The sequence below is a fragment of the Sorex fumeus genome, unplaced genomic scaffold (genome assembly GCF_029834395.1).
Source record: "Sorex fumeus unplaced genomic scaffold, SorFum_2.1 ptg000038l, whole genome shotgun sequence".
In the NCBI taxonomy this organism is placed as follows: domain Eukaryota; kingdom Metazoa; phylum Chordata; class Mammalia; order Eulipotyphla; family Soricidae; genus Sorex; species Sorex fumeus.
Genome location: NW_026606095.1, coordinates 12,535,681 through 12,679,859, shown reverse-complemented (window position 1 = coordinate 12,679,859; position 144,179 = coordinate 12,535,681). Strand labels below are relative to the sequence as shown.

The 144,179-nt window shown below is 41.3% G+C and overlaps 2 protein-coding genes and 1 non-coding gene across 3 annotated transcripts in view; 2 read left to right on the top strand and 1 right to left on the bottom strand.

The window, feature by feature from the left end:
• Positions 1 to 2,000, top strand: part of MAMDC2 (MAM domain containing 2) — a gene marked incomplete at its 5' end in the record, with an annotated part of 159,482 nt that extends 157,482 nt beyond the window's left edge. Inside the window, 2 exons of the mRNA XM_056118779.1 lie at positions 798 to 882; positions 1,020 to 2,000. Of these exons, the coding sequence (XP_055974754.1) occupies positions 798 to 882; positions 1,020 to 1,084 (150 nt within the window). The remainder of the gene's footprint in view (positions 1 to 797; positions 883 to 1,019) is intronic.
• Positions 2,001 to 28,930: 26,930 nt separating this feature from the next.
• Positions 28,931 to 100,324, top strand: SMC5 (structural maintenance of chromosomes 5). Its single transcript, XM_056118792.1, has 25 exons — positions 28,931 to 29,175; positions 35,128 to 35,269; positions 38,418 to 38,470; positions 50,382 to 50,544; positions 51,931 to 52,065; positions 54,953 to 55,093; positions 57,602 to 57,763; positions 58,484 to 58,555; positions 66,521 to 66,776; positions 67,642 to 67,796; positions 70,980 to 71,093; positions 75,129 to 75,223; positions 77,921 to 78,053; positions 79,226 to 79,399; positions 79,497 to 79,666; positions 81,582 to 81,705; positions 82,222 to 82,344; positions 88,178 to 88,303; positions 90,592 to 90,636; positions 90,977 to 91,072; positions 91,511 to 91,615; positions 91,831 to 91,950; positions 96,257 to 96,436; positions 96,521 to 96,616; positions 98,008 to 100,324. The coding sequence occupies exons 1-25, from the start codon at positions 28,931 to 28,933 to the stop codon at positions 98,146 to 98,148; spliced, it is 3,366 nt and encodes a 1,121-aa protein (XP_055974767.1). The 3' UTR covers positions 98,149 to 100,324.
• Positions 57,308 to 57,414, bottom strand: LOC130028053 (U6 spliceosomal RNA). The gene has a single exon (XR_008793147.1). It is a non-coding gene; the product is annotated as a U6 spliceosomal RNA (small nuclear RNA).
• Positions 100,325 to 144,179: the final 43,855 nt, after the last annotated feature.

Sequence of the window (144,179 nt, the reverse complement as noted above, 5' to 3'; positions counted from 1 at the left end):
CCGTGACCATGACTGTTTTCTAGATCGTTTATATGCTTATTAATTATCTAGTTTATATTCTTTGATTTAATTTAAATCATGAATCAGTTCAATAGGGAATTATTTGCTTATAAAGTGAGTGCCACAAATTTGTCTCTGGACAAGTCTCATTACCCACAAGCCCTGGAGTATCAGTGGTCTATTAACCATCCATTGGGGTTGGTGTTAGAGCTAGTAACAGTGTATTTTCTCTAGAACTTGAATATTTGATGAGTTACTATTTTGTTCTGAGGATCAAAAGACATAAAACTGATTCTATCATATTCCTTGGCTGGGTCTTGAATATCACAGTATTTAACATGAATGTAGAGTTGTTTGGTTGATAAATGTATTTATAATGCTTTGCTATTCATATATGGTTCTCATCAGTCATATTTATTTCTTTTCGTACCAGTATCAAGGGTAGATTAATGGGGAACCTAAGGAAACTTAGGTTACTAGATCTATCAATTTCATAGGTTCTAAGGGTATAAGGGAATGTTGTAGGTAGAAACAGGAAATCCAGGAAGTATCGTTGGGTGAACATTTCTGCACAATTGCCAAAAAAATTCTCAAAAGAAAGATCTCAAAAGTTGCAGTAGTTTATTATGAATTTCTTCAAATAAGTAGTCTTTTTCATACCAAAATTTGAGTGAGTTATTTTGTACTATTTTTTCCCAAAAGTTTGGGCTTCCAGACCCCCAAAGCCTGGTTCTGTTCTTGCCCATGTTGTTTTATCAGTGACTCTATTTATAAATTCAAATGCCATTATTTTTTAGATCATTTTTGAAGCAATTCGGGGAGTGTCGATACGCAGTGACATTGCCATTGATGACGTTAAATTTCAAGCAGGACCCTGTGAAGGTAATAATATTTTTAGCACTTCTCTAAGCTTCACTGAGAGAGGATTTTGCAATAGTCTTCAGTCATAAGAATGTAAATTTAGTCTTTCTATAACAAAAACAGAAGAGTTATTAATGTCTATTTGTCCTTCCTGGCAGAAATCGAAGATACAACTCAACAATCATCAGGATATTCTGAAGACTTAAATGAAATTGAGTATTAAGAAATTATCTGAAATAGATTAAACAAAAGCCATACCTCTCTTCAATCAAAATGAAAGCAAAACAAATTAACATGGAACAATCTTCACCATTTCATAAGTTATGAAATTATTTTCAAGCTCTCTTTTCATTACTTTTGCCAAAAAAAAAATACTGACTCAGGGCTTTTTTGTTTATTTTTATATGACAACTGTACAGTCTCTGCAAGTACAGGCTGCTGGTTTTGTGTAGATCTTCATTTTTGTACCAGTAAAAACTACACATGGACTATATTAAAGTCATTTAAAAGCTTGCAAGTAAGGGCACAATCAAAAGGAAATGTCCTCACTTAAATCTGCATTCAGTGAATGTACTGGGAAGAGAATAAGTTTTGTGGGTTTCCTTTAGAATTTCAATGATCATAAAATGTTTTTTAATTAATGTGTGGTATCAGTGATACCTGCAGAATGAATGCAGTCTTTTAATGCTTAAAAATGAGTCTAAGAATATAAAATCTTATTTTCTGTGTTTTATCCATAGAAATTGACTATTTAATTTTCTTACCATATATGATAACAAAGAATCTTTCATGGATGTTCCAGGGTAAGTCAGTATTAATTAATGTTGCATTACAAAGTAATATAATTTTCCCTTAATTTTCCTCCCTTTAAACTACTTTTAAAAGTCACTATGAGCACATGAATAGAAATTGCATTTTTTTTATGAAGCAAGCTTGCAAATGTTTATGTACACACACTCAAAAACATTTAGGTTTTGTTAAACAATTTCATAATTTTTTATGTATCAGTTTTGAGTAATATGAATTCAAGCATATATAATAAACTACTGCATCTTCTATACCTGTTTAGAAAATTGTACATACATGGTTGTATACTCACACAACTATTAAAAAATTCCAAAATACCTAATAAAAATCAGTTGAAAATCTTTTCAGTAGCAGTTAACTCATTCTTATCTTATTTTTCTTTATCACAATATCTTCACTATATAACTGCAGATTCTGAGTATCTTCTCTCCCACAATTAAATGCGTAAGTCTCTTATTATTGACATGAGCTCTACATACATCAATACAATAATAAATTTTTTAATTACTGGCGTTACGCCCACCAACTGCCCCCAGCACCGTGTAATCCCATCAACGGCCAAGACCCAGAGACTATAAAACCCAGCTCCCGGTAGAGAACAGCGCAGAGTCTCCTGCCTCTGTGCCTGGCCGTCCTCACCAGGGCCCCTTGGAGGGGAGCGGGTTGAGTTTCCCTCCTCCCCCTGAGCAGAGCTCCAGCAGCCGAAGACCTCCAGAACCAGCCACCACCATGCTGAGACCACTCTCCACACGCATGAAGGTACCAGCAGAGGAACAAAGGCATGCGGGTCCCGGGACTGAGATCTCCAAGCCTGCTTGGATCGGGGCTGAGCATCCTGCACCCAGATCCTCCATATGCCAGTAAGCAGAGGTCACACCCACCAACAGGCCCCCTGGTGCCGTGTAATCTCATCAACAGCCAAGACCCAGAGACTATAAAACCCAGCTCCCAGAAGAGAATAGCGCAGAGTCTCCTGTCTCTGTGCCTGGCTATTCTCACAGGGGCTCCTTCGAGGAGGGTGGGTTGAGTTTCCCTCCCCACCCCGAGCAGAGCCTTGGCAGCTGAAGACCTCCAGTTTCAGCCACATCCATGCTTAAGACCACTCTCCACACGTTCGGATGAACCTCACACATGAAGGAACCGGCAGAGGAACCCAGGTGTGCGGGACCTGGCGCGTAGATCTCCAAGTCTGCTCGAATCAGGACTGGGCCTCCTCTACCCAGATCCCCCATCTTCCAGTATGTAGGCATTACACACACCAATTTCCCCCAGTTCCGTGTAATCCCATCAACAGCCAAGACCCAGAGACTATAAAACCCAGCTCCTGGAAGTGTACAGCCGCATTAGCGGCCACGCAACATCCTATTATCTAGTTCCTACTCTGGAGAACCTGGCAGGCTACCAAAAGTATCCTGCCCACATGGCAGAGTCTGGCAAACTCCCCGTGGCATATTCAATATGCCAAAAACCAGTAACAATGATGGGTCTCATTCTCCTGACACTGAAAGAGCCTCGAATGTGGCACTTTCTAAAATCTCAGGGCTAGGATGAAGGAGACATTACTGGTGCCTGCTCGAGGATATTGATGAACAACAGGATGACAGTGATACAGTGATACAGTTTTTCTTTTTATCAAGACACCATGACTTACAGAGTTACTTAGTTGAGTTTCACACACAGTGTTCCAATATCAGTCCCACAACCAGCAATGTCTTCCCTCCAAGGGCATTCCCAAGCACCCTCCCACCCAGCCTACCTTTTTGGCAGGCACATTTAAAAAACATTTATTTCACATAACAATATCAATTGTTCCTGAAAGTTGATCTTAGTATAGAAACTTTATGCAGATAAGAATTCTTATCTGGGGGCCAGAGCAATAGTAAAATGGGTAGCTGTGAACACCACATACCCAGGTTCAATCCCTGGCATCAGGAATAATTCCTGAGTGTGAAGCCAGAAGTAACCCCTGACTATAGCCAAGTGTGACTCAAAAAGCAGGAATAAAAAATCTTGCCTGTTGTATTTATTTTTGTAGTATCAGAACCCAGAAGTATGTCTAGTATATTGTAGGTATCAAGAAATATTTGTTGGTGACCAAAACACAGAGAGAGCCCACGGAATGGGAAAGAATATTTACCCAATACTGATAAGGGGTTAGTATCCAGAATATACAAGACAGTAGTAGAATTGTACAAGAAAAAACCTCCAACGCCATCAAAAAATGGGGAGAAGAAATGAACAGAAGCTTCCTCAAAAAAAGAAATACAAATGGTCAAAAGGCACATGAAAAAATGCTCTTCATCACTAATTATCAGGGAGGTGCAAATTAAAACAACAATGAAATATCATCTCACACCACAGAGACTGGCACACATCAAAAAGAACAAGAACAACCAGTGCCCATGCGAATCTGCAGAGAAAGGGACTCTCTTCCATTGTTGGTGGGAATGCCAACTGGTCCAGTCTTTTTGGAAAACAATATGGGCATTTCTTCAACCTTTTTGGAAAACAAAGTAAACATTCCTCCAAAAACTAGAAATTGAGCTTCCATGTGACCCCACAATACCACTTCTGCGAATATATCCTGAGGGTGCAAAAAAGCACAGTAGAAACGACATCTGCACCTCTATGTTCATTGCAGCACTGTTCACAATAGCCAGAATCTGGAAACAACTTGAGTGCATAAGAATAGACGAATGGTTAAAGAACCTTTGGTACATCTACACAATGGAATACTATGCAGCTGTTAGGAAAGATGAAGTCATGAACTTTGCTTATAAGTGGATGTTCATGGAGAGTATTATGCTAAGTGAAATGAGTTGGAAAGAGAAGGACAGACATAGAGGGACTGCACTCATTTGGAGTTCAATATAAAACTGTAAAAAGGTAAAGGTAAAGGTAAAGGCCCTCCCGTTGATCGTCGATTTGCTCGAGCGGGCCCAGTAACGTCTCTATTGGAGACTTTGTTGTTACTGTGTCTGGCATATCAAATACTCTCGGTAGCTTGCCGGGCTCTCCGAGAGGGGCGGAGGAATCAAACTCGGGTCGGCCATGTTGGCCGCGTGTAAGGCGAACGCCCTACCCACTGTGCTATCGCTCCATATAAAACTGTGGAACATAAAAATAGCATAATATAAAACTGACACCCAAGGACAGCCAACACAAGGGCCAGGAATATTGTTCCATATTTGGAAGTCTGCCTCATGAGCTGGGGGAGAAGGCAGCTGGAATAGAGAAGGGATCACTAAGTCAATGATAGTTGGAGGGATCGTTCAGGATGGGAGATGTGTGCTGAAAGTTGATAAAGGACCAAACGTGATAGCCTCTCAGTATCTATATTGAAAACTATAATGCCCAAAAGGAGAGAGAGAGCATAGGAGAAATTGCCTGCCATAGAGGCAGGGGCTGGTTAGGAAGTGGGGTGGGGGAGTACTGGGGACATTGGTGGTGGAAAATGTGTATTGGTGGAGGGATAGGTGTTTGGTCATTGTATGACTGAACTCAAACATGAAAGCTTTGTAACTGTTTCTCACAGCGATTTAATTTAAAAAAGAACAAGGAAAAAAGAGAAATACCGGTTGAATGAGTAAGTGAATGAATGAACCTCTCCCAACGTAACTTCAAAATAGAAATATCAGTTTCCCTTTATATAGATAAGTAAACTTGGCTTAAAAAGAGTAAAAAACAAAACTGTTAAGATTCCACAGCCATTAAATCAAGGAACTTAACCCAAATCCTTTCTTTTTTTTCTTTTTTATTTATTTTTGGGTGCCGTGAGTTGGGGATCAAAAGTAGAACCTTACATATATATATATGTATATATATATATAGAAGCATCCCCTTTATTACTGGTCTCAAATCCTTTCCACTCGTGATGATTAGTTACCCAACAGCAAGAAGATCTCTACATAGAATGGAGACATTGGAGAAAGATGTCAAGCTGTTGACCTACTCAACTGCAGTCTAGGCATCTTGATTCCTTTAGAACAGGATGATTCCTGTTTTCAATTAGTTTTGATCCACAACAGGAATATTTTCTGATTAGAGAAATGAAGAGTGGGGGGTCGGAGAAATAACTCATGGGACTAGAGCACATGCTTTGCAGTCAGGCAGCAGAGTGCAAGCCCCAGCACCTCATGGTCCTTCTGAGTATTGCTAGAAGTGGCCCCAACCAGAGAGCTGGAAGTAGCCCATGTGCCAGTTGTAGGCCAAAACCATTAATAAAAAGTAATGACTGGTATGTCTTCAGGGTTTAACCGTGTTTATAAAATCTGGAGAATGAATAAAATCATTGTCCAGCCTCCTTGCTTCTGGATTACATAAGACAATATTTATGATCATCGATAACATTTATGAAGTGCTAAGTACTTTCGGACATCAAATAACTTTAGTGAATTTGTTCATTTAATTTTAAGAAAAACTTCTGAATTAGATCTAGTGATATTTCCATTTCTAGATTGGAAAACAATATAATAAAGTTCAGCACCTAGGGTGGGGCTGGATTTGACCCTGGGTTCTTTCACTGCCAAACCCTCTGTTCCAGTCCTCATATGTTCCAGATCTCTCAGCTCTCCTGCTTACTCCAATACCAATTTAAGTTCGCAACAAAGGTTCTAAGCTTTCACATTTCATCAGGAATTATTTGCTACCAAAGTTTCCCCCAAAGGTTGCCAAATCAGCAATACTACCTGCGAATTTTGAGATTTGGGAGCATAAGGTGGAAAAAAGGATTCCAACTATTGGTTTAAAAGAGAAAGGAAGGTATTATTAGCAGTTTTTGCTAAGAAACGATCTGAGTGGAGTTCTTACCCAATTCAATCAACTTAATCAATGGTTGAATAAATAACAGTACTCCTACATTACAAAATAAAAGGGGAAAAAAAGAAATGATCTGAACACCAGAGAAAAGAGTTGAAAGTTAAATGGATTTATTTACTCTCTCATTTAAGTTCCTTTTGCAGGATTCACTTTTCTAAGCTTTTCCTTTAGTTCGGTTGCATAGGGTAGTCATTCAAAACCAATGTTTCTCAAGTGTTTTCCAACCATGGTCCCTTTGATATTGCCTCCTTCGTGTGGCCACTCTATCCTACAGGTTGACCTCCAAGTCTCATATCATGCCACCACAGTGTGCAGTTTTCACATGTAGCCCCCATGGTATATTGTGGGACCCATAGAGAGGTCATATAACCCAGGTTGATTAACTATATTTCAACCTGGATGAAAATATAAAAGCTTAGTACTTGTCTCCAGTTTGGAAATGCCCACGGGGAAAGCAAACTAGTTGATAAACTATTTAAGTCCAGTGTTTGCACTTAGTCTATTTCTAATTAAGCACACAAGTTTGTCCTATTGTCTTCTTCGCAATACTTCGCAGCCTGAAGTGAATATAATTTGTGTACAGACAGGAGTAATGAAGAGGACACTGAGAAAATAGTGGTTCTGATGCAAGGTCTGACATAATATGGAAGAAGGGAAGGTTCATCTAAGATTTCTTAATTCTTACAAGGTATCCTCCACCCCACACCCCTTCCTTGTTGCTGTTGTAGCCATTGAGTCTCACCGACTTGGTTGTGGCAAAATCCTACATTTGGCAGTGGTCAAAGAGAAACTGAAAAGTGTGCTTTAGCACCTGGGATTCCAAGGGCAGCGGCGCCAGAAAAAAACCACTCAGCGTAGGTGGGGCAGAGCTTGGATTGGAACTTGGGACCTCAAACCTACAAGGCAGGCACTACAGTGAGGAACTCTCAGACTCTTGACAAAGATTTCTTAAGAAAGACAATGCTGGGGCTGGAGAGATAGCACAGCAGGTAGGGCGTTTGCCTTGCTTGCAGCCAATATGTCCAACACAGGTTCGATTCCCAGCATCCCATATGGTCCCCCAAGCACCGCCAGGAGTGATTCCTGAGTGCATGAGCCAGGAGTAACCCCTGAGCATCGCCGGGTGTGACCCAAAAAGCAAAAAAAAAAAAAAAAGACAATGCTCCAGGCATCATACCAAGCTCACATGTTACCTCACAGATTAGTGAGGAAGAGAGTTAAGTGGTTAACCCGATTCAAAGTGCTAAGTAGAATGAGGTCCGTATGTCCAGGGTGCTGTGAGGTAGCCCACAGTCTGGGCAGCGCCTTGGGTGTAATCACCCACCCACATCCACAAACATCCACTGTTCCTGCTGTCCAAAGTCTTCATCAGTCTTTGAAAACTAAGATCTGGGCTCCTTCACTTTCCATGCTCAGGCACTGGAAATGTTTTCCCATGTGATGTTAATCAGAGCTGGGAAGAAATGAGTTGTAGAAGGAATTGTTTGTAGCTCTATAGAATTTTTCATATTTGGTGGATTATATAAAGGGCAAGGCAGCATAGTGATTAGGTGTGTATTGGCTAAATCCTGACTGTCTTAGTTTAAATCCTGGCCCTGTCATTTACAAGTCTGTGTCTTAGGATGTCACTCATTTCTTCCCTGACTTTTATTTGAAATCTGCAAAATGTGTAAACGCTTATTCCTCTTTATTAAAGTTTTTGTAAAGACAAAATAAAAATGACACTCATAAACACTGGAACAAGCATCTGACACACAAAAGCCCATCTGGTTTAATTTAGAAGGTCTGGATTAGGGTCTTTTATAGTTAATGTAGAGGTTTTTTTTTTAACCAATGGTATTTTTTTTAAATGTTTTTTTAAAAAAACTCCTCTTTCTCTGCAAAGGAATTGTGAGTTTATAGTGCCATCTTTAGGATAAAACAACAATACAGTCTTCATTATATCATCTTTTTTATTACTAGCAATGTAAACTTAACTCATTTAACCATTTTCTCTCTTGCTATTCTGTCTATTCCAGAGGGCACCAGTGATTCCTCTTTGCCTTGCAAATCTGTCCCTAGCAAAGTTTATTATACTACACCAAGTTCTTGCCTTTATGGTCATCTCTTCAAAACAATTGCTTGTTCATTTTTGCATACTTTCTGCCTGGCATACTTCATAAATATTCTTAGATAAACAAATGCTCGATAAATTGCAGGTAGATTAGTGAAAATAGGTAAGTGGGTTCCAAAAAATTGTAAGATATGTGAAAGATTCCCTTTAGTCTATAAAAATGTTTCTGATCCATTTTATGGGCTGGAGTGATAGCACAGCGGTAGGACATCTGCCTTGCATGCAGCCAGCCCGGCCTAGCCAGGTTTGATTCCTCCGCCCTTCTCGGAGAACCTGGCAAGCTACCCGTGATGTATTCAATATCCCAAACACAATAACAACAAGTCTCAAAAATGGAGGTGTTACTGGGCCCTCTGGAGCAAATCCATGAACAATGGGAGGACAGTGTTTGTTTTTGACAGTGTTTATGTATCAGAATATTGCTCTCTGTAGGTAATCCCATTCTCTAACATTTCATAAACCGCACAGGTTTCACAGTGATACTTATATATTGTGGAAACTATAATACATTCAAATCCAGACTGCACAGTGTCATAAAGATTGAAAAAAATGGTGCAGTGCTTAAGGTGCTCACCTTGCATACAGCTGAACCCTGTTCAATATCCGGTGCCATATATGGTCTCCTAAATATTTCCAGGGGTCATTCACAGCCACAGAGCTCAAAGAACACTCCCAAGCACTGACAGTCATGGCCCAGAAGCAAAAAAAAAAAAAAAAAAAAACAGATTGCAAAAAAGACTAAGGTCAAAAGTGTTAGGGGAGAGGGGCTGGAGCAATAGCACAGCGGGTAGGGCATTTGCCTTGCACACGGCCAACCCAGGTTCGATTCCCAGCATCCCATATGGTCCCCTGAGCACCGCCAGGGGTGATTCCTGAGTGCAGAGCCAAGAGTAACCCCTGTGCGTTGCTGGGTGTGACCCAAAAAGAAAAAAAAGTGTTAGGGGAGAATGAGACAGAAATGTGAGTGAAAGGTCATCATGTCTATCTATTGATGTCATATAATGTCATATAATGGCTAATAATGCTGATAACAGGCTTCAATTTTAGCCAATCTAATAGTTATGACATCATTTCCCATTATTTTTTATTATTCATAATTAATAATAAACAAATTAACAAATGATTGTTATAAATAATATATGATATGATAAATATAATATAATAAATTTAAATAATCATTTGTATCATTTGTCATCCCATTGCTCTTCGATTTGCTCGAGCGGGCACCAGTAACATCTCCATTCATCCCTGTCGCATGCTGGTGTAGCCCAATGGTGTCTGCTCGCTCCAGGAACACAAAGAGCATCAAACCGTTTGTTCAGGGTCTTTTTTTTTTTTAATTTTTATTATTGAAATACCATGAGGTACAGTTGTAGACTTATAAATTTTTGTGCTTGGATTTCAGTTATACAATGATCGAGTACCCATCTCTCCACCGGTGCCTATTACCCACCTCTAATGCTCTCAGCATCCCTCCCATCCCCACCCCCCCCATCCTACCCGACCCCTGTGGCAGGGCATTCCCTTTTGTTCTTTCTCTCCTTTTTGGTGCTGTGGTTTGCAAAAGAGGCATTGAGTGGCAATCACGTTCGGTCTATAGTCTACTTTCAGCATGCATCTCTCAATCTGGGAGGATCCTCCCAACACACCTTTACTTGGTGCTCCTCTCTCTATCTGAGCTGCCTTCTCCCCCAGGGTCTTGACAAAAAAGTCCAACCATCTCGTAGGTGGGTGGTCAAGCGTTCTTTTGACGTTTTGTGGAATCCCGTCAGTAATGGCTCTGGTCCAGTGGTCATCCCCAAATTGCATTACATGTCCAGCCCATCTGATATTCAACACCTTGGCAGATGAGACAGCATCCCTGATTCTTGATCATCAATAGAGGCTGGAACTCCGGATTCCTTCTCTCACTTGAGTGAAGTGTGACACTCCAAGCATAGCTCTTTCGATTCCTCTTTGGGAGACCTGAATAGTGTTCTCGTCCTGTTTTCGTAGGGCCCAGGTCTCTGAGGCATATGTTAATGCAGGAAGAATGGTGGAGTTGAAAAAATGTGCCCTGAGACAAAGGTTCCTCATCCTCTTAAAAATGTCTTCAAGGCTCTTGAAGGTGTTCCATGCCACTCTCTTCCTCCTGCGCAATTTTGGCGCCAAATCATTTGTCATGTTGAGTTCTCGACCCAGATATGTTCCGTTGAGAGCAAATGGAACATCAGGAACTTGTTCCTTCTCATGAACATTGTCTTCGTGAGATTCAGCTGCAATCTGACCTTTTAACACTCACAGTTGAAGTCTAAATAATCTAAATAATATGATGCACTGTAGCACTGTCCTCCCACTGCTCATCAATTTGCTTGAGCAGACCCAGTAACATCTCCATTGTGAGACTTGTTGTTACTGTTTTTGGCATATCAAATACGTCACAGGTAGCCTGCCAGGCTTTACCGTTTGGGCAAGATACTCTCACCTGGCTCTCCAAGAGGGGCAGAGGAATTGAATTCGGGTCAACCGGGTTGGCCGCGTGCAAGGCAAATGCCCTACCTGCTGTCCTATCTTTTCCAGCCCAAATAATATGATAAATAATAGATAATGATGTCAATGATGTTATTGCATTATGAATATTATTTTAATACTCATTTCTCTGGTTATACATGAAATTGATCATCTTATGTGTTTCATTACCACTCGTGTTTCAGTTTATGCAAATGCCTGTTTACCTATCCACCTTTCATGAACTATTTTTTCATATGAAAAAAAATCTTTATGGTGCATATGCTGACCAAGCCCATGTTCTGCTTTTACCCACATGGCTGAGCACATGTGGCGCTTGCACCTCACCTCTTGAGATGTGTACTTTCATGCTTTCCTATCTAATGCTGGGATTTGTTAGGGGTTCTCTCTGCCCTTGGAGAAGCCCACGTTCTCCCTTGAGTCTCAGTCTCTCTCTCTCTCTCTCTCTCTCTCTCTCTCTCTCTCTCTCTCTCTCTCTCTCCCTCCTCCCTTTCAAAAAACCTCCATAGCACAGCAGGTAGGGCGTTTGCCTTGTATGCTGCCAACCCGGCCGAACCGAGTTCAATTCCTCCACCCCTCTCAGAGAGCACGGCAAGCTACCAAGAGTACCTTGCCCACACAGCAAAACCTGTCAAGCTACCCATGACATATTCGATATGCCAAACACAGTAACAACAAGTCTCACAATGAGAGATGATTACTGGGACCGCTCGAGTGAATCGATGAAAAACGGGAGGACAGTGCCACAGTGCTACTTCAAAAACAAACAAACAATAAGAATCTTTATGGGAATTCTCTGATATTAAAGAAACTAAACTTCTGGGTTTTTGTCAACGAAGAGGGTGGTGGGGAGATGGGCACACACCTGCTGTGATGTGATCGGGACCTGTTCCTGGCTGTGTGCCAGGCATGATCTCTGGCCTACTGGAGGTGAGTGATTGGGGACATATGCAGTGCTAGGGATTCGAACTGGGGTCTATAGCATGGAAGGCAAAAGTCTCAACCTCAACTCCCATCTTCTTTTTGCTTTAAATGCTGCCAAGGTGCAACTGTATTTTTAGCATGTGACTTGCTCCCACCCACTCAAGTTATGGTGAATTTGATTAATGAAATGCATTAGGTGTGTGGTTGATTGTTCATTTCTTTGTTTGGGGGCCACACACAGCAGTACTTGGGAGCCTCTCCTGGTTCTTTGCTGGGGAGACAATGGGTTTGTGACTGGTCAGGGGACTATGCCGTGCTGGGGATCAAAACCAGGCTTCTACTTCTATGTTCATTGCTGCACTGTTCACAATAGCCAAAATCAAGGGGGAAAAAATCCGAGTGCCCAAGAACAGATGACTGGTTAAAGAAACTTTGGTACATCTACACAATGGAGTACTATGCAGCTGTTAGAAAAGATGAAGTCATAAAATTTACATACAAGTGGTACTACGTGGAAGCTATCATGCTAAGTGAAATGAGTCAGAAAGAGAGGTACAGACAAAGATTGCATTCATCTGAGGAATATAAAGTAGCAAAATAGGAGATTAACACCCAAGAATAGCCGAGATAAGCACCAGGAGGTTCACTCCATGGCTTGGGGGCCAGCCGCACATGTTAGGGGAAAAGGTAGCCCAGATAGAGAAGGGAGCACCAAGTAAAGGGTGTTGGGAGTATCCTCCCAGAATGGGAGATGCATGCTGAAAGTAGACTATAGACCAAACACGATTGCCACTCAATGCCTCTTTTGCAAACCACAGTACCCAAAAGGAGAGAGAGAACAAAAGGGAATGCCCTGCCATAAAGGCGGAGTGGGATGGGGGATGGGAGGGTGGGAGAGATACTGGGATCATTGGGGGTGGAGAATGGGCACTGGTGGAGGGATGGGTACTTGATCATTGTATAACTGAAACCCAAGCACAAAAACTTGTAAGTGTACAACTGTACTTCATGGTGTTTCACTAATAAAAAATTTTAAAATAATAAAATTAAAAATAATAATAATAAAATTAAATTTAAAAAACAGGGTTCTTGCATGGAAAGCGCATGCTCCAACCCAAGGAGTTGTCTCTTTGACCCTCAAAAGTCTTAGGTTTTGGGGCCTATGGGTATCTCTCTTTTTCCTTCTCTCTCTCTCTCTCTCTCTCTCTCTCATTCTTTCTTTGATTCTTTCTTCTTTTTGAACCACACCTGCACTTGAAGGCTACTCCTGACCCTGTATTCAGAGGTCATTCCTGGTAATGCCTGGGAGACCATGGAGTGCTGGGGATTAAATCAGTGTCAGCTGTAAGGCAAATGCTTTACACCCTATACTGCCTCTCTGGCCCCTTAAAGGTCTTAGTTTAAATATATGTATGAACTCATACAAGTTTTCTTCAAAACTTGTTTACATTTGTTTCTTCTGGTGTTTTAGGGACCACACCCAGCTGTGGTCAGGACTTAACTACAAGCTCTACTCTCAGGGACCACTCCTGGTGGGACCCAGGGAGCCATATTTGGTGCCAGGAATTGGATCTGGATTGTCTGCATGCAAGTCAAGTGCCCACTGTACTATCTCTCCAGCACCCTACACACTTTTAAAATCATGTTTAAGGATGCCTTCCCTACCTAGCAATTTTAAACAAATTCCCATATGTTTTCATCTAATTTTTAAAAAAATTATATTTTATCTTTATACCTTTGATTCCCTTGGAATTATATTCAGCAGACATACTCTCTTACTTCTTGAATCATACACTCTCTGTACATTCATTTCCTATTGTTGCTGTGATAAGTTACCATCCTCTCTGCAGCACAAAACATAACATTTATAATCTCATGGTTCTGGAAGTCAGAATTCTGAACATGCGTCTCATGAGGCTGAAAATCAAGGTGCTCAAGGGCTATAGTCTTCCTGTCCACTCTTGAGGACAGGACAGGTCTCCATTTCTCACCTTTTCCGGTTTCCAGAGGGTCCCTGCTTTCCTGATGCTTGGTCCCTTCCACCTGTGTCATCACTGGGATGTTTGCTTTCATGGTCACAGTTCCTCTGATATGATCCTCCTGTCTCCCTCTCATTCTTGTGATGATATTTAGTCCATCTGGATGATCAAAGATATCGCTGTGTAGGAAGCCTCTTCACTGAATCATCTTTGATTTCCTTCTGCTGTGTCAGAGATTAGGCTATGGGAAAACGTAGGGAGCCATTACTTTGACCACCACAGTTTCCTTTGGCTACTAAGTCACTTGATCACTTGACTTCCCATTAATCATCGATTTGCTCGAGTGGGCACCAGTAACATCTCCATTTGTCCCTGTTGCGTGCTAGTGTAGCCCAATGGCGTCTGTTCATTCTAGGAACACGAAGAGACTCAAATCGATTGTTCCGGGTCTTGATGAAGAAGTCTGACCATCTTGTAGGTGGGCGGCCACGCGGTCTTTTGATGTCCCGTGGAATCCAGTTGGTAACGGTTCTAGTCCAGCGGTCATCTCCAAATCTCATTACATGTCCAGTCAATCTGATTTTCGATGCCTTGGCAAACAAGACAGCGTCCCTGATTCTTGACCATCAACGGAGGTCGGAACTCCGGATTCTTTCTCTCATTTGAGTGAAAGAATTTGGCTATCAAGTAAGATTTCTTAATACAAAGGCAAGTATTAGTTTTCTTCTTTTCAACACTTTATGTGCTCCATTTTCTCTTTTTCCCTTTTTATTTATTCATTTATTGATTTGGGGCCCAGAACTGGCTGTGATCAGGGCTTACTCCTGACTCTGCACTCAACAGGCTCAGGGGACTACTTGGGTTGCCAGGGATTGAACCCAGGTCGGCCATCTGCAAGGCAAGCACCCTCCCTACTGTACTATCTCTCCAGCCCCAATCTGCTCTATTTTCTTAGCATCATCTGGCAGGCTCAGATATTTTATACAGAGTTCACCAGAAGAAATTATATTACTATTCTTTATTTGAATTTTAGAGATTATTACTAAACATTTCACCGTTCCTATGCATTTGCTGAAGGTGTTTCATTCATTTTAGCACTTTCATTGGCTAAAAGAAGTTTTCTTCTACTTCAACTTCCCAGGAGTTCTATTATAAATGTGTTGAAATTATTTTTCCCACTTCAAGATTTCTCGCTTGATCTTTTAATATAAAGAACTACATTAATTTTGTGTTTTAGTATTTGATCAACCTTAAATTCCTACAATAAATCTATTTAGATTGTAACACTTACATTTTGAACATGTTATTTGAATATGTATTTGCCCATGAGTAAGATTGATGGGAAATTTCCCTTAATTTTCTTAGAAATTTTTTAGAAATTAAGAACTGGAGGGTACAATGCTGAGTGAAGTCAGGACAAAGACAGACACAGAATGATCTCTTTCTTATGTGAGCTATAAAGTAATATAGTAAAGGGAAAACACAGCGTCAGCGACAACAGAACCTGAGAACCTGTCCACAGAATTAAGCTTACAAGGGGTAGGAGTGGATTAGGGGCCTGAGACAACAGTAGAAGGAACACTTTGTTGTAGTGGAGGGTATGGTTATAGAACACAACACATGAAACCCCCTCATAAACAGCACTGTAAATCATGGTGCTTCAGCTACAAATTGAAATTTTAATTAGGTGTTTATTTTCATTTGGGGGCCATGCCTGGTGATGCTCAGAGGTTACTCATGGCTCTGCATCAGGAATCACTCCTGGCAGTGCTCAGGGGACCATACGGGATGCCAGCAATTGAACCCAAGTTGACCACGTGCAAAGCAAGTGCCTTACCTCTTTACTAAGTCTCTGTCCCTAATTAGGGGTTCATAGACAAGACTCGACTTAGAAGTGGAGCTGTAACGTTCCTTCTTTTGCAGAACTTGAAAAGAATGGGTAGTATTAAAGCAGTGGTTCTCCACTGAGTACAAATGTCCCTGAATGGACATTGGCAAAGTTCTGGAGGGTCATTTTCGTTAAGGAAACTGTAGGTACTTCTGAACTGTAGTGTGTAAAGGTCAAGGATGCTGGCCATTGCACAAAGCAGAGAATAACTGCCACCCCTTTCCTCAACAAAGACTTTCAGCTTAGTCAAAATACAGCAGTGCTGAGGCAGTGATTTCCTCTCTTGTTATGAATAAATTTCAGACTGAAATTTATTTCATTCATTTAGTACATCAGCTACCCATGACGTACTAAATATGCCAACAACAATAGCAAAAATGGGTCTCATTTTACTAACCCTGAAGGAGTCTCCAGCTGAGTTGGGAAGAATAAGAGGGCTCATACTAAGCAGACAGCGTGCAGCAGGCAGACGGGAAGACGCCCTGCAAACAGCTGGCCACCAACAGGGCCCACAAGAGCACGCCACCCACGAGCAGCTTGAAGAGGCTGCACCGCTACCAGCCCGACACCGTGGCGCAGCTCAAGATCAGCTGCTACCAGCTGCTACAACTTCATCTCTCCTGACAGCTACATAGTATTCCATTGTGTAGATGTACCGAGGTTTCTTTAACCAGTCATCTGTTCTAGGGCACTTGGGTTGTTTCCAGATTTTGGCTATTTTGAACAGTGCTGCAATGAACATATGGGTACAGATGTCATTTCTACTGTGCTTTTTTGCATCCTCGGGATATATTCCCAGAAGTGGTATTGCAGGGTCATATGGAAGCTCAATTTCTAGGTTTTGAAGGACTGTCCATATTGTTTTCCAGAAAGGCTGGACTAGTGGGCATGCCCACCAACAGTGAAAGAGTGTCCCTTTTTCCCCACATCCACGCCAGCACTGGTTGCTTTTGTTCTTTTGAATGTGTGCCGGTCTCTGTGGTGTGAGATGAGATCTCATTGTTGTTTTGATTTGCATCTCACTGATGGCTAGTGATGTGGAGCATTTCTTCATGTGCCTTTTGGCCATTTGTTTTTCTTTTTTGAGGAAACTTCTGTTTATTTCTTCTCCCCATGTTTTGATGGGGTTGGAGGTTTTTTTTCTTGTACAATTCTACTAGTGTCTTGTATATGCTGAATATGAATCCCTTATCAGATGGGTATTGGGTAAATATTCTTTCCCATTCTGTGGGCTCTTTATTTTGGTCACTGTTTCTTTTGAAGTGCAGAAGCTTCTTAGTTTGATGTAGTCCCATTTGTTTACTTTTGCTTCCACTTGCGTGGTCAGTGCTGTTTCATCCTTAAAGATGTTTTTAGCTTCAATGTCTGGAGAGTTCTATATACATTTTCCTCTATGTATTTATGGATTCATGTCTGATATTGAGGTCTTTAATCCACTTTGATCTGACTTTTGTGCCTGGCATTAGACAGACGTCAGAGTTCATTTTTTTGCAGGTAGCTATCCAGTTTTCCCAGCACAACTCGTTGAAGAGGCTTTCCTTGTTCCACTTCATATTTCTTGCTCCTTTGTCAAAGATTAAGTGATGGAGAGTATCATGCTAAGTGAAACGAGTCAGAAAGAGAGGGGCAGACATAGAAGACTGCACTTATTTGTGGGGTAGAACACAACATAACATGAGGCTGACATCTAAGGACAGTAGATACACAGGACAGATAGATTGCTCCATAGCTGGAAGCCTGCCTCATGAGCAAAGGGGAGAAGGCAGCTGGAATAGAGAAGGGATCATTAAGAAAAAGATGGCTGGAGGAATTGGTCAGAATGGGAGATGTGTGCAGAAAGTAGACAAGATACCAAACATAATAATCTCTCAGGGTCTGTATTGCAAACCATAATGCACAAAGTAGAGAGAGATTATGGGGAATCATTTCTGCCATGGAGGCAGGGGGAGGGTGGGAAAGGGGGGGCATACCGGGGGTACTGGTGGTGGGGAATGTGCACTGGTGGAGGGATGGGTGTTTGATCATTGTGTGACCCAAACATGAAAGCTTTCAACTATCTCACGGTGATTCAATAAAATTGAAAAAATAAATTATTTAAATAAATAATGTGAACCACACACACAAAAAAAGTCCACCTAGCTGCTTATGCACAAGCTGCTGTACCAGCAGCTGGTGCACAAGATCACACAGGACTTCAAGACTGACCTACGCTCCCAGAGCTCGGCTGTCATGGCACTGCAGGAGGCGTGCAAGGCCTTCCTGGTGGGGCTCTTCAAGGATATCAACTTTTGCACCATCCATGCCAAGCATATCACCATTATGTCCAAGGACATCCAGCTGGCGTGCCGCATTGGCGGATAAAGAATATAAAGTTTGTGATGCTAAAATCTCAGGGCTGGGACAAATGGAGACCATACTGGTGCCCACTCAGGCAAATCAATGATTAACGGAATGACGGTGCTACTGTGCAATGTTATCCTAATTCTGTGTCTGTTGTTTTGTATTTTTCATAAGGTTCTGAAAACTATGAGTTCAGGTACAGCTTAAACTGCATCTGCGGGGAAGAAGAGAGGGTGTATGCATGTGTGTATGTATGTGGATATGTATATGCAAAAGAAAAAGACAATAGATATAAAGTTCAAGTAAAGAGACATAAAGCTGGAGGGAAAGGTGTAAATTTTGTTTGACATAATTTTCAAATAAAGCTACTAAGACTAACTCTGAAACTAAGAAACTCAAAGAAAGAGTAACAAGTATGCTATATGGCCTACCAATTTTAATCCCTGTTATCTTAGAGAAATGCTTGAACATATACATAAAGACCTTTCTGAGGCTATAACCTGAAGCAATGTTTGTAAAAACGAAAAATTGAAAAATGAAAAACATAATGCATTCATACAAAAACCCTTTTACCACAAGGTAAAAGGGAACCAGATTTATACATGTCAACATGTATTCTCTCAAAGCATTTTCTAGTAAAAAACTAAGATATATAGATCTTCTTACAAATATTATATGTAAGAAGTTAAAAGATTTGGGGGCTGGAGCAATAGCACAGCGGGTAGGGCGTTTGCCTTGCACGCGGCTGACTCGGGTTCAATTCCCGGCATCCCATATGGTCCCCCGAGCACCGCCAGGAGTGATTCCTGAGTGCAAAGCCAGGAGTAACCCCTGAACATCGCCGAGTGTAACCCAAAAAGCAAAAAAAAAAAAGAAGTTAAAAGATTTATATGCAATTACAGTTATATGTAATACTTATGTTTAAATAATGCCTTTATGTAATGCATTCACACTCAAAATGTTGTGACAGAGGTCTATTTTAATGGGCTGGAGTGCATGCTTTCCATGCTGGAGGCTGGGGTTCCATTCTCAGCCCCATGTAGTCTCCTGAGCACCGCCAGGAATTACCCATGATCTCTGAAATGTGGTAACCCCTGAGCATTGCTAGTGTGAATGAGAAACAAATCAAAGTAAAATGCCATATATTTTCTATCCCAAAAATGCGTGTAAAGACAAAAATTGGTCTTTACCCTAAACAGCTACTGAAGTATAGTTAATTAGTAATAAGAGATGTAGGAATAAGATTGAAATAAAAAATAATATCATGGTACGCTAATGCTCTATAGATTATTCTCATTTTAAGAGGAGAATATATTCATATGTTTTATGTGTAATTTCTGATAAAGACAAAAATTGTGGCAAATTTTTTAAAATTTTTTTAAATTTATTTTAGTGAAACTCCATGAGGTACAGTTGTAGACTTACAAAATTTTGTGCTTGGGTTTCAGTTATACAATGATTGAGTACCCATCCCTCCACCAGGGCCCATTCTCTACCACCACTAATCCCAGTATCCCTCCCGCCCCCCAATTCCCCAAGCCCACCCTGCCTCTGTGGCACGGCATTTCCTTTTGTTCTCTCTCTCCTTTTGGGTGCTGTGGTTTGCAAAAGAGGAATTGAAAAAATTGTGGCAAATTTTAACTGTTCATCTTTGCAGAAACTGAATGAATGGTTGAGAATTTTGCTTCATGCTTTTGGGGGGTTCAAGCTTGTCTAAACTACAACAAAGATACAAAGTTATGAAAATAAATTGGAAGTAATAACTAAAAACCAACAAGTTTATGCAATGAAGGAAGAATAAACAGAACTACATCAAACTGTAAAGAGTTTGCACTGCAAAAGAGAACAACTTAAATTAAAAAGTCATCCTACTGAAGAAAGAAAATATTTGCTCACTATACATCTGTCCGAGGACTAACATCTAATATATAGGAATCTAATCATAAAACTCAACAACAAACAAAAAAACCTGAATAACCCCACAAAATCGGGGGAAGGAAATGAACATTTATTTCCCCAAAGTAGACAAACAGATGGCCAACTGGCATTATTACAAAAGTGTTCACTATCAATGATTATAAGGGAAATTCAAAACAATGAAATGAGATCATCTGCCACTAGTGAGAATAGCCTGCATCCAAGTTGGAAAACAACTAATGCTTATGGGGATGCAGTGAAAAAATAACCCTCTTACTGTTGGTGAAAGTGTTATCTGGCTCAGTCTCTATAGAAAGCAGCATGGAGACCTCAAAAACTAAAAATGGAGCTACGATATGACCCAGGGACTCCACTCTGGGCATGAATACCAAGGACATAAAAGCATCAATTCGAGAAAATATTAGCACACTAGTTCTTTGCAGCACTATTTATAATAACCAAGATCTAGAAACTACCTAAATGCTTAATAACAGATAAGTGGGAAGATGATATGTCACTTTTTGTTTGGTTGGTTTTGGGGGCACACCTGACTGTGCTCAAGAGGTTACTCCTGGCTCTGTACTCAGGAATTACTCCTGGCGGTGCTTAGAGGACCATATAGGATGCCAGGGATTGAACCTGGGCTGCCCATATGCAATGCCAACTCCCTACACACAGTACTATATCACCTGCTCCATATCACCTTTTCTGATAGTCAAGTAGTACTTGGTTTGCTACAACGGTTGAAAACTAGCTACAATTTAAATGGAATTGAAACTTCATACTAAGTCAGAAGAAGGACAAATACTGGTGACTTCATTCATATTTGGAGTATAAAGGAAAAAAGTGAGGGGAATAAATATGATTGATGAAAACAAACCCCGAGATTCTGCCTACAGAGCTGAGTTTGTCTGGCAGGGCAAGGGGAGAGAGGGTGTCAGGTGCCAAGGGACCTAGGGACAGTGGTGGAGGGATGCTGGCACTCTGGTTGTGGGTATGGCACTCTGACTATCTAAATCATCACTATTAATACAATTAGCATAATGCCTCAATAATTTTTAAACAAACTATAAAAATCCCCAACAGTTTATAGAAGAATTCATCAACTTCAGCTTGTTGTTAGGATGAAATGTCACTCCCAGTGACTGATTCTCAAGGACTAACTTATCTATAATCTATGTGGCAGATTTTGTCAGATTTACCAGTCTAATAACTGTCAACTTTCCTTCCTTTGGGAAATAATGAGGTATGAAGAGAAACATTAGTTGTGAGGGAAACACAAGTTCGCCCTCCTACCCCTCCAAGATCTTTTGAGATTTCCAATTAGCACCTGACCTCGTCAGGGCAAGGAGGGTGTCAGTTCACTTTGAAAGGACTTGCCCAAGGGGGTTGTGCAGACTGCTCTAGCACCTTGTTCCCGATCTTTCTGAAATTGGAGGTAAATTCATTTTGCAACAGTGAAATACTATTTTACTATTTTATATCCTTGGGGGAAAATGCACTATCCTCCCGTTGTTCATTGATTTGTTTAAGCGGGCCCAGTAACATCTCCATTGTGAGACTTGTTGTTACTGTGTTTGGCATATTGAACACATCATGAGGAGCTTGCCAGGCTTTGCCGTGTGGGTGAAATGCTCTTGGTAGCTTGACAGTCTCTCCAAGAGGGACAGAGGAATCGAACCCAGGTCGGCCAGGCCAGCTGCATGCAAGGCAAACACCCTACCAAAAAGGATCATTTAATTCTAGGATTTCTATCCAGATACATCACAAAGCACATTTGAAACTTAACATTAACTCCTCATGATTTTTCAAATCATTTGTTTGACGCCTGGGATTCAAGAGATGGAAACTTGAAAGAGGCAAGTCTTTTGAGACAGTGACCGTAGAATGTGATAAATATGAGGCCACAGAGACAGTACAGCAGGTAAAGCCCTTGCCTTCCAAGCAACTGACAAGGTTCAATCCCCAGCACCTCCTGTGGTCGCCTGAGCCAGAAGTGATCCCTGAGCATAAGACCTGGAATAAACACAGTTGTGTGTGGCCCCAACACAAACAAACAAAAAACAAAAACAAATTAAAGAACTGCACTATAGCTGGTGTACACTAAGTGCCATTTTTATTAGATATAACTAATAATAATGCAGACGAGCCTTGTGCATAAAGGAACCAGCAGAGGAACCCAGTTATGCGGGACACGGGGCTGAAATCTCCAAGCCTGCTCAGATTGGGATTGGGCCAATATCTTGGCAGTCACACCCACAAACTGTCCCCAGGAGCCAGGTAATCCCATCATCGGCCAAGATCCAGAGACTATGAAACAAAGTGCCACCTCTTACAGTCTAGCCCACTGATGTACTAAAGCAGCACACATGTGTCTGGTTTTAACATACTTGCTTGTATTCTCTTTTATACATTCTCCGTCCCTCTCAGAGAGCCTAGCAAGCTACCGAGAATATCCTGCCTGCACAGCAGTGCCTGGCAAGCTCCCCGTGGCATAGTCAATATGCCAAAAACATTAACAATAATGGATCTCATTCCCCTGACCCTGAAGAGCCTCCAGTATGGCACTGTTGGGAAGGACGAGTAAGGAGAGGCTTCTAAAATCTCAGGGCTAGGATGAATGGAGATGTTACTGGTTCCTGCTCGAGCAAATCGATGAACGATGGGATGACAGTGATACAGTGATGACTACTAATACTGTGACTATTACTACAACCAGTTCTAATAGTACAAATTCTAACAATAATAGTTTTTTTAACAGCAGGAATTTTATTGTTTTAAACTTTCATATGATGTCTGAAACTCATTTTTAAAAATTAAAAACTCTACTCATCTCCTGCCCTCGCGCCTGGCTGTCCTTGCCGGGGCCACTTGGAGGGGGGCAGTTGAGTTTCCCTCCTTCCCCATCCAGAGCAGAAGCCCTGGCAGCTGAAGACAGAGAGAGAGAGAGAGAGAGACAGAGAGAGAGAGACACAGAGAGAGAGAGAGAGAGAGACAGAGACAGAGACAGAGACAGAGACAGAGACAGAGAAGAAAAACCCCTGCCAAAGAGGGCTTGGAGTGGGGGATGATGGGAGGGAACCTGGGGACACTGGTGCTGGGAAATGTACACTGGTGGGTGTTGGTATACCGTATGACTGAAATCTAACCATGAACAGCTTTGTAAGGGTCTATCTCACAGAGGTTCAATAAAAAATTAAAAAAAAAACTATCAGCAGCTCTGAAGGAAAATACTGACAGCAACACAACAGTGTAAGATTTTAATTCCAGCTGGAGCGATAGCACAGTGGTAAGGCGTTTGCCTTACAAGTGGCCAACATGGCCGACCCGAGTTCGATTCCTCTGCCCCTCTCGGAGAGCCCAGCAAGCTACCGAGAGTATCTTGCCCACACGGCAGAGCCTGGCAAGCTACCTGTGATGTATTTGATATGCCAAACACAGTAACAACAAGTCTCACGATGGAGATGTTACTGGGCCTGCTTGAGCAAATCGATGAACAACGGGAGGACCGTGACCATGACCGTGACACCATCAGATCAACCGGACAAAAAATAAATAAGGAAATGTGAGTCTTAAAGGAGGAAAGAAAAGAAATGTGCTTAACAGATATTTATGGGGCTCTTTATGCCCCAAAACTTGAATACACATTCTTTTCTAATGCTCATTCATCATTCTCAAGGGTAGACCACCCAAGGGCACACAAAAAAGTCTCCATGAAATCAATAAAACAGAAATAATATCAAATATCTTCTCAGATCATATTGCTCTGAAGTTGGAAATAAAGCACAAACAAAACATAAAGCTTAGGACATTAAACAAACATTTGGACATTAAACAATTCACTCCTTGGATCAAAGAAGGGATCGAAAAAGAAAAAGATTCCTTGATACAAACAAGAGTGAAGCCGTGAGCTACCAGAATCTATGCAACATGGCAAAGCTGAACTAAAAGGGAATTTTACAGCACTGCAGGCACTTATCAGGAAAGAACAGATTACCTAATTTCATCTCAAGAAACTGAAAGAACATCTAAGAGCCCAAAGTAAGCAGAAGGAAGGGCATAACAAAAATCTGAGCAAAAATCAGTGCTATGGAAAGAACACAGTACAAAAGATGTGGTTGGAGGCAGGGTTGGGGTGCTGGAGTGGGGGGGGGCGCTTTGTTGGGCCACACCTAGCAGTGCTCAGGGCTTCTTACTCCTGGCTCTTTGCTCAGCCATCACCCCTGGGAGGGTTCAGGCGTCTTTCCTATTGTCCCTTCTCAGATGCTTTTCTCCTTCAGTTTTCAGTTGTAATAGATCCAGGAAGTCAATTTAAGCAGCTTTCCTGGGCTAGTCATGGAACCCAAGGCCAGCATCCCTGCCACTCCCTCCCCACCATTTCTATAGACGCACCATGATTTATAATATTGCTAATGACCATTTCCTGCATACATTGTTCAACACTACACCCACCCCTGAAGAGGCCACGTCCCTCCAAAATGACCCCAAACTCCTCCTGTTCATCTCTCTCCCCCATAACCAGAGCAGCCTACCTCTTGAGCTTATAAACACACAAGCAAAGGAGATATTTTGGTAAGATGTCCCACTTCTCAACATACCTGAGAGCTTTTGATGAGAAGTGGGTGAAATCTCATGTATGTGGTGTCCTTTTGTCCCATGGATTAGCTAGTTCTCAGGCAGTATGTAAAAAAAAAATCTATAGCTGCATGGGCCAGAGTGCTATTGCACAGCTGTTGAAAAGCCATGGATGAAGTGCAAAGAGCCACTCCCTGTAAATAAAAATCAATTAGCATGATGCACAGAACCTCCACTCAGTGCTTATAAACTCTTGGGCATGGGGTAGTGTCACCATTAGAAAACCAAAGGTATGGTGCTGTCTAAAACATGTTCACAGGGAATGGTCCTGGGAGATGAAACCAGAGACCATAGGATACTTCTCCCAGCCCCATGGCCTACCTGAGGGCACTTTGAGTAAATATGGAGACTCACCAAGCCAACTTCTGCTGTGATTGGTAATATTATGACCATCTACCTCTTAACACGCCTGAAACTTTGTGGCCACCAGGTCTAAAACCCAGTGACACAAGTTGCATGCACAAGGGGTCCCTTTGTCCCATGGGTTCGATTTTGATGTCCCTTATAAAATAACCTTGGAGAATGAGACCAGAGATTGGGAGAGATGCACCTCACTGCTAGCCTGCATAAAGGAATTCCTCTGAACCAATTTCTGCTAAGTTCACAGATGCAGATTCATAAGGAACAAAAGGCACCCCGGTCCAGTGGCACTCTACTTCTCCACATCCCACCAGGCCTATATCCTAATGCCCACCAGGTAAAAAACCAGTGGCATGAAGCCCTGCACAAGGTGTCCCTGTGTTCCTGGAGCCTGACTACATCTCTGATGCTCCAGATAAGATCAGGAGAGGAGGCCGCCACCCATGACCTGCCTGCCTGCGGGATCTCTAAGTACACGTAGAGATCTGACCAGTTGACTGCTGCTGCATTTGTTGAATCAAAGTCATTAACAGAAGAGGCCCCCTGGTGCTGAGGTGCTTTACCTCCAAGAGGGCAAAACCCCAATGGCCTGAATCCCTTTGTCCCATGGGCCAGAACGCCACCACTCAGTATGCGTTTTTACCCAAGGCAGGGCAAATAAAGCCATGGTCCAGTGGGTGAAAACCCAAGCAGGGAGAGTACAGTCTCTGCCTCACAAAAAAATACCCGGGGGGTAAGGCCAAAGCAGATATTCCCTGCTTATGTGCCAAGTGATGGAGCCTCAAACTATTGCCCAATGAATAAGAGGAGAATTGAAAGCTTCCACCTATATGGGAAGGAGGAACATTTCACAAAACTTCCCAGAGGAGAAGAAGAGAGGACCCTTTCACAAAACCTTCCACTGAGACCTCCCCTACTTTGAGTCACTTACTCTGTGAGTCAGCAGAACTAGAAGTAGGAATCCTTGCCTGATCCTTGCCAGGAGAATGGGTTGCACTGACAACACAATGGAAATCCCCATCCAGGCTGATGTTAGAATTGGGAGGGTGATATTGAGAATGGTCAATTAGGAGCAAAACCAACAGAGGGGAGTATGCCTCTGCATAACTAGGATCGTTTTCCCTGAGTCAGTCCCATTTTTGCCAAGACAGGCAGATTCCCCAATGAGGGCAGGAAAGGAAGAGCTTAGAGGAGGAGGTGACAGCACCTTCCACATAAATAAACAGTAGCACTGTCACTGTCCTCCTGTTGTTCATCAATTTGCTCGAGCGGGCCCAGTAACATCTCCATCATGAGACTTGTTGTTACTGTGTTTGGCATATCGAATACATCACGGGGAGCTTGCCAGGCTTTGCCATGCGGGCAAGATACTCTTGGTAGCTTGCTGGGCTCTCCAAGAGGGATGGAGGAATTGAACCCAGCTCGGCTGGGCCTGCTGCGTGCAAGGCAAACACCCTACTGCTGAGCTATCACTCCAGCCCAAATATGCAATAACCAGAAACAAACCACAAGGTGATACAGCATAGTGGAGAGAGAATATCAAGTCAGAAGCTGAGGCACTGACCTTTTGCAGGAAGGTTTGAAAGTGGGTGTAAAAGACACAGCTTGGCAAACACGGCATCTGTGCAGCAATAGGGCAACTAGTGGGGTGCCCCAGAGGCAGGGAAAAACATCTGCCAAATGGGAGTCACTGACTAAAAGCCACTAGACCCTATCTGGAAGAGGAGAGAAGGCAACATTCTTCAGGCCCCTGAAATGCTTCCCCCAAGTCCAGTATAGCCAAGATTATCACCGATCTTGTCGCCTAATTTCATTGTTACTGCTCAAGGTAGCTGTCCTTGCCTGAAATCTTTTCATTTTTACTGTTCAAGGGAGCCGTCCTTGCTTGAAATCTCTTCATTTAATGCAAGCGGCTCTTGGTTTTTGTTTGGGGGCCAAGGCTGGCTCTTCATTTAATGCAGTGCTCAGGAATCAGTCCTGGTTGGGGGCTTAGGAGACCATGGGGTTGCCGACGCCAAACCCAGTTCGGCCAGGCAAGAGCCCTAGCGGCTGTACTATTTCCCCAGGCCCTGGCAGGTGGCTCTTGTCCTTGACATTAGTTGAAACCATCTCCCTCTGCCTCTCAGATTCCTCGTAGGGCTTTATCACATTGATTTTTTTTTCCCTATCACCCTATCTTAAATTAGTCTGATCACGAACTGGATCTTGGATGTCTAGACGAGGCATTGGTTTGGGTGAGTGATGGTCTCCACAGACCTTCTGCACCTCATCCTTAACGGGGAGGGGGGAGGGGCTGAGAGCTGGTGGGCCTAAGGGCTTCGTGATGTTTGCGTTCTAGCTCTAGCTCGGGTCTTTCTAGAAACCTCGGGGGCAAGGATGTGTCAGTGAAAAAGGGAGTGAGGAGGAGTAGTGTAGCAATGAGGCCAATTTGGGTGGGCCAGTTCATCCTTTTCCCAAGCTGGACAGAGCAAGTGCAGTGTGCTCAAAAAAGTATAGTCGAAGTGACATCTGCACTTGTTTGTTCACTGCAGCACTCTTCACAAAAGCCAGAATCTGGAAAAAAACCTGAGCGCCCGAGAACAGATGACTGGTCAAAGAAACTTTGGTACATCTACACAATGGAGTACTATGTAGCTGTTAAAAAAGATGAAGTCATGAGATTTACATACAAGTGGTACAACATGGAAAGTATCATGCTAAGTGAAATGAGTCAGAAAGAGAGGGATAGACATAGAAAGATTGCATTCATCTGGGGAAGATAAAGTAACAAAATAGGAGATTAATACCCAAGAATAGCTGAGATCAGTACCAGGAGGATTACTCCATAGCTTAGAGGCCAGCCGGCCATTCTAGGGGAAAGGGCAGCTTAGATAGAGAAGGGAGCACCAAATAAAGGGTGTTGGGAGGATCCTCCCAGGATGAGAGAAGCATGCTGAAAGTAGACTATAGACCAAACATGATTGCCACTCAATGCCTCTCTTGCAAATCACAAGACCCAACAGGAGAGAGAGAACAAAAGGGAATGCCCTGCCACAGAGGCAGGGTGGGAGGGATGCTGGGACCCCATGGTGGTGGAGGATGGGTGCTAGTGGATGGTTGGGTACTCGATCATTATATAACTGAAACCCAAGCACAAAAATTTATAAGTCTATAACTGTACCTCGTGGTGTTTCACTAATAAATAAATTTTAAAAAAATGAAAAATAAATAAGACACGTCAGGACACTGCCTGGCTGGGAAGCGATTTTTGTTATCGCTTCGTATTTCATTGAGGCCCCTTAAAGTCTGACGTCCATCAGGCTGAAATCGGCGGGTGGCCTGGAGGATGGTCCTGCCCATCCCTGCCCGGTGGCCCTGGTGGCCCTGGTGGCCCTCGGGGGACGCCTCCCTCCAACGGGCCTCCCAACTCGGGGAGCGCTTGGAAGGGCCTGGAGGACGCGAAAGGGGCGGGCGGGCGGGCGGCTGCTACCCAAGGACCCCAACAACAAATCAGAACCAAACCCAAAACCCAAACACCAAAAAGCAAAAAAACAAAACAAAACAAAAAAAAAACAAAACAACGGCAGAACGCGGGCCAGGGAACGTCCGGCCTGCACGGGCCTGGGCCTAGCAAGCAGCAGCTGGGCCAGCTGAGCCCGAGGGGGCGGGGCCTGTGACGCGCACGCGCGCGCGCGCGCACTCGCGGCGCGCAGTGCGCAGGCGCGGGGCGGAGTCGCGCGCCGGGCAGTTCGCGCGGGAGCTGAGCGCCGCGACGACGGCGACGGCGGCGGCGGCGGCGGGATGGCGACTCCCGGCCGGAGGACGTCGACCCCCGGCTCCCTCCCCTCCAAGCGGGCTCCCCCGCGAGACTCTGCGTCCGAGGTCCCGAGCAAGCGACGGAGTTCGGCCCCGCCGGCGCCGCTGCAGCCGCTGCCCGCGCCCTCGGCCGCGCCTCCTCCGCCTCCGCCTCCGCCGCCGCCGCTGCAGGCGTCGTCCGGGCCCTTCGTGGAGGGCGCGATCGTCCGCATCGCGATGGAGAACTTCTTGTGAGTGGGGGGCCGGCCGGGTGGGGCTGGGGGGTGGGGGTCGTCCGACCTGGGGCCGGGGGGGGGGGGCAGTAAGGTCTCGTGCGTCCAGGTGGGTTTCTTCCCCACCCGGCTCTGCCGACGACGTCGTGGGGATGTTAGGCAGCGCCCTGGTGGGCCAGGGGACCCCCGACCCACCACCCCTGGGAAGGGACCCCCCCATCCCCGCCGGAGAAGGGTTTCGGGCCGGGCCCCGGGGTGGGGGGGCGGGAACTTGGTGCCAAATCACAACAGTTGGGAGCCCGCGGGGCCGCCGGGAGGCAGTTGCCCGGCTGGACTGGGCCCGGCAGGTGAAATGTACAAAATACAAAACAAAAAACAAAACAAAACAAAAAAAACGATCCAGCCCTGGGTGAGGGGGACGGGGAGCCCCTCCACCTGCGGCGACCCGGGTTGCCTCCCTGGGGGGGCAAGGGGAGCGTGGACCACAGCGGATGATGCTGATGAGACGAGATTCGGGGATGTGGTCCAGGGTTTAACGGAGCGGCGTCGTCGGGGGGAAGTTGGATTCTATCTACTAGGATGCGCGTGGAGGTGAGGGCTGGGTACCACCCCCAAAGGAGTGGGGCCGGTGTCTCTGAGCATCGCTGCGACCCCCCCCCCCACTACCACCACCACCGCACTCAGTAAGTTGCGAAGGAGTCCCGGGGAGAGAGACCCAACCTAGCAGCGTTGTGTAAAGGGTGACTTTGCAGGAGACTCTTGGGAGGGTTGATTTAAAAACAAAGCGAGTTTGGGAGACAAATAAGGCTTTCTTTTCATTTTTCATTTCATCATCCTGTTATTCGTCGATTGCCTCGAGCAGGCCCCAGTAACGTCTCTTTCATCCTAGCCCTGAGATTATATTCAAGGCTCTTTAGGAGAAAGAGACCCATCATTGTTACTGGTATTTGGCATATTTGGTACGCCACGGGGAGTTTGCCAGACTCTGCCCTGTGGGCAGGCTACATTCCATAGCCTGCAAGTTTGTCCAAAGTAGTAATGAGACAATAAGATGTCATTAAAAAAAAGTTCTGATAAGATGATTTTTGGCCGCGCTTTCTTAAAAAAAAAAGCAAGGACTGTTGTGGGTGAGATCCGGAGGAGGAGGAGTGGGAAGAGAGAGAGAAGAGGTTTGCCAGGATCTGGCTGCCCATTCATTCGTCCTGATGAAGCTCGGAGGATCCCAGAGGAGTGCAGCTAACTGGCCCGAGGGGGTACATTCTAGAAGAGAGAATTTAGGAGAATAAGAAGAAGCTCCTTTCGGACCCTGTGAAGTGTCCAGGAGATCAGCTGGAAAGGAAGGGAGGGGGGTCTTCCCGCAGGCAGTCGTTGCAAAGGGTCTGGAGCTGTCAGGAAGGTGGAAGAGGTGAGAGATCACCGATTCTCCTGCGTATAGGAGATTGTGGAAGCTGCAGGAATGGGCGAGAGCACCCGAAAGGAATTGTAAATAGGAGAAATCAAAGGTTGAGGATAGAATCCCTGAGTATTTATTGCCAGTAGAAGAGGCACGCTCAAGGGAAGGAACTGAGCCCGGGTTGATCCAGGGATGTCAGAGGAGAACTGGAGGGAGAGTTGTTAACTAAGAAACCAAAGGAAAGGAGTTTTTCCAACTTTCGCTTGCTACATTGAGTGTTTCAAACTTTTGCTTGCTACGCTGTTTCGATAACGGGACTGAAAAGAGCCCACAGCTGCCGGCAATTAGGCCTCTTGATTGTCAACAGCAGAAAACCCTTAAGACGTTACAAGTCACGGAAGAATGAATGACTGTGCGAAATTAATGTTTGGCTGTGAGGGGAGGAAGGAAAGGTAGCTGGAAAATGAAGAATAAGGCAAGGTTTTAGTTTTACAGGAGCAGGAATTCCAAGTTTTAGCAATGAAGGCGGAAGGCCTTGGTTTCCAGAACCGAAAATGGCCCAGAAGAAAGTAATAAAGGAAAGAGTTGATTCGTTAGTTTCACAGGTCAGGTCAGTTGGGAAGGCAGAGAGCACCCACTAAAGGAATAGCTGGTAACCAGGTGAAAGGAGAAAACACGGGGAAAAATGCACTGAGGTACACTGTAATGGTTTGATTAAAGAATTCATGAGGATTGAAAAAGATGAAGCTAGAGCTAAATTACAAAGTGTTTCTTTTTTTTTTTTAACAAGTGACATCTAATTTGCATGTCTGCTAGTAGGATTTGGTGATTGATGGGATGGTAAGAGGGTAGATGCATCGGATGAAAGAGGTGAAATCAAAGTAATACCTAGATTTCCAATTTGAGCAGTAGGAGAATAATGATGGTTCCACTAGCAGACCACAGTAGAATTAATTTTGAATTCATTTTAAATGTGTTAAATTTGAGGTGACTGTTGTGTGGTATACAAGTAGAGTAGGATGATTGGTAACTGCCTCTCTCGGTCATCCAGGTCGATTTATAGCTTGTAGATGCTAATTCAGTCATGCTTTCAATTGTATTATTGGCAGGGCATATAGACTTGAGAAGAGGACAAACTTCTGACAGAAATTTTCCCCAGGGGAGCTCACAAAACACACAAATAAGGAATTCCCAATAAACATAGAATTGGAGCAATTATTTTTTTGGCCGGGGGGGTTGTTTTGTGCTTGGGAGTTCTTTCATTTATAAGAGTTGTCTGTTTTAGACTAGAAATTGCCTGCTTTCCTTCCTTCCCTCTCATTGAACAGTGCTGCTGCATGCAAGACAAGTATCTTAACACAGCCTGTGCTATTTCATTAGCCAGTTATGTTTTCTCTAAATACCAGTGGCACGACTAGTTAAGTAAAACAACAGAAAACTTGTTAAAATACAAGTGTTAAAGGGGCTCAGGGCTGGAGCGATAATAACAGCGGGTGGGGCATTTGCCTTGCATGCAGCCAACCTGGGTTCGACCCCCAGCGTTCCTATGGTACCCCAGCACTGCCAGAAGTGATTCCTGAGTGCAGAGCCAGGAGAAATCCTCGAGCATCGGTGGGTATGACAGAGAGAGAAAGAGAGAGAGAGAGAGAGAGAGAGAGAGAATGAATATGGAGCTTGAAAAGTGGCAGTACTAGAGGCAGGCTGAGGCCAGGTGGAGGAGGAAAACTGGGGACATTGGCAGTGGGATAGGAACACTGGTGAAGGGACTGTTGAAACATTGTATGATCGAAAGCCCATCATGAACAACTTGTAACTGTGTATCTCATCCATGATTCAATACATTAAAACAGGAGGGAAAAATTAAAGAATGGGGCTTGGGCCAGAGAGAAAGTACTGGTGGTAGGCTGTTTGTCTTGCTGGTGTCTTACCTTTGTTCAGTATCTGGCGCCTCATATGGCCCCTCCCCACTACCCCATCCCCCAGTATGTCCCCCTGAGCCTGCTAGGATTGCCCTGAGTGCAGGGCCAGGAGTAAGACCTGAGCACTGCCTAGTGTGCCCACCCCCCACCCCCGCCTACACACACACCCCAAAAGAAAAAAAAGAATGGGGCTTTATGTATTGGGATTACAAAGTTCCAAGTCAGCGGTCTAGAGAAATAGTGCAGGAGTTTAAGGCACTTGCCTTGTATGTGGCCAACTTTGGTCCTGTCCCCACATGGTCTCTGGCCAAAATAAATGAATAAAAGTTCCAAGGTAGGTGATTTTTCAAATGTGTAAAGTTCCCAAGCTAGTTATATTTTAATCACTAAATGGTTCCTGAGCAAAGAGATGGTAGCGGAGCTAGAGCTCTTGTCTTGACGGGCTGCTGTGGCTCTGACTGAAACCAGCACCACTTAATGGTCCCCTGAGCACTCACTGGGGTCACTCCTTAACTACCTGTACTTATTTGGTTACCACCTGGCATTTTTGAGTACTAAACTTGAAGTGTGCTTGGTTTAATTTTGTATTTAGCAGATTAGAAGCGAGCTGAGCATTTATTCTTGGGGATTCGATGGCAGCTAACGGAAAGTCTTTGGGAACAAGACTTTATATGTGTGGGCCATTCAGAGACAAGTTAGATGAATATTTTCATCAGAGTTTGCTTCACATTGGCCATAACTGTCACTGGCAATTAATGGATAAATAAGGATTGGTGCTGCTCTTGCTAGTAGCTTTTTTGCACTTGTGGTTTTCTTTTATGAGGGATATTGTAACGTAACTTAATGCTAATACAGTTTTCAGTGAATTCTTTGTTGAATCTCTGGCAGCATTGCAGAGGAAAATAACTTTAAGCTAATAAAATGAAGCCATAGGGTTGACATACACTTACAAAGTTTTCTAATTGGAACAAACATTTTGGATTGTTTCAAATATTAAAATGTGAGAAGTTGCTCTAAGGTGTCAATTTTTTTTTTTATAAAGTTCTGGATGTGGTGGTTGTCATGATCTCACTGGGCCACACATAGTGAGGGTAGGGTAAGGGTCATACCATATAGGGAGATAATGGACTTTGATTTGGTTTGGGGTTTCTTTGGACCACACTTGGTGATGCTCAGGGCTTACTCCTGGCTCTGCACTCAGGAATGACTCCTGGTGATGCTCTTATGCTCAGACGGGATGCTGGGGATTGAACCCAGGAACCGGGGTCGGCCACCTGCAAGACAAGCACTGTCCCCGCTAACATTCATGCCCTTTACTCCTCACCAACAAGCTCTAAAGCATTTTAATTAAAGAGAAACAGAAACATAAAATCTAAGTTAAAGGTGACCTATGGCTTATGTGAAACTTTAAAAAAATTATTTGTATGGTAGCTTGGATGCATTGTATTGTGTATTACTATTAAGAAAGAGTAAATCAGAGCCTGAGTGATAGTATAATGGGTAGGGCATTTGCCTTGCACGTGGCTGACCTGGGTTCGATCTTCAGCATCCCATTTGGTCCCCCAAACACGGCCAGGAGTGATTCCTACGTACCGAGCCAGGAGTAACCCCTGAGCAATGCCTGGTGTGACCCAGAAAGCTAGAGAGAGAGAGAGAGGGAGAGAGAGAGAGAAAGAGAGGAGAGAGAGATAAGAGTAAAGAATAAATACTGTTAAAACTTTGCTTTATGGGGCTGGAGAGATAGCACAGCAGGTAGGGCGTTTGCCTTGCACGCGGCAGACCCGGGTTCGATTCCCAGCATCCCATGTGGTCCCCTGAGCACCGCCAGGAATAACTCCTGTGCATCACCAGGTGTGACCAAAAAAAGCAAAACACAAACAAAAAAAATTTTGCTTTATTCAATCGATTTGCTCGAGCGGGCCCAGTAACATCTCCATTGGAAACTTTGTTGTTACTGTGCTTGGCATATCGAATACGTCACAGGGATTTTGCCAGGCTCTGTCGTGCGGGCAAGATACTCTCGGTAGCTATCGTTCCAGCCCGGCAAGCTACCGAGAGTATTCGATATGCCAGACACAGTAACAACAAAGTCTCCAATGGAGACGTTACTGGGCCCGCTCGAGCAAATCAACGATCAACGGGAAGGCCTTTACCTTTACCTTACCTTATTCAATAGACTGATACTTGATCCCTTCCCTAACCTAATGTTTCTCATCAAATGAATGTTCTACCTCACCAGAAGACTGATGTTTGTAAAGGTCATATTTCCCTAAAGATTTATTGCTTTTTTTCTCCTTTTTTTTGCAAAAAAATACATAATTGCTTTTCCATTTTTCTAATCCCCCCCTTTTTTTATTGAATCTTTGTGAGATAGAGCATTACAGAATTGTTTATGATTGCATTGCAGTCATACAGTGTTCCAACACCCGTTCCTTCACCAGTGTAAATTCCCAGCACCAGGGTCCCCAGTTTCCCTCCCATCACTACCCCATCCCAGTCTGCCTCTATGACTTTTTTTTTCCGCTCTTAATGGTAATAAAATTCTGTCACTAAAAGGGATTTGCAGAAGCTTGTAGGTTACATAAAGAAAATGTGCTTTTGTAAATAAAGTCTAATTCACTTATTTCTGTTTATTAATGTTATCTTTTTGTAATCTAGGACATATGATATCTGTGAAGTATCTCCTGGACCCCATTTGAATATGATTATTGGAGCTAATGGAACAGGGAAGTCCAGCATTGTGTGTGCCATTTGCCTTGGATTAGCAGGCAAACCTGCTTTCATGGGTCGGGCAGATAAGGTGAGTTCACATGAGTACTTTAAACAACAGTAGCAAAACAATTCAGAGCTATTATTTGTTTGTTCTGTGACAAATGAATTTCTATTCATTTCAGTTCCTTATGTATGGCTAGGGCTTGCATATGAACAGCAAAGTTGGCATGCATAGAAGTTGTGGTTTTCCATTTCTAGAAGTAGCACTGTAGCGCTGTCCTCTCATTGTTCATCGGTTTGCTCGAGCGGGCACCAGTAACGCCTCTCTTGTGAGACTTGTTGTTACTGTTTTTGGCATATGTGCCATGGGGAGCTTTCCAGGCTCTGCTGTGCAGGCGGGATACTCTCATTAGCTTGCCGGGCTCTCCGAGAGGGACAGAGAAATCGAACCCGAGTCGGCCGCGTGCAAGGCAAACGCCCTACCCGGCCGAGTGGCTGAGACAATAGACTGCTTCTTAAAGTGTCTTGACTAAATATTTGGAGAATTCAAGTACAAGGTACTTAAAATCTTAAAATTAAAGTATGGTACACCTGGGGCTTTAGTGATGGTGCCACAGGTGGGGTGCTTGCCTTGCATGTTGCTGACCCAGGTTCAGCCGACAGCATCCCCTGTGATCTCCTGAGCCCTGCCAGGAATGATCGCTGAGCACAGAGCAGGAGTCAGCCAAGTGTGGCCCCCCACCCAAACCAGAATAAATAAATACATCTTTCAAAATGTATTGCTGGGTTTGTGGACAGGCAAAACAAACTTACCAAGGGCAGAAACAATTCTATTAATCTAAAGACATAGATCAGCTCCGGAGTTGTTTTCTTGGGAAGATTTGCTTACGTATACTTAAAATCTGGCTTTAAATGGTTGCACACAATGGAAAGGGTGAGGTGGGGGGTTGATTCCTGACTGTGGGGAAGGGTCACAGACATTTAGAGGCCAAACTGCTCTGTCTAACAGAGAAGCCACATCACAGAAAGAAATAGTGGGTTCCTCACTATAAGTTTTGAAGATAGTGGAGAAATAAAAGTGGTTGAGAATTCTTAACTGGGGGCTCAGAAGTTGGTTCAGTGACTTAAAGTGTCTGCTTGGCAGTGACAGACTGAGTATAAGCCCTGGTGTTCTGGGAACCAGAGAGAGTACAGGGGTTAAGGCCCTTGCCTTGCATGCGGCAGACTTCAGGCCTATCCATGCCGGTGCATATGATCCCCTGAGCGTTACTAGGAGTGATCCTTGAGTACCACCAGGTGTAGCATCAAAATGATACCTCTCTCTGCTGCTTTGCCAACTGAGTTGGGGGTGTCAGGGATTACCCCGACCACCCCTGGTAGCTCAGGACTCTCTAGGGCTATATGCTATGATGCTCAATGTTTGGGAACATGTGCTGGGATTGAATCGTGGTTAACAGCAAGTAAGACAGGCGCCTTAATCTTTGTACTCTCTTCCCAGCCTCATGCTTTCCACTCCTTAACAGTAACTGCTCACAGGGGGCTGGAATACCTGGCACCCCGTAGTGGCCCCCAAGATGGCTGGAGAGATGACTCAAAGGGCCTTAGTGCCTGATATCAGTGTCAGAGATCTAGTTTTGGTCTCTGGTACTGTGCTGACTACCAATTCCGTGTCAGCAATACCTTTGAGTCCTGTCAGGTGTGACCAAAAAAACCAAAATAGTCATTTTATTTTACCTTTTGTGCCTTTCTTGTGCTTATGCGCATCTATGCATAGCTCAAGATGTGTATTTTAATGTTAAAATAATGTCTTTTTGTTGTTGTTTGTTTGTTTGTTTTTGGGGTCACACCCGGGGATGCACAGGGGTTGCTCCTGGCTCGTGCACTCAGGAATTACTCCTGGCGGTGCTCAGGGGACCATATGGGATGCTGGGAATCGAACCCGGGTTGGCCGCGTGCAAGGCAAACATGGTACTCGGGGGACCATATCGGATACTGGGAATCAAACCTGGGTCGGCCATGTGCAAAGCAAACGCCCTACCCGCTGTGCTATAGCTCCAGCCCCAAAATAATGTATATTTTAATGTTAAAACAATGTGTATTTTAATGTTTAATGAAAAGGATGCTGATAATTGATTTTGATTAGTATTGATGGGTAATACCAGAGTGGTCAATATTTAGTCTCTGTGATTCCATAGAAATCTCCAATACCAGCGAGATTTGATACACCTCTGTATAAGTCTTCCTTCCACTCCCTTCTACTTCCACACTCAAAAAAGGGTCTTTATTTGTAAAAAGCCGAAGGGTTCCCATGGGCAGCAGGACAAACAGGCAGGTGGATGATTATTATTTAGATTTCAAAACTTAGTTCTCTGGGCTCTGAGGGCAAGCATGGCTTTTACTATCAGTCGCAGACCAAGTCCTCAGGTCAGTTCACCCTTTCCTATGGGTGTCCTGTCTCTAAAGTCGTACTGACTTGCTTCAAGACTGCGCTTTTGTGCTTTCTAGACTGTCCCATTTCAACACCATGGTCGCTTTGCCACTTGCCCCAGGTTCATCCAGGTACCATGGTGGGACCCCCCCTCCCCCACCACCACCACATTTTGGGGTATAAGGAACTACAGCAACTGAAGTCTGACCTCAGGTAATTATGATGGCTGTCCAGGAGTAGATTTATTTCAAAGTCCGTCAACTCCCAAATATTAGGAGCATAGCTTTAACGGTCTTCCTGTGTTTAAGCAAAGAACATTGCTCTATAGTAAAATATGAATAAGGCTATAGGGGAAATAGAAGAGCGAGTAATTCACTACAAATACAAAGTCCAGAATCACCAGAAGTTTTGACTTAAAAGTAACCAGGACTGACTTAGGGAATGTAACAGTGAGAGGGAAAGCACAAAGGAAAAGTTAAAGATAAACTCAGGAGATTAGGGGTGCTCATAAGGGCACTGTAAGTTTCTCTGGGAAGAGGAATAGAGGCAGTTCAGTGATGAAGCCGAAAGCACGTAGGGTTCATATCCAGCAGCTTAGTTCCTGGCTTGCAGAAGTTTCAGCAGATAGTATGGTATCTAATACTACTTGCAGGTACGAGGAATGGAAAGTGAGTGCCTTCAGAAAGTGATGGCAGTGCACCGTGCAAGTAGTTACTGGAAGAAACTTGATCTGGCAAAGTATGAGTTTGTTGAGACTGTTGACCGTGGATGTCATCATATAGCTCATTTGTCTTCTTTTATATCTTAGGTTGGTTTTTTTGTGAAGAGAGGATGTACCAAAGGCATGGTTGAAATTGAATTGTAAGTGTTGAAATTGCTGAAACCCCTTTTTCTTGATTTCGTAGTTTCTGTCCATGCCTTTTGGATGACTTTTAAAAAGACTAACAAGTATTTGTCGTGTAAGAAATTTACTAGCTATTAACAATGACTACTTCTAGAGAAGTATTATGTAACAATGCCTTCTATTGGAAATTGTATTCATGTCCTTATTGTTTGCATTTATGGCATATTCTTAATGTTTATGTCACTGTATCCTGTTCCCGTGTTCATAAAAGGTAAAGGTAAAGGTAAAGGCCCTCCCGTTGATCGTCGATTTGCTCGAGCGGGCCCAGTAACGTCTCCATTGGAGACTTTGTTGTTACTGTGTCTGGCATATCGAATACTCTCGGTAGCTTGCCGGGCTCTCCGAGAGGGGCGGAGGAATCGAACTCGGGTCGGCCATGTTGGCCGCTTGTAAGGCGAACGCCCTACCCGCTGTGCTATCGCTCCAGCCCGTTCATAAAAGAAATTGATAATTATAGTATTTCTTCCCCTCCTACCTCTATGTTCTCCATTTACGTACCTGGCAGCCATTTCTGATGGAACAGAAGTATTCACTGAATCTTCTGAACATACTTTAAAAGCATTCACTTAATCCTACTAAACATTCTTGGTGTGTGTACTTTGTCTCTTATATATATAAATAAATACAGTTTTGGTGGTTTTCAAAAACTTGTCTGCAGAAGCTTCTTGCCCATTTGAATAAGACAAGATTTGGGGCTACATAATATATGGTATATCAGAATTTTGTGTGGTATGATTATAGTACTTATATATAAGTATATGGGCTGGAGTGATAGCACAGCGGGTAGGGCGTTTGCCTTGCACGCAGCCAACATGGCCCACCCGAGTTCGATTCCTCTGCCCCTCTGGGAGAGCCCGGCAAGCTACTGAGAGTATCTCTCCCGCACGGCAGAGCCTGGCAAGCTTCCCGTGATGTATTTGATATGCCAAACACAGTAACAAGTTTCACAGTGTTACTGGGCCCGCTCAAGTAAATCGATGAACAACGGGAGGATAGTGATATAAGTATATATTTGCATATATATTTTTACAAATAATGTTTGTTGCTTTCCTGGTTTGGGGGCTACATTTAGTGGTCTCGGACTGCCCTTGGCTCAGTGCTGAGGGAGAGTGTAGAGCTAGGGATTGAACCCAGCCAGACCACCTGCCTGCAAAGTACACTCCAGCCCTTTGGGATATCTACACATCCCAAAAGTAATGGTTTGTGTTTCTACCTTAGTAGTCTACGAAATAAATTTATTTTCACTACTGTTCAGTCTTGAAAGGGATGAAGGTTACTGATTTAGATTAATATTAGACTTTCATAGAAAGTCATGGAGGGTCTGAAGAGATACAATGCAGTGGTTTAGGTGTAGATTATGAGAAAAGATGAAATCAGGCCGTGCGTATGGCCAATCACAGTTTGATCCCCAACACTCCATATACGCCTCTACCCCAAGGTCTCACCAGGAGTGAAATCTGAGTGCGGAGCCAGGGGTACGCACTCAAGCAGCACTAGGTGTTGCCTCTTTGAAAAAGAGAAAGTACAGAATATGTTAGCTAAAATAGTTCGTAAAGATTTTTTAATGATACTATCATTTCAGTACAGGATGATGTTTTATTCAGATATTGCCGAAAAAAGTTTTATTTATGTAGAGTTGGTAAACAGACACACATACAAGTAAAAAGAAAATGCTAAGAAATTATAGTTATTAAAGAAACAGAATTTTGATAAGAGAAATGGCTTAAATAGAGAAGCCTGTTATGTTCCTAAGATAATCTGCCCTTTATAAGTTCACGTAAAATAGCAAGACGAGTGTCAGCAGGTAAGTTTACGCATGGATTTTAAAGCTTGTTTGGAGGAATTAATATACTGCAAAGTCAAGATTTTGAATAAACAGGCTTGGGCATTTGTGTATGAGATGTCAAAGTGTTGATAGTATGGAATGGTACAAAAAATAAAAACAGCTGAATATTTAAAGAGAGCTTAATTTACTATAAAGATGACTGTGGAGTTTGGTGGATAATTTATTAAAAATTGGTTGGAATAATTAGTTATTTTTATCTTTAAAAATTAGTTTTACAATACTATTAATAATAAGCTATTTTTTTAAAAATTTAAGTAAAATCTAGCTATATTAAAGACTGAGTGGGGCTGAAGTACAGTAGTTAGGATACTTGCCTTGCACATAGCCAAACCATGTTTGATCTCTGGCTCCCTGTGTATTCTCCAGAGCCCTGTCAGGAATAATCCCTGAGCACTGCCAGGTATCACCCCTGAATAAATGAAAAATCAGTGATTGGAGAAACCACATGGAATGCCAAGGGTCGAACCCCGGTTGGCCGCATGCTAGGCAAATAAGGCTATGCCTTATTGCCATACTGTCATTCTGGTCCCTGAGTAATATTCTAAGCAGAACAGATGACCCAAGAACCATTAAATGTAAAATAGGAAGTTTAAGCTTTGTAAGAATCTAGCTAAAACTAATGCTATTATAAACATAAGTGACATGGGAGAAAACATTTTAGTACAAATAACATACAAAAGTTTCAAAATTATTAAAATATCAGTAAAGTCATAAACACCATAATAGAAAATGAGCAAAAAAAATTTAATATAAAATTAGGATACCCCATTGTTCATCAGTTTGCTCTAGTAAGCCCAGTAATGTCTCCATTGTGAGACTTGTTACTGTGTTTGGCATATTGAATACTCTCGGTAGCTTGCCAGTCTTTGCTGTGCAGGTGAGATACTCTCGGTAGCTTGCCGAGCTCCCTGAGAGGGGTGGAGAAATCGAACCTGGCTCAGCCATGTGGGCTGCATGCAAGGCAAACGCCCTACAGCTGTGCTATCGCTACAGCCCTATAAAATTAGGATAATCACTTAATCACTTAACTTCCCGTTAGTCGTCGATTTGCTTGAGCGGGCGCCAGTAACGTCTCCATTTGTCCCTGTCGCGTGCTAGTGTAGCCCAATGGCATCTGTTCGCTCTGGGAACATGAAGAGCCTCAAACCTATCGTTCATGATCTTGATGAAGAAGTCTGACCATCTGGTAGGTGGGCGGCCAAGCGGTCTTTTGACATCCCGTGGAATCCAGTCGGTAACAGCTCTAGTCCAGCGGTCGTCTTTAAATCTCATTACGTGACCAGCCCATCTGATTTTTGACACCTTGGCAAACAAGACAGCGTCCCTGATTCTTGATCGTCGACGGATGTCGGAACTCCGGATTCTTTCTCTCGTTTGAGTGAAACGTGATAGTCCAAGCATAGCTCTTTCAATTCTTCTTTGGGAGACCTGAATAGCGTTCTCATCCTGTTTGCTCTCATCCTGTTTGCGTAGGGCCCAGGTCTCTGAGGCATATGTTAATGCAGGAAGAACAGTGGAATCAAAGAGATATGCCCAGAGCCGGAGGTAATTACAACTGGTCTCATTCAAAATTAGGATACAGAAATTCAAATCAAAATGAGATAGCACCTTCTATCAGTGAACTAGTGTACATCAAAACGAAAGAAAACAACTATTTTCAGCATGTATGTAGGGAAAGAAGCACCCTCATCCACTGCTGTTGGGAATGTTGCTTGTTCAACTTTTTAGAAAAAAAATATGGATACTTGTCAGAAAATTTAAGAGCTTCCTTTTTTTTTTTTTTTTTAATTTTATGGAATCACCGTGAGACTGTTACAAGCTTTCATGTTTGGGTTACAATCACACGACGATCAAACACCCATCCCTCCACCAGTGCACATTCCCCACCACCAACATCCCCGGTATACCTCCACCCCCTTTCCCATCCTCCCCTTGCCTTCATAGCAGACATGATTCCCCATAATCTCTCTCTACTTTTGGGCATTATGGTTTGCAATACAGACCCTGAGAGATTATCATGTTTGGTCCTTTATCTACTTTCAGCACACATCTCCCATCCTGACTGATTCCTCCAGCCACCATTTTCTTAGTTATCCCTTCTCTATTCCATCTGCTTTCTCCCCTTTGCTCATGAGACAGGCGTCCAGCTATGGAGCAGTCTATCTGTCCTGTGTATTTACTGTCCTTAGGTGTCAGCTTCATGTTATGTTGTTTTAAACTACAGAAATGAGTGCAGTCCTTCTATGTCTGTCCCTCTCTTCCTGACTCATTTTACTCAGCATGATACTCTCCATGTCTATCCATTTATAAGCAAAGTTCATGACTTCATCTCTCCTGACAGCTGCAGAGTATTCCATTGTGTAGATATATTAAAGTTTCTTTAACCAGTCATCTGTTCTAGGGCACTTGGGTTGTTTCCATATTTTGACTGTAGTGAACAGTGCTGCAATGAACATATAGATACAGATGTCATTTCTACTGTGCTTTTTTGCGTCTTCGGGAGACAATATGATACTATACTTAGAAAAACTAAAGATTCTACAGAACAGATCCTAGAAACAATAGGTCTGTTTAGTAAAGTGGCAGGCTACAAAATCAACACCCAAAAGTCCATGGCTTTCTTAAACAAATTAACGAAAGAGAAGAAATAGACATTAAAAAAACAATCCCGTTCACAATCGTACCTCAGAAAATCAAGTAAGTACCTTGGAATCGGCTTAACCAAAGAGGTGAAGGACCTATATGAGGAAAATTACAAAACACTACTTCAAGAAATAAAAGAGGACACTAGGAAATGGAGACACATTCCCTGCTCATGGATAGGGAGGATTAACATCAAAATGGCAATACTGCCCAAAGCAGTATACAAATTCAGTGTGGTCCCTATCAGAATACCCATGACATTTTTCAAAAAAATAGACAAAACACTCCTGAAATTCAGATGAAACAATAAACCCCCACGAATAGCTAAAACAATCCTTGGGAAAAAGAAGATGGGTGGCTTCACCCTCCCCAACTTCAAACTGTACTACAAAGCAGTAGTAATGAAGACAGCATGGTACTGGGCTAGAAACAGACCTGCAGACCAATGGAACAGAGTTGAATATCCTGTCACAACTTCCAAATATATGGCCACTTGATCTTTGACAAAGGAGCAAGAAATGTGAAGTGGAACAAGGAAAACCTCTTCAACAAGTTGTGCTGGGAAAACTGGATAGCTACCTACAAAAAAATGAACTCTGATCTCTGTCTAATGCCAGGCACAAAAGTCAGATCAAAGTGGATTAAAGACCTCAGTATCAGACATGAATCCATAAGGTACATAGAGGAAAATGTAGACAGAACTCTCCACGACTTTGAAGCTGAGAACATCTTTAAGGATGAAACAACACTGACCATGCAAGTGGAAGCAAATGTAAACAAATGGGACTACATCAAACTAAGAAGCTTCTGCACTTCAAAAGAAACAGTGACCAAAATAGAGAAAGAGCCCACAGAATGGGAAAGAATATTTACCCAGTACCCATCTGATAAGGGATTCATATCCAGGATATACAAGACACTAGTAGAATTGTACAAAACCTCCAACCCCATCAGAACATGGGAAGAAGAAATGGAACAGAAGTTTCCTCAAAAAAAGGAAAACAAATGGCCAAAAGGCACATGAAAAAATGCTCCACATCGCTAGCCATCAGGGAGATGCAAATCAAAACAACAATGAGATCTCATCTCACACCACAGAGACTGGCACACATTCAAAAGAACAAAAGCAACCAGTGCTGGCGTGGATGTGGGGAAAAAGGAACACTCTTTCACTGTTGGTGGGCATGCCCACTAGTCCAGCCTTTCTGGAAAACAATATGGACAGTCCTTCAAAAACTAGAAATTGAGCTTCCATATGATCCCGCAATACCACTTTTTGGAGAGCTTCCTTATTACCCGGCATTTCTGCTTCTTGGCATCTACCCCAAGATTCTAAAACCTGTATTCAGAAAAGACATTTGCGTTCCTGTAGTTCATTGCAGTTGATTTACATTCACCAGAATCTGGAAACAACCCAGGTTTCCACAGAAGATTGTATGAAGGAACTGCGGTGCGTATGCACAATGGAATGCCCCTCAACTGTGAGAAGAGACGAAATCATGCAGTTTGCTGCTATGTGGATGAATCTGGGGGGATCATGCTGAGTGAAGTTCATTAGAAGGAGAGCAACAAATACAGAAGGATCTTTCTCATATGTGGGATATGAAGAAGCTTAGTAATGTCAGAGGTATAGTGCAGCAGGTAGGGCACTTCCTGGCATGCTGTGTATGTGGGTTAGAACCCCACACTTCATATTGTTCCTTGACCTCTGCAGGGAGCACTCCCTGAGAGCAGAGCCCTGAGCACTGTCAGGTTTGGCCCCCAAACAGAAAACAAACATAGTTACTCAGGGCTGGAGCGATAGCACAGTGGGTAGGGTATTTGCCTTGCAAGCCGCCAGCCCAGCCAAGCCAGGTTCGATTCCTGCACCTCTCTCAGAGCCCGGCAAGCTACTGAGAGTATTTTGCCCACACGGCAAAGCCTGGCAGGCTACCTGTGACGTATTTGATATGCCAAACACAGTAACAACAAGTCTCACAATGGAGACGTTACTGGGCCTGCTCGAGCAAATCGATGAACAACGGGAAGACCGTGTGACAGTAAGTTACTAACAAAGGGCGAAAAGCAATAGAACCAGAGAACTGATCTGTAGAACTGAACTTAACAGTGGATATTGGGGAGAAGGCGTGGGAGGTGAGGGGTGGCCTGTTTGTAGGGCAGGTAGGGTAAGACAATGGTGGAGGGAACAGTAGAGGGTCTGGTGTTTGATAACATGTGTGAAACCCTATCATTAATGGTATTATAAATCACTGACTAAAATTTTAAAAATTAAAAATTTAGATGCATAAGCAGAAAGAGGCTATCTTACGCTAGTTATTAAGTAAATAAAACAGGGTCTTTATTCCTTTCAATTTAGAGAAGTTAAAAAATAAATTTTGTAATGGTGAAGGCATACTGATGGTGTCACTGTCATTCACTGTGGGAGTGTAAGCAGTATATCCCAAATGGTAGTTGCCTGTCAGGTTTTAAATTGTGTGTGTGTGTGTGTGTGTGTGTGTGCGCGCACAAGTGTGTGTGCGCACGTGTGTGCGCGGATGTGTGTTTGCAGTACTAGAGATCAGACCAAGCACCTTACACATGCAAGGCTAGTGCTCTATTACTGACCCGCATCCTTGGTCCAAAATTTGTGCATTTTGTGATCCATTTAATGTTCTTGACAGTGTTCACATAAAAATTAGTTTTTTGATCATTTTAATACTGAAAAAATAGTGACTAGGGGGTTTGGACTCCTTCTTATGGGTTATGAAAATAAATATTCTGGAAATAGTGATGATGCGGCCAGCCCGGGTTCGATTCTTCCACCCCTCTCGGAGAGCCTGGCAAGCTACCAAGAGAGTATCTCGCCCACACAGCAAAGCCTGGCAAGCTACCGTGACGTATTCAGTGTGCCAAAAACAGTAACAACAAGTCTCACAATTTGTTGTGAGACGTTACTGGTGCCTGCTCGAGCAAATCAGTGAACAATGGGAGGACAGTGCTGCAGTGGCGATGAGTCGCATTAAAGTCTTTGTTTGGGAGCCACACCTGGCTCTAGGCTCAGGGCTTAACTCCTGGCTCTGTGCTCAGGGGTCACTCTTGGTGGGCTACAGGGACTTTATGGGGTGCCAGGGGTAAAACCTGGGTCAGCTTCGTGCACAAGTGCCCCTACCTCCTCTATGTCTAAAATGAGTAAAATGTTCAGTGTTTTGTTGGTTTGATTTTACCACTTTTTTTTTTTTATAAAAGAAACATTGAATTGTACAGTTTAAAGCTGAGTAATTGGTCAGAGACGTAGCTCAAAGGGCTGTTTGTTTTTCTTTACCAGTGGAATCTCATTCTTGAAAACACCCTTGAGGTCTGAAAGCTGGAACATGCCCAGCAGTACTGAAGGGGCTGCTCCTAGCTCTGTGTTCAGAGGTCACTCCTGGTAGTGGTTCAGGACCTCATGCAATGTCAATCTGACCCAGGTCTCCTGCGCACAAAGCATATACTCAACCTGTTGAAATAACTCTGTGGTCCCCTTTGAAATTTGTTGAGGCTTAGTTTTTGTAGTGAATGTCCATCCATGCTGTATCTTTTAGTTCTTAGAATTAGTATTTTACTGTTTCCAGCATTCTTTTGTTTTTCCCATAATTCAAGCTCATTATATTACTAAATATACTTTTGCTGATGAAGATTGTCACATGTATTCCTTGAATTACTGTGAAAAGTATTAATGTCTTTAATACATCTCTATAAACTTATGAATTACCCTTTCCTGTCAGTTTTGCTTTATATCCTTTAAGTTTGTTTTTATAGCTTTAGAGACTTTCAAATTATTCCTGCTGAGTTCAACTTTCTATTTCTGTACTAACTTCTTTACTTTTTGTTGTCTTTTACTGTAGCATCTAACTGACCACTAATATAGTTAGTGTTTTTTTCCAGTATTTTAATTTACAAAAATGTTTAATATCTTTAATTCAAAAAGGGCAGCTGTTACGTTTCATATGTTCTTTTAAATAACTTGTGGTCTCTCTACATGTATTCCAATTGTTTACATATTAGTACTTTAGTTGCCTTGTTCTGTGTTTTCCATTTTCCCACTTGTCAGTATTCCTGTGTTTTTTGTTTTCCTCTTCCTGTTTCTTCATTTGAGGGGGCTTGGGAGGAGGACCACACTTGGTGGCTTTACTCCTGGCTCTTGGCTCAGGGATTACTCTGGTGGCAGGGATAGAGGGAAGTAATACAGCCTCTCCACTGACTCTCTTTAGTATTTCTCTTCTGTCTTTGTTGGGATTCTTCTTTAGAAAATGTGTCTCATTTGAGTGGTTATTTGAATTCTTAAATGCTTTAGAAATTTGAACAGACATCTTATTAAAGAATTTTTAGTACTTTTAATTGTATTCACTTCTCTCTTTTCCTATTTAACTCAATCTTGTTTTTTTAGACAAATGCATAATACCTAGTATTTATACTTGAGAGATAGTATAGAGGGTAAGGTACTAACCTTGCCTTCCCCCCCCAAAAAAAAAATTGCCTCATATTTTGAACCTAGAGTCTTCTGTTTCATTTCAGTTATTGATTTTATTTGTTTGTATTTCATTTATTGAGTTTCTTAATTCTTGAATCCTTGTGGTAATTTTTACTTTCTTAAAAAATTACAGATCTACATATTTTAGAATGGAAATGTTCATCAGAACAGAAAAATGCCTTTGATTATTTTTGCATTTTTGATCCTTTCTTTTGTGATGACTCTCTTTTCCAGCCAGAATGACTTTCTTGAATGTTACTAGTTTTTTTTTTGTTTTGTTTTGTTTTGTTTTTTGCTTTTTGGCTCACACCCAGTGATGCTCGGGGATTACTCCTGGCTTTGCACTCAGGCATCACTCCTGGCAGTGCTCAGGGGACCACATGGGATCCTGGGAATCGAACCCAGGTCGGCCACATGCGAGGCAAACACCCTACCTCCGTGCTATCGATCCAGCCCCTTGAATGTTACTTTTAATAAGGGTCTTAGTAGATTGCAGTTTGGATCTGAAAATTGTTATTTTGAGCTAAATTTTGAAAGGTGTGTTTGCTAAATACAAATTCTATGTTTGTGGTTTTTCTTCTCAGCATTAAAATCACATCTTCTCATGTGACCATCTTAGTTACTTTGATAACTTGTTTTCAATAGACTTTTATGAAATCATTTGACTTTTGATGTTTTATAGTTTCATACCACATTTTTAAGTATGGATTTTTTTTCATTTATTTTTCTTGGAATTTAATGACCATGAGTGTATGGCTTGGTATCATCCATCATTTTGGAAAATTCTTTTTTTTTTTTTAATTTTTTTATTTGTTTTGGAAAATTCTTATCTGTTTTTTTTTTTATTTCGTCACTGACCGACTCCCTTTTCCTTGAACTCTTATTAGACAATTGTTAGACATTTATTCGCCTGTTCTTTTTTGTTGTTGTTTTGGGCCATACCCAGCAATATACAGGGGTTACTCCTAGCTCAGCACTCAGGAATTATTCCTGGCGGTGTTTCAGGAGACCTTGTGGGATGCTGGGAATTGAACCTGGGTTGGCCATGTGCAAGGCGAACCCTCACTTGCTGTATTATTGTTCTATCCCTTATTCACCCATTCTTGTTACTCATATCCTTGGTATTTGTCTCTTGCATTCTACATTCATTCCTCTTTGGTTCTTTTCTGGCTCTGCTTTCCCTCCTCACCCCCACCCTCATTTTTTTGTTTCTTAAAATATAGTAAACATTCATTATTGAGTCCATTGATTTCATTGTGTGTGTGTGTGCGCGCGCGCTTGCACGCGTGTGTGTGTACACATGCTTATAGCTTGGGTCTGTTCCTGGCCAAGCTCATCCAGTACACTGAGAGGTGCCACCCAGGCTTCAGCTGCAAGGTGTCTGCAGGGTATATCCAGGGGAGGGTTACGCATGCAGTTACTGAGGGATTTGAACTAAGAGCCTTGCACATGCTGAGTAGTTCTATCCTCGGTGCTTAGTTTTCTTGTCTGGATGTGCTTCCATGAGTAGCTCTTGCTCTCTTGACTTACCTGTGTTACTGAGGATAAGAGTAGATCCCTGGAGAGGAAATTGCCATTGACTTCGGTTACAGACCACTGGGTGCTTTCAGTCCAGGGTCACAATGCACAGAATTCTGAGGATTTTTGAATCTTGATGGAAGTGTTGTATAACTTCAAGAGACAAGCCTGTTTTGGACTAATGTAATTAAAAGCTGTCAGGAGAGATTTTTCTGTTTCACACTTCAAGCCATAGTTTGAAACGAGCAGCTTACCTTACTGTTCCTAGTTGGGATGACAGTGGTAGAAAACATTTAGTACCCTGACAGTCCGGGTACTCCAACCTTTTAGGGATGTTTGCTCTTAGGTCTCCATCTTGGAGAGCTTTGTGCTTTGTCTACAGCTCCTCCCCCAGGATGACAAAAAAAAATAAATAAATGTGTAAAACTACAAGGTGAACAACAGCCCTTAAGGTGAAAGGCATCTTTATTTTTTTTCCCGTCTTGGTTCCCATATTTGCTGAGATTTTGGCCAGAGTTCCTTACTTTTCATAAACTAACTCATAAATGGAAGAGATATTTTAATATTTTACCTATTTTAGGTTGTTTATAGCAGGAAGCTCAGAAAGGTACTTGGTTAGTTATTTTGCCGGAAATGAAAGTTTAAAACTCTTTAAGCCCTAAAATCTTGCTGTTTAAAGTATTCTGTAGTGGTGTAATCATTGTATACACATTTGCAAATTATCATCTAGTCAGTGGATACCAATTTTATCTTTTTACCACATGCTGCTGATTCCCAGTGAAGAAGATGGATGAATAGATGGGAGTGGAGCACTAGTACTTCTAAAAACCAGAACTAAGTAAATACCCTTCTTTCGGATTCTCTATTAATGTTCCTCACTATCCCTATGATGCAGCCCCCTTAGAGTTCAGAGCGATAAGGCCATAATGGGCTGCATTTGATGTCGGAAAGACCTTTGTGAATTTGGCTTCCTGTGCATGCATTTTCCAAATAGAACTGATTCAAAAGTGTAGCTTTATATGCTTTACTGGATCAGCTTGCTATTTTTGAGTTGCAGTAAACACATGTGGATTGGGGAGCAGCATGCTGATGAAAAAATACATGACTCCAGCTGATGTGACTCCTGGAAGTGTTCGGGAATTATGATTGGCATTGGATTTAATTTTACTGGAATAGTTTAGTTTTGAGTGTCAAGATTTCCATATGATTGATTATTTTTTGTTGCTCGTAAATCTTTAAGGTTCCCTTTTTAAGGGATTATAATATCAAGAGGAATAGAAATTCTGATAACTGCGTACAAGAGAATTTTGGAAATTTTCTTTCTAAAATAATACTTTGAACATAAAAATGCTTAAATTATTTTTTAAACTAGGTTCAGGACTTCTGGAAATCTTATAATTACCCGTGAGATTGATGTGGCAAAAAATCAGTCCTTTTGGTTCATCAACAAAAAATCTACAACCCAGAAAGTAGTAGAAGAACAAGTTGCAGCCTTAAATATTCAAGTGGGCAATCTTTGCCAGTTTCTACCTCAGGTATGAAAGAAAGAAAAAAAATGAACTGATGAGGAAATTGTGTTTCTTCTTTATGCTGCATAAGAATGTAAGGAATTTTAAAGGGATATTGTAATTGGTAAGCTGAAAATAGCATTCTTGATTTTTTTGTGAAAGGATATATCATCATTTATATAGTATGATCTAATTTGTAATAATTTGGGAATTTTGAATTAATGTCTTTAGGTGTGAATTATAAAGGAAAGAAGTTTGTCTTTTTACAGTAATTTGTTCAGAGTTTCTATAGTCTCTTAAAATGTTAAAATATATAAAATGTTAATATATTAAGCCTTATAGTAAGACTCTTAAGTCTGTAGGGGTGTTTTTTTTTTAAAGCATTTAGTAGACTAGAACATTTTGATATGCAGGGTAAAGTCTGGTGCCTTTAAAATTTATATTTGGTGGGGCTGGGGAGATGTACAGCTAGTAGGATGTCTTGCACTCAGCCCATCCCAGTTCCATTACCAGCATCCCCAGGCCCTGCTGGGAGTGGCCCCAAAACCAAACAGAAAAAAAATTATGTTTAATCTGTCTTGTCAATGAATTAGTTATTTATTTATTTTTTTCAGAAACAATGGTGATTTGGGCCAGAGGTTTAGTACAGTGAGTAGGGCATTGCCTTGCACACAGCCTACCCAGTTTGATCCCTGGCATCACATATGGTCCCCCGAGCCCCTCCAAGAGTAATTCCATCGCATAGGCCCAATAATAAACCCTGAACACTGCCTAGTATGGCCCCCAAACAAAACAACAACAAATGGCAATTTTATTACCTGTAAGTTAAGTATAAGTGGAAAATGTAAAATTACAAGTCTTTTTTTCATTATGGATTTCATACCTTCTCTGGAATAAGGTGTGATGAAGATCTTGAGATAAAGAGCAATCCAAGAACCTATCTTTTTAAAAAAAAAAAACTTCTTTAAAATAATTCTTGTTTGTCTGGGCTACACCTGGTGGTGTTCAGGACACACTCTTGGCTCTGTACTCGAGTATTTCTTTCGGAGTGGGGCAGAGGGGATCATACAGGGTGCTGGTGATTGAATCCCAGTCTGCTGTGTGCATGGCAAGCGCCCTACCCACTGTATTATTGCTCTGGCCCAAAACTATTTTCCTTTATACACAAACCATTTGTTATGTATACATAGGCACTTTTAACCTGTTATATGTAGAATATTTTTAGGTTCTCAGAAATGTGGCACTTTATACCCTTACTTATTTAGTGTATTAACACATGAAAGATATTAAGACTCACCAAGAGAAAATTTTCATTTAAATGGGTGTTATCTTCGCAAGTGTGATTATTGAATGAAATTTGTTTTGGAGATACTTGTGGATAAAAATAGGTACTGATAATTGTTTGTGCTGCAGGATAAAGTTGGGGAATTTGCTAAACTCAGCAAAATTGAACTCTTGGAAGCTACTGAAAAGTCGATTGGTCCCCCAGAAATGCACAGATACCACTGTGAACTCAAAAACTTCAGGGAGAAAGAAAAGCAACTAGAGGTATTTAAATAGATAAGTCAATCCATTGTGTTGGGGGGGCAGGGTCTTTGTTTGGGGGTTCTCTCCTCAGCAGTGCTTGGGAGCCCAAGGGTCAATCCCAGTAAGACTCCACCTGCTACTGCCAAACCTAATCGCTAAGTACTCTCGGTTAGTTGAGCTGGAGATGCAGTAGACAGCTCATTAATTGTCCCATATCAATTTCTATGTCATAACATGAACAAATGAAGAACAGTTCTTACTTATGGAGTGAGTTCATGTATTTGTGATTTTTTTTTCCTGCCAGGATTGTACTACTGACAATTAAGTGACAAAAAATGGGAGTGGGGTAGGAACAGTTGCCCAAAGAACTGGAATACATGGTTTACACGTGGGAGTACTTGGTTTGAGCCTTGGTCATGGTCCCCTGAGCATTGCCAGGAGTCATCCTTGAGCACCTAGCTGGGAGTGGCCCCCAGCAACTGCTAGGTATGAGCCAGAAACCAAACCAAACCACCTGGCATTACTACACAGCAGTACAAGTATGAAACAGTAATACTGGAGCCAAAGAGGTCGTACAGGGAGCAAGACAGACCCTTGCCGTACACACAGCTGACCCTGGTTCAGTGCTTAGCACCACGTATGGCCCCTTGAACATTGCTGGGAGCGGTCCCAGAGCACCGCCAGGTATAACCCAGAACCCAAAAGTATTGGCGCTATTGTTTAAAAAGTGTTACTATTTTTTAAGTTAGGTTATTTTTGATTGTTTTCAAAGTTACACGCCTGTTCATGATTGGGTTTTCAGTCATACAATGCTCCAGCGCCCGTCTCTTCTCCACTGTACATTTCCCACCACCCAAATCTGCTGTTTCCCGCCACCCACCCACCCCCGCCTTCATGGTAGGCACTTCCCTCCTCCTGCCTCCCTGTTCTCCCCTCTTTTATTTATTCATCAATAAATTGACCCTGAAGGAGCCCCCAGTATGTCATTGGGCTACACTAGCACGTGACAGGGGCGAATGGAGACGTTACTGGGCCCACTCGAGCAGATCTATGAACAACGGGGTGGTAGTGATAGTGAAATTCATTTCATTTAATAATCCATTTTGACTGTCAGATGTCATCGAAGATCCAGTACTTTCTACTTTAACTAAATTCCCTAAATTAACCTCAGCCTTAAGACCTCATTTTAACTATGGACAAGTCACATTAAAAGGCAGTAGTAAGAAAAGAAAGATCTTTGGGTTGCTGTCTCAAAATGTGAGTCCTAGGAACTATTCAGTTTATTCAAACCAGGAAAAAAGAATGATAATGTGACACTTGTAAAATATATTGTTTTATCAAATATGTTATTAGTTGAATTTCAAAAAAAATCAGCTAATAATGGATTATAAAATGTTTTTCCTGGTTGAATTGCATATCTTTTAAAAATTTCATTCATTGTATATAAATTGAGGCTTACAAGTAGATACCATATAGCTTTTGAATAGCACTTCTGTGGAACCAATTATCATTATTTTATCAGCTGTGTGAAGGGAGATTCTGTAAGGAAACTTCGTACATCTCCCTATTGCGGTTTGAAGCTGTTCTGGATCTCAGGGAGGTAGCATTACTTACAGTAATTAACTTTTGCAACATACAATATGAAGTTTTACTTAATCAATTTCCATGTTCCAGTAACAAAAACAAGTTGCTTTTTTTAATAAGAAATTTCATAAACGTTTTCTTTTTCATTTTAACTGTCTGTGGTTGAGGATAATAGCTTCTTCCTTCTGTTCTTCCCTCTCAACCTCCCTCATTCCTTCCTTTATCTCTTTCTTAGCTTTTTCAAGATTAATGTGTCTACCTTAGCAATTCTCAGTCTGGCTGTTGTTTTTCTCCCTCTCCTGTCTCCTTGTTGGATCACACCTACCTGTGGTTGCTGGCAGAGGGGAGAGAACCACGTGGGACCAGGAACTGAATCCCGGTCTCCTGCACTTCAACCAGTGATTTCTCTCTCCAGCTATAATTAACATTTTTATTGTTTTCTCTTCCTAACTGAATGATCAGAGGAGTTACTCTGAGTTCTGTTTTGTTTTTTTTGTTTTGGTCTCTACCCTACTACTACAGATAGTAGTAGTATACTACTAACTGTACCCCCATTGCATCAGTTTAAATCTTGCTTTTGAATTACTTGGGCTGGAGCGATAGCACAGTGGTAGGACATTTGCCTTGCATGCAGCCAACATGGCCGACCCGAGTTCGATTCCTCCACCCCTCTCAGAGAGCCCGGCAAGCTACCGGGAGTGTCTCACCCACACGACAAAGCCTGACAAGCTCCCCGTGACGTATTCAATATGCCAGACACAGTAACAACAAAGTCTCCAATGGAGACGTTACTGGGCCCGCTCGAGCAAATTGATGATCAACAGGAGAGCCTTTACTTCACTTTACTTTTGAATTACTTACCTAAGCTTCTTAACCATCTTCTGAAAGAAAACCACATGTTCTACTAGGTTCTAGGTACATCTTAACAATTGTTAATTCAAAATACCAGCACTGAATTTTATCTCATTTGTAAGTCTTTATGTTCACAGGTGTTTATAACATACTACCATAATATTACTTATTTGAATATTGCTGTGTAGCTTTTGTTCTACTCTGTTATGTATTAGTGAATTGTTTTTACCCTTGTGACTGGGGCAGGTGTTCTTCTCCTAGGATGAGAAATTCCAGCTCACATGTATTAGGACTTCATAAGTCTTGTGACTTATAAATCATAAGCTATGCTAGAATGAGGTGTTAGATGTACTCAGTTCTTAAGAATGCTTACGGAATTCTTTATTGTAAAATTTTCTTTTGTTTTATATTTTTATTTTTAGATTTGATCTGTTTTCTGTTAAATTGTGTTTTTTTTAATGTTTTATTTTAGACCTCATGCAAAGAGAAAACCGAGTATCTAGAGAAAATGGTTCAGAGGAATGAGAGATATAAACAAGATGTGGAGCGGTTCTATGAACGTAAACGACATTTAGATTTAATTGAGATGCTTGAAGCAAAAAGGCCATGGGTGGTAAGTCCTAATAATCAGAGACAAACAAGGTTCTGCTTTTAGTAGAATAACAGCTACAAATAAGGCACGAAATTGCTCTATAAAATTGAGCACTTTGCTTATGTTTGTTCAGTATATCATAATAAAATTTATCTCCTTGTTACAAAATAGCTAGCTGGCTGTATACTATATTTTTGTATTACAGACAACAGTCTTGCAATCTGTACTTTTTAATTCTTCCAGATTTGGATCTTCAGCAGATAGTTCCAGTATACAAAATACTGCATAAATATGTTTATGCAAGTATTAAAAGAAACCTTTGAGTGATCGCAAGGTTATAAAGCATATTTAATATCATTACTCAGGTGCTTCCTAAGTTTGCTACGACTACTCTATCCATTACTGTAATGTATTATTTTATTGCCAATGGAACGCAGCGGTTCAGTTTGTTACAGAGTTAGGATGAGTAACAGTCATTTGTCATAATCGTTGCTAATAAGCTAGAAAAATTAATGACTGTGGCTTTTACTCCACACTTCTGTTTTACCCTCTCCCATAATTTCATTAATTTTAAACCTCTTTGGCTCATTTTAATTACATTTTCCAGTGTCTTGTTATTACTCTTATACTTTATCTTTGACTGTGAACTGTTTTTGTGGCAGCCCCCCATTTTTTCCCTGAGATTGTTTTCAGCATTCTTTTCATGAATTTTGGATATCTAGTTTATTTTTGATTTTGATCTCTTTCCTCATTCTGTTCACCCTTCCCGTCTAAGCATGTTCTTTTTTTTTATAGTCGAAGTGACATCTGCACTTGTTTGTTCATTGCAGCACTCTTTACAATAGTCCAAGCATGTTCTTACTCCTCTAGCATATATTGATCCCTGTGATACAGCAAGCATCCTTTTCACTAGTTGGCTTCTCTTTAACCCGTTTTCTTGATGTATGCTTTTTCACTTTCACTTTTCACAACAGGGTTTTTCACATTTTAAGATATTCTTTGGGCTGGAGCGATAGCACAACAGGTAGGGGCGTTTCCTTGCACACAGACAACCTGGGCTAAGCTGGGTTCGACTTCTCTACCATTCTCAGAGAGCCTTGGCAATTGAACGCACCTTGGCAATTGCCAATGGAACGCAGCGTTTTAAGTTTGTTACAGAGTTAGAATGAGTAGCAGTCATTTGTCATAATCATTGCTAATAAGCTAGAAAAATTAATGACTGTGGCTTTTACTCCACACGTCTGTTTTACCCTCTTATCTACCGAGAGTATCTCATCTCCTGCACGGCAAAGCCTGGCAACCTACCCGTGACATATTCTATCTGCCAAAATATAGTATCAAATCTGAGAGTGGAGATGTTACTGGTGCCCACTCAAGTGAATCGATGAACAGGAGGAAAGTGCTATGAATATATTCTTATAGACTAAAGGAAAATCTAGTTTCAGTAGCTGCTCAGAAATTTCTGAAAATGGTGGAAGTCAGAAAGTTTAATGTGATAAATACTATCAGCATTCTTAGTAAATTATTTTTTTTTCCCTTTATTTTATTTTATTTTTTTTAAAGTTGTAGATTTACAATTTTTTGTGCTTTGGTTTCAATTATACAATGATCAGATACCCATCCCTCCACCAGTGCCCATTTTCCACCACCATGGATAATATCCCTCCCACCCCCATCCCCCCATCCCCCCGTCTCTGTGGCAGGGCAATCCCCTGTGTTCTCTCTCTCCTTTTGGGTGTTGTGGTCTGCAAAAGAGGCATTGAGTGGCAAACATGTTCAGTCCATAGTCTACTTTCGACATGCATCTCCCCTCCTGGGAGGATCCTCCAAACACCCTTTATTTGGTGCTCCCTTCTCTATCTGAACTGCCCTTTCCTCTAGGATACCCGGCTGGCCTCTAAGTTATGGAGTAATCCTCCTGGTGCTGGTCTCAGCTATTCTTGGGTATTAATCTCATACTTTGTTACTTTATATCCCCCAGATGAATGCAATCTTTCTATGTCTATCCCTCTCTTTCTGACTCATTTCGCTTAGCATGATACTTTCCATATTGTACCACTTGTATGTAAATTTCGTGACTTCATCTTTTCTAAGAGCTACATAGTACTCCATTGTGTAGATGTATCAGAGTTTCTTTAACCAGTCATCTGTTCTTGGGCATTCAGGTTTCTTCCAGTTTCTGGCTATTGTAAAGAGGGCTGCAATGAACAAACAAGTGCAGATGTCACTTCGACTAAAAATATGGAACGCTTCACGAATTTGCGTGTCATCCTTGCGCAGGGGCCATGCTAATCTTCTCTGTATCGTTCCAATTTTAGTATATGTGCTGCCGAAGCGAGCACTCTTAGTAAATTATTGTGTTGGTATTTACAAGCTTCAAAATATGTGAAAGGACCAAGTTTACATTAAATCTATCAAAAAAAATAACTGCTAGTGTTTTCATGAGCGTGGTTTTTGCTTCTACCTCGATTTTATTTGTTGGTTTCAGCTAGCAGAGCCCTAACTTCTCTTTTTGAAATTAATGTCAAGGAATATGAAAATGTTCGTCAGGAATATGAAGAAGTGAAGCGAGTTCGTGACCGCGTGAAGGAAGAGGTCCGAAAGCTGAAAGACGGGCAGATCCCCTTGGCGCGGCGCATTGAGGAAAGCGAAAGGCAGCGCCACACCTTGGAGGCCAGAATCAAAGAAAAGGTATTTTTCGGACTCCTTTGGGATTTCTTTGTCTTTCAGTAAATGCAAAAATAAATTACAGGTATTTTCAGCTACTTTGTACATCTACTTATAGTTTTGATTCCCTAAGTCCTTAAACTGGGAATTCTATTATGGTATATCAAGAGTCCTAATAGTTACTATTGGAGGGCTGCTACTTTGTAGAATTTTTAAGAGATAAAAAGGAAAGTGAAATTATATCACTAATTACTAGAGCAAAGTAGTATTCCTGGAGACATGGAAAATCTGTGAGCTTAATATACTGCTGTGTTTTTAATATGCCCAGTTGAAGGAGGTTAATAAAGATTCATGTTACTTTTAATAGTAAAGTGACCCATAGGATGTTTTCTCTGTTTTGGAAAAATTTCAAGATTTTATGATTGTGACTTTTAACCCTGAGCATGATGTTGGGGCCAGAGATTATTTTTAAGCTACTTTAAACTGAACCTTGTTATCCTATACACTTTTTGGATGATGTGAAGTAAACATGATGAGATAAATATATGTGCATGTATTCAGTATTGATGGGAATAACTTTTTGTATATTTGCAAACAACTTGGTATTTTGCGTGATAAATTTGAATTTTCTTTAAAAGAAATCATAGGGAAACTTGATCAGCTTACATAATGATTTGGATGGACAGTTACATGGGCTTTCTTGCATTTTTAATTAACATGCTTCCTTCTGGTTTTACCTTACAGGCAATGGATATTAAAGAGACCTCTCAAAAATGTAAACAAAAACAAGATATAATAGAAAGGAAAGATAAACATGTAAGATTTCATATTGATATTTTCATTATGCTAATATACTATTTTGTGTTTGATACAGATATGAGACACATTCTTCTTTCCAGGGGTATATTCTTATTTGCAATTGTCTAAGATACCCCTTTCATTCTCTTTTCTGACTCTGTGAGGGATGCTGAGATTTGGAAGAAAATAGTTGCATAGAAGACACCCAGGAAATAATTTTCAAAACTACTCATAGATATACATCACGATCTTTGTAGTTGGGTGATTCTAGTGTTTAATGGAGTAATTGATTGATTTAATTTTTTTTTTTTTTTTTTTGTTATTTTTGTCAACAGCAGAGTTTTATTGCAAGATCTCCAAATTAGTGGTAGTGGCCTTTAGTCACCAAATAATCCACAAATAAAGGTTTAATCTTGGGGTCACTTTCAGTGTCCCATCATGCAGTATTGGCACAGCCTCTAGAAATTTTTGCTTGTATGACTACATGGAGTGCAGGGTGAGGTCTTGGCAACCAGTCTCTGAACATACCTGGAAACATGAGGCCAAGCTTTAACCACAGTTGGCACCCTGGACGAGGTATAGAAGGAGACAAGAGTGTCTGGTAGCCATCATCTTGGGCAAATGGAGAGCAAAAAAAGCCCCTCTGTTCCCCATAAACCCACACAGCCTGGTTAGAAATCTGAAAAAATGATCTAGTTGCACTATATGCACACTAAGAAAAATACAGGCATATGATTTAATTATTTGATTGATTTAATTATTTTAAAGCAGAAACTAGATTATAATGACTTCCGTAATTTCTACTAGGAGTATGGCATTGAAAAGTTGGTTACAACTTTGGGCGTCAGTGAGGGCTTAAAAGCAAAATTCAGTCACGATCACTATCATCCTGTTGTTCGTGGATTGCCTCGAGCAGGCCCCAGTAACATCTCCTTCGTCCTAGCCCTGAGATTTTTTAAAAAGTGCCATATTCGAGTCTCTTTCAGGGTTAGGAGAATGAGACCCATCATTGTTACTGGTATTTGGCATATTGGGTACGCCACGGGGAGTTTGCCAGACTCTGCTGTGTGGGCAGGTTACATTCGGTAGCCTGCCAGTATACTGCAAAATTATTTGAGGATAATTGGGAAAGAAAGTGTGTGCTTCAGTGTATAGATACCCAAACATATGTCAGATTTTATTTTCCAAAACTGTCCACAAACTGAATGTTTAATACCCACCCTGGGGATGATTGGTGGTTGAAGTCAATTACACTTATCTCTCAATTACCAACCTCATGACTTCTGTGCCTTTATCTTCAGATCCCAAGCCTTTGTCATTTCAGTTCGCCACAGAATTAGTTTCAGATTCCCAGAGCAGATGCTTGACTGCCAGTATTTGTGCCAGTGTAGGTTTGTGCCCAGGGCATGTGTTTAGAAAAGGTCTCATGAGAGTAAGAAGTAGGGTAGAAACTATTGTGTTCTATGTGATGTCTTTTCTACTTGACATTTCCTTGTTCTAAGAGTTTTTGTAAATGTTTGTTTTTAATGAGTTATCTCTGTTCCTTTCCCTGACACTTCCCTTATTCACTAACTCAGTTGTTTCTGTACAATTTTACCCATCTCAGTTTCATCTGCTGATGTCTCCTTGCTTGCTTTATCTGTATGTGGAACTCCACCCCCCTTTTTTCACTTAGATTTTTATTAGCTACAGTTTTTGAAAGGAACATCAAGAAGATTTCATCTTTAAGGTTCCAAATAAGAATACCTGGTTCACTAGTGTTGTATCATCCTTATATTCCTGTCATAAATCATGCTTGCTGTTGAACACATTGTGGCAAGGTATTGGGGATTTTACGTGTAATGCTAACCTTTAATGCTCAACGTTCCTGGATGAATGTGCATTCCTCCCCTTATCATATTTGTCAGAGTTAGTCACTGGAATTTTCAGCATTTTTTAATTTTCGATTTTATGGTTTTAATTGGGCTTTATCTGACATGTCTTGGTTGTATTTTTGTTGAATTTCAGTGTAAGACTTTATCATTTTCACTTCAATATTGTAATTCATTTAAAGTTCTAGAGACATTCTTGGGCTGGAGCGATAGCACAGTGGGTAAGGCGTTTGCCTTGCATGTGGCCGACCCGGGTTTGATTCCTCCGCCCCTCTCGGAGAGCCCGGTAAGCTACCGAGAGTATCTCGCCCGCATGCCAAAGCCTGGCAAGCTCCCTTGGCGTATTCGATATGCCAGACACAGTAACAACAAGTCTCAAAATGGAGACGTTACTGGGCCCACTCGAGCAAATTGATGAACAATGGGAGGACAGTACTACAGTGCTATTTTTTTTACATCATATTTTCTTTGAGTTTTATGAAGAGGAAGGAATTTTTTGTTTGTATTGACTAGCTTCTATAAATATTTTATTTATTGTGTTTTGTTTTGGGGGTCATACCTGAGCTGGAGCGATAGCACAGCGGGTAGGGCGTTTGCCTTGCATGCAGCTGGCCCGGCCAATCCGGGTTCGATTCCTCCGCCTCTCTCAGAGAGCCCGGCAAGCTACCAAGAGTATCTCGCCCGCACGGCAAAGCCTGGCAAGCTCCCCGTGACATATTCGATATGCCAAACACAGTAACAATGGAGACGTTACTGGGTGCGCTCGAGCCAATCGATGAACAACGGGAGGACAGTGCGACAGTGCAGTGCTACCTGGCAGTACTCAGGGGTCACTCTTGGGTGGTACTTTGTATATCAAAAAACATGTTCTTTTAAAAATTTACTCCAGAATATTATTATGACTGGATATTGAATTCTCAATTTTTAGGGTTTTTTTTTTTTTTCCCATCTCAGACTTTCATTAGTCTTTCTCAGTGGCCTCCTAGGTCTAGAGAAAGGTAGGCAGAGACCATAGGAGACTGGGGGGCTAGAAGGAAAATAGATTGAATTTGATTCCAAATTTAGAATTTGATTCTGAATGTCATGAAAAAAAATACAAGATGGTTTGAGAAGTTTTCAAAGTTTCAAGGAGACGAGAAAAAAAAAGAAGTTTTCATCTCCTTGAATGTTAGGTAGCCTTGAACCCTGGAGCACCAAGCCAGACAGGGCTGATCATTTTCCACCAAGATTCCGTCATTTTTCTTGTATCGGTGCTCTTGGAAATTTGATTCACGTCTAGTGTGAATTTATAATTCTTGATGTCTAGTGCTAGTTTATGTATCTGTCTTGACCTGTTTTGTTTTATCTAAAGGTAAAGCAGTTTGCAGCAATTCTCAGTGAAGGTTCAGGTCTGCCTCAGATCTTTCTGGAATGAGTACAAGAAACACATGTGCAGGCCCAGCAGTGCGCCTAGGCTTTCTAGGCCCTGGGCGTTTTCCAGAGCCTCTTCTGTAGGTGCATCTACTCCTCTTGGTTTTTCTTGTAGATTTTTTTATTCATTGTTTGCTGCTAGTTTTCCTGTGAGTTACAAATGCCTCCAGGGACAATCTGAAAGAATTGTCCTTGGCCTGGCCAGTTGTGTTCTGGTCTTACCCGTTGGCTGCTAGCCTGCTGAACTCAAGGTTGGTTTTCAAGGTTGGTTTTCAAGGTTGGTTTTCAAGGTTGGTGAGGAACTTGGATTGAGAAGGATAGGAATGGAATGTGTTCAGATACCATGGAACTTCAAAGAAACTTGGTGTTTTTCTTGAAGGAACTCTGTCCAGGTTATCACAAGCGGTTGTGTGATTCTGGAGTTCTATAAAGATGAAGTCCGATCTTTTTTTGTTAGTGTTCTTACTGATTTTATGGAGGAAAGAGTTTTCATTGCTTCTTTCTTCTCCGTGCTGATGACACTCAGATCTTTTTTACATGTACAGAAGAATGTTCTGGGATTTTAATAGAAATGGCCTGGCGCACGTGTAACAGTTGGGAGAGAATTCAACTCTTAATCTCTCTTGAGTTTTGCAGTCTGTGAAAACAGTATATCATTTATTTAGATCTTTGATTTTTTTTAATCAGCATTGTGTTCTGACAAAACAGAATAACAAAAAATATTCTTTATTTTGTTAGATTACACCTCTCTTTTTCTCCTCTCCTCTCTCCCTCTTCCTCTCTCTCCCTCCCTCTCTCTTCCTTTGGGATTTTTTTTTTCTTATTTCCTTTCAAGGACTAATGCTGGCAGTGCTCAGGGAGCCATGTGGTGCCTGAAGTCACACTCAGGGCTTTGGATTTACCAGGCATGCACTCTGCCACTCCAGCTATTTCCCTTGCCCCATGGGATTTTCTACTTAGATCATCTACAAATTTGAATAGTTTAATTTACTCCATTCTGATTTGAATGATAATTTATTTTCTTATTGCACTAAGTAGAATTAGTAAGAATAGTATGAGCACATTATCTTTGCTTTCTTCCTGATCTCAGAGGAGAGCATTTAGTTTTACACCATTAAGTATAATATTATTGGTATATACTGTAGCACTGTCCTCCCATTGTTCATCGATTTGCTCAAGCGGGCCCAGGAACATCTCCGTCGTGAGACATGTTGTTACTGTGTTTGGCATATCGAACACGTCACGGGGAGCTTGCCAGGCTTTGCCGTGCGGGCGAGATACTCTCGGTGGCTTGCGGGGCTCTCCAAGAGGGGCGGAGGAATTGAACCCGGGATGGCTGAGCCGGCCGCATGCAAGGCAAAACGCCCTACCGCTGTGCTCTCCCTCCTGCCCTTGGTATATACACTTTTTCAAAATCAGGAAGTTTCACTGTATTTCTGTTTTGAGAATTTTAATCATGAATGAGTGCTGGCTTTTGTCAAAAGTTTTTTCTGCATCTTACTGACACAATTATGCTTTCTCATCTCTTATTTGTTAATGTGATAGAGTTCTTTCATTGCTTTTTAAACATTAAATCATCTTTGTCTTCCTGAAGTATTAAGCCCTACTTGGTTGTAGTATAGAATTCTTTTTTCAGATTTATTTCTCTGTTTGATAATAATTAGAAGGATTTTTGTATCTGTGTTTTGTATCTGTTGCAGGCACGGGTTCACAATCTGTGCCTGCAGTTTTTATGCTGTTTGTCCGCCTTTGATGTTTAGGTTAAAACTGGCTCTAGAAAAACGAATCGGAATTTGCTCTTCAAGCTCCTTTCTCCCTTGAGCCCACATCTTACTTTCTTGTCTCTATGTTTGCTTATTTTCGTCATAAAGACATACTCCCTCTTTGTGGGGTGGGGGTGTGAGAAGGGGGCTACACCCAGCAATGCTCAGGGGTTACTCCTGGCTCTGCCGTCAGGAATTACTCCTAGTGGTGCTTGGGGGACCATACGGGATGTCAGGAATCGGACCCATGTCAGCCTCATGCAGTGCAAATGTCTACCACTGTACTACCCCTCTGGCTCCAGGTGCTCCCTTTGAACACCTTTACCGCCCTCTCTCTCCTCACATTTTTCTCAAGAAGTTGCAATAAAAACTACCTTGTGCCACCAAAACAATAAAAATAAAATTAATTGGGAAAGATTTCCTTTTGCTTGGAAAGAGTCTGCATTTTTTATTTGGGGGAGGGGGCAGGAGAGGAGTGGAGGGAACTACAGCAGTCCTCTGGGGCTACTCCCAGCTCAGCCCGCAGGAGTCAGTTCTGGGGTCTTAGGGGCCGCTACAGTGTGGGGATCAGATCTAGGGCTCCTGAATGTGACCTATCTCTGTATCCCCTAAAAATTCTTTAAATATTGTCGGTTATTCTCAAATGATACTCTGGAGTACCTGAAGATTTCTTTTGAATTTTTGAAGGTAAAATCTGCTTAATAGTCATGACAGTTTAACGTTTGAAGAATCGTGGCAGTTCATGTTTTTTGATCTGCTTACCTGGTTTGTTTTCCTGACTTGTTCAATTGGCGCGCGTGAATTTTTTTCAGGGGGCCAGGCCTTTTGAATCTGTAATGTGTAGTGATAAGGTGATACTTTTTTTCCCCTACTAGTTGTAATTTGTTTCATTCTCCCCCTTCTAAAAAATAGCTGTGTTTAATGATTTTCTGTTTTTTTCTTTTCAAGTTCATTGGCGTCTATTAATTGAGCGATAGCACAGCGGTAGGGCGTTTGCCTTACAAGCGGCCAACATGGCCGACCCGAGTTCGATTCCTCCGCCCCTCTCGGAGAGCCCGGCAAGCTACCGAGAGTATTCGATATGCCAGACACAGTAACAACAAAGTCTCCAATGGAGACGTTACTGGGCCCGCTCGAGCAAATCGACGATCAACGGGAGGGCCTTTACTTTACTTACTTACTTTTTCCCCCCTACTTGGTATGGGTCACTTTTGCTCTTACTAGGTTCTTGAGATAGACATTCTGATGTTCTTGAAGGGGTGGAAGGACTCTCTCCCAAGTGTGCTTGTGAGCCCGTGGTTCTCTGTTCCAGGACAGGAGGCTGCAGTGGTTCTGCAGCTCGCCGTTGGTCTTGAAGGGCCTCCAGGGACACACTCAGAAATGCCCAAGAACCTCCAGGCTACAACCTGTAATACCCATGAAGCTGTGTGGTGCCAGTAATTGAGCCCAGATCAGTCCCTGTAGGCTCCCTCAGCCCTGTACTGCCCCCCTGACCCAAGCTGAGATGTCTTTGTAATGTCTGAGCTTCCTGCTCAGCATTTCCTTGTCACTGCTTTTAACTCTCAACCAGTTTTAATATTTTTGTACTTTTGCTTTCATTTAGTTTATTGTATTGGATTTTTCTCCCCAGCTAGAGATCCTAGTCGTTGTATGCCTTACATTCTTTGGGGTATTCAGGTTGTTTTAGCAAAGAGCACTCACTGGAAGCTCTGCCCAGAGAAGCAGGTCCTAAACATCCAAGAGGCTGATACTGAACAAAAAAACTCGAGATCCCATGGAAAGGACTTTAAACGGTGATTGATCTCCCAGACCTTGGCTTTCATGATGTGTATCCTCGATCCTTTTAAAATCAGTTGAACTTTCGTCTTATATTTCTGTGATGTAGCATTCCCTCAATAACTGAAATCGCAGTTTAAAACAAAGATTGAGGGGCTGGAGAGAGAATACCAAGGTTAAGGGGTATGCCTTGCATACCACGTGACCCTGGTTATAAAGTCCCCGGAACCACATTGTTCATTGAGCAGCCCTGGGCAGGTATTAAAAATCGATCTTGCAATGATGTTAAGGGTTAAGGAAACTACCAGTATATTTTTAGTGAAATCAACTAGTGAAAAATAAATACCCTATAGATAGGTGAGTAGGCATTGAATGTAAATCAGGTCAGTTAAGAACATAGATGATAAAATACTATTTGTGGCATCTTGGGAGAGGAAATCTCTGCTGCCCTAAAGATACTCATTTTTCTCTAATTTACATTTTGAATTATTAAAATACATAGTTTTTGCTAAAATGTGTAGTTTAAATCTATTACCATGAAGAAATGCCTTTCAGGGCAAAAATAATTTGTTGAATGTGTAAGTGTATATATGTTGAATCAAAATCTTAAATATGTTTTAGAATTATGAATAGTTTTAATTAAAAATCCACCTTACATGATCTGGATTTTTTAAAAATAAGTGATTATAAGTGAACACAAACTTACAGATTGATGAGGAAGACTAAATTTAGGGTATTAACTATCATAGCATTGTTGAACAAAAGTAGTTGAATTGTTTTATATTAGTAGGGTGACTTTATCACCACTTCTATTACTATTTATTGAAAGTATCATAGACTACATGACTTTTAATTTTTCTCTATGGTGTGAAGTATGTATTTGCTTCCTGCAGAAATTTCAAACTCTCTTTGGCTTTTTAGTAATCAGTTTATTCAGCAAATCTTGAATGATAATTATATGGTGTGCACTACTTTAGTTGTCTGTAATGTATCAGTGAGCAAAGATAAACATAAATCTGGTGGGAATGCCAAGTCTAATTCTAGCCAGGATACATTTTATTTAGTGAGGAAAACTAATGTTTATAGCTTGTTTGCATTTTAAAAGAATATAGCTCTAAAGGAAAGATGTTCATAAGTTACAACCCATTTTTGTTTTATTTTAGATTGAGGAACTTCAGCAAGCACTAATAGTAAAACAAAATGAAGAGAATGACCGACAGAGGAGGATAAGTAATACCCGCAAAATGATAGAAGATTTGCAGAATGAACTGAAAAACACAGAAAACTGTGAGAATCTTCAACCCCAGATCGATGCCATTACAAATGATCTGAGACGAGTTCAAGATGAAAAGGCATTATGTGAAGGTGAAATAATTGACAAGAGAAGAGAAAGGGAAACTCTAGAGAAAGAGAAAAAGAGTAAGTTTTATTGAAAATATGTTCGCAAAATGGAAATTAGCTTTGTTGGTGAGCTTGCTTCTAATCCTGAGAATGATTTTTAAATGTTCAAGCCACCTTGTTGAGGAAGCTCATTTCAATTCTTCCAGTTTCTTATCCCAGTTTCATACGTCTACCATGTTCCATGGTTTGTCACTGGCTAACATTGTCAGACTAAAGCAATTGTTTAATCCTTTCAAAGTATTTTGCTTTATTTCCTTTGCAGAGTCTCTTGGTTTTTCTCAAATCAAGTTTAAGTTCTCTATTTTATTTTATTTTATTTTGCTTTTTGGGTCACACCCGGCGATGCTCAGGGGTTACTCCTGGCTCTGCACTCAGGAGTTACTCCTGGCGGTGCTCAGGGGACCATATGGGATGCTGGGAATTGAACCCGGGTTGGCCGTGTGCAAGGCAAACGCCCTACCCGCTGTGCTATCTCTCCAGCCCCCATAAGTTCTCTATTTTAGACTTGTTCTTTGAAACTTGTTCCATTTCATCTTTACTTTCCCTTCTTGTATTTCTTTCTTGCATAAAATGAGTTTCTGAGCAGATTTCTGAAAGGAAATCTAGTTTTCCCATTCTTTTGTATGTAACTTACTATAGCTTTAAGATCATCTTTCATATCAGAAGTTTGGAAATTTAATTTAAGAATTCTCTAGGGCAGGTCTTTGTAACTGTGCTAATATGTGCTGATAGTTGTAACTTTCAGATCTAAGGTTAACGGATTATAATTAATATTCATATATACTATATGAATATATGACATATTAGTATAATAAAGGATTATAATAGAGTTTTTACTAAACTTGTCAGTGAAGCAGTACCTTGTTCTTTTTTCCAATTTTAGATGTGGATGATCATATTGTACGCTTTGACAATCTTATGAATCAAAAGGAAGATAAGTTGAGACAGAGATACCGTGACACCTATGATGCAGTTTTATGGCTAAGAAACAATAGAGACAAATTTAAGCAAAGAGTCTGTGAGCCCATCATGCTCACGGTAAGAAATTTTGTTAGCATCTGTTAGTTTTATTGTCATAAGCATTATAAATTTTTTTGTTTTAAAAACTCTTGGTTCTCTTAACGCTTACGGCATCTGGTATACCACTGAATTTATACCTGAATCTTTTAAAGAAACTTAACCAATAAAACTGAATTCCTTCTTAATTTATTGTAGAAAAAAAGTGGCAACTGTTGATACAATTCTAATAAAGTTCCAATATTAATATCAAAAGGTCTAGGAAATAAACTTATGTGAACATTATTATATCTGATTGCAGACTTGGTGAGACCTTGTCTAAGAATTTATTAAGCTTTTTGTTGCTTTGCACTGTCTAGACATTTCCAGATCTGTGGTGTGGGCAAAAGAGTTGACAAAGTGGCAGAGGTGGTTGGTAGGTAGGGCTGCTGGAGCTCCTGAAAGTATAGGGGTGGGGGGGCAGGGGGTGGAGGCTGCCCACCCCAACTCTGGAAAAACACCAGAGTTTTTAGCGCCGGCACCCATACCTGAAATCACTTGGAGATGGGTGTTTCTGCAGAGAATATTCATGAGGTGGTGGAGTTGAGCCTTTGGGGTAGCTGTAGTGGTGGGGATGGGTGCTGCTGTTGAAGCCTTGGTTTGGTGGGTATTCCGCCTGCCCACCTCCCATGGGCGCTCCAGGGTTTTCAGCAGTGGGGACCAGCAATTCCATGGGGTAAAACTGAATTTCTTTTAAAGGAACTGGTCTCTTCTGATAAAAAGTCATGTATAACATAAACTTAGTGGGCCACTATGATAGAACAGTGGGTAGGGCTTAGTACACAGCCAATACAGGGTTTGCTCCCCAGTGTCCCATATGGTCCCTTGAGCCCTGCCAGGAATGATGCCCAGAGTAAGTTTTGAGCACTGCTGGGTGTGACCCAGAAACAAACCAAAAAAAGGAATCTTGGCTACTTGAATCCTTCTAGCAGTTGGTATTTCAGAGTAGAAAAGCAAGTAATACGTTAAATGATGCAGAAGTGGGGTGGGAAATTACTGTAAATAAGTATGTTGGTATGGAACATCAGATGGAAAATAGGATTCTGAGAATGGAACCAACATTTATTGATTTCATAAATATTGCTATTTCTTACTGATAATCATAAGTCATTAAAGAGAGGCCAAGAGGTCAGCACGATATTCAGTGGGTAGGGCGTTTGCCTTGCATGCAGCACAACATATGATCCCAAACACTGCTAGGAGTGATCCCTGAGGTGAGGCAGAAGTAAGCTGTGAGCACCACCACTGTGCCTTCCTCTACTCTAAATAAATAAATAAATAAATAAAGCCACAAGAGGTTAAACTTTGTGTTGTAAATTACTTAATGAAGTGTTGTAAGGATTTACTTGAACTTTATTTTTTTCGGGGCGGGGGGGGGCATATTTCTGGCTCTGCACGTAGGGATCACTTCTGGCAGACTCAGGACCGTATGGGGTGCTGGGGAATCAAACCCAGGTTGGCTGCATGCAAGGCAAATACCTTACCCACTGTACTATCCCTCCAGCCCAGCTTAGATTTTTTTTTTTAATCTAAAGTATTTAAAATTGGCAACAGAAAGGAGCAAAAGTAAAACTGCAAAAAAGTGAAAGCCGTATTCTTTGGTTACATTAAATATGAATTTAGGCCTTCTTCTTGGGGGCTCATCTGGAAGCACCTCAACTTGAAATGTCTGATTTTTTTTCTCTTTGTGACTTATTCCCCATCTTGAAGACTTGCCCACATCTCAGACTGAAATGAATATTCTCAGCCTCCTCTCCCTCTCTTGAACATAATCTGTAGCTAAAATTACCTTATACTTAAAGTATATATTTCTCTAGATAAAATTATTTTACTTTGAAAACTAAGGGGCCAGAGCGAGAGTGCAGCGGGTAGGGCATTTGCCTTGCCTTGGCCCACGTGGGTTCAGCCCTGTAGACCCCCCCTCATGTCTCACCAGAAGCGACCCCTGAGCTCCACCAGGTGTGGCAAAAAAAAAATAATAATGTTAATTATACTTAAAATTTACTTAATGTAATTAAGAGTTCTTGCTAGTTTATTTTTTGTAGAAAAGAACTCAGGAATCACAAAAAGTTCTAGTTTCTGAGGTCATGTTTGTGTCTCATGAAAATTATATAGTTATTCGGCTTATGTGTATATGTTAGCAAAGTAATTTGCATAAAAATGTGTTTACTTTTTGCTCAAGTATTATTAGAATATTTTTACCAGATCAGGAAGGTAATACTTAATTTGGTTATAGATATTATTACTTTAATTTATCTGAAAGGACTGATTGAAAGAAAACATAAGAAAAAGAAAACATGTAAACATGTATACTAAGTTAGCATGCAGTTGTAATTGTTGACTGGTTCTTATCAAATGATATCTCCAAATAATAATTCAGAGTGCTGTTAGATTTGGCATCCGTTGTCAGTCGATTTCCCAAGAGTAACCTATCACCAAGTTGGATTAGTAGCCTGCCTGAACTATCTCTTTGAGAGAAAGAGACATACTCTGCTAAAATAATCTTCCCCTTTCCTGCCTCCCTCTTCCTTTTTTTACCCCACAGAGACCCTTCAGGATATAGTAGAAATGTTACCAGTATAGGCAAGTTATTATTAGTTCTTCATGAAATTAAAATTTCAATCATACATGATTTGTCAATTAGTCTGTTTTGATGAGTTATTTTTTAAGATTCCAATCTAGAATCAAAGATGTGTGTACAGATGTATTTCTAGTTGTACTGTAGAAATGTAATAGAGTACAATATTATTGTATTAAGTGAATAGAATAGATCAGAGTGAAAAGAACAAAATTTCCAAAGATGTCTATCCCTTTACCTACTTTCAACACTCAGTTCCTGTCCATAATGATCATTTCCTACTATTATTGTCATACTGGTCCCTTCTGTATCCTACTTGCCCTTTGCCCCACACAAACTTGGAGCAAGCTTCCAACCATTGACCAGTCCTCCTTCAAGTCACGGCTTTTTACTGTGTATGAACTTTTCTGAGTAATAAGGCTAAATAGATGTTTTAATGTGCTGCCTTTAAATGCAGTTTTCTCTGTTTTGGTCTTTTTTTTTTTTCATGCACTCAATTTAACGAATAAGATTTTAAATATAATTGTATTCTAGTAATCAGTTTGAGCTTCCTGAAAATTTGCTTATTTTCTTTTTGTTTCATCTAGATCAATATGAAAGATAACAAAAATGCCAAATACATTGAAAATCATATTCCATCAAATGACTTGAGAGCTTTTGTATTTGAAAGTCAAGAAGATATGGAGGTTTTCCTTAAAGAGGCAAGTATTAATCACCTTATTACTTGGACTGAATACTTTTTTAAAAATTTAAGCTAGAAAAGTGATTAATGGTAATCAGTAACTTGTGTAAAATCTCTGTTGCTAATTTATTTCCCATTTATACCAGTATTGTGGAATGAATTCATTTTATGAGGGGGAAAAAATCTGTAATTTTATCTGTAACTTTTTAGAATTATCATTTGAGGTTAATGTGAAGAGTAATTTGTTACTTTTGAAGAGATAGAAATTCAATATGATGAGTTTTGGATCAGACATCCTTTTTGAAAATAAATTAAAGTAAACTGAGCTTTCCTTTTAAGGGGAAATCAATATTGTTTATCAATATAAAGCCTCTGTTTAAAGAATGAGAATCTTACAGCCTTCGGATTTATATACAGCTCAGTGGTACTATCTTGCATGTGTGAGGCCCTGGATTCACTCCCTGGCACCGCAAAAATAAAAAAAAGAGGCACTCTTGTTTGAAGTAAAGGCCCTCCCGTTGATCATCGATTTGCTCAAGCGGGCCCAGTAACGTCTCCATTGGAGTCCGGCAAGCTACCGAGAGTATTCGATATGCCAAACACAGTAACAACAAAGTCTCCAATGGAGACGTCACTGGGCCCACTCGAGCAAATCGATGATCAACGGGAGGGCCTTTACCTTTACCTTTTTACCTTGTTTGAAAGACCCACTGCCTGAGCCTCTAAGTCACTTGAAAGGCAGACTGATTCAATAGTAGTTGAGAATATACTCTACCTGGCGATTGCTAGGATATGAATTTTGGTTTTGTTGCTCCCTTGAGCAAGTTGCCTAAAGATTTTGTGCCTTAGTTTTCTCATGATAAAATATTACCTGTCTCTCTAAAGATGGTTATAAAAGTTTCATCAGTTTATAAAGTTTTTTTCTTTGCTTTGTTTTTGGGCCACACTGCCTGTTCTCAGGAATTACTACTGGCTTTGCTCAGGAAACCATGTAGGTTGCCAGGGATCGAACCCAGTTGGCTGCATGCAAGGCGAGAGCCCTTCTCCTGTATTGTCCCTGTGGCCTGATAAATGAAAGAGTATTTAATAGATCTCACTATGTAGTTATGTGTCTATATGTTACATATCATTTATTGCTAGCTATATATTTATCAGTGATATATTTATCAGTGAGATTCCGTTTCTCTTTAGCATATGCCATCGACTTCTTTAAAAGCGTTAAAGTATGGCTAGGTGTTTGTTGCAGAGGATCTTAAATGGTACTTGAAATGCCCAGGCGCTACACCAGAGATTTTCAACTAGCTGGGCTGGCAGTTCAGTGCAGCAGCCCAAGGAAGCCATGCTGCTATGTCCCTTCAGGTGCTGGGGATGCCTGGGTCACCCCAGAGGTATTTGGGGCTAGGGGCAGGGGCATGCAAGGCAAGTGACTTCTCTGCTGTCTATTCCTCCCCTCCCCTGTTGTTTTTTGAAAAATACCCAAAGTTGGTACATTGGAAGGGTTTAGTTTGTTAAAGGTGAATAAAACAACTGTCAGACACCTAAAATTGAATGAAAAGGTGCAATATCAAATGTGACTGTGGTGAACAGAGAAATCTAGGAGATGGCTGTTTGAGAAGAGAGTGTCAATATTTGCATGAATTATTTTTCCTATGCGGCTCACTGCAGATGGGTGCAGTTTTCTGCATTCACGGAGAGAAAGCTTGTTTGCTAATTGTGGGTATAATTGCATATAAGCAAATGTGAAAATCACATGTGATGATCAAATTGTCCCCTAATAAATCAATTGCATGGAACAAATTTTTATTCTAAGCCAGTAGTAAGGCAAAACAGAAACAATTTTTGTTTTTGTAGCCATGTGTTAGACTTTGAAACTGAAACTATCCTGTTCTACATGTTCATTTAAGAACTATTAATGATTCTAACTACACTTTATTAGTTTGCATGGTGTAGAAAAGCTTTTTCTCCCTTTTTTTTACGATATAATCATAGAATTTTGATTTTGTGGCTTATAATGTCTTATTATTTTAATTCTCAAATTGCCGTAGACTTGATTAGTGAGACCTTTGAGTTGACCTGTATCCCATTGCTATTTTGCTGTTGTATTTTGAGCCCAGCTTTCTTTTTGGCAGAGCGAGATTTGATCTTTACAGCTAACCTTTTTTTGCCATAGGGCCCTAGTTCTCTAAAGAGACCAGAATTTTGGCGCTATATGTGCTCATTGTTACTGATACTGCTTATAAGACCTCATGTACATACCCTTATGATCTATATTTTCATAATTAGAGAGCAAGAGTGAAAGTACACCATGAGTTCATACTGATACTTCCATTTACAATCCAAACAAAGGATATCTTGTTAACTTTTGGCATACTTGCGTTTATTTCTGTAACGCATTGAAAAGGTGTAGTTGTCCTTATCTTCATTGTACATTTGTTCATTTGTGCCCCCATGGAGTTCCTCCATTCCTTCATTTTATCGTGCCTTCATCAGTTTCAGCATTCTTTTGTTTCAGAGATTAACCTCCTGGCCATCTTTTTTCACCCCTCCCCATCTTATTATGGTGCAAAGTACTTTGTGGTCTTTATTTACTTGAGAAGGGTGAGATTGGACCACTCCTGGTGGCCTTCAGGGGTTGTTGTGGCTCTGTACTTTGAGGTCACTCGGTTTCTCAGGAAACCGTGCAATGCTGGGGATGGAACCTGGAGCTCCAGCATTCCAAGCTGGCGCCTCCCGTCCTTTGAGCTGCCTCCCTGGCCGGTCCTTCTGTCAGGCTTGACTTCATTGCTTAGTACCTCCAGGCATATTGAAGAGGAGCGATAGGATCCCTACTGTTCCCAGTCCTTAGGGAGAAGGATGTTCAGTGCTCGAGTATTTAGTATTATGTCTGCTCAGCAATTTTCATTGGAGCCCTTCGTCAGGTTGAGGAAGTTGTCTCGTATTCCTGCTTTGCTGAGTTTCTGTAATGATGGCCTGTTACGTTTTTCTCTTCAGCATCAACAGAGATGATTATATGACTCTTGTACTTTAATAAATTTGATTCTTGAATGTCATGCCAGTGTTGCATTCCTGCAATAAACTAGTCACATTCTGTGTATATGTTGCTTCATTCTGTTTACTGATAGGTAGTTTGTTAAGGATTTTGTATTATATGTTCATGGGGGATATTGTGACGTTATGGTCAGGTTTGGGTTTCAGGATTATACTATTGTCATCATAAGACATTTGGTGATGGATGGGGTGGGTGGCACACCATACTATATGCAGGGCTTAGTGCTAGCTCTGCCTTCAGGGATCACTCCTGAGGAGCCTCAGGGGACCATGTGCTGTGCCCGGGTCACTTGGAAGCCAAGTGCTTCTGTACTATCTTTCCAGCCCCATAAAATGACTTGGGAAATTTCCTGCTCCTTTTTTATCCTGAAGCTTTAGTGTTTCTGCTTTCTTGACAGAATTCATCACTGACTATTTTTAAAAAGGGGTTGGGAACATAGCTTAACGGTAGGATATTTGTCTTGGATATGTGTGTCTTTGGGTTCAGTCCTCAGCACTACAAAAAAGGAAAAAAGATGAAGGAAGGGAAGAAAAGATCACAGAAAAAAGTTTTGTTGTAAATAGGTCTAGAAAGATAACTCAGCGAGTATGGTGCTTGCCTTGCATGTGGCCAACCCAGGTTCTACTCCTGGCATCCCAGGTGGTCCCCTGTGAACCAGTAATATCAAGTGCAATGCCACCCCTGAGCATCTAACACACCCCCCAAAAATTTTCTTGTAAATGTTACAAAATATTCTGATTTCTAAGTTTCTAATCATCCCAGGAATGTCAGCAGTATTGTTTTAAATAATTTTTATGGCTAAAGACAACAGTACAGCCAGTAAGGTGCTTGCCTTGCATGTATAAGACCCTGGTTTGATCCCCAGCAACACATATGTTCCTCGAAGACCTACCAGAAGTGACCCCTGAGTGACATACAGGTGTACTCCTCCCCAAAAAGGGGTTTCTTTAATTGATAGTACATGGTAATTAAAACAGTTCTTTTTTTTTTTGTCCTAATATTCAGGTTCGTGACAATAAAAAATTAAGAGTAAATGCTGTTATTGCTCCACGGAATTCATATGCAGATAAAGCGCCTTCAAGACCTCTGAATGAACTAAAGTAAGTCTGGGTTAGTTATCCATAGAACCTGTTACAGTGGTACTAAATATATTTTCACTATCATTTTGTCATGTGTTGGTTTGTTTTAGACTATATTGTTGTCTTCTAGGTGCTCTAGGTAGGTCTGAAGTTAAGCCCAGGAACCGACCAGTGGGTTGCTACTCATACTGGGTTGCATGCCTGAATGTAGAGGTATTTTGACAATGTTCGTTCTTACAATTCATGAACAATGGAATATATTTCCATTTCCTGGTATCCTCTTCTGTTTCTTTCAGTAATGACTTACAGTTCTCAATATATACCCTTCATGTGCGAGAAAGATAGCACGGCTGACAAGGCACCTAGCCGACCCAAGTTCAATCCCCAGTACCATTTATGATCCTTTTGAACAAGGCCAGGAATGACCCGTGTGGGCAATCCTTTGTTGATTCTTAAGTATTTGATATTTATGGAACTATTTTGAATGGTGTTTTTATTTCTTCTAGTTCATTATTTGAATACAGAATTCCACAGGTTTTTTTGTGTGTTGATTTTTTTTTTTTTTAGCCTACTACCTTGCTGTATTGGTTTTTTGTTTCTCAGAGCTTTTTGGAGTCTTTAGGGTTTTCGTATCATCTGTGAAGAGTGATAATTTAACTTCCATTCCAATTTACATCCCTTTGATTTCTTTTTCTTGTCTGATTGCTCTGTCAAGAAGTTCCAAAAATATTAAATATATAAAATAGATGAAGTGGACATCTTTGCCGTGTGCCTGATTTCAGGAGGAAGGCTTTGTTTTTCACCACTGAATATGATGTTGACTGTGGTTTTGTTACAAATGACCATTACTATTTTAAATTATGTTCCTTCTGTATGTGTCAGAATCTTTCTGTGCATCAGTTGATATGATTATATGATCTTTCTCCTTTTGTTGATATGGTAGCACTGTAGCACTGTCCTCCCGTTGTTCATTGATTTTGCTCAAGTGGACCCAGTAACGTCTCCATTGTGAGACTTGTTACTGTGTTTGGCATATCGAATACGTCACGGGTAGCTTGCCAGGCTTTCCCATGCAGGCAAGATAGTCTCAGTAGCTTGCCAGGCTCTCGGAGAGGGGTGGAGGAATCGAACCTGGGTCGGCCGGGCCAGCCGTGGGCAAGGCAAACACCTTACTGCTGTGGTATCGCTCCAACCCATTAAGATGGTATGTTACAGTAATTAAATTGCATATATTGAACTATCCTTTCATCCCTGAGCTGAAAGTACTTGATTATGGTATACAATTCTTTTGATATATTGTTGGATTTGGTTCTGTAAGATTTTGTTGAGGATTTTTGATAGATGTGCATTGGGTATGTCAGTCTGTAATTTTCTTTTTAGTAATATCTCTGCTTTTGATAGTAGGATACTGTTGGGAATGATTTCTGTTTCTTTGGTACTTTGAAAGAGCTTGAGGGATATGGGCACTGCTAGATTTCATCTGAAATTTTGATGTAACTTACTAGTGAACCCATCCAAACTAGGGCTTTTGATCTTGGGAAAGATTTTTTTTTACTATTTCAATTTTTACTCATGATTTGTCTTTAGATTTTCTGTTTCACCTTGATTCAGTCTTGGAAGTTTAGATGATTCTAAGAAGTTACCCATTTCTTTTCATTTCTCTCACATAATGGCATCAAGCTGCTTATAATAACCTCTAATGATCTTTTATTATTTCCGGGGTGCCGTAATTTCTCCCCTTTATCTCTGATTGACTTTATTTGAGTTTTCTCTCTTTTCTTGTGAGCTAAGGCATTTGTTGCTCTTGCTTATATTCTCCATTTCTGGTTTTATCGACCGTTTGTATTTTCTTGATTTCTGTGCCATTGATTTCTTCTGCTCTGGGTTTTAGGTTTTTCTTTCTTTGTATTTTGGGATTCATTTGTTTTTCTCTTTATAGTTTCTCCAGCTGTGAGGTTAGGTTATTGATCTGAGCTTGTTTTCTTTCCTGATGTAATCCTGTACTGCTACAAGGTTCCCCATAGTACTATTCCTCTAGCTCCTGATGATTTGTGTTTTCTTCTTGACCCAAATGTTATCTAATAAGAGTTGTCCAGTTTCCAAATATTGGAGCTTTCCGTTATTTCTTTTTTTGTTTTATGTTGAGCGATGCTCATAGTTCGCTCCTGGCTTTGCACTCAGGTGTTACTCTTGGTGGTGCTCAGAGGACCCTATGGGATGCTGGGGATTGAAGTGCCCTACCTTCTATACTGTCGCACTGCCCACCCCCCACCCCCCAACTTCCTTTTTATGATTGATTTCTACCCTTTTGGGCTTTGTGATTTGAAAAGATACTTGGTTCTATTTCTGTGACTTCGGTTTTTCATATGGGAAGAACTGGGTCTAATAGACGTAATTAGGACCCTGCATCCCCAGAAGGTCAAATTGTCCAGTGCACGTGGAATGTACTTCAGGGTAGCTCACATGCTGGGAACAGGGTCTGAATTATAAAAGTTGTAAGTAAATGTCTTAGCTCTGGTAAACATATTGTCTCAATGTTTGTCTCAATGTTTCTTTGCTTGTCTCCGTTTTTTTTGCTTGCTTATTTCCACTCTTAGAGAAGTCTTTGCTTTCTCTCGAACATGTACTTCTCCCTTACCTTTCTAAATAAGTTTCAATAAAAACTTCTTGCTTCAAATAAACAGAAAAGAAAAATCTAATAAGTGTGTTTCCTTTCAGACAATATGGATTTTTCTCTTATCTGCGTGAGTTATTTGATGCACCTGATCCTGTCATGAGTTACCTTTGCTGCCAGTATCATATTCATGACGTTCCTGTAGGAACGGAAAGAACCAGGGAGAGAATTGAACGGGTAAGTACTAAGTCTGTACCCAAAACAGTTTTGCGAAAACATTAGCAAAGATTAAAGCCAAGATTAAGGAAGTGTACTATTATGCAAATTAAACAACATTAAATTGTCTTGTGTGTTGCGCTTTCACTTAGTACTTTTGGTGAGGGAAGGAGGATGCTCCCAGCAGGCCCCACTGCCCCCAGTGCTCCCATACTCAGCCCACCAGACATGATGGTTCAATGCTCAGCAGTTGGGCCGGTGACACAGTTCTTTTCTGGGGTCTCCAAGACGATCTGGGGACCATGCAGTGCAGGGAATCAGAGTTGGGACTCTTTTTGTGCAAGACATGCGATCCAACCTTTTGAGTTGTCTCCCTAGCCCTGTTTTACATTTTCAGTAACAAAACATTAACTGTTGCCTAGTATTTTAGGATAAAAATGATGGGGAAGGTACCTAGAGTAATTGATTGATATCAGTAGGGTAACTGAATAAAGTCAAAACCTGCAAAGTTAAAATTCCCAGTACCCCTCTCTCATTCTTCATTGCTTAATAAACATTATATTAATAATTTTATTATTTAAATTCTTACTCTTACCGTCAGTATTATATTCTCAAATTTCCACTTCAGATTATTTTATATGTGAATGAGATTATCTTATATGTGATCCTTTATAGGATCTCATTTTCCTAGCTAGGATTAGTATTGTATCCTCTAATGCTTTTTGACTTTTTCTGTAATACACATGACTCAGAACTTACTTTTATAACAGGCAGAAGCAGGGGAAGAAATCTCTTCCAAAACAGGTTTTTCCATGACTCCACCCATAGTTTTTATTTATTATTTTCTGGCTACTTGTTGTAAAAATATTTTTGATGTTAACACAGTGGGTAAGGCGCTTGCCTTGCACACGGCCGACATGGCCGACCCGGGTTCGATTCTTCCACCCCTCTCGGAGAGCCCTGCAAGCTACCGAGAGTATCTCACCCACACGACAAAGCCAGGCAAGCTCCGCGTGATGTATTTGATATTCCAAAAACAGTGACAACGAGTCTCACAATTTGTTGTGAGACAGTACTGGTGCCCACTCAAGCAATCGATGAACATGAGGACGGTGCTGCAGTGCTAATTTTTACCTCTAGTCCCTTTCCACTTGCTAATCGGTGTGATGCTAATATTTGTTTTACAATTGAAGGTGATACAAGAAACCCGATTGAAACAAATCTATACAGCAGAAGAAAAGTATGTGGTGAAAACTTCTTTTTATTCCAACAAAGTTATCTCCAGTAACACGTCCCTTAAAGTAGCCCAGTTTCTCACGGTCACTGTGGATCTTGAACAAAGAAGACACTTAGAAGAGCAGCTAAAGGTTGGTACTTATGTTTGAGTATTCAAAGAAAAAAATTTAAGCCCGATTTATATTGGAACTGGAACTATTTTTAATATCAATCATTAATATTCCATAGGAAATTAATAGAAAATTGCAAGCAGTAGAATCAGCACTGATTGCCTTACGAGACACAAATAAACATCTTGAACATAAAGACAATGAACTCAGACAAAAGAAGAAGGAGCTTCTTGAAAGGAAAACTAAGAAAAGACAATTGGAGCAGAAAATTAGTTCCAAACTGGGAAGGTAAGTTTCAGCTCGCTTCTCAAACCAAAGATATGTAGCAAGAAGAGTGACACTGTATCTCTTTGGATGAAGTCAGATGTTCCTTTTATTCTCTGTGTTGTATGGTATTTTGGTTGAAGCATAGGAAATCTGCCCTCACATAGATATGTGCAGTTGACCCTCGAACAACACGGGCCCACTAACACAGATTTCCTTGAAAACAGACGCAGAATTTGCAGTAGTGGTAAATTTATTACAGTACTCTTCGAGTGTATTTTCTCTTTTTTTTTCCCCCCTTAATGTTTTCCATCTTGAAGATTATTGTAAGAAGATAGTAAATGATGTGTTTACAAAATATGTTATCTGCATTAGCAGTAGGGTTTATTGCAGTTAGTGTCAGACTAGTAGTTAAGTTTTGGAGGAGTAAAAGAAATCCATGCATTGTTTGGAGGTCTGCTGTGTTAGAAATGAAGTATTATTGGAGTCTGAGTAATAGTTCAGGGGTGAGGGCATTTGCCTTGCACGTGACTGAAATGAGTTTGATGCCCAGCGCTCTATATGGTCCCCCAGACTTACCAGTCAAACCTGAGTGTGGAGCCAGAAGCCAACCCTCAGTACTTCTGGCTCAAAAACAAACGAAAGAGCTGGAGTCATATTTTAGGGGGGCTGGAGAGAGAGTAGAGCAGGTGAGGCCCTTGCCTTGCATGTGGCAGACCAGTTTATCCCCAGCACCCTGCCAGATCCTGCCAGGACTGATCCCTGAACATCACTGGGTGTGACTCAAAAAAAATTTTTTTAAGTGCAGTACTATTTTAATAAATGCTTCAGATAACTGTGACTGTTCCTTAATCTGACCTCAAAGCTTGCTAAGACATGGCTTATTAAACCTTTATGACTCTGGAATCTGAATTCATTAGTGAAGTTGCATACTCTGCGTTAAAATTAAAATCCATTGCACTGGAAGTGAAATTTTTTATCCATGAACAGTTTTGTTACATCATGCAGATGCATTGGTCATTTGAAAAATATTGGTTCGCCAAATTATGTAGATCTTTCAAATGTAGCGCAAAGAACTTGGACTTCAGTGCCGCATATGTCATGCCACTTTAAGTTTGTGATCTCAGTTAACATTTGAACCTTTCTTTTTTTATCTGAAAATGTTTTCTTTTTTTTAAAAAAAAATTTCTACTGAATCACAGTTATAATACACTGTTACAAAAGTTGTTCGTGATTGGGTTTCAGTCATATAATGTTCCATTGTCTTTTTTGGCTTATTTATTGAGAGCGGTAGGGCGTTTGCCTTACAAGCGGCCAACATGGCCGACCCGAGTTCGATTCCTCCGCCCCTCTCGGAGAGCCCGGCAAGCTACCGAGAGTATTTGATATGCCAGACACAGTAACAACAAAGTCTCCAATGGAGACGTTACTGGGCCCGCTCGAGCAAATCGACGATCAACGGGAGGGCCTTTACCTTTACCTTTACCTATTGAGCCTCCTTAGGGAGGTACTATTTTGAAATAATATTAATAATAGTAATAGCTAACATTTGTCAATCATGAGCCAGATGCTATAATATTAAGCACGGTATAATTTTTCTTTTTTGAATATTCATAGTTCTGTTTATTATTTACAGTTTATAAACACGGAAACTAAAACTCACAGTAACTTGTTCATTTACACTGCTCATTAATGACAAAGAGGAGATTCATTTCCAGATTCTGGCTCCTGTTACACCATTAGCTGAAGCATTTACCATACTGTGCTGGCACATAATGTATCTTAAATACCGTTTGATCTTGAGTGGTTGTTTGAAAGGATTGTTTAATTGAGAAGCTAGCAGTCTGTATATCTGAGTAGCATTGTAAAACAACCCGTGACTTAAAGATTTAGACCCAACTCTTGTTTATCTCTGATTTCATTATACATTTTTATACAGTTTAAAGCTGATGGAACAGGACACTTGTAACCTTGAAGAGGAAGAACGAAAAGCAAGTACCAAAATCAAGGAAATAAATGTTCAGAAAGCAAAACTTGTTACTGAATTAACACACCTGATAAAGGTAAAACTTCAAAAAATATTTGCCCTCAGACCTCACACATTAGAGGCGTGTGTTCTCCCTGACTCAATTTTTGACATGTTTTTTCTAGCAGATAAAATAGTAAAAGCTTAACAAGAAATTTTATCAGTAAATGCAGCTTGTTTTATGTTTTTTATGTAGGCCAGCAGATAAGTTTAAAAATCACTCATACGCAGCCGGGGAGATAGGACAGCAGGTAGGGGCTGGCCTGGCACACGGCTGACCTGGTTGAACCCCAGCGTGAACCCCTGAGCACTGCCGGGCATGGCCCACCTTGCCCCCTTTAAAAAAAAACATCACTCATGGAATTATTTTAGTTCTAGATGACCTAATTAAGTATAAAGGAAAACTTTTAAAATTCTCATAAGAAACAATAAGAAAAAAAGTTGTTTGGGAAGAGGTAGCAAGCACATTTAAAAAAATTATTTCATGGTGTTTTAACCTTTTTAAATACTGTTCTTTGTAAAACAAACTAAACTTATGGGGTTTTGTTCATAGACGTGTACTTCTTTGCAAATACAAAAAGTCGATTTAATACTTCAAAATACTACAGTGATCTCTGAGAAGAATAAACTAGAATCTGATTATATGGCTGCAGCATCACAGCTTCGTCTCAGAGAGGTAAAATTTTTCCCTTCATTACTTTATGGTTAATTTGAAAATAAATGATCTTTGCAGCATACAGTTTGCAGCATAAATTTCACATGCAAATTTAACACATACTGCTAAAAAATAACCAATATCTGAACATTTTACTATGCGTTTTATGTCATTTGATCCAGGGAGAGGCAATAACTATGAAAAAAAGAAAATTTAGGAGTGATTACTATTACCAAAAGATGCTGGTGACTTTAATTACATTTTGCACATCTCATAAAGTAAATTACAGATGAATTCTAATCAACATTGAGAGGTCTTAGTATATAGTCTCAGCAATTTAATCTTCTGTTAATATTTATCTGTGAAATGAGGATAAATACTGAAATAGTTTGCGGTTGAGGGGAAACATGCTAGTCTAAGTTTATTTAAATTCTGCAGAAGAGCTGGTATCGAAGTGATAGTGACCGTTGCTTAATTTTTTGGTCTTCTAAATCCTTCCCTTAAAATATAAGAGCCAGAAGGATAACATGAAATGAATCACCCCTGGACTACTTAAACAACAAAACGAAGTTTTAAGTTATCCTATTTGATCACACAAAATGCCTGGAGTTAGCATCATACTGTATAAGTGAGGACACCGGCTCTGTAAGACTCTCCAGTTCCACATGCCAGCTGCAAATTGAGGGTTCCTGTGCCATGTCATCTGTACTTGTAATCAACTGGCTAGAAATTCAAGGGTTCCCATTACCCCCTCAGGTTCAGCAGTTGATTAGAATGACTCACTGAACTCGGTAGAATTCGTTATTTAAACAGTCACAGTTTGGGAGCCAGGGTTAGAGGGTAGGGTGCCTGCCTTACATTCGGCTGACCTGAGTTATCTGATCCCTGGCTTCCCATGAGGATCTTGAGCCTACCAGGTGTGATCCTTGAGGGCTGATGCAGGGATAAGCCCTGAGGACAGCCAAGTGTGGCCCAAAAACAAACCAAAAATTTACATTATTTTAAAGGATGCAGATTGTCAGATGAAATGACATAAATATCTTAAGAATATGTAGGCACCAACTAACGTAGCCACAGGGAACTAAAAGGCAGGTTTGGTACAGGATTGGTTGGTTCACACCAAATCCAAAAACGTGAAAGATGATCCCACCCAAGGGAAAGGAAAGAAAAGGAGAGACCGGCCTTAGGAGTAGCGTTAGTCATCCTGGATATTTAGGAGTCCCAGCAAACCACAGTGGGAATTGGGGGCTGAATGTATGGCACTGGGCTAATGAATCAGGTTCTTCAGTGTTTTATTTATTTTGTTTTCCCCCTGGGGTGCCTGGGATTGAACCCAGTTGGCCACATGTTAAGACAAGCACTTTACCTGCTGTCCTGTCTCTTTGGCCTGATACGCATCAGTTTGTAAAAAAATAATTATTTTGCTTGTTTGCAAAGTTTTTAGTTTTGATTTTGGGCAACACCCAGCAGTGCTGAGGGCTTACTCAGATCACTCCTGGTTAGACGAGGGGACCAGTAATGGTGTGCTAGGGATCTAATCCAGGTCAGCCACATGCAAGTCAAGAGCCATACCTATACTGTTATCTTTACAACCCCGAGAAAACAATACGTGACTATATTATTGCCTTTCATTGTTTACCTCTAGATTAAAATAGAACTTGTAACTGTGAATTAAAATATCAAAATAATCTCTCTGTGTTTCACATTTGACATTAAAATTTCAAGTTCACATTTTAAAAGAATGATTAAGTGTTTTCATATTTCAAAAATATGTATTCCAGGGCCAGGAATACACATTTTATGACCCAGTGTAAGTGTGTCTCTTGCATGCAAGATCTAATCTAGGTTAGATCCCTGTCGCCGCAAAAAAATTAAAACAATAGTAAAATATGTATTTTGTGTGATGTATATTAAAACAAAATCTGAGCAGGCAAGAGAGATTTCATTTTAATTGAAATTGAAAAGTCCTACCAGACAGTGGGTAGAGTATTGGCCTTGCATGTGACCAACCCAGTTTCGGTTCCTGACGTCCCGGATGGTCACCTGAGCCCAGAGCCATGCTGATCCCTGAGATCAGACCCTCCTGTAGTTAGCCCTGAGCATGGCTGGGTGTGACCCTCAAACGACCCTCCCTCCCCCACCCTCCCAAGGAAGTGAAGTCTGATTTTGTCTTTGTAAAAGAAAATTGAGGGAAAATATTTTATTTACAATTTATGTTTTGCCACATTTATGCTGCCTAGGACTTAATTTTCTTTTGGACATAAATGTGTTTTTATTATTTTTATCTTCTAATAAATTTTCTTTTAATTTTTTTTCTTTTTTCGTGGTTTTGATTTTAGGAAATAGAAAGGCTTATTGGAAAGTAGAAGGGGAAGGAAAAGGAACTCCTCAGCCAAGGAAGAACTTAGTATAGGACTCAGTTCTGTCTTCTTAAATCGAAGTCTTAAATTTTTGGTGCAGTGTGCTAGTATTAAACAAATTCTATAAATCTAATTTCTTCCACTAGAGGGCCCTCTTAGAGAAGATTTTTCTTGTTAAAGGTTAAGGTATTTCTGTATACCTTTCATGACCATTGAACTGTCTAAAAAATGAATTTTATACTAAAGATAATATTTTTTTCAGAATATATTTAATATTTCCTGATGTTTTATTTATACACCTGTAAAGGTGATTATAGACTGCCCCAAAAGCCTCCATCCATCTCGGAGACCCCGGCAAGCTGCTACCGAGAGTATCCCGCCCACACGGCAGAGCCTGGCAAGCTCCCCGTGCCGTACTTGATATGTCAAAAACAGTAATAATGAGTGGTCCTCATTCCCCTGACCCTGAAGGAGCCCCCATTATGTCATCGGGCTACACTTGCACTTGACAGGGACGAATGGTGATGTTGCCGGGCCCGCTCGAGTGAATTGAAGAACAACAGGGTGATAGAGATAGTGATGTATTTATGGGGTCATTGTGTAAATTTCCCATTTTCTCAAAAGTTACGCCTCAGAGAAAGGAAATAATTTCAATATTTTCAATATTCTGGTTTTTGGTGGGTATTTTGGGCACACTCAGTGATACTCAGGGTTTACTCCTGACTCTGTGCTTGGAGTTCACTCCTGGAGAACTCTGGGGCCATATGGGGTGCTGGGGCTTGAACCCAGAGTGACCATTTCTGAGCAAGCACCTCACCTGCTGTCCTATGGCTCCAGCCCCAGTACTCTTTCTACTGTATTGTTGTTCCTGACACCACAGCTTGCGGTGTGTGGAGCTGCTTCTGGCAGTGTTTGGGAATCTGCTGGTGCCAGAGTCGAGGAGACTGAGCCTCCTGCGGCCAGTGCTTCCCCCTGGCCCTTTGAACTGTCCTTCTGGTCCTTTATTAACTGTTAAACGCTAGACTTGAAACAGAAATATACATAAAGCTTTTTTCATCTGTTGGATTTTACATTGCATTAAATTCAAGCAACTTGATGTTCTTTCCCTTTCACACTTCCTCAAAAGAAAAAATATAGACAAGAATGGTTAAGTTGAGGAAGGGGGAAAGTGCCAATTGAAAAGTTGTATCCACCGATGTGTATGTATAGAGAGAACATTTTCTCTGATATCCTGTCTGTCTGTCGCTTATTTTTTTAAGTATGATGGGCTCTAAAGAGGAGAGATGAAGAGGTTTTTTTTTTTTTAATAACATTTTGTTTCTTTCAGGGAGAGGGATAAAGGTAAAGGCCCAGTAATACCGAGAATTCAATGAAGAAAACCATAGTGCTGAGTAATTAATACAAAAGCCTCGCTTGTGGTTTTCTCTATAGTTCAGTGTTTATATCCCTTTATTTTGCCTGTTGTTTTCACTCAACTTCCTTTGCCCTCCAACTTCAGTGTGAAAAAATTATCTGAGCGGGATCAGAGGTTTGTAGTACAGGGGTTTAGCGCATCTCTTGCATGCGGCCCACCCGCTTCAATCCCTGGCACCACGTGCACCCACAAGCATTGCCAAGTGCAGCCCTGAAGGGCCTCGGCTGCCAGGTCGGCTGAGAATTGCTAGACGGAGTCCCAGGCACCTATTTGGGTGACCTTTCTACCTCTAAAAAGCCACCTAAGAACCTTGTGAATACAAAGTCGGGGCTTTTATTGTTTGCAGGAGAGAGAGGTTGGGAGGCAGGTAACTTTAATTGGATAGATCTGGTCTGCAGCTGGGGCTTCAGTACTCTTGAGTCTTTACCCAACTCCCTCCCAGGTACTATTGGCAGCCCAACGTTTGAGGTTCGGTAGAAAGAGCAAGTTAGAATTTTTTTCTTTCTTTTTGGGTCACACCTGGCGATGCACAGGGGTTACTCCTGGCTCTGCACTCAGGAGTTACTCCTGGCGGTGCTCAGGGGACCATATGGGATGCTGGGAATCGAACTCAGGTTGGCTGCGTGCAAGGCAAACGCCCAACCCGCTGTGCTATCTCTCCAGCCCCAAGTTAGAATTTTTTAAAGATCCTGCTCACCAGTTCTATAACCTTGAACATGCTTCTTTGTATGTGCAAGCTACATCTAGAACAGGCAATCTTTTTAAAGCTCATAATGAGGACTAGTCGGCTTGTACGATGATGGTTATAATACTGTTTGACCCGTACAAGGCATGCCATGGTACCTTCCTCATTATACCTGAAACGCCCACAGTTAGCTCTTGCCCGTTGTGCACTTCAATCCTTTATGTTCTTTTTCTCTAACCAGGTTAGATTTTTAGTTTCCTGAATAAGCAGACCTTTGAGGTTCCATGTCTTTGCATTTGCTGTCATCTATCCTGGGAATGCCTTCAGCTGTTGTAACTTCTAGTCCTTAAAAAATGTTGACTTGTTGGGTGTATACTGGGGTTGTTGGGGGTGGAGAATGGGCACTGGTGAAGGTATGGGTGTTTCATTGTATGACCAAGACTTAAACCCGAAAGCTTTGTAACTGCTCTCATGGTGATTCAATAAATAAAATTACAAAGAATGAAAAAACAAGAGTAAGGTGGAGTTCATGCCCAATTCAGTCAGCTAATCAGTGGCTGAATAAATAACAGTACTCCTGCGTTGAGAAAAAATGTTGACTTGTCGAAGCATCCAGGACCAGTCTGAGCTGCTGGCATCCCCAGGCCCTCTCACACTCCTGTTCTTTGCTTTACTCCTTTCCGTCCACTCCCATTGAGAACACTGCTGGAACGAAAGGAGTGTGAGTTCTCTCGGTAGGCATGGATGTGAATCTTGATAGTCTCCAACTGCGCATGCCACTGAGCTTATGAGGTTTCCATATGCCAAGTGGAGATATCCACTCTACAGTGTTACTGTGAGAAAACAAGGAATGATGGACCTAACACAAGCTTTCAGAAAATATTGGCTCTTTCCTTTATAATGGTTTTAGTTCTTTTTCCGTTAGACTCACTCATAACAAATGTGTAATAAAATCAGTCAGCAGTTCTCAGTAATGATTTGAGGAAGGAATGAACCCATGAGTAAATGATCACTATGTCAAAAGAACTTAGAAAACCATCACAATTAAGAAGTTCCACCTACATTTGAGCGCTGAATTTTCTGATGGAATGTGCATTTTAGAAATTTTACTGGAGTGGAATTCTGTAAAGCTAAGTTCAGCTGCTTCATATAAGTACCATTTAATTTAAATTTCAGAGCTCACGCTTTAGGGAAATGTTATGTCATTTATGTGGTAATACATTTTAAGGGGTGGGCTCAAACTTAAACCTTTATAATAGAAACAGTCTTGATTTGAGATAGTTTTCAGATGAATTGCTTACCATAAACAACAATTTAATAATACAGTGTGCTAGTTTAATAAAAGCCCTCTGATATCATTATAGCATACCAATAAAATACTCTTTCTTTTCATAGCAACATTTCATTGAATTGGATGAAAATAGACTAACATTATTACAGAAATGCAAGGAACTTATGAAGAGAGCTAGGCAAGTATGTAACCTGAGTGCAGAACAGACTGTTCCTCAAGAATATCAGACAGTAAGTATAAAAAATAAATAATGCTAAGTGTTCATATTTTTAAGCCAGACGTTCATTATAACATACCAAGAAAATATGCCCCACAAAAGCTTTTTTCCCCTCCATTTTGAAGCTGAGTTTGTATGTCAAGTAATTTGGCATCACAGATTTTTATACAGTGTTCAAACTAAGGCAGAAAGTCTTATTAATACTAAAATTATTAAGACATAGGTATCACCTTGCAAAATTATTGGTACCATAAGTAATTCAGTCATGCAAAAAAAATAGTTTTTCTCCCATGCTACCATTAAGAAGTAGAGTTGGGAGATGGGGTATGGTTTTTCATGAAAACAAAGTAACAATAAATAAAAAAATAAATAGAAAAGAAAACAAAGTAACAGGAATTGATAGACAAGAAGCAGTAAATAGAGGTGATATCCAAGAAAACAAAAGGCAGGCATTAAAAATATTTTCTTGGAAATTGCTACTTTTGGTTCCTTGGAAGTTGAATTTTTGGGGCAATACTGTTTGTAAGGGAAAAAAAAAAAAAGAGTTCTTTCCATTATAGTTCCAGTGCTGACGTATCACTGAGTTAGTAAAATGAGGAGATGCTGGCTTTCAGTCCAAGTTCCACTATGAATTATGTAGTCCCATGACCCTAACCTTCATCTCACAATTGGGGATAATTACCTTCTTTGGTGCCTATTCTTCAGAACACAGTGTAAAATTCAACATTCTAACATTAAATTTCAGACAAAAATTGAATAATGTATTTTTAAGTATCTGCTATTTGTATGGTTTGATGCTTAATTTCAAATTTGCCTATTTCAATAATGAAATAATTTACCCAAAGTACAAACAGGACTAAAAAACCTAATTTGGATTATAACTTTCAAATCTTCAGAGAGCTTACTCCATTTCAGACATAGAAACCCTAGGTAATGTGTTTAATTCTTAAGGTACATAGTCAGAATTAACTAGACAGGGAGCAACTGTTTCTAAGACTATTAGGACATTTGATTTTTTCTTTCAGAAAGTACTATAATTCTGTTCTTGATAAGAAAGTAATGAAAGATAATTTGTATATTGAATCATAATATGTTAGCTGCTGTGTATTAACCATTGACAAGCTGAATATACTTCAGTACTGAAATCTATAATATGAAAGGTGGGACAGACTAAAAACAAACTGAAGCCAATAACTAATGTCACTTAGCAAGAGGTACCAAGAAGAAAATTAAAGCGAGAGGATAGAATGGCAGAAATGGGAAGCTGATCAGAAAGGCTTCGGTGAGAAATTACTGTTTTAGATGAGATGTGAATATAATCCTAGCAGAAATCAGGTCGTGTGACATCTTACAGACCATAAAAGAAATTTGGGTTATATTCTGAAATGCTGTGCAGGCGAGATACTCTCAGTAGCTTGCCAGGCTCTCCAAGAGGGGCAGAAGAATCGAACTCCCGTGACGTATTCGATATGCCAAACACAGTAACAACAAGTCTCATGATGGAGACGTTACTGGGCCCGCTCGAGCAAATCGATTCTGAAATGCAGTCCTCAGGAGGATTTTAAACAGAAGACTGATGTTTCTAACTTCACAGTAAGAAGAACACTTAACTGCTGTGTGGAATATAAGCAAGGGTACAAGAATAAAAACATGGAAGCCATTCAGATGATCATTGCTTTGGCCAGGCAAGAGATTGTCGTGGCATGGATTAGGGGGGGAGGCTTGACAGAGAAGTTTACAAATTTGAGGTTTCTTCCTTTCAAGTTTATCAGCAGAACTTTCTAATAGACTTGAAGGGAAGAGTAAGAGAAAAATCCCAAATTTTACCATTTACTAAAATGAATTGAAGGAGAAACAAGTATGCACAAAAGAAAGGAAAAGATGGGCAAAACAATGATTTCTGTTTCACCGTGTTAGTTAAAGATGCCCAGTAGGGAATCAAGCACTAACAGGCAAGTATTGGGTAGAGGAGTTCTGAGAGTGTCAGTAAGATCTGTAGACTGTATCAGAAGTTCCGGAGGACTGAAAACTTAAAATACTAACACACTGTGTCAGGGTTTCAGTATTCATTTTGTACATCGCAATATGTGAACTTTGTACCTCATAAAGCAAAATGATGAACTGATCGCCTTTCTGCAGAGAATGGTATTGTTAGAAGATAGTATAATTTTCCCCAAAAAATGTACAAAGTAATGGGAATCGTAGGATGGTTTTGTAGTTCTTCTTGAGTACAGTATAAAGTTCTAACTTCTTGCTCTCTTTCAATGCCCCACATATTCTGGACCCATTCTACCAATTCAGCAAGTACCCACCATCCTAAATGGACACAGCTCCACACTCCCCATGGTATGCAGTGCTCATTCTTTATCTGAGCTCCTCTCTCCCTCCTGCCTTGCTTTTCCCTAGACATTCGCTTTTAAGCCCTGGAGATGAATTCTGGTCCTCTCTTCTCTCTTGTAGATCCTGTAGCATGAACTGGTACTCTTTCGCTAAAATCCATAATCTATGTGAAATGGGCTGCTAATTTAATACTGAACATCAATAAGAATTTGATTCCTTGCGTGCTAGCATGCTGTTGAACACATAGTAGATACTTAGCAAATTAATTCTCCTTTTAACTGTTCGAATGAAACTACTTTACTGTAAGATCTCTAATGATGGACAATTTCTTTTTTTTCTATTTTAGGCTTTCCAGGATCTTCCAAACACATTGGACGAAATCGATGCTTTATTAACCGAAGAAAGATCAAGAGCTTCTTGCTTCACCGGGCTGAACCCTACAGTATGCTTTTTTCCCTGTTGCCTGCCGCATGCATGCCACCCTCCACATACGCGCGCGCACACATGCACACACAGTTCCCTCCAGTTCTTGCCTCCCACTCTGTACTAGCGCTCTTGGTAATAATAAGCTAGACAGCAGGAACAATGTGCTTTAAATGCCAGATTCTGAATCTATTAGAATTTTAAATAGATTCTTCCTAAGGAACACAGTGTTCTGTGCCTTGTCTTTATAAAAAGAATAGTTGGGCTAACCTGAAATACTGCAGTGTCTATTTTTTTCAAGGATAAAAAAAAAATTGCAGATTCCGTATGAGAACATAATTAATTGTATACAAATAATGCAGCTCAGTTGGCCGTTCTCGGTGTTTTTAATTCATACAAAATCTCCCATAATTTTAAGCTTTGGTAGATTTGTCATAGATGTGTTTTTCCCTGCCAGGTTGTTGAGGAATATACAAAAAGAGAAGAAGAAATAGAGCAGTTAACTGAGGAACTAAAGATAAAGAAGGTTGAACTGGATCAATACAGGGAGAACATTTCACAGGTAACTGTTTAATTCTTTCATTTTGTTTTTGTCGTGTGCTTTCAATTAATCTTGGGAAAGTCACATAATGCAAAATGAAATATATGTCTGGAAATGCAACATTTATTTATGGCCACATTGGTGACCGCTATTGAAGTTTACTTCATGTCCAGTTTCATATCGGAATGCAGTAGCTCTTCTTTCTCAATATTTTTTCCTAATGCCTTTATTTTCAGGTAAAAGAAAGATGGCTTAATCCTCTGAAAGAGCTGGTAGAAAAAATTAATGAAAAATTCAGCTATTTTTTCAGTTCCATGCAGTGTGCTGGTGAAGTTGATCTCCATACAGAAAATGAGGTAAAATTGCATTTGAAATGCTTCCTGGCAAGTAGTCATAATTTTGTGCTTAGAGGACATGCAAATTTTTATTTACGCTAAAGTTTTCCCTATGAAAATCTCACTTACTAAAATTATCCAAAAGGAAAAGACCACTTTATGAGATTTCATCAGCTTGACTTTTTTTGGTAACATTTGAAATGAGGGACTAATACACCCTACTAGCTCTTTTTATATCTAGCCTGGAAAATGGTCATTTCCAGCTATCATGAGAAAATTCTTTTGCTTTTTTAACTCTACCACTATCCTCGGAAGGTAGTTATAAACAAGGTAACCTGTCTAGCATAATATCAGCGATTTCATTTTGATCAAGAATTTAAGGAAAAGAAGTATTTGAAAGCTTAAAAGAATGGAGATACTTTGAAATTTTCTACTAATTTCTTGCTTTATAAATTCATGCATCACTGTTCTGAGTAAAAATTAAAAAAAAAAATCATAGCACCCCAGGTCCCTCCATCCCATACCTCTCTCTCTGCCAAAAAGAAAGCCAGAGCAGTGGTGCCAGGAGTAATTCCTGAGTGCAGAACCAGGAGTAACCCCTGAACACTGCTGGGTGGGGCCCAAAAACAAAAATTTGAAAAGTCAGGGATAAGACTCTAATGGTAGAGGGCCCAGGGCAATAATAGCACAGAGGGTAGAACATTTGCCTTGCATGTGGCGAACCCAGGTTTGATCCCCAGCATCCAATATGCACCCCCCTTCCATGTACCACCAGGAGTAATTCCAGAGTGCAGAGTCAGGAGTAACCCCTGAGTGTCTTTGAGTGTGACCCAAAAAGTCAAAATTTAAAGGGGGGAAAAAAGGGGGGAGAAAAAAACCCTTAGCGGTGGAATATGTGTGTCTCGGGTGGCGTGTGATCACTGGCGTCATAACACATGCAAGCTAAAGGATAAACTGGGCTGGGCTTCGGACTAAGTGGGAAGGTGAGAAGGAGGGGTTTCAGATGAGATAATATTGGTCAGATACTAATCACAGTTGAGGCTAGTTGATGATCGAGAGATTGGGCTTATTTTGGTGTTCTGATTGTGTATTTGTCAGATTTTCTCATACTGTCGGTTTTTGTTTGGGGGCTACACGTGTCAGTGCTCCAGGCTTACTGCTGGCTCTGTACTCGGGAATTACTCCTGGCGGGGTTCTGGGGACCATATGGGGTACCAGGGATGGAACCAGCTTGGCCATATGCGAGGCAAGTGCCCTACCCGCTGTGCTGTCACTCAGGCCCCACCATAGTCTTTTCTCAAGAAAGAAAAACGTGTCTCTCAGACATGGATGCGATGTTGCTTACACATTATGTAACATCTACAAAGTACAGCAGGTAGGGCGTTTGTCCTGCACACGGTGGACCTGGATTTGATCCTCAGCGTCCCATGTGGTCCCCTGAGCACCACCAGGAGTCATTCCTGAGTGCAGGGTAAGGAGTACCCCCTATGCATTGTCGAGAGTGACCTAAAAAGCCAAAATATTAAAAAAAAAAAAACTTGCTAGATTACCACTTCCTCTTCTTAGAACTTTGTCCCATAACTCCTTCATCTGCTTAGTGCGAGTCATGAGGACAGCAAGTGCCATTTCACTTTTAAGTTTGACGAAGATATTAGCCCTCCCACCCCACCCCACCCCACAGTAATTGTGGTGTACATTGCCTTTGAGCTCACTAGAATGAACAGTAATAATTTACAGTATAATCCCTATAGTCAAGCAGTGTGCCAGGCGCTTTGAACTTTTCACCTTTTTTTCATACTCATGGTCATTCTATTCTAAAATGAAGGTCCTTGAATCAGCTGCGTTTTACAAATACACAGAAATCTAAGGGAACTTTATACTTTACGAAGGCCACGTAGCTACCTGGTGAGAAAGAATCAAACAAAAACCGAAGTTCTTAAATACCATCTCCTCGGTGGAAGTAGCATAGATCCTGTGGAATAAACTAAGCGTTTCATAAAATTCAAAGTAACTGTTTATCAAACAGCTTGACTAACATGAATGTGATCGAGTAAGCATCTGGAAACACCATTCTTTGGTATAGGTCCTGTTACATAGTGCTGTAACTTTGCCACATGTCGTTTCTTCTGCATAGTATTTCTGTTTTAAATAATAACTTCACATCCTTAACAGTACTTTTTGTTTAATCTTTTTTTTTTTACAAAGCTGTTCGGGATGGATTTCAGTCATACAGTATTCCAACACCCATCCCTCCGCCACATTTCCCAACACCCAGCGTCCCCAGATTCCCTCCTGTTGTCCCCCACACACCACCCCCTAAAGGCACTTTTCTTCTCTCTCCTTTTGGGCACTGTGGTTTGCAGTATTGATAGAGAGGTTCTCCAGAATGTCCCTTACGACTTTTTACCTCAGCTTGTGTCCAGAGTTAGCTTCCCCAGATATTATTGTCGTAGCAGTCTCTCCTCTCTCTTACCTACCCTCAGCCCCCCCGTCCCCCACTTATGGTTAGTTCCAACCATTGACCAGTCTTCTCACCCCCGTTTTCCCTGGCCATGGATATTATTCTTCTACTACATATATTTTTTATATGCCACAAATGGATGTAGTCATTCTGTATCTGTCCCACTCCTTCTGACTCATTTCTCTCAGCATGATACTCTCCGTGTCCATCCGTTTATAGGCAAATTTCAAGACTTCATTTTTCCTGACAGCTGCGTAGTATTCCATTGTGTAGATGTGCCAGAGTTTCTTTATCCATTCGTCTGTTCTCGGGCACTCGGGTTGTTTCCAGATTCTGGCTCTTGTGAGTAGTGCTGCAATGAACACAGGAGTGCAGGTGGTGTTTCTGCTGTGTGTTTTCGGGCCCCCAGGGCAGAAGTGGTATTGCTGGGTCAAATGGGAGCTCAATTTCTAGTACTTCTTACTGACTTTTTCTGTTCAGTCAGCCATGCCCCCCCCCCCCCCCTTGCAAAATTGACATTCTTATCTCCTCTTGGCCCATTTTTTGGAATGGTTCTATTCTGAACTTCTCAGTCCTAGTTCTAGAACTGACCTCTTTAGCCAGAGCCTTCAGTGAGATAAAGCTAAAATGGCTGGGGGACCGGGGGGGCTAGAGAGATGGAACAGCAGGTAGGCCACTTGCCTTGTACGTGGCTGACCCAGTTTCAATCCTCAGCACCCCATATTTTCCCAAACACCACTTGGAGTGTTCCCTGAACACAGAGCCAGGAGTGAACCCTGAGTTCCTCTGGGTATGGTCCCAAAACAGCACCCCACGCCCCCCCAAAAAAAATTGGTGAGCATCCATTATGTGCTAAGTTTTTTGTTAATTATGTCTGATTTAATACAAATATTTTCAAAGTATATCTTTAGTATCTACATACTTTTCTGAACCAAAGAAGTAGGGGGAAGTCTTGACTCTCTGCTGTGATAAACACAGTTACCTCTCTGAGCATCACACGTTCCATTGTCTTTTCATTATTGAAGCCTAAGCTTTAATATTAGCAGATGATTAACTAGAATCAATAATGACTTTCCATGAGCGGACGTTTCACTAATGTTGAATAGCCTATGGTATGAAATAAGGGAAAAAAAGTTATTCTTAATTTGAATATTTTCCTTATCAAAATGTGTCTGAGGAGACCTCCAGAGCATATAGATAGCAACTAAGACTAAAAGTGGGGGAAAAAAATACATATCACTAAATTTTAAGTTCTTATAATTCATTTATTTGCTCTGTTTTCAAATAACAACGAAAAATTACTGGAAGAAAGAAAGAGATACAGAATGATCTCTTGTATAGGATTTAAAGATCACAGTAAGATAGCCGTAAAGGGCTGAAGGAAACAGAACTGGAGATTTGGTTCATAGGAGGTTTGGGGAGAGGAGGCTTGAAAGGGAGGGGCCTTTGGGACAATGATACAGGGAAACAGGTACCCTGGTGCTGGGTATGGTGCTGGAATTATGTACACATGAAACCTTCATTAATAGTATTATAAAACATGATCTCAGAGATTTTATTTATTTTTGCTTTTTGGGTCACATTCGGAGATGCTCAGGGGTTTACTCCTGGCTCTGCACTCAGGAATTATTCCTGGCGGTGCTCAGGAGGCCATATGGGACGCCGGGGATCAAACCCTGGTCGGCCGCGTGCAAGGCAAAACACCCTACCTTCTTTACTATCGCTCCGGCCCCTATCTCGGAGATTTTAAAAATTTAACACATTTTCAGTGTCAGAAATTCCTAAAAAATAAAATGGTTATTTAAAATGTTAGGTGAAAATAATTACTGGAGGCAACTCATCTTCGATCTTTTTAATGTTTTATAGGAAGACTACGATAAATATGGAATTCGAATTAGAGTCAAATTCCGCAGTAGTACTCAACTGCATGAATTAACTCCTCATCATCAAAGTGGAGGTGAAAGAAGTGTTTCCACCATGTTGTATCTGATGGCACTTCAGGAACTTAACAGATGTCCGTTCAGAGTAGTTGATGAAATCAACCAGGTAGAGTGTATTTGTTCCTTTACCTGGCTTTTATTGTCTCCGATAAATGCCAAGATTTAAATTGTAATCATTGTTGTTGTTCAGGGAATGGACCCAATCAATGAACGAAGAGTGTTTGAAATGGTTGTAAATACCGCTTGTAAAGAAAACACATCTCAGTACTTCTTTATTACACCAAAGGTAGGTAGTAACCTGATATTGCTCATATACTGAAGAAATCTGTGGCTCAATCATGTAGCAGATTTTGATCCAATATGCAGATGGAGGCAGAACCCTTCTCCAAATAGGAACGAAAAGGATAAGAGTAATAAATACTAATGGAAGAGGAAAGTTTCGATAATACGTTTAATGAGAAGCCTCGTTATCAGAGGGAAAAGTGCAGGAGGCTTGGCTTTATGTGCTAGAACTAGGACTTGCTCTGTAGTTGGCATTTCTTCTAGAGAAATTCCTTTATTTGCAGTAAAAGATTTTAGAAAAATGCACACTTTACAGCTTTCGCCCTCTTCTTTTATCTACAAACATCTTGCCTGTGCCTGGATGTACACCTTTTTTTATTCGCCACTGCTTTTTTTTACAAGGGAATTCATAAATATCCCTGTATCTTCTGTTCATAAATCCACTTTGATTAAAAACAGAACTGTCTTTTTGACAACAGAATTAAAAGTTAAAATTATTGCAATGGAAAATTTTGAGATTTGAACTGTGAATAGACGCACTTAAAGACTTATGAATAGAAACAATTTGTCCCCTTTATCTAAATATTTATGGAAAAGAATTGAAGAACCTATCATAAATTCATATTTTTATTCAATAGTATAATTATCTTTTTTTTTCCAGCAGATACTGTATGGAATAGTCAGATCTGTTTATATCTTATTGTTTATACAAAAACTTTCACCTGTAAGCCAAACCTCCTTTTGCACTTTTGAAGCTCCCAGAGTTTGACCATAGAAGTTGCTGGAGAAGTGTTGGTGGAGAGAGATGAGTTAAAGTGTTTACCTAGGAAGTTGTTTACCTAGGAAGTTAGGTGTCTGATCTGTTCAGCCAGGGAATTTTGGCACTAATAATTCCTAAGATATGTAGACGTAAGACTTTCCTTAGACCAAGCTTCAGGTGAACTAATACAAGGAATATCACAGTATTTCAGGAGACAGGGTTGTTGAGAGCTTCGTAAGAATTTCATTAGTATTGTAAATCAAATATTTGACCATTTGTATGTGAGAAAATTTAGTTTCTCGGTGTACAGCAGTCCCGCACCCATGCAGAAGTATAGGGAATACATTCCAGGACACCCTCTAGTAGTTTCCTGAACCTGGAAATTGTATATAAAGGCTTCTGTTATCTGTGTGTGTGTGTGTGTGTGTGTGTGTGTGTGTGTGTGTGTTTGCGTAGTTTAATTGGCAAATGAAGCACAGTGAGATTCTATCTAATAAAATAGAACAGGCATTACTAATAGAAATCCCCTCTCAAAATATCACGCTATGTAATACTGTAGACCACAGAAACTACAAAAAAAAACCTCATCGAAACAGGGACTGTGCGTGACAGTTTGTCTGTTTTAACATTTTCAGCTCCTGCAAAATCTTCCTTATACTGACAAAATGACAGTGTTGTTTGTCTACAATGGTCCTCATATGCTGGAACCAAACAGATGGAATTTAAAGGCTTTCCAAAGGCGGCGGCGCCGTATCACGTTCACTCAGCCTTCTTAATAAAAAGACAGGGTGAGGACTTTGGGATTTTCTGTTATATCCTATTAAAAGTATGGCTCAACTGAATAAATGGCAATTCATTCAGAGTAAAAGATCGGTTATTTTTGGAAACCTGCTATTAAATCCATAATAACTTCGTACTGCAGAGCATCACCTGGTAGTAAAAATTAATTTTTCTTTTGTCTTCGTTGAACTTGAGCCCTTGGCATCCTGGCCCTCAGTCATTGCACAGAAAAAGAGTATTTGCCATTTCAAATCACAGGTACAGTCGAAAAGGGTTATCAATCACCAGTTGATAGGATGACTCTTTAGCTTTAATTGCCATGAAACTTAATTATACTTTTAGAGTCTCGAAATGACTCTGCATATGAAAAGTTATAGTTTTATCCTAGTGTCATATTTAAGAATTGATATGGACGTGTGTGATCTAATGTATAAAATAATTTTACAGATCTGTTAAATTTTTTCCTATTAAAAAAGATGACTGTGTATCTCCAGTAGGAAATGGGATTTTATGGACCGTTTAAAAACTTCGTTGGAACTTGATGCTATCATCGTGTATTAGTGTCTCAGAGGGGAAGAAAATGGACTGGGGTTCAAAAATGATAGCAGAACTTTGATATGCCACAAGGTGGCCACTAGATGATGCAAAATACAACCAAAAGATTGACAAAATAAAATCAAGTGCAAAGGGTTTTTTAAGAATAACCCTGTAAAGTGTGTGGGTTTGTTTGTTTTTTTTATTTGAAGTTGATTGTATTTTACATCTTAAATTTCTAAAAGCATTTTTATAATTATTTTTAGTAAGGTTTTTTCTTAAGATTTCATATACTGATTTTTACAATTTATATTTGAAATTTCTCAGTATTGTGTAAAGACTAAGGGAAAGCAGTGATTTGTTTCAAACCATAATGTTTCTAGAACTTGAGCTTATTGGTCATTTCTTAAAGTGTTGATCCTGCCCCCATTATTTTAGAAAATCTAGTTTTAAACTCTACTTTCCACGTGAAGGAATTGCGGGGGGTGGGGAAATCATTTATTTCTGGATTACACTAATTAACAGTGCCGAGCGAATTCTATTCTTTTAAAAACAAATGTTGGAAGAAACGGACTAGTTCGAAGATGTGGTGTTAGAACCATGAGTTAGATCTGAACTGGTAATGACATAATTATTTTTTTTTTGACTTGGTAGCTGTATAAACTGATGAATGACTTTATTTGGGTTTTTCTATATTCTTAAATATTCACTGGAATTTATATTCTTATCAAAAAGTGATGAACCATACATTCTGTCCTCTCTCTGGCAGTCTCTTTGAAAAGGTATTTTTTCTTTATAAAAATTTTTAAAGAAAAAGCTGTCTCTTAAAGCTAATGCATGTACTATTAAAATATTTTTTTAAAACATTTTTGCTAGTGTGAGCAATTCATGTAAACATTGAAAAGTTTGGTAAGATATTGGTAAATCAACATTACCAAATGTTTTTGTCTTATTTTCCACCAAAATATTATTATGATACATGCTTATGGTGTCTTTCATTTATTGTCTAAGTTTGTGCTGGTCATTTATTCCTAAAAAATCAGTAACAGTATAATAAAGAAGCTTAAAAATTAGACCTGTGTTTAAAAGTAAAATCGACAAGTCAGTTTATGTATGCCAACAACTATTCCATGCCTTGTTTGTATGCATTTATGTTTCTCTAATGGACAAAGTTATATTTGATTTTTGAGCTGTGAAGACAAATTATGTATCATTTAAGCACATTATTAAAAGAATAACCTCAGTACATTAAAGCCTCAGCCACTTAACGCTTTCATATATCTTCTATAAAAGCTGATTTCTTATTACATAGAAATTATAAAAACTTGAAATAAAAGTCTGATTTGATTAATAAAATATTTAAAACCCTAATGTAACAAGCAGATATTTCTAATGACCAAATATTTCTTGATTTGACAAATCTCTATTAAGAGATTTTTAGCATTCAGAGTAAAAAGGGAAAGATTTCTTGCAACTTTCAAATTGTCTTTTGACTTGTGTGCTTATTTTCTTTGTAGTATGAGTCTTTACTGTGTGAAAAATGTAATTTTGTCCAATTGTGTGATCATCTGTGAAAGTTAAAAAAAAAGCTATTTGTGGGAAATGCTACTTTGTTGGTAATAAATGCATATTTTCATATCCTTTTGGTGTATCTTGTTTTAAAGGAGAGCTGTTTTTATGTTTTAAACCTTAAAAATCTTGAGGGGGGAGGCTGGAGCAGTAGCACAGTGGGTGGGGCGTTTGCCTCGCAAGCAGCCAACCCGGGTTCAATTCCCAGCATCCCATATGTTCCCCTGAGCACCGCCAGGAGTAATTCCTGCGTGCAGAGCCAGGAGTAACCCCTGTGCATCACCAGGTGTGACCCAGAAAAAACAAACGAAAAAATATTGTTGGGGGCCACAGCAATAGACCAGTTAGGACATTTGCCCGAAATGATCCCTGACACTTCACATCATCCCCTGAACCACCATCTGTGCCCACCCGCACTCCCCCTCCACATGCCACCCCCTAGATAATAAAAGAATCTTTTTGGTTTTTCAGTTTACTGCAATATATGTCTATTGAGTGCCTTTTTTTTTTTTATTAGTGAAACACCATGAGGTACAGTTGTAGATTTACAATTTTTTGTGCTTGGGTTTCAATTATACAATGATCAGATACCCATCCCTCCACCAGTGCCCATTTTCCACCACCATGGATAATATCCCCCCCACCCCCATCCCCCCCATCCCACCCTGCCTCTGTGGCAGGGCAATCCCCTGTGTTCTCTCTCTCCTTTTGGGTGTTGTGGTCTGCAAAAGAGGCATTGAGTGGCAAACATGTTCAGTCCATAGTCTACTTCCGACATGCATGAATGCCTTTTTTTTTTTAACAGTTGTACTTTACAAGTGTTTCCTCTTATTTTTTCCTCCAGAGTAATTTAGTTCTCATTTTAGGGAACCCCCCCCCAAAAAAAAAAGAAGTAATGGGGGCTGGAGAGAAAGTGAAGTGACTAAGGTGTTTACCTTGCATGCAGTCAATTCAGGGTCAGTCCCTGGCTCCCGAGCACTGCCAGGAGTGATCCAGGAGCGTAGAACCACGAAAAAGCCCTGAGCATAGCTTGTGGCTCAATCCTCCATTTCAAGAAAAGTAATTCTAATGTTACAGTGTCAGTTGGACCATAAATGTAGTAGAAGCCTGTTGGCTTTGAGTGAGACTTGGGGAACTATAGATCTATTTTCATTCTTGAATACTCACGGAACTTCCCTTATGTAATACTCATCATGTGTTGCATTACCTTTTAGTTCAAGGATGTTTTTAGAATACTTAAAATTTGCATTTTAGGGGCTGGAGCAATAGCACAGCAGGTAGGGTGTTTGCCTTGCACGCAGCAGACCTGGGTTCAGTTCCCAGCATCCCATATGGTCCCCCTGAGCACCACCAGGTGTAATTCCTGACTGTAGAGCCAGAAGTAACCCCTGTGCATCACCAGGTGTGACCCCCCCCCAAAAAAAAAAATTGTATTTTAGGAGACTGCTCCATTGACAACTTGTGTTTTTTTTTTTTTTTTAGTTCCAGTGGCAAAGTTAAAGCATTGGGGACTTAATTATTTTGGTTTGGGGCCACACCCAATGGTAGTTAGGGATCATTCACTCCTGGTGGACTTAGAAGACCATATGGAAGATCAGGAAGTGAACCTAGGTCAGCCACATGCCAGGCAAGCACCTTCCTGCTGTGCTGTATCTCTGGCCCCTGAGGACTTCCTGCAGGGTTCAGATGTAATTCTGCACTCAGTGCTTCAAAATTCATTGTGGCAATTGACTGAAAGATTTTAGTATGTTTCCCCCTTCCCTTCACTGTTGGTGCAGAGACCAGATGTCTGTCTGTCTGTCTCTGTCTGTCCCTCTGTCTCTCTGTCTCTCTTTCTCTTCCCTCTCTCTTTCCCTCTCTCTCTCCCTCTCTCTCACACTTACACTTGGTTTGAGGACTGCTAGGAGGTTGTCAATCCAATTACGGTGCCTACACACTCACACTCACCAGTACTTACTTAGTTGCAGAGCTAACACACATGCTCACAAGGGCTGGCACCCTTCGAGTTGTGCTTGTGAAGCTTCTGGTTAAAACTGCCTACCCGAGGTTGCATTCCTGGCCATACTGTACACACATCCTGTGGTGTGCTCACACACCTTGCTGTAGTGCTCTGGACACCGCACGCTCTTGCGTGGAGGATCCCAGACAGTAGAACACACTCAGTGCATGTGAGTGGCACCAGGTCTCTCTGTTGATCGACAGACTCTCGGACACGGAGTTGATCTGGGCCTGCTCTTCTTGTAGCTCTTTAATTCCAAAAAGAGAACAGGCCTGGACTGCTTGACTTCACTCTAGGAACTATCTTCCAGAGGACTAAGTGAAGCTGAGCGGAGCCTTCAAACATCTCATTCTCACCAGAGCTTCATGTGAGAGGCTGTTTGTAGGCAGGCTGAAAACATTTTCATTGAAAATGAAAGATCCTCTCCACACAGATATTGGCATCCCTTCAATTAGCAAACCTTTGGTTTTTTTTTTTTCTCTCCAGAGCATGTGCATATACTTCCTTGACAGTCACTTGGGTCTGTATGTGTACAAGTTGAGGGACAGGGGCTGCCATGGGTCACTCCTCCTCGTCAGGATTACTTAGGAGCAATGAAGCAGAGCATTCCATTGTAAGAAGAGATGCAGAATAAATTATCCAGTGAATTCTGATAGAATCCCATACTTTAAACTTAATTCCATAATATTTGAGATCTTAATTTGGTGCCAGTGGCCTTTCACATAGTCCATTCTTTAAAGGGTAAAGGTAAAGGCCCTCCCGTTGATCATCGATTTGCTCGAGCGGGCCCAGTAATGTCTCCATTGGAGACTTTGTTGTTACTGTGCCTGGCATATCGAATACGTCACGGGGAGCTTGCCAGACTCTGCCGTGCGGGTGAGATACTCTCAGTAGCTTGCCGGGCTCTCTGAGAGGGGCGGAGGAATCGAACTCGGGTCGGCCATGTTGGCTGCGTGCAAGGCAAACGCCCTACCCACTGTGCTATTGCTCCAACCCATTCTTTACCTTTAAATATTGGATCCCACCTTGGACAGTAAAATAAGCCAAAGGAATCATTTTAAGGCTAGTACTGGTGAGCCTCAGTACCTTATTTTGCCAACTGGATGCTGTAACTAGTTTATAAGGTATACCTTTGAAGTGTTTTCTTTTTTTAATTTTATTTCTTTTATTTATTTTAATTTTTTTAATGAATCACCGTGAGATACAGTTAAACTTACAAACTGTTGTGATTACATTTCAGTCATACAATGATCAAGTACCCATCCCTCCACCAGTGCCCATTCTCCACCACCAGTGTTCCCAGTATCCCTCCCACCACTCCCCTATTCCCCTCTGCCTCTGTGGCAGGCACAGTCCCTCTTACTCTCTCTCCTTATGGGTGTTATGCTTTATAGTACAGGTACTAAGTGGCTATCGTGTTCAATCCATAGTCTACATTCGGTACGCATCTACCATCCTTAGCATTCCCTCCACACATCATTTACTTGGTGGTCCCTTCTCTATCTCAGCTGCCTTTTCCCCCAGCATGTGAAGCCAGCTTCCAAGCCATGGAGTGATCCTCCTGGCCCTTACCTCAACTATTCTTGGGTGTTAGTCTCCCATTATGTTACTTTATATTCCACAAATGACTGCAGTCATTCTTTGTCTGTCCCTCTCTCTCTCTCTGAATCATTTCACTTAACATCATACTTTCCATGTCGATCCACTTAAATTCAAATTTCATGACTTCATCTTTTCTAACAGCTGCATAGTATTCCACTGTGTAGATATATTAGAGTTTCTTTAACCAGTCATCCGTTCTCAGGCACTCAGGTTTTTTCCAGATTCTGGCTATTGTAAATAGTGCTGCAATAAACAAATAAGTGCAGATATCATTTCTACTGTACTTTTTTGCATCTCTGGGATATATTTCCAGGAGTGGTATTGCTGGGTCAAATGGGAGCTCAATTTCTAATTTTTTGAAAATCGTCCATATTGTTTTCCAAAAGGGCTGAACCAGTCGGCATTCCCACCAGCAGTGAAGGAGAGTCCCCTTCTCCCCACATTCTTATATATTATTACATAGAACAACCTTGTTCTGTAGGGGGTGAAATGAAAGTTTACCAATGTTAACATTCTGACTTTCCCCCCATACTTGGGCTTTTGGTAAAATGGCAGAGATGGGGCTAAAAAATCAAATTCAGCTTGTCCTCCCAATTGAGGTAATACTGATTTACAATGCCGTTTGAGAAGTAAAAGGTCATCTCTCTTCAATTTATATTATTACCACATCACACTCACTGCCGAATCTTGCCTCAAACAGCTCCTGGGCTGTAGGTAGCTTGGGGAACCATATAGGACTGGGGAGTGAACCAGGGGTGGGCATGGGCTGACACAACTCCATTTTGTTTGGGGGCCACACTCAGCATTTCTGGCCGTGGGGTAGGGTGTGATCCCAGCTACTCCCAGCCCCGGTGGCCCATGGGTTTAAAGTGGTCTCCTTGAGAGAGAACAAAAGGGAATGCCCTGCCACAGAGGATGGGGGGGAGGGCGGGTACTGGGATCATTGGTGGAGAATGGGCACTGGTGGAGGGATGGGTACTCCATCGTTGTATAACTGAAACCCAAGCACAAAAACTTGTAAGACCACAACTGTACCTCATTGGTGTTTCACTAATAAAAATTTTTTAAAAATAATAAAGTGGCCTCCAGCTATTAGAGCTCTCTCTAGCCCCATGGCCACTGCCTTTAAGACCATCTACAGGGGCTGGAGCGATAGCACAGCGGGTAGGGTGTTTGCCTTGTATGCGGCTGACCCAGGTTTGATTCCCAGCATCCAATATGGTCCCCCAAGCACCGCTAGGAGTAATTCCTGAGTGCAGGGCCAGGAGTAACCCCTGTGCATTGCCGGGTGTGACCAGAAAAGCAAAAAAAAAAAAAAAAGATCATCTACAAAAGGCACGTGTCTTTGTTCTGGCCTGAACTTAAGTCACGGGCCAGCAAGAGAGCCTTGACTGTCATCTTTTGCTGTGTGGCTTTGAGACACTAATTCAAGGAGAAAATAGATGGCAGAAGTGTCTGCCACTCACCCAAAGGGAGAAATCAATTACCCTACAAGCCTGCTAGTAGTGTTTCTCAGGGAAAAAGTTGGTGGGTTTTCCGTGTCCTGAGTTACGGCCTTTAAGATTCTCACATCTCTCTTTATAGTAAGTGAAAATAGCATTCCCAAGCCACTCTTTGCCTGTTTTTTTCCCCCTTGTAGCATTTCTCACTACTTATCATTACATATTTTATTCGGTATTTGTCTTGTTTGGTAGTTATGAGTTTTCTGAAGGTGGTGACTGTTGTATTGATTGCTGCCTTCCCAGAGCCTAGAAAAATGCTTATTCGTACATGGTAAGTACTTAGTAATTGTAGCATGAATGAAAGCCGTTTCTCCCAGCACTGACAGTGATTGGAGCATGTTTGTTCTATGGTGCATATATTCAATCCTTGTTTACATCTGCTCTCAGCCAAGCACCTACCTCCATAGTTTGTGATATAGAAAGTATCGCCCTCTTTACCATTACAATGTCCAGAAATTTAACCTACCAGGTGTCTCAGTGTGAACCACAAAGTCATTTTAGCTGCGGATTGAATACTATTGGAATTGGAAAGGAACGGGCCTGCCTCAGATCTGGAAAGACTGGGGAGAAAAAATATTTGGAAATTTGAGTATCACAGCTGGCCCTTAACAAAGAATAGAACGTGCAGGCAAGCTGTTGTGGGATGGTTTATAAGAGAAGAGAGGATAAGTCATTAAAAATTTATGTCCAATTATTCCCAGTCAATCCACGACATTTTTGTCATGCACAGCTTGTAGTTTTTACTAACAGAATCCCTAAGTTTAACATGGATAAGATAGCTATTTCCTCGCCACCCTGTAAGAGAATACAATAACACATTAGTCTTAGATCAAATTCTGCCACTTCTATAGACACTTATGAAATATTTATTATAAGCAAGCACAAAAGTGTTCCACTAACTTGGCTTTGTGAAGTTCTAGCTCTGTCATTTTGGGTGATTTGATCGCACTGCAGGAAAACATTTATTCATAGCAGATATGATAAAATCCCTATAAATGGGCATCAGCAACCAGATGTTCTTAGGATTGATTGAGGTTTGAGGGGAGCTTTTCAAACTTTAGAAATTAGTCCTATAGGTAAAGGGTACAGAATTTGCTGGATACCCAGTTTATAAAATAACAGCAAACACTGATGATTTTAGCCAACTTGGTGATACCTCTCAGATAACTAATTTCTCAGGAAAAACCCATTTATAATATGCAGATTTCGAGCCAAGAACTTTCTTACATGTATTGTGCTAATTACAAAATATATTGGCCGGGGGCTGGAGTGATAACATAGTGGGTAGGGCGTTTGCCTTGCACGCGGCCGACCCAAGTTTGATTCCCAGCATCCCATATGGTCCTCCGAGCACTGCCAGGAGTAATTTCTGAGTGAAGAGCCAGGAGTAACCCCTGTGCATCTCCAGGTGTGACCCAAAAAGCAAATATACATATATGTATGTATACACACACACACACACACACACACACACACACACACACACACCAATATAGAACAGAAGAAGACATGATAGGAAACTCAGGTGGGCTTTCTATTCAGAGTATTAAAGGATAGGGCTGGAGAGCTAAGCTAATACAGAAAATAAGGAATTTGCCTTGTGTACAGTCAACCTGTGTTCAATCCCCAACACCATACATGATCCTCCAAACCCTGCCAGAAGTGATTCCCAAGCACAGAGCCAGGAGTAAGCCCTGAGCACAGCTGGCTGTGGCCCAGATTTTCATAGGTAAATAAATGAAGTATAAACTACTAGGAGAGAGACAGCTCAATGAGCACTCAAGTGCATGCTTTGCATGTAGGAGGCCTGAATTTGACCCCAAAATAAAAAAAATTATAAGCTACTGGCTAAGGCAACTGACTACACTAAACTAATAAACTATCATGACAAGGTCAGAGAGACACATGGGTAAAGAATGCGGCTGACCTGGTTTGGTCCTTGGCACTGGATGGTCCCCTGAGTACTGCCAGGTGCAGCTCTGAAAGCCCCAATGACCGCTGAGTGGGTCCTGGAAGCTACCAAGCAACCCCAGAATGACCCACCTGGTCCCAGTACTACAGCATCCAAGCAGCAGCCCACCATAGGCCTGGGCCCAGCGAATCACTGTCCCAGCTGACAGACTGGGAGAGCTGCTGCCAGGCTTCCTGGGCAACAAACACGTGGGAAGCCACCAGCCCCCCACCACCACCACCACCAATATACATCATTGCATATGCCAGAATATTCTAAAAGAATTGTAATAGCTGAGGATAGAAAGATAGGACAGCAAGCAGGGTGCCTGCCTTGCACCTGGCAGGTTCACCACTAGGAGTGATCCCTGAGGACAGAGTCAAGATTATAAGCCTTGAGCACTGCCAGAGGTAGCCAAAAACCAAAAAAAAAAAAAAAAAGGATTTATAACAACCAAGACAATAGTGAAAAGTCACTCAGGAAGGTGTGGGGCTGAATGATGCAAAATTTCTCGGTGATCCAGACTTCCCCTGTCCCTTCAGAAACGTAAGCTGGAATGGCATCAAGAGAAAAAGCTATTGCCATCGTTTATAGGGAAAAAGTCATGTTTTCATCAGATGCAAAATAAAGCCCCCGACCTCCTACCAACTTATCTCAAAAACACTGAGCCTAACATAGCGCTAACATGATCAAAGTGGGACATACACTAAGTGCACATCCTGTATCGAGCCCTCCCCAAGCAGGCTCCTGACAGTGCCATTCCCGCTGCTCTGGGTGCTTTCTGCTCCAGAACAGCTGCTGGAAAGCTTCTCCACTTGGACCTTTAGTCACTAGACGGGGAATTCTCTAGATTCTTTCAGTTAGCAAAAAGAGGTACTAAAGCAGGTCTTGATAGATAGATAGATAGATAGATAGATAGATAGATAGATGATAGATTTTTTTTTAAACCCAAGGGGCAATATACAAACTTTCAAAAGACTAAGGATATTCATACAGATTTTTGTTGTTTGGTTTTGGAGTCACATCTGGTAATACTCCGAGGATACTGCTTTTATTTTGTTTGGGATATTATGAGGGTTTTTGGGGGGGGAGGGGCGTACAGCTGATGATGCTCAGGGGTTACTCCTGGCTCTGCACTCAGGGATTACTCCTGGCGGTGCTCAGGGAACCATAGGGGATTGAACCTGGATTGGCCCCGTGCAAAGCAAGCACCTTACCCATTGTACTATTGCCCCAGTCCCACAGAGGGTCCTTTCAACTGCGGGGAGGGAGGGTGGGCACTGCCAGCTGTGTTTAAAGGGGGCCTGGTGATGCTGTGGGTTGAATTCGAGCCTCCTGCACCAGCTCCAGCTCGAACTCTGGTGGGTCTCCCTGACTAACATATCTCCACAGTCCCAACCGCCTGTGTAGTTTTTCTTTAGAGCAGGGCATGATGCATCTAGAATTTGAATTCAGGAAGATTGATTTGACCATCAGCTTTGGAAGCAGAAGATAAAGGCGTGTGAGAAAGATACTGAAAGCAAGTAGATCAGTAATAAAAATCCAAGCAGTTGCTCTGCTAAGAATAGAAATAAAGAAGTGGAGGGAAAGTACAAGAGCTATTTCCATGTAGGATGTATAAAAAATATTGTTCTGCCTCCCATTTGTGTAATGCTGGCTTTCTACATCTGTATGTTTGAAAGAAACTACAAAAAATAAACATGCCTTCATTGAGGAAGAAGGTTTAGAAAGATTAAACTGACTTGTCCAAAGTCACTAACTTTACAGGTGCTTTATAGAATTCCGAGGCAGGTGGCAACGCTTCGGATGAAATATATATAAACATGCCTTGTTGGTTAGCGTAAAGTTGGTGGGACCCATCTATTTAGAAATTGAACAATGTATTCGTATCCCCTTTGATCTAGCAAATCAGCCTCTTAAAGGAATTTTATCCCATTTACATTCGTTCCATATATTTCTAAGCATATGCAAAAGAATACTAACTTCAGTATTGTTTATTAAAATGGAGTACATTGAGGACTGGTTAATAAATTCTGATGAAAACATTTGTTTTTATTGTATATTGTTAAAGAAAAAGCAGCTGCTGGGTGTTGTGATGGGGGGTTTTTTGGTTTGTTTGGTTTTATTATACTCCTAAAAACTTAAATAAATCGGAAGCCCGTGGCAAATCATTTTTTGCAAAGCAAAAATTTGACAAGGGACTAATGTGTGAAAATAATAAAGAACTCTAAACAAAAAGCTAATTTTAAAATGGGCAGAGATTTAAATAGATACATCTTCAAAGAAGACTTCCAGATGGCTAACAAAAATATGGGCAAAAAAAGTATTCAGCTTCACTGATTATCAGGGACATGTAAATCGAGGGGCTGGCGTGATAGCACAGTGGGTAAGGCGTTTGCCTTGCATGCAGCTGACCCGGGTTCAATTCCCAGCATCCCATATGGTCCCCTGAGCACCGCCAGGAGTAATTCCTGAGTGCAAAGCCAGGAGTAACCCCTGAGCATCGCCGGGTGTGACCCAAAAAAGCAAAAAAAAAAAAAAAAAACACACTGAGACAACACTTTACACCTTGTAGAGTGGCCTAGGTATATCAGGAAAACTAGGAACACATGTTGAAGAGAGTGCAGACAAGAACCTCAGACTACTGGTAGGAATGTTAACCAGTCCAGTCTCTATGGAAAACAGTATGGTGATTCTTCAAAATATTCATACAAATAATGGAAATAATGTAGGTGATCTTGGCCTGTGCAGCCCCCTGATGCCGTTTATTTATGCTGGTTATGGTGTTACTCCTGAGAGTGCATCAGTGGGTGACTTCCAGTGACTCCTCAGTGTTACTGTGCTTCATCCATGAGGACCAACCCAAGTCCTTCCTGGGTAAGCAGGAAAATATGAACCATAGTTAATTCATTTTAGAGTCGTATTAAATTGGCCCCTCCGAATTTGATAGCATAAATAGGATAACGTGTTTTTCAAGCACATGTACTCAGGTGCTGTTCAGGTCCAAACTGCTGCAACCCAGGATGATGCGCCCTCCTCCCTTCAGGGGAGAAGGAACCGCGTTGTCTAGGAGGGAAGTCAGAGGAGCAGCCCTGTTTGGCACAAGAAATGTGCACGTACTCCGATCAGGCGTAACTTCAACCCAGCCCAGTGGAAGTGCTAAAGGAGCCAGATACACTGCATAGCAACCAGAGGTCAACTGAAAGGGTCCATTAGCAACATGGCATCAGTACCTGGGAAACTTTCTCCACACCATCCAGACTTCCTGACACAGAGCTTAGAGTCTTTAAGGAGCTCTGCTGGAAGGTTCCGGATTAGGTCCGCATTGCAAAGCTCTCCAAAAGATACTTGGGGACGGGGGCATATTTTGGTTTTTTTTGGAGGCCACACCTAATGGTGCTAGAGGTTACTCCTGGCTCTATGTTCAGAGGTCACTTCGGGCAGTGAGTGGGGGACCATTTGACACTGGGATTGAACCCGGGCCTCTGATGTGTAATGTCTGTGCTCAGGACTTTGTGCTACCTCTCCAGCCCCAAAATACTATTGAGTAGAGAAATGGGCATTGTTAAGCTACTTTATTTTTATTCAATATTACAGTAATGCAGTCTTTTTTTTTTTTTTTTTAGCTTTTTGGGTCACACCTGGAAATGCTCTGCACTCAGGAGTTACTCCTGGTGGTGCTCAGGGGACCACATGGGATGCTGGGAATCAAACTCTGGTCAGCCACATGCAAGGCAAATGCCCTACCCACTGTGCTACTGCCCCAGCCCCACAGTAATGCAGTCTTATAATTAATATGATGCCATGTATCAGATACTGCAAAGCCTTTTGGTGTTCCTAAGTCTGATAGAATATGTAAACTTTGGTTTTGTTTTTTCATTTGGACTTTCATTATATAGAGTGAGCTTCAGTTTCTCATTTAAATTTATTCTTTGTGGGGCTGGAGCAATAGCACAGCGAGTAGGTTGTTTGCCTTGCACGCGGCCGACCCGGGTTCGATTCCCAGCATCCCATATGGTCCCCTGAGCACCACCAGGAGTAATTCCTGAGTGCATGAGCCAGGAATAACCCCTGTGCATCGCCAGGTGTGACCCAAAAAGCAAAAAAATAATAATAATAAATAAGTTTATTCTTTGAGTGACCAATGTATGTTCTGTACTTGTTTTCTAGTACGGACTTTTTCATGTTGATTTTTAGGGGAGACATTATATGTACATACATATGAAGTAGTCGTTTGCCCATGATATGAGCTTTCCTTTTTTTTCAAGCATCTTTAGGTTTTATATATTTGTGTTGTTGTTCTAGACAGATTTGTTAGTTTTGGGACTGGAGCGACAATACAGCAAGTAGCGTATTTTCTTTGCATGCAGCTGACCTGAGTTCAATCCCTGGCACCCCATGTTACCCCAATGAGCTCACCAAGAGTAATTCCTGAGTGCAAAGCCAGGAGGAAATTCTGAACATTGCTGAATGTGGCCCAAAAAACAAAACAAAAACCTAAGACAACTGCTAATTTCTAAAATTGCTTTATAAAATTTGATAGCAAACCACATGCCCTGAACAAATGATCAGAAGTCTTAAAGATACTAAAATACATGAATCACATGTATATTATTCATTTTTCTGGTAAGTTTTCAGGATGATTCTTGCATCCATAAAAGACTTCATTCTTCTGTATGACTGATACAGAAATCACTATTATTGCTTAAAGACAAAATTGTACCCTTTTCATAAAATCCAAAAAATAAACAATACAAGAAACCTAGGCAAATCCCAAACACAAGAAACTATACCAGGAAAGGAAACTACCAGGTATATGAAAGTCGAGTTGCTCAAAGCCATCAATAGGGTCAGAAGGACAGTAAAGAGGTCAAGTTACTTGCTTTGCACTCGGTCATCCTTGGTTCAATCCTCAGCATCCGGTATAGACCCTTGAGCACTGTCAGAATGAGCTCTCAGCACAGAGCCAGGAGAAAGCCCTGAGCAATGCCAGGTGTGGACCCAAAAACAAAATTAAACACTAATAGAATAAGGGCAGTCAATGGAGAATAGATGGATGAGATACCAAGGAACAGAGATTAACAGTAGATTTCTCACTGGATATGTGTCCACTGGGGGGAAAGCTTATTTACAGTATTGAAAGAAAAAAACTCAACTTAGAATTCTATACAGATTCCTCCGCCCCTCTCGGAGAGCCCGGCAAGCTACCGAGAGTATCTCACCCGCACAGCAGAGTCTGGCAAGCTCCCCGTGAGGTATTCGATATGCCAGACACAGTAACAACAAAGTCTCCAATGGAGACGTTACTGGGCCCGCTCGAGCAAATCGATGAGCAACGGGAGGGCCTTTACCTTTTTACCTTTACCTTTCTAAACCAAAAGCCAAATAAAGACTTTTTTTAGATATATGAAAACCAAGAAAATAAATTCATCACCAAAATGCCAGCAAACTAAATGTTTAAAGGAACAGTTTCAGCAGAAAGGAAATTATATCATGTGAAATGCAAATCTACAGAAGAAATGGAAACCCATGAAAGTAATAACTACATGGGAAAATGTGTAAGATTAAATTATTTAAGTCTCTTTAAAAGAATTGACCATTTAGGGGCTGGAGCACTAGCACAGCGGGTAGGGCGTTTGCCTTGCACGCGGCCAACCTGAGTTCGATTCCCAGCATCCCATATAGTCCTCTGAGCACTGCCAGGGGTAATTCCTGAGTGCAGAGCCAGGAGTAACCCCTGTGCATTGCCTGGTATGACCCAAAAAGCAAAAATAAATAAATAAATAAATAAATAAATAAATAAGAAAGAATTGACCATTTAAACATGAAGAGAAACATTATTGGGTCAGAGAGAGAGAGAGAGAGAGAGAGAGAGAGAGAGAGAGAGAGAACAGAGCTAGGTGTGAACTGCTGGATGTAGTCCCAAAACCAAAAATTAAAAATAGGCAGAGAATCTGAATGTACACTTCTCCAAAGAAGATAGGGAGAAGTGGACCAAGAGAGGACCAGCAGTGCTCACGGCTAGATCATTTTGGGGGACATATGATCTATAATCATCTTTTGTTTGGGGGAACAATTAGATACCCTTTTTTTTGTCACTGTGTAACTGTGTAACAGCAGGTAGGGCGTTTGCCTTGCACGTGGCTGACCCGGGTTCGATTTCTCCGTCCCTCTCAGAGAGCCCAGCAAGCTACCGAGAGTATCCCACCGGCATGGCAGAGCCTGGCAAGCTATCATGGCATATTCGATATGCCAAAAACAATAACAACAAGTCTCATGATAGAGACGTTACTGGTGCCCGCTCGAGCAAATGGATGAACAACGGGAGGACGGTGCTAAGGTGCAACTGTGTAATTACAGAGCTTTTCATGATTGTGTTTCAGGCATACGACATTCCAACACCAATCCCTTCACCAGCATCCACGTCCCTCCACCACTGCTCCCCCGCTCCCGTCTGCCTCCTACCCACCAGTCTGCTTCTATGAGAAGCGCTTTCTATTTTCTATAGAAGTTTCCACACTGTGGTTTATAGTACTGTTGCTGATAGGATTTCACACATGACACTTAGCTGCCTTTGGGCACCACCTCCTCCGCGGGGCTGAGTGCCTTCCTCCAGCACAGACACTGTCCCTCCTCCTGTCCTAGCCGTCAGCCCCCTCAGGTGTCATGTTTTCTACTGTTCTTTGTTTCCTGGTCTCCTGTTCTTTGTCTCCATTGTCATTGGGTTGTTTTCTCAAGACAAATACGTGAAAAGCTAGAGAGAATGTGGAGAGAAGGAAATCCCCATTGTTTGCTGTTGATGGGCTAGGGAATTGGTATAAATGTTACAGGAAGCCATACGGGGATTCGTCAGGAAATTAAACATTCCATAACATCGAATTATCAGAGGCTAGCACCGTAGTACAGTGGTTTAAGGCACCTTGCATGGGGACAACTGAGGCTCAATCCCAGACATCCTAGATGGCCCCCTAAGCACTGCCAGGAGTGATCCCTGAGTGCAGAGCCAAGAGTAAGCCCTGAGCACAGCTGGGTGTGGCACAAAAACAACAACAAAAGCTAATTATCAGACATCTGCATAACTTTAGAAAAGACTGAAGTCATGAAATTTACATACAAGAGGTACTACATAGAAAGGATCATGTTAAGTGAAATGACTCAGAAAGAAAGGGATAGACATAGAAAGATTGCATTCATCTGGGGGATATAAAGTAACAAAATATGAGATTAATACCCAAGAATAGCTGAGATCAGCACCAGGAGGATTACTCCATAGCTTAGAGGCCAGCCAGGCATTCTAGGGGAAAGGGCAGCTCAGATAGAGAAGGGAGCACCAAATAAAGGGTGTTGGGAGGATCCTCTCAGGGTGGGAGAAGCATGCTGAAAGTAGACTTTAGACCAAACATGATTGCCACTCAATGCCTCTTTTGCAAACCACAGCACCCAAAAGGAGAGAGAGAACAAAAGGGAATGTTCTGCCACAGAGGCAGGGTGGGATGGGGGGATGGAGGGTGGGAGGGATACTGGGACCCGTGGTACTGGAAAATGGGCACTGGTGAAGGAATGGGTACTTGATCATTGTATAACTGAAACCCAAGCACAAAAATTTGTAAGTCTATAACTGTACCTCATGGTGTTTCACTAATAAAAAAATTAATTAATTAATTAATTAATTTAATTAAATAAAGATAAAAAGAACTTAAAAAAAAAAAAGAATGGCCGAGAATAGTACCAGGAATTTTACTCCATGGCTTGGAGACCAACCACACATGCTAGGGGAAAAGGCAGCTCAGATAGAGAAGGGAGCACCAAATAAAGGGTGTTGGGAGGATCTGCCCAGGATGGGAGATGCATGCTGAAAGTAGACTCTAGACCGACCGAACATGCCACTCAATGCCTCTTTTGCAAACCACAACACCCAAAAGGAGAGAGAGAACAAAAGGGAATGCCCTGCCACAGAAGCAGGGTGGGATGGGGGGGGGGGGATGGGGGGTAGGAGGGATACTGGGATCCGTGGTGGTGGAGAATGGGCACTGGTGGAGGGATGGGTATTTGATCATTGTATAATTGAAACCCAAGCACAAAAATTTGTAAGTCTACCTCATGGTGTCTCACTAATAAAAATTTTTTTAAAAATCTGCATAACTCACTAACTTGAGAGTTATGTATACCCCGTGTTCATTATAGCATTATATGTAATAGCCATGAGTGGGGAAACCAACTACCTACATGCCCATCAACAGGTGAATCAGATAAAATGCAGTTCTACACAATAAAATACTATTTTGCCATAAAAGAAGATGAAATCTTGTCATTTGCCATAAAAAATAAGAGATCCTAAGGTATTATGCTTAGTGAAATAAATCAGAGAAAGACAAACATCATATAATTTCATTCATATGGCATATAGAGAAACTAAGGAAATAGATAACAAAATGAAACTAAACTTTCATTCTCTAAGACCAACTAGCAGTTAGAAGAATGGAAGAGGATGTGGGAAAATTGGGTAAAAGGAGTCAGTTGTACAGTGAATAATGAAGTGAATTTTTATTGGTAAATTTAACATAGTATATATACATATATAGGTGCTTTCTAATCAATGCATATTTAAAATATGTGTTATAAAGCAATTATTTCAATAAATAAATTCTAAAGAGTTCAATATTCCTGTCTCAATAATTGATAGAATACTTAAACAGAAGACTTGAGCAATGCTTGAACAATTGGCTCTATCTAGCATTTGTAGAACAACAAACAACAAAGAATGCTTTTTTTATTTCTTACAAGAGCCTATAGAACATGGGCCAAGATAGGTCATTCTGGGTGATAAAACTCAATTTTTTAAAGACTCAAGTCATAAAAAGCAACTACTCTAGCCACAAAGGAATTAAATCTGACATTAACAACAGAAAGATCTATGGAAAAACTCTCCAAATATATCAAAGCTAAATGAAACACTTAAATAACACGTGGATGGAAGAAAACATTTGCGAGGGAAATCAGAAAGTATTATGAGAACAAAAATAATAAAACAACATATCAAAGTTGAGTGGATGCCTCTAAAGGAAGACCTTGGGGAAATTTATTTGTTTATTTACTCTTTTTTGTTCGTTTGTTTGGGGGCCATGCCTGGCCGTGTTCGGAGGTGCTCAAAGGACTTCGGGGAAATTTAATAGCAAACAGCATCCATATTAGAAAACCAGGAAACTCTTAAATCTGTGGCCTCAGCTCCCACTCAGAAGCAGCAGCTGGGAAAGTTGGTGACATCAGCACCCTGGTGTTATGAGTTCTTCCTTTTGTCCCTCTCCACTGTCCTACCACCACTTGGTTATTCAGAACCACACAAAAACACCTCTGCACAGCACGCCGGGACCCACATGAGATCCATCCCTCTGCATATTCCAAGTAAACCTACAATGGTAGAGGTTGACCAGCCAGGCAAGCCCGTGGCAGTACCCAGTGCCGGCACCAAGGGGGTGTCAGGCCAGTATAATTTTCCTGATGGAGAGGGCAGAGGAAAGGGTGGTAAGTGGGATTGGTCTGGACGTCAGTACTACGGCTGGCCAGACCCAATACTCTTTCTGGGAAAGAGTGGGAGAAGGAAAAAGAAAGGGAAGAGGCAGGCTAAGAAACTGAAGGAACCCCTTTCCTGTTTCTACCCAAGATTGCCACTTGAGTCTCCCCTACTTGGCCATAAGATTCTGGCCCGAAGATTTCCCTACCTGGCCACGGCATACCCAGAGCTCAGATGCTAACCATGTACCACTCTCCTCTCTACTTCCTCCCATTTTTTTCTCTAGCAGCTTTTCATTCTAATTATTATTATTATTATTATTATTATATTTTAGTGACTAAAGTCCTACAATTTATAAAACTAACAATGGTTTCTCATGCATATAATTCCAACACCACACCCATCACCAGTCTACTCACCTCCCTGCCCCAAAGAACTCTAACACCCTCCCCAACAAAGACCCCCAAATACCCTCCCCAAGGAACTTTACAATGCCCTTCCCCCACCAACTCAGTTTCCTGTTGTGTTGCCTTTGGCCCTTTGATGCTCCCTTGCTGTGTATCTTTAAGTCCCACAGATGAGAGATCATTCTCAACTCTCCCCTTCTGAATAACTTAATTCAGCATGATACCCTTTAGTTCCATCCATGTCTGAAAACTGAGAACTGCATCATTTTTGTTCTTAAAGGTACATAATATTCCCTTGTGCATATATAGCACAACTTCTTTTTTTATTTTTAAACATGCATTTTGATCAAATATTTATTATTTTTATTGAGGTTCATTAGTTTTTATGATTTGCATATATTTTATTTTTAAAATTTTTTTAAATTAATTAATTTATTTATTGAATAACTGTGGGAAAAGTTACAGAGCTTTCAGGTTTAAGTCTCGGTCATGCAATTATCAAACACATTTCCCTTGACCAATACTTGTTTTTCACCACCAAGAACCCCAATAAACCCCACCCTCCCAATCCTCCCAATGCCTGTGAGGCAGATGAGTTCTAGTAAACACTCTATCTACTTTGATTAGATTCATTGTTTTGACAAAAGATGCACCATTATATCTAGAGTTTATACCCCCAAATCAGACATGCTGAAAAGGCATTGTGAAATAATTTGTTTTCTACAGTTGATTACAAGAATCAAATGATGTCGCGCTGCCATTGGATTTCTGGTATTTTACTTATTAAGACTGGGAGTATTCTATCTGCTTTGATTAGATTCATTGTTTCTTCATGGTAAAAAATAAGTTTTGGTAAAGGGAAATGTGCTTGATATTTGCATGACTGAGACCTAAACCTGAAAGCTTTGTAACCTTTCCCATGGTGATTCAATCAATCAATAAATAAATTAAAAAAAAATAATAAAAAAAATAAAAAAGAAAGAAAAAAAAAAGACTGGGAGTATTTCTGCTGAGAGTCAGATAATTAAGAGATTGGTTTCTGTGCTCTGGAGCCATGGCCATGCCGGAGAGCCACGGTGGGGGGCAACTGGTGACCTCAGTAGGATGTGAAGGACGAGCCAGGAACGCCCCCCTTCCCATGAGGTTTCAGTCGCCCCATCACGACCGGCTCATACCTGGCTTCCCATAAAGCTCTGAAGCGGCTGCCATCTTTCTTTCCAGAGGGAAAAAGGCGGAAGGGACCAACACCCTTTCCCCTCCGGGCAGGCATGGTACCACAACTTCTTGATCCATTCATTCCATAATTGAGCATTTGGTTTGTTTTCCATATCTTGACTATTGCAGCAACTTTTCAATTTATTTTATTTATCTTTGGTTTGGGTGTCACACTCAGAGATTACTCTTTGCTCTAAGCTCAGGAATTACTCCTGGCAGGTCTCAGGGGACCATATGAGATGCTGGGAATTGAACCTGGGTTGGCCACATTTAAGGCAAGGCAAGTGCCCCACCCACTGTACTTTTGCTCCAGGCCCTCCAGCAGTTTTTTTTAGGAGAGGAGCTCTTATCTATTGCTATTATTTGTACATTTTCCTTCCCTCACCTTTATCCTGGTGGTAGTATGCCAGGATTCTCACACCCAGGTGCATGACTTGCACACATGTCATCATAGTGGTTTCCCATTAAAAACATCCAGTGACATGTAATAGCACTGTCCAGTCGTAAATTATAAAACTCCTAAAATAAAACCGATCTCAGAAAAAATATTAATAAACAGAGGAGCACTTCACTAAAGATACTGAATTTTTTTCCAAGGACCCAAACAATTCTACAGTTGAAGAACTCGATAGATGAGTAGAAAAATAGCATTAGAAGTAGGGGCAGGAGAGGTAATACAGGGGTAGGGTGCACACCCTGTTTGTGGCTGAATGCAGTTCAATCTCTGGCACCACATGGTCCACTGAGCATTTCCAGGTGCAAAATACCACAGCAACCCCAGAACTCCAGAGTTTGAGCACCACCATCACGGAGAATTAGCAGGAGGAGCAGCCAGGCCTTCAGAGCACTGCATCAGAGGCACCCACCTCCCAAAAAGGAAGCACTGAAAATAAAGTACATGAAATATAAGATAGGAGTAGTGAGTTCAAGGATAGGAATTTAGAAATGATTCTGATGGAAAAGGAGGACTAAGGTGCATTTTAAAAATGTCTAAATGCAGATGAGACCCATTGTATTTACTGAGAGCTTTTGAATTAACAAACACCTTAGAGACCTGGGCCCTACAAATACAAGATGAGAACGCTATCGGGTGTCCCAAAGAGGAATCGAAAGAGCTATGCTTGGAGTATCACGTTTCACTCAAATGAGAGAAAGAATCCGGAGCTCCGACCTCCATCAACGGTCAAGAATCAGGGATGCTGTCTTCGTTTGCCAAGGTGTCAAAAATCAGATGGGCTGGACACATAATGAGATTTGGAGATGATGGCTGGACTAGAGCCGTTACCAGCTGGATTCCATGGGATGTCAAAAGACCGCGTGGCAGCCCACCTATGAGATGGTCAGACTTCTTCGTCAAGACCCTGAATGATCGGTTTGAGGCTCTTCATGTTCCTAGAACGAACAGACGCCATTGGGCTACACTCGCACACAACAGGGACAAATGGAGACGTTACTGGCGCCCGCTCGAGCAAATCGACAACTAACGGGAAATCAAGTGATCAAGTGATCAATTGAAATGCAGATGACTTCATGCATACACAAAATGTTCAAAGTCCACATATTTTTTCTCTGCTTTCTCTTTACTACTATTAATGCAATTTAGGTATCAACGCTTGCAGTACTTGAAAAATTGGTTTTGGTGCTCACACACTTTGTTTCGGAGCCCTGATACCTCACTTGTAGTGCTGGGGTCACAATGGCAGTGCCAAGGGTCAATATCTGATCGGGGGTTGGGGATCAGGGATCCAGAGTGTCCTCACAAAAGCAAACCCTTGCACTGAGCCATATTCCAGGGTTCAGGACTAAGATTATTTTTAAGTGAAGAAACCCTAAAAGCTATCAGACTCCATTTGAAGAGTCAACATAAAATTAGTGGTTTTAGTAGAAGAAGAGAGTTGATAGCTCCATTAAAGTAGTAATAATAGCTGAGAGCTTTTGAAATCTGGAGAATTAACTGGACACTTCATGATGTCTACAGAATGCATAATTTCGCTGCAAAAAGTATTTTTTTCCTAGACAAATTATGTTAGAGCTGTCAAAAGTCAAAAATGAAGACAGAATTTTAAAGGCACTCAGGGAAATTAAAAGGTAAAAACTACAAAGAATTCCACATTAGGTTATCAGATTAGGCTCTGCAGAAATTCTATAAGCCAGGAGAATGGAATAACATATTCAAGGTATTAAAAGGAAAAAATCTCCAGCTGAGGGGCTGGAGCAATAGTACAGCAGGTAGGGCATTTGCCTTGTACACGGCCGACCCTAGGTTCGAGTCCCAGCACCCCAGATGGTCCCCCGGGGAAGTGCCAGGAGTAATTCCTGAGTGCAGAGCCAGGAGTAACCCCTGTGATCACCAGGTGTGACCCAAAAAGGGAAAAAAAATCTCCAGCTGAAGCTTGGAGCAGAAAAGTGAACAGACTATGCGTTGATCCAGGTCATCAAGTCTGCCGGAGGGGAAAGGGTGTTGCCCCATTCGCCCTCTCCTCTCTGGAAAGAAAGATGGCAGCCGCATGGGAGCCTTGTGGACAGCAGGTATGAGCCGGGAGTGTGGGGGCGACTAAAACCTCATGGGAAGGGGGGCGTTCCGGTCCGTCCTTCACGCCCTACCGAGGCCACCGGTTGCCCCCCGCGAGTGGCTCTCCAGCACGGCCACGACTCCAGAGCACAGAAACCAATTTCTTAACTATCTGACTTTCAGTAGAAATACTTCCAGGGTCAATAGGTAAAATAGCAGAAATCCAAAACCAACATTTAATTCTTGAACCCAGCTGTAGAAAGCAAATCACTTCACAATGCTTTTTCAGCATGTCTGATTTGGGGGGGGGCGGTAAACTCTAAATAATAGTGGTGAATCTTTTATTGAAACAATGAATCTAATCAAAGCAGATAGAGTGTTAACTAGAATTCATCTGCCTCACAGGGACGGGGAGGGGTGGGGGGTGGGGTTTTATTGGGGTTCTTCATGGTAAAAAATAAGTATTGGTAAAGGGAAATGTGTTTGATATTTGCATGACTGAGACATAAACCTGAAAGCTTTGTAACCTTTCCCACAGTGATTCAATAAATAAAAAAAAAAAAATCTCCAGCTGAGATGACCCAACAAAGTTATCCTTCAGATAAAAAAAGAAAAAGAAATAAAGACTTCCTAATAAACAAAAACTGAGAATGCTGAACACTCCTGCCTTGCCTCACAAGAAACGTCAAAAGGAGCTCTTCCAGTTGAAACCAAAAGAAAAAAGTACACACAGTTAGTTCTACGGGGCCAGGGAGAGAAATCATAGGGCTGGAGCACACGCCTTCATTCAGTTCCATTCATAGCACTGCATGGTTCCCCACGCACCACTGGGAGCTGCCAGGTGCGACCTCCAAAGAAAACAAAAAAATGGTACATGGAGCTCTGGTGACAAAATTAGAGGCCGGGGAGACATACAGCCGGTAGGGCCTTTGCCTTGCACATAGCCGACCGAGGTTCGATCCTGGCACTAGATATGGCCATCTGAGCCCGGTCAGGAGAGATCTCTAAGCACAGAGCCAGAAGTTAAGACTTAAGCACTTCAGGCATGGCCCAATTCACCCCCCTTCCAAGAACTGTAGCTACTAAAACTTGATAATAAAATCACGATATAGGGGCCCTGGATGTGGTTCAGTGATAAATTATATGTCTTCCATGAATGAGACCTGGGTTTGACCTGTGGAACCACAAACGTAGGAAAATCACAGTTTTTGAGCTAACCCATGATTTTTAAAAGGCTAAAACAAAAGAATGTGAACCTTAGAGGAAAATGAATTGCTATCCAAAATAAAAGAACTACCTATGAGTATTTTGGTTTTTAGTGAAGCAAAATTCACTTTATTGAAAATTTTAGAAAAACGTGAGGGGATAGGAAGAAAGATACACTTTCAAGAGAATATGGAAGTTTCCAGAGGGGAAAAAGCGGAGAATGATTTTGGGGAGAAAGTTACACAACTCAAATGCAATCAATGATTGAATGACTAAAGAGAAGTGGTCGATACAGATCATGAGATAGCATATTCAGTCATGAGAAAAGAAAATAGTCTATCACTTCCAGCAACATAGGTGGCCCTTGACACTTTGTGTTAGACAAATTAAGTAAGAAACAGACAAGTACTATGTGATATGATTTACATGTTGAATCTGAAAAGAACTGTAAAATGCAGAAAGTAAAATGGTGGTCACTAGGGATGAGAGGTAATGAGATTCAACTAATCATGTTTATGGCACAAACTTATAATGAGCAATACATAAAACATAGAGATCTAATGTACTGCATAATGCAGATAATAATACTATGCTATATAATTATGTAATATTCATATTGCTACAAGGGAGAGCCATATATAAATGTATCAAATATACTGTGCACCTTAAGTTTACACAATGTTACATAGAAAATTAACTCAATTTTTTAAGAGCAAATTAAACCCAAGGTAAGCTGGAGGAAAAAAATAAAGATCAGAGTAGAAATTGGTGGGGAAAAAAAGCACAGTAGATAAATGAAATAAAGCATGCCTGACTTGGAAATAATATAAGAAATAATATTAGAAATTATATATTAGAAATAATATATATTAGAAATATATTAGAAATATAGAATATTAGATTCTATATATAAATATATTAGAAATATATTAGAAATTTCTAATATATTATAAATATATATTATATATAATATATTATTATATATTATATATTAGAAATATATATTAGAAAATATATATAAGAAATATAATATATTAGAAATAATATAGAAATAATATTAGAAATTCATAATATAAGAAATAATATTAGTTGTAAGTATCAGGAATGAAAAGAATGGTATTCTTAAGAGAGTCATCAGTATAAAAAGAACAGAAAACTCTAAATGACTTAAAGTCAATACACTTGATACTTAGGTGAAGTGGGAAAATTTCCTGAAAGACACAATTCACCAAAGCCTCTACAGGTAAAAATACATAACTTGAATAGATCTTGGCCTATTCGTGAAATTTAATTTGTAGTTTAAAACTTTCCCACAGTGTAAATTCCAGACCAGAGATCTCCACTTTTGGATTGTACTAAAAACAAGTTTGTCATAATTCTTCTAGAGAACCAAAAAGTAGGAAATACTTTCAAACTCATACTAGTCTAGAAGAAACCTTTTATTAAAATTAGAGAAACACTGCAAAGATATTGCAGGCTATGCAAGAGAGATAGTACAACAGGCAAGGCACTTGCAACGCAAGTGCCTGATTCAGGTCTGATCCCTGGCACCTCATATGGTCCCCCAGGGGCTCACCAAGAACAATACCTGAGCACAGAGTCAGGAGTAAGACCTGAGTACAGATAGATGTGAACCCATCCTAAAAAAAAAAAAAAGAAGAAGAAGAAATTGCAGACCAGTATATCCACCTCATAAGCACAGATGACAAAGATTCCTAAACTAAATTCTAGCAAACTAAATTTAAAATACCTATGGACAGTGACATTCTCCCAAGGGGGGGAAATGTTTTAATATTTGAAAATTCATTCATGTAATCATTTATCAAACTAAAAAGTGTATCTATAAACATGTATTACATACAATTAGCTCAACAGAGGCAGAACATCATTTGAGGAAATCTAACATTTGAGATTAAACATCTGAAAGTTATCCAGAAAACTGTGAGTAAAAGGAAAGTTATTTATCCTGATAAAGGCATTGACTTAAATTTCTACTATTAGCATCATACTTGACAATGAAAAAATAAAATGCTCTCCTGCTTAGTGCATGTTCTAAGACAAGAATGCCCATTCTCAACTCTGAAGATTCTAGCCAGTGCAATAAGGCAAGAGAAAACATATGAATTTACCCAGATTGAAAAGAATAGATATTAAATGGGTTTTATTTTATTTTTGGCTTTTTTGGTCACACCTGGCAACGTACAGGGGTTACTCCTGGCTCTGCACTCAGGAATTACCCCTGGCGGTGCTCAGGGGACCATATGGGATGCTGGGAATCGAACCCCGGTTGACCGTGTGCAAGGCAGATGCCCTACCTGCTGTGCTATTGCTCCAGCCCCCGGTTTTATTTTTTTTCAAAAAATAAAAAGTTGGGTTATATTAATTGTTAATTTCAAATTGTTAGATAAATTTTATAACTCTTAGTGACTTTATATTGAAAGTCAGTAAGAGTTATAAAAACCATACAGGCCAAGCCACAGCCAGGATTAGCAGGAGCCTCCAACAGATCTTGGTGCGATGTCTCACACCACTTCAGTGGTACAGCCTAGAGGCCAGAAGGCAGAGCTTATGTTGACTCAATCTGCAAATGAATGCATGGAGGTGATTGTCAAATGCATGCAGAATACTAGAAGAGCATGAATTCTGGCAGCCCCTCTATCACATACATAGTCAGTGGTATCATCCTATTTTTTTTTTTTAATGATCTGGCAGACCCAAATGCCTTGTATGCCGAACCTATTCCCAGACATACCCGTCTTATAGCAAAGATAGGGTGTAAAGAGAAAATCTTTATGAATGCTTTTTCAGGCCTAGAGTTAGTTACACTCAGTGCATAACTGGATGAGCCTCGGGCTGGACCTAGGTGTGTAGGGAGTGCTCTGCTAGACATTCTATGTGGAAGAAATCCTGTCTTCACTTTGCTACACTCTAGCCAGGACTGGATATGTTAGAAGGAATCTGAGGGTTATTTGCAATCTAAAATCCCGACACCCACTTCCCTTTTTCTTTTAGAAGTTTTTCATAATGGTTTGGATGGTGGTTATCATTTGCTAGTTCATGTTATTTCTAATCTTTAAGACTACCCACATTATTTCTGCTTTAATAATAGTTACTGTGTTCATGGGGTAGTAACACTTCAGTCATGTCAAGATAAAGTCTTAGTGAAAAACATAAATATATATCTCCTTTAAATTCTCCCCAAACCAGTAGAACCAATAGAGAGTTTAGTAAATTTGCAGCATACAAATATACACAAATTATCGCTATATATACTAGTCACTGTCCTCCCATTGTTCATCGATTTGCTCGAGCAGGCCCAGTAATGTCTTCATCGTGAGACTTTGTTGTTACTGTGTTTGGCATATCAAATACGCCACGGGGAGCTTGCCAGGCTCTGCCGTGGGGGCGAGATACTTTCAGTAGCTTGCTGGGCTCTCCGAGAGGGGCGGAGGAATTGAACTCGGGTCGCCCATGTTGGCTGCGTGCAAGGCGAACGCCCTACCCGCTGTGCTATTGCTCCAGCCCTATATATACTAGTTACAGTCACAGTCACAGTCCTCCCGTTGTTTATCGATTTGCTCAAGCGGGTCCAGTAATGTCTCCATCGTGAGACTTATTGTTACTGTGTTTGGCATATATACTAGTAATGAATAAAAATTAAAAATAAACAATTATTGGGGCCTTGCATGCGGCCAATCTGGGTTCAATCCCTGGTATCCCATATGGTCCCCTGAGCACTGCCAGGAGTAATTCCTGAGTGCAAAGCCAGGAGTAACCCCTGAGCATTGCTGGATGTTACCCAAAAAGGAAAAAAATAAATAAACAAAAAATAAAAAAATAAACAATTATTTTTTATGAATCCATAAAGCATATATATGAACATAAAAAATTTTAACAATTAATCTAACCCAAAATGTAAAAGCCTTCCACATGGAAATCTCTGAGACATTGATGGGGAAGGAAAATATTCCTAAATAAATGGAGACATATCATGTCCTTTAGTTGGAAATTCAGTATTACTAGACACGTAGATTTCACAAGTTGATCTCTAGATTCAAAACAAAGCTATGTGAAGTCCTAATGCACCACACATGTCCCCCATGCCATGTGTGTGTGTATTGTGTGTCCCAAAATTTTGTTGCTGTTTTGTTTAATTGTTTGGGGAGAGTAGATTTGGCAATGCTCAGTGCTCACTCCTGTCTCTGTTCAGGGATCACTTTGGTGGTGTTTGGATGATCCTAGATGGCGCCGAGAATTGAATCAGGGTTGGCCACATAAGTGCCTTTCCTATTGTACTCCAGCACTCACCCCATCCTCAACAATTAAAAAAAGAAACTTAAATAACAAAACTCTAGCAGGGATTTCTATAGGGCTTGATGAGCTAATTAAAAATCTCATCTGGTCTTGGGAGGATCCTCCCAGGATGGGAGAAGCATGCTGAAAGTAGACTCTAGACCAAACATGATTGTCACCCTTTGCCTCTTTTGCAAACCACAACACCCAATAAGAGAGAGAGAACAAAAGGGAATTCCCTGCCACAGAGGCGGGGTGGGATGGGGGGGATGGGGGGTGGGAGGGATACTGGGATCCGTGGTGGTGGGAAATGGGCACCGATGGAGGGGATGGGTGTTTGATCATTGTATAACTGAAACCCAAACACAAAAACCTGTAATGTCGACAACTGTACCTCATGATGTCTCACTAATAAAAATTAAAAAATCTCATCTGGGCTTGCTCTTCAGGCTCCTCTTCTCCCTTGAACATGTATCTTGCTAGTCTCTCTTTGCTTGCCTTTTTCCTTGCTGGAGAAGCCCCTGTGTTCTCTCAACCATGCCCTTCCTGCTTTCTCTACCCTCTCAACTTCCTAAATAAGTTTCACTAGAAACTTTCTTGCTTCGCACACAACAAATATTCATACAGATATTGAAAACTGAGAATACTCAAAACCACTTTTAAAAAGAAAACAAAGTTTGAGGCCTAAGATACCAGATTTCAATAATTAAGAGAAGGCAAAGTAATCACGATGGGGTGCAGTTGGAAGAAACATAAACACATTAATGGAATAAAAATAAAGAGTCCCGAAATAGGCACGTGTATTTATGAAGCAATTTTCAACAAAACTGCCAAGACAATTTAGTTGGAAAATGATAGCTTTCTAATCATAGGTCCATATGTTAAAAATAAGGAGGGAGGAGAAAACTTTGATGCACATCTTGTAACACACAAAAATTAACTCAAAATGATCATATACTTAAGTGTAAAGCCCAAAACTAAAATTTCTAGGAGAAAACCCTTGTGACCTTAGGTTAGGCAAAATTCGTGAAATAAGAAATTATTCAACTAGCCTTCAGGAAAATAAAAACTTCTGCAAGATATTGGTGTGAGAAAAACCAAAACATAAGTCAGAGCCTGAGCAATAGGTCAGAATGGAACGCTTGTTTGGCATGCAGGGGACCTGGGCTTAATCTCAGCCGCACATGGTCTCCTGAGCACTGTTTGAAGTGACCCCCAAACACAGAGTCAGGTGCAACCCCTGAGTACTGCCAGATATGACTCTAAAACCAAAATAATAAAAATAAAATAATAACATAATCCATAATCCACAGGGCTGGAGCGATAGCACAGCAGTAGGGCGTCTGCCTTGCACGCAGCCAACATGGCCGACCCGAGTTCGATTCCTCCGTCCCTCTCGGAGAGCCCGGCAAGCTACCGAGAGTATTCGATATGCCAGACACAGTAACAACAAAGTCTCCAATGGAGACGTTACTGGGCCCGCTCGAGCAAATCGATGATCAAAGGGAGGGCCTTTATTTTATTTAACATAATCCATGGGACTGGAGAGAGAGTACAGCCGAGAGGGCACTTGCCTTGCATGCTGCTGGCCCAGGTTCAACCTCTGAGTGCAGAGTCAGGACTAACTCCTGAGCACTGGTGGCTGTGACCCCAAAATGAAAAACAAAACCATAAGCCATGGACTATTACAAAAATAGTGTTAAAACATATAAGTGATAAAATAATTGTATTCAGAATATATAAATTACTCAGGGTCAGAGTGATAGTACAGAGGGGAGGGCACTTGTCTTGCATAAAGCCAACCCAAGGGGCTGGAGCAATAGCACAGCGGGTGGGGTGTTGGCCTTGCACACGGCCGACCTGGGTTCGATTCCCAGCATCCCATAGGGTCCCCTGAGCACCGCCAGGGGTGATTCCTGAGTACAGAGCCAGGAGTTACCCCTGTGCATCGCCGGGTGTGACCCAAAAAGCCAAAAACAAAAACAAAACAAAACAAAAAAGCCAATCCAAGTTCGTTCCTACCATCCTATATGGTTCCCTGAGCCTACCAGGAGTGATCCCTGAGTGCAGAACCTGGAATAACCCTTGAGCACTTCCAAGTCTGACCCCAAAACAAACAAGATGTAAATTACTCTCAAAACTCAATGATTATAAATCAAACAAATTTTTATATGGGTAAAAATTTTCAATAGAAAATTTGCCAATATATATGACAAACACATTAAAGAATGTTTAACAGGACCAAGGATATGACTCAATGGAAAAGCAAATGTCTTCTCTGTAGGGGACCTGGGTTTAACCTTCACACAGTAAACGGAAAAAAGTAGAATTTAAATTCTAGGGAAGGGGCTGGAGCAATAGCACAACTGGTAGGGCGTTTGCCTTGCACGCAGCCAACCAGGTTCGATTCCCAGCTTCCCATATGGTCTCCCGAGCACTGCCAGGGGTAATTCCTGAGTGCAGAGCCAGGAGTAACCCCTGTGCATCGCCGGGTGTGACCCAAAAAGCAAAAATAAAATAAAATAAATAAAATAAATAAATTCTAGGGAAAAGACTCAGAGGGCTGAGTGCATGTGGGAGCACTAGGTACAATCTCCAGCACCACATGATGCCCTGAGCATTGCCAAGAAGGATGCCAAAGGCCACTAGGAGGATCCCCTGCACACCCCTGGATGTGGGCCTGAAAACAAACAAGCAAACAAAGATACAAAACTCTTATCTCTTGGAGGGCAGAGATCTGGCTTAGTAGTGGAACTTAGTGCCTGCTTCATATATGTGAGACCCTACGGTCAATTCCCAGCATCACCAAAAACAAGAACATCTTTCTTTTTTTTTGGGGGGGGGGGAGAGTTCAAAGGGCTGGAACATATACTTTATATACAAGAGGTTCAGAGTAAATTCCTGGCACTGCATAGTCCCCTGAGCACCATCAGAAGGAACCCCTTAGCACCATGTAATAGAGGTGACTAAACATCACTATTACACTATTACTATTTTTGATTGGCCCTGAAAACACCCCAAGTTCGATTCCTCTGCCCCTCTCAGAGAGCCCGGCAAGCTACCGAGAGTATCTCGCCTGCACGGCAGAGCCTGGCAAGCTGCCCATGACGTATTCGATATGCCAAACACAGTAACAACAAGTCTCATAAAGGAGACGTTACTGGGCCTGCTCAAGCAAATCGATGAACAACGGGAGAACAGTGACCTGAAAACACACTGTAAACACTGTCCTCCCGTTGTTCATCCATTTGCTCGAGCAGTCCCAGTAACGTCTCCATTTTGAGATTTGTTGTTACTGTGTTTGGCCTATTGAATCCATCACGGGTAGCTTGCCAGGCTTTGCCGTGCGGGCGAGATACTCTTGGTAGCTTGCCAGGCTCTCCGAGAGGGGCGGAGGAATCGAACCCAGCTTGGCTGGGCTGACTGCGCGGAAGACACGCCCTACCGCTGTGCTATCGCTCCAGCCCTTGAGTGGCCCAAAAACCAAAAAGGAAATGTTCATCATCATTAATCTTGCAAGTAACGCCAACTAAAATCATAACGTGACATCACTATACACTCACTAAAATGACTACACGTAAATTGATATTTATTACCAGGTATTGACAGAGATATGAAGATATCAGAACTCTCCTACAAAGCTAAGAGGAATGGAGAATGCTCCTTCCACTTGGGAAAAGAGATTACCCGCTTTTTCTTTTTTAATTTTTGGGCCACACCTGGTGGTGCTCAGGAGTTACTCCTGGCTCTGCACTCAGGGATCACACCTGGCAGTGCTCCGAGGACTCAACGTGGGTTGGCTGAGTGCAAGGCAAACACCCTACCCACTGCCCAGCTTAAAAATACACACACACACACACACACACACACACACACACACACACACACAAGAACTATCCCGTGCCTAAGTGTTTACCTAGGAGAATTGCAAGTATATATCCATGTAAAGGTTTTGATATACATAAATGTTTATAAAAGCTTTCTATGTAATAAGAGTCTCAAAATGAAAACAATCCAGACCCTTCAACTGACAATATATCGGCAAACTCTGCTAGAGGGATAAACCTCAATTATGCTGAACAAGCCAGATACCATTCTCCCCACCCCCAAACAGAACATGCTGTGTCAGTCTATTTGTACAAAATTACAGGAAATGCAAACTCACTTATAGTGATAGCAAACAGAGCACCGGCTACCTGGGAATGTGGCAGACGTAGGTTGGAAGGCAAAGGAGGGAGCAATTATAATCTCTCTAGAGAGGGCTGAGAAACTCAGCTGATGAATATATTCATTATCTTGACTGTGAGAGTTTTATGGGCATGTGCATGTCACAGTTGATAGTGTACACTTTGAATATGTTGCTCTTTCTTTTCTTGAGAGGATGGAGCTTTGGGGACCACACCGGGTAGTGTTTGGGGGACCATAGACGGTTTTGCTGACGTGGAACCAGGGTTACTATTGCTGTACTTTCTCTCCAGACCCTGAATATGTGTATTTTCTTATGTCAGCTAAAATTCAAAGGCTGTTACATTAATTTAGCAAAATAGTGAGACCTCCCTGCAAATATATTAGATTATGTCTATTAATAGATGGAGGGAAAAGAAGACTTTGAGAATAGGCTTTCTTTCCAGAGCATGACAAAGTTTGATGTACTTAGGCACTTTTTTGTGGGGACCTTGTGTTGATTCTGGGAGTTCCTGGCCATCTCCATAAACCATTTTGAGGTTGTTTTGGCAAAAACTCTTAGAATGCTTCCTCTAACAAATCGAGAACCTCTCATCCATCCTCACGATAGAGGAAGAACAGATTCTCAGATGATACAACCCAAACATGCTTCAGAAGTTAGCACGGAAGTTCAATCTTACAGATGGACTATATACACCAGGGAAACAGAAGGCCCAGTGTAATGAATTGCTGAACGCAGACATGTCTCCCGGGTGGAGGAGGCCTGCTTTGTGTCTTCTGGATCACGATGTGGAAATGTAAATCTACTCCGTAGGAGACTAGGCCCAATTTATAAGAAAGAAGTAGGAAGTCTTCAGAACCCAGAGAGGCTGGGCGGAGCATTTCTGGCTGTTAGCTGTGGCTACCCTGGGCTGTTGCTACTGAGTGGCTGAATTCTCAAAGGTGGTGCCCCCAGGACAAGCACAGCTCAGGGGTGATGGATGAAAGAGACAAAGAGAGGATCCAGGGGCTGGAGCAATAGCACAGTGGGTAGGGCGTTTGCCTTGCATGCGGCCAACCTGGGTTCGATTCCCAGCACCCCATATGGTCCCCCAAGCACCGCCAGGAGTGATTCCTTAGTGCAGAGCCAGGAGTAACCCCTGAGCATCAGCTGGGTGTGACCCCAAAAAACAAAAAAAAAAAAAGAAAAAAAAAGCGGATCCAGCATGGTTTCTGCAGCCATTGTGAAAGTAACCAAACCAGAGGACATGTTACTTAAGACATCTTTTCTCCAGCTGATGCTCTGCCATGGTAGAAAACCATAACTACTTTTTTTTTCCTTTTTGGATCACACCTGGCTATGCACAGGGGTGACTCCTGGCTCTGCACTCAGGAACTACTCCTGGTGGTGCTTAGGGGACCATATGGGATGCTGAGAATCGAACCCAGGTTGGCTGCATGCGAGGCAAACGCCCTACCCGCTGTGCTATCGCTCTAGCCCCCAATAACTACTTTCACTGCATAAGTCATTACTTCCTCTTCCTGCTCCTCATCTCCCAGTGATGCAGTTCTTCAGATACCAAACACAATGGAATTTTGAGTGAGATAACCAGACAACCTGAGAGATGCAGAGGAGGCTACAAACAGCCAGACACGGGGGGCGGGGGGTTGGGAATGGGGCTCCAGTTGAGCAGGTTTTGATCTAATTGTGAAGAACAATTATCCTTGGAGACTGTCCTGGGACAGTCAGTGCAGTAGAGAGACCCACACTACCCCCAAATCAGCAAAACCCCAAACTGGAGAAACAAAGAGCTTCTCCATTAAAAGGAGTCTGTTTTGCTTTGTTTTGTGTTTTGATAAATGCATCCTGTCCGTTCACCGTGTATCTCCCTCTCCTTTAATGAACAGTTCAATGATTATTGCCATAAAAATGGTCTTAGTTAGCAATTAACCAAAGCGGTTAAAAACTACTTCATTCCCAAATACTCTTATTGGTAATGCGCTTTTCGTTTTACAAAAGCAATTTCCTATCTTTTTCTCACAGGTTTTAATTATAAAAGCTATCCCAGCATTGGTCACATTCACATACCATTTCCCCAGTAGAGAGCCAAGACAGTCTCCAGAAACACTATCCTTTAAAAAAAAAAAAAAAACAACACAATATACATATGGTCATTATTTTTCCCTCTTCTGTTTTGTTGGCGGGCTTGCATTGGTTTGTTATTTTGTTGCTGTTTTAACTCTAAAATGCATTTCTTACACCAGTTCCATTCTTCTCCTTCATTCTTAACAAACAAACACTCTCCTCCCTTTGTTTATCGATTTGCTCAAGCGGGTCCAGTAATGTCTCCATTTTGAGACTTGTTGTTACTGTGTTTGGCATATTGAATACATCCCTGTGCGGGTGAGATCCTCTCGGTAGCTTGCCGAGCTCTCGAAGAGGGGCAGAGGAATCGAACCCGGCTCGGCCGGGCTGGCTGCGTGCAAGGCAAACGCCCTACCGCTGTGCTATCGCTCCTTCATTCTCATTTGTAAAATATCCTCCTATTTTCTCCCATATGAAGGAGAAGCAAGAGAGGACCTTCTTGGATTGGGGGAGCCTTGTACTCAGTACCTGGAAGCAACCCCAAATTCTCACTTGGCCTGGCCACTTAATGCTGCTATGTTTGTAGTTCAGTATCTGCAAAGCAAGGTGTGCACTGCTCCCTCCAGCCCCTCTCAGGGTTACTGTGAGGATTCTATGAGCTTCTCCGTGTTGTCAAAACATAGGACTCACTCCTCCTATTTGGCTAAGGAGTCTCAATCTTTTAAACTATGTCAGTATCAACATTAGTCGCACTGCCAGGCCCTTTGACAACAATAAGAATCTTACTAAATCATTTTAACTAGGTAAGTCATGGTATTTGTGCCAATTTTCAGAAGTTAATTCTTCACTCGGCGACTCAGTGGGTAAATGAGAGCATTAAGATTCAAATCTCACTCACACGGTTTGGTGCCTGAGCCCAACATAAGGACTTCAGCCTTTTTCATTGCTTTTTTTCTTTTTCTAATCTAACCTCTAACTTGAGAGACAGATTTTCTTGCCAGTTCTTCTTTTAAATATGTTCCTAGCTTTGGTTTTTATCTTTTTATATCAATGTTTTCTTCCCAGCAACATAGATTCATTCATTCATTCATTCATCATCCTGTTATTCGTCGATTGCCTCGAGCAGGTCCCAGTAACATCTCTTTCATCCTAGCCCTGAGATTATATTCAAGGCTCTTTAGGAGAATGAGACCCATCATTGTTACTGGTATTTGGCATATTGGGTACGCCAAGGGGAGTTTGCCAGACTCTGCCCTGTGGGCAGGCTACATTCGATAGCCTGCAAGTTTGTCCAAAGTAGGAATGAGATAATAAGATGTCATAAAAAGATGTCTTGATAAGATGTCGCACGGCCGCAAATGCGGCCGCGTGGTTCCGGGAGCTGGATTTTATAGTCTCTGAGTCTTGGCCGCTGATGGGATTACACGGCGCCAGGGGGCCAGGTGGTGGGTGTGACCCCCGCCTACTGGAATTTGGATGATCTGAGTGGAGGATGCTCGACTCCAAGTAGGCTTGGAGATCTCGGCCCCGGAACCCGCGTAGCAACATAGATACGAGGGGCAAGAGAGATAGTGCAGAGATTAAGGCATCTGCCTTGCACACGGCTGGCCAAGGTTCAATTCCTGGCATCGCATATGGTCTCTTGAACCCCAGGAGTGATCCCTACATGCAGAGCCAGAAGAAAGACCTGAGCACTGCCAGGTGTGCACCCACCCCCCCAAAAAAAAGTTATTGAATGAAAACTGCTACTAACAAAGTATGTCTGGGGAGTGTCCCATATCACACACGTGTTCTATTTCATTCTTCAATATAAACTCTTAGGCCATCTTGTAGGTTTACTTCCAAGCCTCTGCTTCATAGATGATTATGTGAGAGTGAATCTAGTGGAGGCATTTATTCATATCCCTTTTACCATCTGATTTTCATAAAGTGCTTTTTGAGCTTTTCAGGAAGAAGTCATGAAAAGTGATCATGCTTTTTGATTCTGGATTTTTATTTTGGAGAAAACCTATTAAAGCTGACTCGATGTGAGAGAAACACTCAAAGAAAACACAGAAAGTGCTGACAAGTTGGCAGTGGAAAATTAACTGTTAGATAAAGGTTTAAGTTACTTAGGGAAGACAGAGGGACTGGTGGATTTTTTTGTTTTTGTTATTTTACTTCTGGGTCTCACCAAGTTCAGGGCTTACTCCTGGCTCCTTGCTCAGGGATCATTCCTGGTGGTCCTTAGGGGACCATCTGGGATGCTGAGGATCAAATCCAGGTCAGATATGTGCAAGGCAAGGCAAGCAACCTACCGACTATACTATCACTCTAGCCCTTGATTTTCTTTAAAACACACACACATACACACACACACACATACATACACACACACACACACACATTTAAAAAAAAAACTATCAGCACTCTCTGGAATAAACATAGGACTCACACCAGATGTCATCTATCTGTGAATTAATTGTAGAAAACATTGTTTTATATGCTTGGGCAATTTATAAGAGTCAGTGATTAAAATTTTTAAACAATGAAGGTATTGCTTAAGTAGTAAATAGGTATAACCCATTTAAAATTACTCAACTCTTTCGAACTGAAAGGAACAAACAAGTCCTGTGGGTGAGCTATCTTTGGTTCATTAAAATTACTACCTGACTAGCTCTTCCAACTTCTGCTGGGAAAATAATCCCCCAAAGGATTACTGGTCAATAAAATCCTGCAAGGCTGTCTGCGTTATCACAATAGATAAGCGCAACATGGCAACGTAAAATAATATGAAGTCAGTCATTTGAAAAATCTTTTGTTTAACATACTCTTGGGGGGAACCCTCTTGGTAACAGAAATTCGACCAACTTTGTGGCAGGACACTAGGTTGAAAGCTTTAGAAGCCAACTGGGGTCAGAGAGATAAGACAACAGGTACGAAACTTGCCTTGCACGTGACCAACCCAGGTTCCGTCCCCAGCATCCCATGTGGTCTCCAGAACCCCTCCAGGAGTGATTCCTGAGTGCAGAACCAGGAGTTAAGCACTGAACACTGCTGATACAGCCCCCCCAAACAAAACAACCAAGAGACCAGAGAACTAATAGAGCGGGTATGGTGCTTGCCTTGCCGAAACCAACCTGTGTTCAATCCCAGAGCTCTCCCCCAGGAGTTACTCCTGAGCACAGAGTCAAGAAACTCTGAGAAAAACTGGATGTGGCCCCTAAACAAACAACAAAAAAAAACCAGATTCAAAGTTGCTGAACCCCACAGGAAACCCCCTGCACAGTGAGCTGGAAAGCACAGAGGTCTGCCAGCACTGGTTGGTTGGTGTCAGCAACCTTCCTGGCTTGCAGGGGCTCACTGGGGCTTGCTCTGAAGCCTTCCTTTCTCTGCATGCTTTTTTTTCTTTTTTCTCTCTCTCTCTCTCTCTTTTTTTTAATTAAATCACCATGAGCTACACTTACAAAGCTTTCATGTTTGAGTTTCAGTCATACAATGATCGAACACCCATCCCTCCACCAGCGCACATTCTCCACCACCAATGTCCCCAATATCCTTCACCCCACCTCGTCCCACCCCTCCCCCTAGCTCTATGGCAGACAATTTCCCTCTTACTCGCTCTCTACTTATTGCATTATGGTTTGCAATAGAGATACTAAGAGGCCATCATGTTTGGTCCTTTATCTACTTTCAGCACACATCTCCCATCCTGAGCGATCCCTCCAACCATCACGGACTTAGGGATCCCTTCTCTATCCCAGCTGCCTTCTCCTCCAGCTCATAAGACAGGCGTCCAACCGTGGAGCAATATTCCTGGCCCTTGTCTCTACTGTCCTTGGGTGGTAGTCTTATTATGATATTTCAAATTCCACAAATGAGTGCAGTCCTTCTATGTCTGTCCCTCTCTTTCCGACTCATTTCACTTAGCATGATACTCTCCATGACTATACACTTATAAGCAAATTTCATGACTTCATCTTTCCTAACAGCTGCATAGTATTCCATTATGTAGATGTACCAAAGTTTCTTTAACTACTCGTCTGTTCTTAGGCACTCGGGTTTTTTCCAGATTCTGGCTATTGTGAATACTGCTGCAATGGACATATAGATACAGATGTCATTTCTACTGTGCTTACTTGCACTCTTGGGATATATTCCCAGAAGTGGTATTGCCGGTGGTCATATGGAAGCTCAATTTCTAGTTTTTGAAGGAATGCCCATGTTGTTTTCCAAAAAGGCTCGACTAGTTGGCATTCCCACCAACATGAAAGAGAGTGCCTTCCTCCGCACATCTGCGCCAGCACTGGTTGTTCTTGTTTTTTGATGTGTGCCAGTCTCTGTGGTGTGAGATTTCTGCATGCTTCTTGTATGTCTTACTGAGCAAGCCTAGCAGAAGAAACACTTCCTTTCCCCAACACTGGTGGAGCCCATCTGAAGAGCTGAGATAGGATTGGGGAGCCCTGTAAGGGTGTGTAAGGAGCATGCTACATCAAGAAAAGTTACAGAAGCCTAGTAGGAAGACAAGAGGGAATCAATCATCAGGAAGTTGCATTAATTTCAGTAGTAGGGGTTCAAAGATGCCAGGAAAATCAAATTCCAGTTTTAAAAGTAAACTTGAGGCAGTCTCAGTCTGAAATGTCTTTGAGAATACTTACTAAAAATCTCAGATACTAAAATTGGAAGATACTTTATTTTGGGTGAAGAATGAGGAAGCCCAAACCCTGTGGTGCTCAGGGCTTACTCCCGGTTCTGTGCTCAGAGAACAGTCCTGGTGAGGCCTCTCCTTCCCCCTCTCCCTGCCCCTTCGGGGTCCTAGCTGTCACGCCCACGAACTGCTTCTGGGCAATATGTAAGTGCATCAACAGCCTAGATCCAGAGACTCACAAGTGAATCTCAAAAGTCCACAACTGTACCTCATGGTGTTTCACTAATAAAAATTTTTTTAAAAAATGGATTAGCTCCCTACAGAGATATCTCTGGACCCTAATCATTTACAATTTTAGAATTCTAGGAGCACATGGCCATGCAACTCTCATGATATTCATAATATTCACGATATTCAAGCTGGCAGGCAGGCTTGAATGGTGTAAGAAAATTTGAAATAATGGTGGTGAGAAGGTGTAAGGGTGGTGGGATTTGTGTTGAAAGAGTGAAAGTCATCAATTGTGAACAACCTTATGAAAATAAAATTTAAAAATTAAAAAAAATGTAAAGGGGACACTTTACAAGTAAATGTTTAAAGACTGGGACATTCCTTTGTAGGACTCTGAAGAGAAAAAAATTAAGCCTTGATAATAAAAATAAATATAACCAAAACACACATAAAGGTGACTCATTTAGAGAAATACCCTGGAAAAAGCCAACTGGCATATCCATAATTGGTAATAGTCAAGTTATTTTTCAGGTCGCCCGACACCAATGACCTAAGACCAGCATGACCAGCACAGAAATGTAGGTGATGATAGCCTTTTAAAAAGTGAATTTGAGGGGCTGGAGCAATAGCACAGCGGGTAGGGCATTTGCCTTGCACGCGGCCGACCCGGGTTCAATTCCCAGCATCACATATGGTCCCCCAAGCACCTTCAGGAGTGATTCCTGAGTGCAGAGCCAGGAGTAACCCCTGAGCATCGGCTGGGTGTGACCCAAAAAGCAAAAAAAAAAAAAAAAAAAAAGTGAATTTGAGGACTGGAGCGTTAGCTCAGAGGACTAAGGGTGTGCCTTGCAGGTGGGAGATCCCAGTGAGCACCACATGGTCCCCAGAACACTTCTGGAGTGATCCTAAGCAAAGCTAGGGAGTAGCTCTAAAACAAAAACAAAAACAAAACAAAGGTGAATTTGCTTCCTATAAAAAAAAAATCCTAGCCACATGCTTATCATTCTCAAAGATACTAAGATTAGACACTTAGACTGCAAATCAGAAATGCAGGAAAAGTCATTGAACATGCACATCTCTGCATGAAGGCAGAGTAAGCACAGTGCTTTGCAAGCGTACAGTCACAATTTCATATCCTGGCGTCCCTCATACTCCCTCGAGCTCACACTGAGCATGATGCCAGCAGCTTTGCAGTCCCTGTATTGCACTTTCTGACTGCCCCATAGTAGGTGTGTGTGAACACCACAACCTGAGAGGTGACCCCTGGCAAGCACCACAGCCCAGCACCATTTGCCAACAACTCAACAATATGGAAAACAGCAATAAGGGTGGTGGGGAGAGGGGGAGTGGCATTTACATATTTAAGGAATAATTTCATTGTTATTATTGTTATTATTTTGCTTTTTGGGTCACACCCGGCAATGCACAGGGGTTATTCCTGGTTCACGCACTCAGTTATTACTCCTGGCGGTGCTCGGGGGACCATATGGGATGCTGGGAATCGAACCCGGGTTGGTCGCATGCAAGGCAAACGCCCTACCCACTGTGCTATCACTCCAGCCCCAAGGAATAATTTCAAATAATATTGATAATAAAACACACCTCTTGGGAGCCCAGCTAGGAAACCTTCCCTGCGGTGTCTTGACCTGGACTCAGCAGACAAGAAGATGGAGAAGCAGGAGTTGCACTCAGAAAATAAAACCCAGGAATTCAAAGTCAGGGCCAGACAGGTAGCTGAATCAGCACCTGGATGGAGGAACTTGAACATTCTGCAAGCGGGGAGCCCCAAAGGTCACCCCAAAGTAAACCACTTTCAGGCTCTGACACCCAGATTGGCTTGTCTGTGACAGAACAGTTTCAAAGAGGATCAATAACTAGGTCAAACCCAGTAGAAAGTCAACATCCCATATGAGAGTTAAGGCTTTCGTGTTTCTAAGTGATATTTAAATCAAGTTCTGGTACTTCCTTTCTTGCTTTTTTACACTGGAGAGAGACAGAGAGAGAGAGACAGAGAGAGACAGAGAGAAGACAGAGACAGAGTCAACTTAATGTTGTAAAAATACAGATAAGAAACAATTTTTTTTCTTTTTTTGGTTTTGAGGTCATACCTGGTTGTGCTCAACTCAACTCCTGGCTCTGGAATCACCCTGCTCCAAGAAACATAATTTTCAAATTGTCCAGCAGGGCTGGAGGTGTAGCCTGAGTCAAACTCATATCTTGCATTTATGAGACTGTTTACATCCTGAGTACCACAGGGACCCCATTCCCCACTGCCAGCACCATTGAGTGTAGTTCTGGGCCCTGGGCCACTGCCAAGTGCAGCCTTGACACAAAAGAAATGATCCATCAAGATAATCACAGCAAACACTTAGGGGTAGTGTCCTTTAAATCCTTCCAGTCTTCTTCCTACGTGCTTTATAGTGGAACTGTATCATAACTTTTTTTTTAAACACCAAAGGTATCATGAATATGTTTCTGTCGTTTCTGAAAGTCTAATTTGCAAAATAAAGCAGAGCAACCATAATCAAATAGGTCTGTGCCAATCTATGCTGGGTCAGCCCCTCAGGTGTTAACAATGCCTATTTGATTAAAGCAAAGAACTGCAAAGGGCTTTCTCTAGCAGAGAAACCCGACACCCCAGACTTACTTAATAATCACAGGATCTTTCTACAGCAGAATGCTTGGAAAATTAATGTTCCACAGAATATCCTTGGCGAAAAACTGGTTTCCATCATTTATAGTGGTGCATACATCATATTTTGTCATATTTCATTGTTGTAGAATTGCTCCATTAGAGCTGAGTATTGACTTTTCGCCCAGATTTTCTTTCTGATAAACAAAAATACCATGTGCATTTTTGCAACTAAATCTTTGCAGACATTCGTGATAATCCTTTAGACTTGCCATGGTTTCAGAAAGTATATGCACATTTTTGTAGTTAAGTGGATGTTATAATTTACTTTTTAATTTTACAAAAAAAATTTAATGCCACATTTCACTTAATTTTAAGGTTAATCCTTAGATGTTTAATTAGCAGTTTCAACAGATGTTTTAAATTCTGGAGCTTCAGTAAAAGCAATATATTGACTTTAAAGAACTGAAATGCTTATAGGATGCTAGTGAAAATAAAAATTAGTATTTTGAAAAACTGTTGATAAAACCTACTAAAATGAATACACGAGGGCCCGAGAACAGATGACTGGTTAAAGAAACTTTGGTACATTTACACAATGGAATACTATGCAGCTGTTAGAAAAGATGAAGTCATGAAATTTGCTTTTTAAGTGGATGGACCTGGTGAGTGCCATGCTAAGTGAAATTTGTCAGAAAGAGAGGGACAGACATAGAATGACTGCACTCATTTGTGGAATATAAAATTACATAATACGAGACTAACACCTAAGGACAGTAGAGATAAGAGCCAGGAGGACTGCGCCACTGTTTGGAAGCCTGTGTCATGTGCTGAGGGAAAAGGGAGTTGGGATGGAGAAAGCACCACTAAGTAAATGATGGTTGGTGAAATCGCTCATCTGAAGATGCATTTTTTTGGTTTTGAGGCCATACCTGGTGCTAACAAAATCAATGCTAACAGAAGGGAAGGGAGATGCATGCTGAAAGTAGACTAAAGACCACACATGATGGCCTCTTAGTATCTGTATTGCAAACCATAATGCCCCAAAGTAGAAAGAGTAAAAAGAAAGGTGCCTGCTGCAGAGGCAGGGGGTGGGATGGGGTGGGGTGGCAGGAGGGATACTGGGAACATTAGTGGTGGAAAATGTGCACTGGTGGAAGGATGAGTGCTTGATCATTGTATGACTGAGTTTGGAACTGCATCTCGCAGTGATTCAATAAAAAAAAGTTAATTAAATAAAAAATAAAATAAAACAAACTGTATCAATTTCTATTGCTGTGTAAAAAATGAACACAAACTAACTGGATTTTAAAATGTTAGTAGCGGGGCCGGAGCAATAGCACAGCGGGTAGGGCGTTTGCCTTGCACGCGGTCAACCAGGGTTCAATTCCCACCATCCCATATGGTCCCCCAAGCACCGCCAGGAGTAATTCCTGAGTGCAGAGCCAGGAATAACCCCTAAGCGTCGCTGGGTGTGACCCAAAAAGCAAATAAAAAAAATGTTAGCAGCAAGCAAAATGAGTCAGAAAGAGAGGGACAGGCATAGAAAGACTGCATTCATCTGGGTAACATAAAGTAACAAAATAAGAGACTAACACCCAAGAACAGCTGTGATGAATACCAGGTTGTTCACTCCATGACTTAGAGGCCAGCCGCACACTAGAGGGGTAAAGGCAGCTCAGATGGAGAAGGGAGCACCAAATAACGGGTGCTGGGAAGATCCGCCCAGGATGGGAGATGCATGCTGAAAGTAGTCTATCGACCAAACATGATTGCCACCCAATGTCTCTTCTGCAGACCAAAAGGAGAGATAGAACAAAAGGGAGTGCCCTGCCACAGAGGCAGGGAGGGATGGGGGATGGGGGGAGGGATTCTGGGATTGGTGGGGGTGGAGAATGGGCACTGGTGGTGGGATGGGTACTCGATCACTGTATAACTGAAACCCAAGCACAACTTGTAAGTCTACAACTGTACCTCATGGTGTTTCACTAATAAAACAAAACAAAAAAATAAATAAATAAAAATGTTAGTAGCTTACAGTTCTGTAGGTCAGTAATTCAACGCCGGGAAGCTGGATTATCCATCTGAATTTCATACTGTTGGTAACAAGGTAATGCCCAGCTAGTTTTTTTAGTAGTAATCAACAGTTTGTTGATTACTGAACAGTTTGTTCATTCTGGTTATGGTGAATCTCAGATCCTTGAGGTTTGAGGACTGAGGCATCACTTTTCTTGTTGGCTGTCAGATGCGAGCATCTTTAGCTCTAAGGTGCACTGTCCATCTGTGCATCTCCAGACCATCTATCCAGCAACTACTCAGGAGCTCCCTGCATACTTCAAATTTCCCTAACTACTCCCCTTTCTGCTCTGAGCTGCAGGAAATACCTTTCAAGTAGCTCGCATGATTCTTTTGAGGCTACCACCTAGATAAGCTTCCTCTCATAAAAACATGGAATTTCAGTTTTTAAATTTTTCTAATTTTTAAAATTCTGCCCTCTTGTCTTCCAAGGCCAAGCAGTTCCATTCCATGGACATACTCAAAGGAACGAGTATGGATGTTCACCAAAATGCTAACAGAAGCCCTATTCCTTAGTTAAAATTTGAAGGAATTATTCAATGACAGAATAAATTGTGCAGTCTCTCATTGAATATGAAAGAGAAGACAAACCTAAAACAATCACTTACACCATCACTGTCACTGTCCTCCCGTTGTTCATCGATTTGCTCGAGTGGGCCCAGTAACATCTCCACTGGAGATTTTGTTGTTACTGTGTTTGGCATATTGAACACATCACGGGTAGCTTGCCAGGCTCTGCCGTGCGGGCGAGATACTCTTGGTACCTTGCTGGAGTCTCCGAGAGGGGCGGAGGAATCGAACTCGGGTCGGCCATGTTGGCTGCGTGCAAGGCAAACGCCCTACCGCTGTGCTATCACTCCAGCTCACCATCAATGGGTCTCCAAAACAATGTGAGCATATGTTGGTGGGGTTTTGTTTTCATTTTTGAGCCACACCTGGCTATGCTCAGGAGTTTCTCCTGGCTCTGCGCTTAGAAATCACTCCTTGGGGTGGAGCAATAGCACAGCAGGTAGGGCGTTTTTGCCTAGCACGCGGCCGACCCGGGTTCGATTCCCAGCATCCCATATGGTCCCCCGAGCACCGCCAGGGGTAACTCCTGAGTGCAGAGCCAAGAGTAACCCCTGTGCATCACCGGGTGTGACCCAAAAAGAAAAAAAAATCACTCCTGGCAGTGCTTGTAGGACCATAGGGGATGCCAGGGTTGGAACTCGTGTGCAAAGGAGTCCCTAACCTGCTATACTATCTCTCAGGCTTCAGAGGTTGGTGCTTTATGGTAGTAAATGGAGGAGTACCTAAGGCTGCTCAGAAAGTCTTAGAAAGCTTCCCGGGAAAGGTAGAGCTTGATGCAGGAAGGGGATGATGAGATTGAATTTTATTTTTAAATGTTATTTTTGTGGTGGGTGGGAATTCCCAGGCAGCACTCAGTAGACCTGGGAGCTACTACTTCTGAGTCTTGTCCGACTGTCTGGGTCATACTCAGGCTGGCTCTGCAGTGTCATGGAGGACACCAGGGCCATCCTGCTGCTAATTTGTAATCCCCAGGTCTATGCCCAGTGATGTCCAGGAAACCATGCAGTACCAAGAATGTAAGGAATTCAGAGCCTCTATATTCCGGGCACAAACTTTAGCCCTGGGAGCTCTAGTCTTAACCCAGGACTAAATTTTTAAATTTAATTTTTGTTTTATGGACCACACTTGGCAGTGCTCAGGAGTTACTCCTAGCTCTGCACTCAGAAATCACTCCTGGAGGTGCATGGGGGACCAGAGGGGATGCCAGGGATAGAACCTGGTTAGCCTAATGCAATGTAAGCTCCCTGCCCATTGTACTATCTCTCTGGCCCCCTCAAGGTAAGGTAAAAGTAAAGGCCCTCCCATTGTTCGTCGATTTGCTCGAGCGGGCCCAGTAACGTCTC

What these genes read in the sequence shown, in the direction of transcription:
- SMC5 (XM_056118792.1), top strand. Translation starts at nt 28,931, where the DNA reads ATGGCGACTCCCGGCCGGAGGACGTCGACCCCCGGCTCCCTCCCCTCC. An exon ending in GGCATGGTTGAAATTGAATT is followed by an intron (nt 38,471 to 50,381) that starts GTAAGTGTTGAA and finishes TTTTTAAACTAG; the next exon opens with GTTCAGGACTTCTGGAAATC. An exon ending in CCAGGGAGAGAATTGAACGG is followed by an intron (nt 78,054 to 79,225) that starts GTAAGTACTAAG and finishes TTACAATTGAAG; the next exon opens with GTGATACAAGAAACCCGATT.